Genomic DNA, 144,179 nt, shown 5'->3' on the forward strand with positions numbered 1-144,179 from the left:
TTTTGTTTTCTTGTGACTCCACGCCTCTTGTTCCAGCTCCGGTTGAGAGGAGTTATGGATCCCTGCGTTGGGGGCACTGGTGCCTTGGAAGATGCTCAGGGTCAGGTCCCCTTCCCGACGGTTTCCCTGGTGCAATTCTGGGACCTCCTCACACTGGCCAAAGTTTGAGAGAGTTGAGAAGGTCATTTTTGCAGATGCTATGGTATGGGACCTCGTGGGATCAGGTTTCCTTCCCCTGGGGGCTCACCTGGCCAAACAGAAGTACTGGGGAAATTTGTTTTTATTGAATTGAAAGTACATTTGGGCAATGTTCCCAAAGCTGGCTGTCCATCAGAATCCCTGTGGGGACCTTTTAAAAATATGCATTCCTGGACTCCTACCAGACCTTCGGAGTGACTCAGAACCTTCAAAGTACCAGAATCCCACATTTTCAAAAGCTGTTAGTGTGAGTCCTATGCAACCCATCTTTGCATGTGCTGGGGGAAAACTAAATAGTAACTCATACTACAGCTATGTTGTTTGACTCTAAACAGTTTCCCTTCTGAATTTTGATTCAACAATGATAATGTAAATATCTACCAAGTGTTCGTTGGGAGTCACTAATAAACATGACTGGAATTTATGTCTCTTAATACAGGTTAACAGTATAGTCATTAAGCTTTTGAGCCCTTCACAACTATTGTCTTATTTGATGGTTACTACTGACAGCCTTAGGAGGTAGGTACTATTATTATCCCATTTTACAGATGGAGACATTGAGGGTTAGGCGGCTTAAATATCTTGACCAGGTCATGTCAGGATTTGAATCCCAAGTTGGCATAACTCAAGAGGCTGAGCTTCTAACGGCTCAGCTTACTGAATCTTTTTCTGTGCATTTAATAGAGATGAGGGGGGCTTCCCTTGTGGCGCAGTGGTTGAGTCCGCCTGCCGATGCTGGGGACACGGGTTCGTGCCCCGGTCCGGGAAGATCCCACATGCTGCGGAGCGGCTGGGCCCGTGAGCCATGGCCGCTGAGCCTGCGTGTCCGGAGCCTGTGCTCCGCAACGGGAGAGGCCACAACAGTGAGAGGTCCGCGTACCACCAAAAAAAAAAAAAAAAAAAAAAAAAAAAAATAGTGATGAGGCTTAGAAGGAAATACTGTTCAATACTGTGTATTGTTTAAACAACTGGAAGAAATGTATTAGCTTGCTGGGTAAAATGTTTTCAGTGGACAACTTGCCCAAAGATTTGTTTTAAGTTAAATTAGTCAGTGAGCAATGTGTTAGCTCCATTCAAAGGTAGGGATCCAAATTTAAAATATTGCTGAACTAAATATTCATGAATGTGAGTAGACAGTTATTTACATAGGTAGATGTGAACATAGCCAAAAATATATGTCTATGATATTTTTTTCTCAATCAAACTTCTCCTAGAATTCCTACTTTGATATATTTGAAGTGATCTATATTTACATCAATGCTGCGGTGATTATGCAGTTCAAGGCTGGCAGGGTTTGATATCTTCCAAATTTGCATGTGTCCAATAAAAGCAAATAACAAAATGACCTTGATGCAAATGACATGTTTTATAGAATTATGGGGAAAAAATGTATGTGATCGCAGACGAGTTTCCCTTGATTACTTGATTGTGCTTTTTGAAATTGTCTATTTTCAGTACATAACTGTATAAAATAAGTGTTTTCATATAAGATGGTGTTGTTTGCTAACAATTCTGGTTTTGGCCAGAAAAGAGGGTGTTAAAGATAAGACAGCATTTACAAAAAACCCGCTAGAAACCAAGAATTTATGTCATGATCTGGGAATCTCCTTAACTTGTTTTCACCACTTGGATCACAGGGTGACTCTGAGCAAGTTACCTAAACTCTTTGTACTTCAGCTCCCTTATCGGTAGACTAGGGTTGATGATAATACCCTCTTCCTAGGGTGATTGAAGGATGAAAGGAAATAAATATAAAGCAGTTGCAAGAGTACTTGGCACATAGCGAGCCCCCAATGCTATTGGTTTTTGTCATTCAATTCAGCAAATATTTACTGAATGCCAGGTGTAACAATAGCTGACCATTTTGTGGATAACAGCTGTGTTCAGTAAGTGTTTATTGAATGAATCATTGACGTGTCAAACAGATGAAGCAGGATCAGGATACTGAAAGGTAAGGCTTCTGGCCAGCATTAGAAGAGCAGCACCAACCTACTCCCTCCTAGATTAGAGTCTACCTGATTCCCCAGTGAGGAAAGACCATGAATATACCTATAAACAGTTGTTGAATCATCTGGTGTTGATGGAGAAGAAACACAATCTTTTTCCCTCTCCAAACCAAAGCCTTTAACTCTTGGGTTGGCCAAAGATTTCGTTTTGGTTTTTCCGGAAGACGCTATGGAAAAAGCCGAACGAACTTTTTGGCCAACCCAATGTATTCTGCCAAATCCTCCTTTCTCATCATTCCATAACAACGTCTTCAACAGTGGCTTTCAGCTGAATAGAGTCCATTCTCACTGAAATCTTTAGTTTCATATCCAAGTTAGTGTTCATCCATTCTTCCCTCCCAGCACCGGCCTTTGATAGAGGGGCTTGGCTTCTTCTCCCACTGGGTTTCCTTCTCCTCCCATAGATTGGCAGAGAAAGGGGGATAGTGGAAACGGACAAGCATCTCTTTTGTACCGTGGTCTTCTCACTGCTGTCTCTGCTTCCTTGGCCAAGAATGACTGACCATGAGGTTCTCTGGGTGCTAGGTATCCACATGGCCTCTCTCTCATGGGATGAAGTTGTTCCAGGTCTCCTACGTTCGGGTTCTTGCTCTTTGGGGGGCCCTGGAGGGATGCCCCGCTGCCCCCCTGCACAGTACACTGCCTGGCGGTCCTCTAGGCTCCATCTCTTCCATACCCCCTCCACCTTCCTCTCTCGGAACAGATCCCACTACCTCCTGTGGCTGGTGTCCTCTCACTCTGGACTTCAGCCCAGCTGACCTGCTACTGCATCTGCCTGATCCAAGGGAAACGCAGCCATCCTTGCCTCCCCAAAAGGTGGGAGTCAGCCCACTTGTCTCTGGTCCTCTCTCCACTCGGCCATCCCTCTCTTTTCTTTCTACTTAAAAAGGAGTCCAGAGTAGCAGGCTGCATAGTACATGTTCAACCAGTCTCTACAAGTAATTCTCTCGAAGCCCTCCTCCTAACTGGGCAGAGGAGTTGAGGGCTGGCAGGGAGGACGAACGAGAGAGAAGACCCCCCAGGGCACTCCGCACTCAGTTGATGACTTTTGACTCCAGTGATCCCTTTGAATCCCCCATCCCTGTTGGCCTATCTGGCCAACTCTTTCTTTCTTTTTTGCATGAATTAAAAAAAAAATTTATTGAAGTATAGTTGATTTATAATGTTGGTTTGGCCAACTCTTAATAAGCTCTAAAGAGGTGTTTGTTTCTGTTTTCTGCTGTCTTTATAATATAGGGTAATTGATTCCTCTTCAGTGTCAGTATTGGGTCCTAGATGCCAATTCCAGAGGAATAAAAAAATTTTTCTAATCAATATCTTGTATCCTATACATTTCTCACCATTTGCTATTTACAGATATATGCTACCAGCTGATACTGGGGTTGGGGGCATTTCCTCAAACCCCACCTTCTGGAACACAGGCCTCATCACTAGTTCTGTAAGTCATTCATTACATACTTTTATATATTCTTTCTGCTCATATTTTTATGTGCTTATAGGTACCCAGTGTCCTTTGGGGGGCAATGAATGAAACTGATGAATTGGCTGCCTCCATGGAGCTTGCACTCTGGAGATGGAACAAACGTTCCATATGTAGCTAGATTATTACAGATAAGAACCTGAAAGGAGTTATGTCTCACTGAATGCCTTGGGTGGTTCCAGATTCTGGTTCTTTTATAATGAGACTTCTCCTTCCCTCTCTTTCTGTCTCTCCCTCTCTCTGTCTCTCCCTCTCTCTCTGTCTGTCTCTCCCTCCTTCTCTCTCTCTCTCTCCCTCTCTCTCTTTCTCTCTGTCTCTCTGTCTCTCTCTCCCCCACTGATTAATCCTTAGTCAGTCTGAGTTATATCCTTCGGTCACCTACAAAACACTTCTTCCTAAAACTGCCCTCTGCCTCTTGACCCACTGTAAGGAGTTTACTTTTCATCTCTTATAACCTGAGACTAGAACAATCAGGCTCCTCCTGGATGAGCCATACCCTTTCCCCATCTTTCAGAAAGGATGTCTCCTGCCTCTTTGCTCCCATAGCCCTTATCTGTGCCTCCATTACAGCACTTCCACACTTGAGGACAGGGACTAGGTCGTTCCCCTTTGTAACCCTCTCCCCTCAGAAACACACCCTCCTCGCCCCCACTTCCACCTCCAGCTCCATCACTGCCCGTGCCACAGCTTCCAACACTGCCATCTTTGTGCCTTGTACAAAGTAGAAATTCAACAGAAATTGTTTGAGTTGAATTGTTTATCCATCAGCAATTAACCTTTCACAATGCCGGTGCAGTCTTTTAATAACTCTGCCTGGTCAGGCAATTGAAGAGCTCCTCCACTTCCAAGCTGGCAACAAGGACAATTCATCACAGATAATTCTACAGGAAGTAACTGACCCTCGTGGCCCAGCTGTCCTTTAGCCGTGGCTATTGTAAGAATAACCAGAGGCCTTCAAATTCCATGTCCTCCCATGATCCATGAACTCCCAGAAAGATAGATACATAAAGGACAAGTCTGTTTCAAAAAGCTTTGCAGTGTTAGCCAGCCTTTAAAACCTTATTTATTGTGTTCATAATACGTCAATTTAGGACTCATGTTTGGTCAACTCTGCTGAAAAATGTTAGAACTGCTATCTGAGCTTCCTTTGTTGGTTTGAATTTTCCATAAAAGAATTTCTCCTATAATGAAAATAACCAAGAGGGCTTTCATTCATGAAAATATTTGAGGCATTCGAAAGCCTAGTACATGTAGGAGTACTTTTGTACTGGTCTTTTTGAGGAAAATTTCTTTTAACTCTTTTTTAACTGTATCAAAAATGTTATGACAGATCTCTCAGCAACTGCCTCTTTGCAAACGAACATAAAATAGACACTAATTTTTAAAAAAGGTATTTTCATTGGGAGTGGACAAGAGTGGAGGGTAGATCAAGGTTGGTCTCAGTCAAAGAGAATAAAAATCAAAATGCTTCCTGGGGTAATGACCTGAAAAAAAAAACAATGAGTTTTCCAAAGCCAGTTTAGGGCAAATTTTCTATGGTAATTGCTGATTAAACAAAAGAATAAATAGAGGCTTTACATGTCATTTATTCTCCACCTGACTTGGAGAAATTGTGAATCCTACTTTCCCTAATTTTATCCCTTGCTAACTTTGAAACTCAGCTAAAGACTTGGTCATTGAGTTAGAGCATTAGAAAAACAATTCCTTGAACATTAAACCACTCAAAAATTTCTAGAAATGTGGTCTTTCAGGAGGTCTCGGAAGAAAAAAAGTAAAATTTATCATAACAGAGGAGAATGTGAAGGAGGATTACATTGGGGATAGGAATGAATAGGATTATAGGTATTGATTTAAAGTGCTTTAGAATAGAATTAGACTTTATTTGCTTCTATTTGAAACAGGAAACTAGTAGATGATTCCCCCATTAATTCATTCAATCATCTAACAAATATTTATTTTGCATCTACTATGTGCCATAATGAAGAGCAACAGTGGATAATTAAGGCTTATAGGAGAAAACACCCATGTAATACAATTAAAATTACTTATTTTGAAGATCCTAATATCACATTACCAGCATATCATTTACTTTGAAGCATTTCATAATCCTCTGTCTTAAGGATTCTTAGAAGATTTTTAAGACTAATTCAGACTTAAATTCCAGCTTCCATAAAATCTATAAAATTCCACATTTCTGGAGTTTTCTGAGAATTAGGAATAGCAAAGCAGTGAAGTTTTGCAAATGATGTTGGAAACTGCAGGACTGGTGATTACATTAAGTGTATTCTACCCGTGGTAAAGTGTATGTCATAAAACAAAGTGTCTAACATATTGAAAAATTAATATTTTAATAATAAAATATTTATTAGTCATAATATATCAATATGATAAGAGGGATAGTCTTTCCTATCCCTAAAGAACAAACCCAAAATTCATTAGTTTAGTAATTAAGAATACACATTAGGGCTTCCCTGGTGGCGCAGTGGTTGAAAGTCGGCCTGCCGATTCAGGGGACACGGGTTCGTGCCCCGGTCCGGGAAGATCCCACATGCCGCAGAGCGGCTGGGCCCGTGAGCCATGGCTGCTGAGCCTGTGCGTATGGAGCCTGTGCTCCACAACGGGAGAGGCCACAACAGTGAGAGGCCCGCGTACAGCAAAAAAAAAAAAAAAATACACATTAAAAAATAGGAGAGAACTGTTTGCCTGCATATCAACAAATGCCATTTTACAATGATAGTGACTATTTTTGGTGGGAGTTCTTGAAAATAAACATCCTCAAATAACTATCAATAGGAGGGTAAATTGATACAGTCTTTCTGGAAGATATTTTAATACATATATCAAGAACTTTAAAAATATTCATTCTTTCTGATCAATTATGTGTTGAGGAATGAGAGCTACACAAAAAGGTAAATCCAAGGATACTCATTACTGCATTACTTATAATAATAAAAAATTGAAAACCATCAAAATGTCCAGCAATAGGAGATTGTTAAAAATTTAGGTTGCATCTATGTTTTGTCATGTTTTGTCATATTTTAAAGACATTAAAATCACATTGTAGATTAGTTAATGCATGGAGAAATGTTCATCATATACTAAGCGAAAAAAACACAAATGACATAGCAGGGTATGATACACCTGTTATTAGTCTGTTCAGGCTCTCAAAACAGAATACCATAGACTGGGTGGCTTAAACAACAGGAATTTATTTCCCACAGTTCTGGATGCCGAAAAGACCAAGATCAAGGTACCAGCCAATTTAGTTCCTGGTGAGAAGTTTCTTCCTGGCTTGTGGAAAGCAATTGCCTTCTCTCTGTGTCCTTACATGGGAGAGAGAGAGAGACAGAGAGACAGAGAGAAAGAGAGAAGAAACTCTCTGGTGCCTCTTCTTATAAGAGTATTAATCCTGTTGGATCAGGGCACCATCCTTGACATCATTTAACCTTATGACATCATTTAACCTTAATTACCTCCTGAAGGCCCTGTTTCCAAACACAGTCACATTGAGAGTTAAGGCTTCAGCATATGAATGGGGGGGGGGGTGTTGAGAGTGCTGGCAAACAACCAGTTCATAGCAACCTGTCTATTTACAAATACACATCGTATATCATAGATACATGGAAAGAGGCCTGAAGGACATACGTCAAAATATTAACGATGTTTGCATTTAGGTAGTAGGATTGGAAGTAATTTACATTTTTTTCTTTCTTTGTGAGTTCCTGTCATTTCAGAATGTTCTATTAAGAAAGTGTATTACCTTTGTAATTAGAAAAACACTGTATAAATAGTATACGTATTTTTAATCTCATTGCCATAGTGCCGATCTTCAACGATCTGACCATGTGCAGTGCAAAGGCAGGTCCTGGAATCGCTTTGGGGAAGGTACGCACGGAGCAGTAGGGAACAGAGACTTATTTGCTGAACTTCCCAGGGAACCCATAAGAGATAATACAAAGACAAAGCTTTCATGGGATTTCAGTAAACAGCTACTTCTCCAGGAGAGCCTTATTATAAATGGGATCTTCGAAGAATATGACAGCCAAATAAGAATAACTAACGCTCGAAGGGCACTTTTAACTTTTCCAAAGCCCTCTCAAGTTTATTAATTCATCTGATCCTCATAACAACTATGCAGGCAGGACAGCTATTAGTATTCCGATTTTAACAATGAAGACAGAAAGGTAGAGAGCCGTTAAGAGGCAAACCCAAATCACACAATCCATGGAACAGGGCTGCGCTTGGGAGCCAGGCCTCTGGCTCTGGGTCCAGAGCTCCTTCTCCGCCCGTGAGCCCTCACTCACAGGACTCTTTCCACAGCAGAGCTTCGTGGAAACTCTAGGATCTTTTCAGCTCTTATTAAAAAAAAAAGAGGGGCTTCCCTGGTGGCGCAGTGGTTGAGAGTCCGCCTGCCGATGCAGGGGACACGGGTTCGTGCCCCGGTCCGGGAGGATCCCGCATGCCGCGGAGCGGCTGGGCCCGTGAGCCATGCCCGCTGGGCTTGTGCGTCCGGAGCCTGTGCTCCACAGCGGGAGAGGCCACAACAGTGAGAGGCCCGCGCACAGCAAAAAAAAAAAAAAAAAAAAAAACCCTAGCTTTCTTGTGAAAAGAATGATGCCAAGTAAGAAATAATACAATTCAAAAGGCAAAATGCAGCCTGCTTTCACCCAGACCGGCGGCTTTGCACCTATAGCGTGTTACATGATTGTTTCTGTGTTTTAGAAGGTGTCACTTTTTCCACTGATTTTATACTGTTGCTCATTTTCTCTGAGACCTGGATAGGTAACAACTCCAGAAGTTAAGTGTAGCGAACGCTCCCCTGGTGAAGTGCTTAGGGACAATGCACATTTAATTCTAGGTTGAGTGACTAAATGTGCAGTACAAATTACACGGTCCTAACCTCTATCTTAATTAAGAAAGGATTTCCTATATAAGGACATTATTTTGTATACTAGACGACTTCACAGTTCTACCCAAATGCAGTGTAAGAATATGATTTAATCATTTTTTTGCTTTAAACACTCAAACATGGCAGTTTGGGAGATAGTTTACAACTCTGTTTTTAATGAACTGATTTAACTATAGATATTATAACTGCAAATAAAACACATTTACAAAAAGCTGTTGTCTTTAGAATTGTAAATCTGGCAAGGTTTTTAGCAGTAGAGTCTTAGATAAATAAAAAGTTGCAGCTTTTTAAACTGCGGGTGTTAATTGGGCTTTTCTTATCATCCGGGAGGAGTTAAAAGCAGATGTTGATCTGAAACAATCACTTATCGTGGCTCGTGGTCCTGAGAGATGGCATTTTCTTTGATGCCCTTATTTGTTCTGATTTACTATCAACCAGATTTATCTGCTGGTCACATACTTATTCTGGCTTGGAAATATCAACCAACAATAAGTAATTCAGGAGATAGCTATTACTAGAGAGGAAAAAGACAAACAAGAATGTCACAAATGTGTTTTGTCAGTGGACTCTAGCCGTGTCAAGGTGAGATAAACTAATCGTTTCACCTTGACGTGTTAAATTAAGTAGTGTGAAGAAATCAGAAGACAATGGTGAGTAAAATGAGCTGAGTGAATAACTTGCTATTTCCTTGCATAAATACATTTTTTGTGATGATTAAAGCTTAGTGAATAAGTTCAGGGGTGGGGACAGATGAGGCAATTATTCCACACAACAGGAGAAAGCATCTGTAATTACTTCATGATAACTATTCAGAGTCAAACTGGGGGAGTTATCAGAGGTTTGTGGTTGAATATTTATCTAGTAAGGCAGGAAAGGCAGAATTTGTCATTCTGGCTCAGAAAACGTGGGTTCAAATCCATCCCTTTCAAAATGACAAAGAAATAGAAACATGGTCATTGAAGAGAAGTTCAAGTATAAAAAGGATGAATGCAAATACTGGAGGCTGTAGGGTTTGAGGCAAGTCGCTGAGCAATGAATGAATAAGAAAGCTTGCCCCTCACTTCATCTCTTTCTTAACTTCACTCTTTCTCACTCAGTTCTTTCTACTTTAAGAGCAACATTTATTGGGCATTATTCTAAGTTCAGGTCCTGTGCCCATAGGCTCCGAGGCTACCATGGAAGCATTTCTGCTCTCAGGGAACTTCAAGGAAGGGAGCTAGTTCCATTAGGTGAATTCTTACTTTAGTTAATTGCTGCCCAATCAGAAGTGCTACCACATCAGACTGGATATGAAAAGCAGTCTCAACGCAGTTTATAAAGGCTAAACAGGAAAGACACACATTGTTAGGTAAGGTGTTAATGAGTGACAACTCCCTTCTGGGATTGTCCAGTTTGCCTCTCCCTCAAATGCACGTGCACATGTGTGTGCATGTCCATGCATATGGGGAGCCCAAGTGTGTAAATGTGAACATGCGTGTGGGCACAGGTGCATGCATAACTGTATACGTGTGTCTCTACTAGACCAGCAGTCAGCGCAGCACGGGATTTTGCAAATCTGAGAGCCTAAGCCCAAGACCTTAACAATCCTACTTTTACTCAACTATTCTATTTCACAAGTTGGTGACTTCCCATTTGTAACATAATACATTTTTCAATTAAAATTGAGCATAGTAAGGTCAAATGCCAAACCTATTAGCCCTTGGCTGCTACTTGCAAGAGTTTGAACTCAGGTTTCCTCCTTAGTGTCATGTGATGTGTCACGACACTCTACTGAACCCAAAAGAGGGGTATGGACCAGGGCTGCACAGATGGAAGTCTTCCTGGAGGAGGTGTTGTCTAAGCCAAGAACTGAAGGATAAGTAGGAGTTAGGCAGGCAAAAGACAGAGGGGAGGAAATGCATTTCAGGCAGAGGGCTTGGCAAGGGCTATTTTAGAGGTTAAAGAAAGTTATACATTCAAGGAACTTGTATTCATTTGCTAGGGCTGCTGTGACAAAACACGACAGACTGAGTAGCTTAAAACAGAAATTTATTTTCTCACAATTCTGGAGGCTGGAATTTCAAGATCAAGGTGCTGGCAATGTTGGCTTCCTCTAAGGCCTCTCTCTTTGACTTGCAGACGGCGACCCTCCTGCTGCCTCTTCAAGTGGTCTTTTCTCCATGTGGGAGCATCTCTGGTGTCTCTTTTTGTGTCCAAACCTTCTCTTCTGGTAAGGACACTGGTCAGATTGGATTAGGACCACACTAACAGCCTCATTTTAACAAAATCACCTTTTTAAAGGCCCTATCTCCAAATACAATCACATTCTGAGATATTGGGAGTTATGGCTTCAACATATGAATTTTGAGGGGGACACAATTCAGCCTATAACAGAGCTTAAAGCAAAAGTTAATGCCATTCGAGCATTTATTAAAGAGGAAATACTTGCCTGAATTCTACAACCAAACCACAATATCAAATACGTCAGTATTTTGGGACAACTCAAGAAAATGCATTGTTTCAAAAGGCCCTGTGGGGCTTTTTCTTCTTGCCTCCAAATGGAACTGAAAACAGTACTTTGCTCACAGGAAGCTATGGGCTTAAAAACATCTCAGCAACTTGATAGTAGCAGTCTCCGGAATAATTCGTTAAACAAAAATCCCTGCCTTTTAAAAAGAGCATGTTCCCTTTATTCTATGAGCACAATACCAGACAATTCTCCTTCCTGTCACTGGGAGAGAACTGACAACACAAGGGTGACTGATTCTTGTCCCAGCACCTGGAGTGACACTATCATTAAAAAACCTGTTGACCGGTGGTAGCACTGTGTGGAATCATTGTTATCAACATGAAAGAAATTTCATGCATGTTTAGGGCATCTGTCTGCTGTAAATTTGTCATGAGAAAGGTCCTCACGAGTGAGGTTCGAGCCTTAGGGGTGCATCACTATGGTTTAACTCTTAAGAGAATGACCTCTGCCTGTGCTGTCAAGAGCCCTGGATTCAAGTACAAGTTTTGCTGCTTACTATGATCCTGATGTCGCTCCTGGCATGGACATTCTATGGCTCTATATCCCTCCTCTATAAAGTCACGTCTGAAAGGGATCACAGATAAAGAGGTAAGGCTGCATTTACTCTTTGTCCTCATCGCCAATCGTAAATGATGAGCCGGTGTCAGAAAGCTGTCTCCTTGTGCCCCCAGCCCTGCGATCATGAAGATAGCACTATTAATGGGAGGACGCCTGCTTTTCTTTTCCGGGCCTCTAGGCACTAGGCAGTGAAACCGTGCAAAACTTGGAAAGCTCTTGCCTGCATAATTTATGGCTAGAGCCAGTTCTTTATTCCCTCACTTTCATAAGCACCAAATTCTGTTAGAAAACTGGGGGGAAAACCTGCCAGTCCTGGGCTATTTTGGGGTTACTTCATCATCTCTTGACCTTTGATTTGACAAGCCAAATAAAAAAATGAAAAATGGGCTCCCTAGTGTTGACCATGATCGCAACCAGAGCAAGGCAGCGCGAGGAAGGGGAAACAAAAATCCACACCATTTGGTACAAAAGATTCCCAGCTAGCCGCAAAGGAGAAACTTGAGAATTTGGATACGAAGTCCCAATAAAGTAAATTATTTTAAGTATGACAAATTATGCTTCTAATTTGCACCTATCTTTGTGGGATAGAAATGGAAGCTTGAGGAATTGTATTCCATTTTCTGTGGCCGTCTATATTAGGCACATCTCAGAGGGTAATTTTGATGTCCTTGACTTCTATGAGAGTATGGCTATAGAGTCTATAAAATCCACCTGGTATTATTAATATCCTTAAGCTATTCCACAAAGCTAACGTTTAAAAATTTCGCTTACGGTGATCAAGATGTTCTTGTATCGAGTTGTAATTTTGTATGAACATCAAGGTATTTCAGTACTGTCGACGGTTTTCCATTCTTGCCTTATATAAAATGTCTAAATTTGAAAGTGAAAGCAAAGTAATGAGGAAATTTGCGAAGCACAGAAATACATTCCACTTGTTCCCTTCCTGATTTTTTTCTTGCAGGTAAGGAAGAAGGTGCAATGTGCCAGTTAATCTATTTAAGTGAAACCGTAGCTTTTTAAGCTTTGAGGATAAATATTTTTCAGACATTTACATGCATAAACAATTGCCCTATGAAAGCTAAACTTAGCCATACAATCTACCTAGATCTTGAGAACATGCGCATACATTAAACCCGCTCAAAATTAATAAAACTCTCTAAATTATGCATGGCGCAGAGGGTGAAAAAAGTTGATAACAGGAACTGCTGTCTGCTTGGTGCGATGAACTTGGTAATGCACTGAGAGCAGCCCTATGGCTATGCACTAGAGAAGATCATAATAAGGTATAATTGTTGCTGCTCATTTGCTTGAACTCCAAAACTATATCAAATAACACTTAATTATACACATAGAATACCATTACAGCAGAGAACTTGTGCTTGAATAGTTCAGTGTAAGTGAGGACATTTAATATTATTTGGCTCCAATAGGTGCAAAAAAGATACAAAGTAACAACTGCTAATTAATCTGGAGTTCTAGGTTTGCAACCTCAAAAGAAAATCTAAAGAATATTTCCTGGAGTTTGAATATGTAAAGTTTTAACAGCTCCATCTGGTGCATGCCCTCTGATTACCCAGAATGTCGGCTGGCAGCTTGAGGGACGCATTTGATAGTGGGCCAAGTTTAAAGGTCTGCTGGAGGTAAAACAATGCCCACCCTTTAACAAGAGCGCCATTGTTCCTTAACAATGAAGCTCTCTGGCTTATTTGAATGTCAACAATTCAGAAAAGTTGATGTTTGGAGCCATCAAATAAAATGTTTTTGTGAAACAGTTTATTATTTCAGTGGTAATTATTTGAATCATTCATGGTAAAGGATGTTTGCTAATGAGAGCTTGGCTGCTGGAAATTCCAGAGAGACTGAATGCTCTTTGTGCTGACAAAAAGACCCAAATCACTGGAGAGCAACTGACTGGACAAATCATTCATCTATGCAAATGCCAGCCGAAATGGTCAGATGCATTTATTACCCTCCTCATTATAGTAAACAAGGCAGGAATCGTGACCGGCAGTTATCAACTTGCCCTGAAGTATGATTTGTTCTCTTACCACTATTTAAATGAGAGGAAAAAAGGCATGCCACCAGGGACTTTGTTGGTTTATAAAAGAGTAAATGTCACATAGCCCAGTGCTTAAAGACTTTTGATTGACAAATGTTTTATTTGACATATCAAACAATGATGGTTTTCATATCAAATAGTCCATATTTGTTAGCAAAAATCTTAACCCCTTGAAGTTTGGCCAATGCTTTTAGCTCACTTCTGCCAAAGCTTAGAAACTAGAACACAGATGGCAAGTTACATTAAAGGCGATACCAAATATCTCTACACATAATGTGCAAAGACCTAAAAATACTCTGCATTGGGTGACAGAAATGACACTGTTTTATCACAACACATACAGTGTAAAATGTTCTTCTGAACTGATAATGCAAATTAAAGTGATGTTGACCTACTTGCACTTACGAAGTATTCTTCTGCTGTTTAGTGCAAGATAAGCTAAACATTAAAGAATTTATACAGCATATGTCACAGTGAAATCTAAATTGTCTGGTGTAACTCTTCTTAAATGTCACAACAATGTCACAACACACTCAGGGTTTCGGGGCTTACAGTTAAAGCCACAGTACCCTCATATAACCTCTCGTTCTCATGTGCTCAAAACTTTTCCTTTCTTGTTTCCTGGGACTTAAGTCTTGTGTACATTTCGGCCCAGTGGATATTTATAAGTATACCTCAAAATACAGAAGTCTGCCAGGCGGACACGTGAGTTTATGGTATTTGTAATCAAGGTTGTGACTGGAGAAACACCACAAGGCAACCTGCTTTGGAGACTTTTAGGATGATGTGTTCTCCCAAGTGCTTTCCTTCCTTTGTTGCTATGTTTTAGGCTGTCACCGCTGCTGGTGGTTAGTGCCTCCTCTTTCTTAGAACCAAGACGGAACTGTTCATCTTGAAAAGCTAGGGACTTCCCTGGTGGCCCAGTGGTTAAGAATCCTCCTGCCAATGCAGGGGACATGGGTTCGAGCCCTGGTCTGGGAAGATCCCACATGCCGTGGAGCAACTAAGCCTGTGCACCGTAACTACTGAGCCTGTGCTCTAGAGCCAGTGAGCCACAACTACTGAGCCCACGTGCCACAACTACTGAGCCTGTGTGCCTAAGGCCCGTGCTCCGCAACGAGAGAAGCCACTGCAATGAGAAGCCTGCACACTGCAACGAAGAGTAGCCCACGCTCGATGCAACTAGAGAAACCCCACGCACAGAAATGGAGACCCAATGCAGCCAAAAATAAATAAATTAAATAAACAAAGAAAGAAAGAAAGAAAAGCCAGAAAGTAACTACAATCGCTAGAAGAGGTTTTAAACACACCCCAAGCAGTGGTATGTTTTCCTTGCACAGAATACAGCGCTAATTTATCATTATAGACTAAACTACCGGTTAGTTGTTTTCATTCCATTGTGTTTTAGTCAGGTAAGCTGACATATTTTTAGGCCTGTATATTATTACTACCTTAAACATAAAAATAAATTTAGTCATTTTCATTGATATAATTTGAGCATCCTAATGAACGTTTCATCTAAAGAAATAGTAGTATTCCTCCTTCAAATATATGATTGCAAAGTTATTCATGTCATCTTGGATCTAAACTTTCTCTACAGAAGCATTTCCACCTTTGTAAGTTGCAATCACGAAAGAAAACATGATTATTAGGGCAGAACACTTATTCCCCAAAGCTGCTGTTTCCTTCTATGTGGATGGCCATCCATTGGGAAACTTTTGACCTGTATCTTCCCCATCACTCAGGGGCCTCTCTGGCTGATGCACTCGGGGAAAAAACTGAGCCTCTTTATCTGCCTATCACTTTGGGCTGCATCTTCCCGGCTGCCTGGAGAGTCCACGAGCTCTGATGTGCCCTTGGAGTGGGCAGGTTGGATCTCCAACCCCTCCTGAGACTGAGTGAGTAAATCTGCCTAATAATTCACGCGGCAGCGTGAGGAAGTCCAGTGCTGAATTCACGCATGAATGTCATAAAGTTCAGTAGTTTTATCAGAAGTTTGATCACCTTCCCCTGACTCCTTTTTTTCTCAGTCAGTTTGGAACTTGGGTGAGCCGGGGAAATATATTAATATTAATATGCAGTAAAAGTCATTTCATTAGTAAGATTTGGGGAACACATTTCTTCTGAAAGAAATGGTACAAATGCATTAGGAAAGACTGGGACTCAGCTGGCTCTGGTAAGTTGAGAGAAGTTGGAGTTGAACAAAGAAAGGACAGGACCGCAAGAGGCAAGAGCACACAAGAAGCTTTATTGAGGGGTGCTCGGACAGGGTGGTGGGACAGGGGAGCCCCTCCCAGCAGGAGACCTTGTAGAGGCAACAGCACGCTGAAACCACCACCTAAAAGGGCGCTAGGGCTGAAGGGGAGATTGGAGTGGGGAGCTTTGTGTCTAGCGATGTTGCTCAGCTGGAGGTAGGGAGTTTCCGGGTCCGAGAGTGCTGAAGGGCAAAAGTGCTTTGACGTCTTTTATAGCTACGGGCTTCATCTTATCCATGGTTAGCAGATACTGGGTGCAGTTTCAGGGAGTGTGTAAAGTAGGTAGGCTCCAAAGGGCTAAAAATACGTTTATTTGGACTCTATTTAAAGCAACTGGATGTGTGAGAATTTGAGTTTGGCTCCAGCTGGCTTTGGGCTGACGGTCTGAGTCTGCTGTGAAGTCAGTAACTCTGGGGCCATTTTAGGTGAATGCACAGGGGCTGTCTCTGGTTCATTTACAGAACTCTCGCTCAGTCAATCTTTGTTTCTTTTAGAGGTAAAAACTATCTCTTTAGGACGAATGCACTAGGTTTTGTTCTCTAATGCACCAAAATGTCTCTGGGGGTGAGAGATGTGGGCTCAGGTAGGAGTACATATAAAAGGCCCAAAGTGAAGGCACTTTTCTGTTCAAATGAAGACTTGTAGTCCTGAAATCACGTTAAGCACATGGCTGTGATTTCATTTCTTGTAGGGAAGCTTTCCTGATGGAAAGCTTCCTGAGGACAGGGAAGCTTTCCTGATGGAAAGCTTCCTGAGGACAGGGAAGCCTTAGGGACATTTAGACAGATATTCCCTTTCAGAGCTATGACTTTTGCTTGGCTTCAGTAAATGACTGTAGCTGTGCTTTGACACTGAGATTACATGTGTGAATTTGTCTAATCAAACCTGGGTTAGTCAAATCCTGCCTTTTGATTTGGGGCTATAGTTGCTGCTTGCAAGAAATAATCATAAACTTTGCCACAGGGCTTTCACCAAAGAAATGGTTCCATCTTGCATGGCAAATGCTGTTGACTGCTTGATGATATGTGTTATATGATATTGCCATTTTGCTTTGCTCCCCCAATACATCCCTCTTTTTCCAGCTACAAGCTTTTTTTTTTTTTTTTTTTTTTTTTTTTTGAGGTGTGCGGGCCTCTCACCGCTGTGGCCTCTCCCGTTGCGGAGCACAGGCTCCGGACACGCAGGCTCAGCGGCCATGGCTCACGGGCCCAGCCGCTCCGCGGCATGTGGGATCTTCCCGGACCAGGGCACGAACCCGCGTCCCCTGCATCGGCAGGCGGACTCTCAACCACTGAGCCACCAGGGAAGCCCCAGCTACAAGCTTTTGACTCTGCCTTTTGAAATTCTGACTTCTGAAATGTTAGCATGGTCATCTCTAGATGATAAGGTTATGGACAGTGGGATTATTTGCTTCTTTAGCCTTGTTTATGTTGTCTTTATGCTTTGCCATGTTTTATAGTCTTTTAGGAAAAGACTATAAAGTTATAAATAGAAAATACTCAGATTCGAACAATCTCATCAGTTGCTTTCTGGTTTCCCTCCCTTTACTGCTGGACTATATTTTGTCTCTGTTGATTTTATTTTCAAACTTGTGACCCTTCTTGTGGGTGCAAGATGGCTGCCAATTGTCCTTGGGCTACAGGATTTCTGGCTCAGGCCCACCTGGAAAGTGTGAGAGTATTTGTTCCAGTATTCTCCTTTAAACTCTTGACATTTATTTTGATTGGATCAGTTAAGATCATAAGCCCATCTTTGAACCAATCACAGTGGTCATGAAATTTGACATTTTGATTGGCTTACACAAGGGTCTACCCCATAGGAGCCTCCTCTAACCCCTGACAGTGAGAGCTGAGTGTGGAGAAGGGGTACATTGCTAATCAAAAATCATCCAGGCAGGGAAAAAACAGATGTCCACTCTGTCTTTCTGGCCACCTTCATGGGAAGTGACCAAAAGAAAGTTACTAGAGTCGCAATGTTGACAGTAGTTTTGTGACTCTCTCAGCATGTATCTGAATTACCTTTGCTCTGCTGGCTACAAAGATTTATTTTGTCATGGAGAGTTTTGAAATTGATATCATTCTCCAGAAATTTCATATTGTTTAGTGTATAGCACCTTGAGTTCCAGTTATAGTTTTTTATTTCCTCTTAGCCTTTGAAGTATATGAACACATATGTGATCAGCCTAACTTTTTTTGGAGGGCTAATTAACAATGATAACCATGGTAATTAACAATGGCAATAAACTCTATTAGAATCCAACAATGACTTTTCCACCCTACATATATTGCCTAATAAATCATGATAGAAATTTTAGGTCACATTTGAAATATTTAGGTAAAAGTTTTGACAAGAGAAGGAAACACTCAAATTACTAATATACTGAATTGAGTGAGATTAATGCTTAGAAAAATTGGTATATGTACTCTAGATGATTCTGGAACTAAATTTTAAAATAGTGATTTATTAAAACACATATAGAGTTCTTTAAATCATAGAGACCTGCTAAATCAACTGTTGATAGATATACAGTGAGAGACTGAATATCTAACAAGACAATGGCCAGGTCATAAATGAAAATAAAACTCTGACCCCCAGTCTGCAGCAACCAGACCAGGAAACCAATCCATTACCTGCAGTAACTAGTCCAGGGAGCCAACCTGCTATAAGTCAGACTTGTAGTCAGACCTCTATCTCTAGCAACCAACCCAGAAAGCCAAACACTAACCTCTGTAACAAAATGGCCAGGACTTGATTAATAAGACAGCTTCCCTAATTGTTGTCCCTGCTCCCAACTGAGGACCAACCAGAGAAAGCCAAATATATACTCTTAACCAATCACACAGGATGCCCCACTTCTAGATAGCCTGTCTAAAGCTTCCCATGCTAACAGCCTTCAGTAAAGGCATACCTGAAGGATCCCTTTTTTCTACTCTAAAGCTTTCCCACTCCTCTGCCTGCCTTTGAGTCTCTGCCCAAATGTGAATGATGGCTGCTGACTCCCTTGCTATATAGCAAGCTTTGAATAATTATCCTCTGTTTGTTCTCATTTGAATGGTCTCAGATTTTTCCACAATGGTTATTTGAGAAGTCAGGTAATTATCTAATGCACATATCCTAATAGTCTTTCCTATGCATGCCAGGAAAACTGTAATTCTGTCCACTTAAATAACATTTTTCAGTTGCATAGTATCAGTGATTTTAAAAATATTAATTAATTCTACAAGGGTCCTCATCTTTGTATCTCTATTTTACAAATGGAGTGACCTAAAACCACTAAATTGAGTAACCTATAATAAATAAAAGGCAGAGTTAGAATTTGAACTTGACATTTTTGTTTCACAACTGATCTTTAAACAAACATATAATAGGGATTGTAAGAGAAAAATATAGCTAGAACTAAATTTTATTTTATTTTTAACTCAAAGTCTGAGGAGAGACAAGATTGAAGTTTATAAAATAAAGAGAAGTATGTTTACCATGGGCATCCTCTGATATTTGAAAGGCAACATAAGGCAAATGAAAGAAATTGCTATTTTATTTGGCTGGTATAAAACATATTTCTCAGTTGCTGTGTTCTTTGGACTGATAAAGGATAATAGGTAAGTGGAAGAACTGTGTACTTAAATGAAAATCAAAGGCCCAGTTCTTGTCCCAGGACTGATCTTCTCTACCTGAGTAACCACGGTCAAGAAACTTCACCTCTCTGGACCTCAATTTCCTCATCTTCTAAAACGAGGTTTCTAACCTCCATCTGCTAGACTATTGTAGGAATTAAATGAGATAACGTGTGGCATCTGATACATATTTGTTCCTCTTTTCCTCTCTGTTCTGAGTGCTGTCACTCTCAGAATTATACCTGTCCATTGATCGTATAATATCATCTTTATTGATTTGCCAGTCATTTTCTCTCCAGCTTGTACTCCTCCAGGATAGAGATGGAGTGTTACTCATCTCTGTACGACCAGAGCCTGATAAGATATAAACACTCTGCAAGTCAAGGCTAGTCAAATATAGATGAAGTATGTATGACATGTGATCTGGGACTTCAGGAAGCACATACCCTATAAAAAAAAAAAAGAGTAACATGAATGATGGAATAAAGGAATGACACAGACAGCAAACACTTAAGGGATAAAATGTGTCGCACTGAGTAAGTAAAAAAAAAAAAAAAAAAAGGGTAAGTGAAGTTAGGGAAAGCATCATTGAGAATGAATGAACCATGAGGTAGACCTTAGCAAAGAAGAGAATTATTTTGGCCAATTTTTTAAAAAAATTGAAGTATAGTTGCCATACAATATTATATGTTACAGGTGTACAATACACTGATTCATAATTTTTAAAGGTTATACTCCATTTATAGTTATTATAAAATATTGGCTATATTCCCATGTTGTACAATATGTCCTTGCTTTATACCTCATATTATAGTTTGTACCTCTCAGTCCCCTACCCTTATCTTGCCCCTCCCTCCTTCCCTCTCCCCACTGGTAACCACTAGTTTGTTCTCTATATCTGTGAGTCTGCTTATTTTTTGCTATCTTCACTAGTTTGTTGTACTTTTTAGATTCCATATACAAGTGATATCATGCAGTATTTGTCTTTGTCTGACTTTTTTCACTTAGCATAATATCCTCCAAGTCCATCCACGTTGCTGTGCAAAGAAGAGGATTTTATTACTAAGCGAAAGCTACGAAATGCAGTGCAAGAGGAATTCATACAGGTGTAGAGGTAGAAATAGACAAAATGTCTTGGAGAAATGGTGAAAACGGGAGATCAACAAGCAGAAAATCTATTTGGGGCTGAAAAAAGGTTGCATAGTTATGTTCAGATCAAATGAGACCTTGAGTTTGCCAACAGGTGTTTGTGAATACCTATCTATGCCTATGCTTACAACAGCTTACTTCCTCAGCTAATCCCCTTACACCCCAGTCCTTGCTGTTTCTTGAACATTCTAGGCACTATCCTGCCTTAGGCTCTTTGCTTTTGCTGTCTCCTTTACCTGTAATGCTCTTTCCCCAGATATCTTATTGGCTCTCTCCCTCACATCCTTCAGGTTTACACTTCTGTCTTACCTCCTCCTTAAGGCCCACCTTGATCTCCATATTTAATACAGCAACTGCTCCACCCTACCCCCCTTTCCTAAATCCTCCCCATTCTGCTCTACATTTTCTTGTTCTCAAAGCACTAATCACCTCCTCACATACCATAGATTTATTTATTTATTATGCTTATTGTTTTATATCCTTACTCAAGTGTAAGCTTTATGAGTGAAAGGCCTTCATTTGCTTTACAGATGTATCCCAAATGTCTGGCACACAGTACACCCCCAATAAGGAATCATTTACTGAATAAATGAGGAATTGGAAAATATCCAATTTTACTAAAATGAAAACAAGACTGAGGATTCAAATTTAAGCAAATCCTTTGCCAGCCAGTGTTAGGATTATTGATGTTTTAGTTTAGTATTCTGACCACTTTGGTAATACATACTCAAACCTAAACAGAACCTGGATCTGTATTTACTCTACTGAAAGTCACTTGAACTTTATAGGGGTTAGAGGGAAAAAGAGAAAGTAATGGATGGAGAGCCACAGACTTCATACTGACGTTAGCTGAAGCCAAAGAGACAAATGCAGAACAGAAAACTTTCAATCAATGAACTTTGTTTCAAATGTGTATTAAGAAAACCTGAAGTCTTAATTCCTTTCCTCAGAAATGTAGAAAGGTCAGGAACCTTTGTGACAGAATTTTTTGATCTCCCAGCTGAAGTTTCCAAATGTTTTTCAGATATTTAAATGTGGATAAATGTCAAACACCTTGAACTGAAAGTTACAATCAGGCTTTAAAACTTGGTTGAACAGTTACACTAACTAAATCACCATTCATCAGAGAGCAAGAGTACTGAAGAAACAAAAGCTATGGCACTTAAGCATTATCGGCACAAGTGGTAATTTGGAAATCAGCTCAATTCTGGATGAGAAAACTTATTTTCCCAACGATAATGGTTGTAAGCATAATGAGGCTTTTGTGCCAAATGGAAAAAATAATTTAGCCATGTAATAAAAATTCAAATTGAAGTTTCTTATTAGAATTAATATTATTATTATTATTATTTTTGCGGTACGCGGGCCTCTCACCGTTGTGGCCTCTCCCGCTGCGGAGCAGAGGCTCCGGACGCGCAGGCTCAGCGGCCATGGCTCACGGGCCCAGCAGCTCCGCGGCATGTGGGATCTTCCCGGACCGGGTCACGAACCCGTGTGCCTTTCATCGGCAGGCGGACCCTCAACCACTGCGCCACCAGAGAAGCCCAATAATATTATTTATCCATGGCATTCCTGTCATATGACATTGGTACTTCAGCCAGGAATTAAAATTGGAAGACAGGAATCATCTTTATTTTTTTCCCCATCATACATTGTATTCTATTAACCAGTCATCAGAGTTTATACATTTTTCTTTTGTTATTTTATCTTATTTTTAAAAAACTTTGTTTATTTATGGCTGCTTTGGGTCTTCGTTGCTGCGCGTGGGCTCTCTCTGGTTGCATTGAGCTGGGGCTACTCTTCGTTGTGGTGAGCGGGCTTCTCATTGCAGTGGATTCTCTTGTTGCGGAGCATGGGCTCTAGGCACATGGGCTTCAGTAGTTGTGGCCCCCAGGCTCTAGAGTGCAGGCTCAGTAGTTGTGGCGCATGGGCTTAGTTGCTCCATGGCATGTCGGATCTTCCTGGACCAGGGATCGAACCTGTGTTCTGCATTGGCAGGCGGATTCCCAACCACTACGCCACCAGGGGAGTCTCTGTAATTTTAGATTCCACATATAAGTGAGATCATACAGTATTTGTCTTTCTCTGTCTGACTTATTTCACTTAGCATAATGCCCTCAAGTTCCATTCATGTTGCTGCAAATGGCAAGATTTCATTCTTCTTTACAGCTGAATTATATATATATATACACACATATATGTATATATTATAATCTTTACATATAATAATGATTATATAATACATATACATATAATCACACACACACACACACACATATATATATATATATATATATATATATATATATATATAAAATCACATTTGCTCTACCCATTCATCCATAAATTATGGACACTTAGGTTGCTTCCATGTCTTGGCTATTGTAAATAATGTTGCAATAAACATGGGGGTGCATATATTTTTTCACGTTAGTGTTTTTTTCTTCAGATAGATACCCAGAAGTGGAGTTGCTGGATGATATGGTAGTTCTATTTTTAATTTTTGAGGAATCTCCATACTGTTTTCCATAGGGGCTGTACCAATTTACATTCCCACCTACAGAGCGCAAGTGTTCTCTTTTCTCTATCTTCTCTCCAACCCTTGTTCTTTGTAGACTTTTTGATAATATTCGAACAGGTGTGAGGTAATATCTCATTGTCCTTTTGATTTGCATTTCCTGATGATTAGTGATGTTGGGCCCCTTTTCATATACCTGTTGGCCACCTGTGTGTCTCCTTTAGAAAAATGTCTATTCACATCTTCTGCCCACTTTTTAATTGTATTGTTTGGTTTTTTTGCTATTAAGTTGTATGAGTACTTCATATATTTTGGATATTAACCCCTATCAGATATATGATTTGCAAATATTTTCTCCCATTGAGTAGGTTGCTTTTTTATTTTGTTGATGGTTTCCTTCACTGTGCGGACGCTTTTTAGTTTGATGTAGTCTCATTTGTTTATTTCTGGTAAAAATATCAGAAATCTTGATAGCTCTTTCATTGCAAAGACTGATGCCAAGGAGCTTACAGCCTGTTTTCTTCTAGGAGTTTTATGGTTTCAAGTTAGTGATTTTTCTTTTGTTTCCTATTATCACTGCCACACCGTAATTGGGGTCTCTCTGGCTTTTGTTTCTCACTTAATCAGGACCTGTGACTTACTGCTTTCAGAATAACCTTCCTAAAATTCCTCTTCCAACATTCAACTTAAAGATGTGTTAACCCCTCCTAAGTGTAGTCCATCATGCTAGGTGTTACTCCTTCCTCTGTTATTTCCTACTAGAGACCCTGGGCTAATGGATTCTCCATCCTTCTGTCATCCAACCTAGAATATGGGCATCATGTCAGCTTCTTTCCAGCACATGTCAGTTTTCTCTGAATATCTCTTATCCAAAGTCCTCTCCACTCCCACGGATACTATCTTAATCCATCCAGTTTTGCCTTAATTAATGCACTAATCTCCTAAATTGGCATCCATTCTCGTTTTCCTCTATCCTCATTGTGTGCAGAGCAATATTTTAAAAATATAAATTTTAGTCTGTCATGGCCCATGTAAATTCCTTCAACGGCTTCCCATTACCTCCAGGATAAATCCAGCTTTCTTAACATGCATGCATTATTTTTCTCCGTCTGGCCTTGTCTAACCAGAAACGTTGAGGGTGGGTCCTTAGGTGTCATTATGAAGGGCATGATTCTCACCTCCTCTTTGTGTCCCAGACCCAAACATTCTGGCTAAGAGAGAGATGGAGCATTGCCAATCCAGAGCACATGCTTCCTTCTGTAAGGTCACATCCCAGCCTCGCAAAGAATTGTCATTTTTCTAAAGTAGTCTAGTTAAAGGTTACTATTTTGCTGAATTCCAAAGAAGGAACTGAGAGCATGTTCTTTTCCTCTAACCAAATGGATTCTTTAAGAACTGCAACTCACCAATGCCAGAACAAACCCAGGCAACCTTCAATGCTTGCTTCCAGCCTCCCTCGGACCACATGGGTAGGGAGGGATTTCCAGCCCGGAGAACAGTAGAGAACTTTATTTCTTGTCTCTCTAGGCAGGGTACAGTGCTAGCTAGAGGTAAAGGAGAGAATTGGGTGTTGGAGTAGTATCACCCCAGGAATGATGAAAACACCTCTGAGGAGAGAAGGATCTGTGTTTCAGCCAGTGGGTGTTTCCTGTTACTTCAGGCTGCCTGGAAGAAAATCATAGGGTAAACCCTCTTCTCATGCTAATTGGGTGTACAACAGGTCCTTTTAGGAGCAGCTGGGCTCTCACGACCTGGGCTGTGGGGGGCAGGAAAGTGTTAACTCAGCAGGCCTTTGTTGCTCAAATTCAGTCCTTTAGAAATAAAAGTGCGGCTTCAGAGCTGGCCCTTGACTAACTCCTGGGAGATAGCCTCTGAGACCTTGGAGTATTCTGCCAGCTAAGAGTGTTTTGTGTGCCTGAGGTCTTGGGCCAGGCTACACCTGTTTGACCAGATAGACTTACCCTAAAAATATGATTTATGTGTGGAGCAACAGGAACTCTCATTCACCGCTGGTGGTGCAGCCCGTTGAGAAGTTAGTTTGGTGGTTTCTTACAAAACTAACCACACTCTTACCATGCGATCTAGCAATAGTGCTCCTTGGTATTACCCAAATGAGTTGAAAATTAACGTCCATACAAAAACTTGCTGACGAATGTTTATTACTGCTAACTTAATAATTTCCAAAACTTGGAAGTAACCAAGATGTCCTTCAGTAGGTGAATGGATAAATATATGTGGTATATCCAGGCAATGGAATATTATTCAGTGCTAAAAAGAACTGAGCTATCAAGACATGGGGGAACCTTAAATGCATATTACTATGTGAAAAAAGCCATGCTGAAAGGCCACACACTGTAGGATTCCAATCTTCTGATGTGTGGAAAAGGCAAAACTATGGAGACAGTATAATGATCAGAGGTCTCCAGGAGCTAGTGGGAGGGAAGGATGAATAGGCTGAGTACAGAAAATATTTAGGGCGGTAAAACTACTCTGTGTGATGCTATAATGGTGGATACATGTTATTACAAGTTTAACCCAACCCACAGAAGGTACAGCACCAAGATTAAACCCTATATAAACTACGGTTTGTCAACGTAGGTTAATCAGTTGTAGCAAATGTACCTATTCTGGTGGGTGATATTGATAATGGGGAGGCTATGCATGTGTAGGGGCAGGAGGTATACGGGGAATCTCTGTACCTTCTGCTCAATATTGCTGTGAACCTAAAACTGCTCTAAAAAGTGAAATATATTTAAAAAAAAAACAAATAAAACGTGACTTACAGTGAATGTCTGTTTTTGCTCTGGGCATATGGGCAGAGTCTGAGTAGTTGAGAGCATTCATACAGCCCTGCATGCCTGCATGATTGGCGTCCGTTATAAACCCTGGACACCAAGACTCAGTTGAGCTGCTTTTTTGGGGAACATTTCGTATGTGTTGTCAAATATCATTGCTGGGGGAATTAAGTATGTCCCTGTGCAATTCCATTGGGATGACACATTTGGAAGCTTGTGCCTGGTGTTTCCTGGACTTCACCCTAGGTACCTTTACCCTTTTCTTATCTTCATCTGTATCTTTTCCCTGTAATAAATCATAGCCGTGAGTACAACAGCTTTCTTGAGTCCTGTGAGTCCTTTCAGCAAATCATTCAGCCTGGCAGTGTTCTTGGAACTCTTGACATAGCTGCCTATGCATACAAACTACCAAAGTGTATTTATAGAAAGTAATCATATACTTAGTTCAAGCATCATCTTTTTACTTAAATTTAAATTTATTGCACTGTAAACAATTTTCATCAGCTTTTATTAGTTTAATGCTTGGTTCATTGGCTCCATTCTAAGGCTGCCTTTGCTTCATATACAATCTCTTCCCCAGTCAGCAGTGGCTATTGTGGCAGTTTGTTTTCACTTGAAGCTGGAGGCACATCTCACCCCAGCTTTTAAAGGCAGAGAAAAACAAAGCAAAGGGCTTCCCTGGTGGCTCAGTGGTTAAGAATCCACCTGCCAATGCAGGGGACACGGGTTCAGGCCCTGGCCCAGGAAGATCCCACATGCTGGGGAGCAACTAAGCCAGTGCGCCACAACTACTGAGCCTGTGCTCTAGCGCCCTCGAGCCACAACTACTGAGCCCATGTGCCACAACTACTGAAGCCCGTGTGCCTAGAGCCTGTGCTCTGCAACAAGAGAAGCCACTGCAATGAGAAGCCTGTGCACTGCAACGAAGAGTAGCCCCCACTCACTGCAACTAGAGAAAAGCAACGAAGAAGCAACAAAGACCCAAAGCATCCAGAAGCAATAAATAAATAAAATAAAATAATAAAATAAATAAATTTATTTAAAAACAACAACAACAAAAAAAAAAAAAAAAGCAAAACAAAGCAGTTCAGGAGACTCTTCTTAGAAAAGAGCAGCTTACACTGCAGACCCTTAGGTCTTCATGGGCTTGTGTAGCGTGGGCTTGTGTAGTACCTCCCTCTTTCTTCATCCTACAAATTATATGATGAATTCAGCTATAAATAAATATCCCAAACTAGGGCACATCTGCAGTGTGGTTCCAGGTGTGACGAAGGTAACAATTTCTATCCTGCCCCAGTTTGGATGCTCTTTTTATATTGATTTGGATCATTGCCTTTTTTTTCTCTGTCCCCCACTGATCAGGTCTACAGTCATCTATGTTAAATGATCTCTTCTCTACACCAGATCTGTGATGTCAATTCCAGAGAATGAACAGCCTTTGCATTAGCAGTTGCTTCATCAGTTGTATTTCTTCCTGACAACATGCCATTGAAATGCCTGCTATGGCTGCCTGCTTTTCTAGGAGTGAGGATTTTACCTGTGCAGTGCTCTCTGCTCCCTGCCTTGTCTCCCTGTGGTTTGTCTATGCCTACTCTGCTCCAGGGCAGTGCCATGGGAAGCACTTTGCATCTCATGCTCCATTTCCGGGAGGAGGGAGTAGACAGAACTGGACTGAAACAGGCTCTTCTACTGTACAGAATGTATGGAGTTTATGATACCTTGTGGCATCTCAGGGGTTTATTGGTTAACCGTTTCATACCCATTTTAAGAGTAGGTGATGATTATGCCAAACACGGACTGTCTGCATTTTCCTAGTTCAAGTTTATCAAAATAAATTAAATGCCTTTTTTTTTCATTACAGGATGATAATATGGTTTTCCTCTTTTGATTTATTAATACATTTTCTACTATTGAACTGTCCTTGCATTTTTGAAATTAACTTTGCTAGGTCATTCTTTTTTTAAAAAAAATTTTATTTCTTTTTTATTTATTTATTTTTGGGCTGCATCGGGTCTTCATTGTTGCACATGGGCTTTCTCTAGTTGCGACGAGCGGTGGCTTCTCTTGTTGCGGAGCATGGGCCCTAGGCGCGTGGGCTTCAGCAGTTGTGGCTCACGGGCTCTACAGTGCAGGCTCAGTAGTTGTGGCGCACAGGCTTAGTTGCTCGGCAGCATGTGGGATCTTCCCAGACCAGGGCTCGAACCCGTGTCCCTTGCACTGGCAGGTGGACTCTTAACCACTGAGCCACCAGGGAAGCCCCTAGGTCATTCTTTAACATTTAAAAATATTCAAACTAAATGGGCTCATCTTTTACTTAGGAGTTTTGTGTTAGTTCTTTTAAGGGCAGTTGGTTTGAAGTTTGTATTCTCCTTGTTAGAATGGATGCTAACTTCATGTAAGGGAGAGAAACAGTTTCTTTCTATATCTATGTTCTGGACCAGTTTATATAACATAGAAAAAATTTGTTCCTGGAAAGTTTGAAATAATTCATCTGTAAAACCATCTGCGTCCTGCACATTTTTGAGGAGTAGTTCTGTGACAACTTTATTTTTTAACATGAAAATTGATTTATTTAGATTTTCTACCTCGTCAAGGGCCAGTTTTGGTAATTTATATTTTCTTAGACTACTGTTCATTTCTTTCTGATTTTATTATTATAGAGATGTGCAAAGCATTTTCTTGGAGTTCTTTTAATATCCTTTCTGTTCTCTTTTTCATTTCTGTCTTTGTGTATAGGGCACTTCTGGCAGCATAATTGCTTTTTGTATGATTGTTAGAAGTCAGGTCATTTTTATTTATTTTTTATTTTTTTATTTTTTTGCGATACGCGGGCGCCATGGGCGCAGCCGCTCCGCGGCATGTGGGATCTTCCCGGACCGGGGGACGAATCCGTGTCCCCTGCATCGGCAGGCGGACTCCCAACCACTGCGCCACCAGGGAAGCCCCAGGTCATTTTTAGATAAATTCTTTAGATAAAGTCCTATAGATACAGTGTTATGAATCGGAGCTCTGGTCCTAATCATGCTATAAAAATACCAATGTTAATCATAAAAGTAAATGCAAGGAAATTATAAAAATATAGTTAATTAGAAGCAAATATTTATAAATTCATAAAACAAATATTTACAATAAAATATATATTGCAAATATCCCCTTTTGAGGATTTTTCTCTGCGGAATTTCTTTAAATGAATTCAGAAAGTTTGGATTGAGATTGTTTTTCTCTGTTTCTTGAAAGATTCCTTGAAGCAAATACAGATGCTCTTCATTGATCAAGGTAAGATCTTCTGCCTTGAGAATTCCACTGTGCAGAGTTTTTGAATGGTAAATTCTGGAAGGCAGGGCTATTTTCATGATAACTCTATATGACTGATCATAGGGTACAAGAGGTAGAGATGAATCTGGACAGAGAGGCAGAGAGCAGTTCACGATGTGTCCTGTATGTTATGTACCATCTACAAAATTTGGGTCTAGATCCTTATAAACAATGGAGAGTCATTGAAGAGTTTTAACCATTTGTGTAGTGTGACCATATTGCATTTTATAAATATAACTCTGTCAATGTGAGGCCTGGATTAGAAGAAAGAAAGCATGAAGGCAGAGAGACCAGTTAAGAAGTCAGGGAAATGACTTAGGAGGCAGAAGGGATAGATTCAAACAATACTTAAAAGGTGAAATGGCAAGTCTTAGAGACCAATTAAATGTGAAGGGTGGGGTAAAGGAAGACATTTAGATTGGTTTCCAGATCACTCATGGCCAGAATGATTGGGTGAATGACGGTATCATTTGTTAAGGTAATTTGGAAAAGGAACAGGTGTTAGTGGGAAGGTGATAAATTGCTTTGCACACATTGAATGTTCAATGAATGTTCTATGGAACATTCAAGAAGAGCTGTGTGTGGGAGCCAGCTGTATATACTAGTCTAAAATTCAGCAGAGAGGTTTGAGCTGGATCATGAATTCTGGCACGATTAGAATATGCTAACCAGAGGCACGAGATGAGTTTGCCTAGAGAGTGTTTTGTGGAAGAATGAAGCGGGCCAGGACCAAATCCTGGGAAATACCACAGTTTAAAAACCATTATATTTATTTATTTATTTATTTTAAAATATTTATTTACGTATTTATTTACTTTTGGCTGTGTGGGTCTTCGTTGCTGCACGCAGGCTTTCTCTAGTTGCAGCGAGCGGGGGCTACTCTTTGCTGTGGTGCATGGGCTTCTCATTGCAGTGGCTTCTCTTTGTTGCAGAGCATAGGCTCTAGGCACATGGGCTTCAGTAGTTGCGGCACATGGGCTCAGTAGTTGTGGCTTGGGGGCTCTAGGGCGCAGGCTCAGTAGTTGTGGCGCACAGGCTTAGTTGTTCTGTGGCATGTGGAATCTTCCCGGACCAGGGATCGAACCCGTGTCCCCTGCGTTGGCAGGCGGATTCTTAACCACCATGAGAGAAGTCCCAAAACCAATACATTTAAATAAAGTGTTTTCATCACGCCCTCCCAAAATTCGGTCCTCTCTTCTGATGAATATCTTTTCAAGCACTTAGGCTCAAACCTTCGGGTCATATTCCTTCCTCTCCTGCTGAGTCTATTCTCTTCAAGTGTCTCCTCTCTGACCCTTACTCTCCATTCTCCCTGCCCCTTCCCTAGACCCCTAATGTCACCCACCTGGCACGAGCCCTCCAGCCTCAGATAAAGCTCTCTTATCTGAGATCATCGGGGCCAATGGCTTGCAATGTCGTTTTTAAGTCTGTTTAAGCAGGGAATTGTAAAAATAATGACACTCAGATACCTTATGAACATATAAATATACACTCACTCACTCATCTTTTGATATAGCCATAACATTTTCCTGACTGTTGATCCATTTATTGCTATTCTTTTTTTTTGTTTTTGTGGTACGCGGGCCTCTCACTGTTGTGGCCTCTCCCGTTGCGGAGCACAGGCTCTGGACGCGCAGGCTCAACGGCCGTGGCTCACGGGCCCAGCCGCTCCGCGGCATGTGGGATCTTCCCGAACCGGGGCACGAACCCACGTCCCCTGCATTGTCAGGCGGACTCTCAACCACTGCGCCACCAGGGAAGCCCCTTGTCCCATAATTTTGAGTTAGAAATGGTTGGAGAAGCCCCTCTCTTTGAGGACTACTTGCTCAATGTTTTTATCCCCAACTCCTACTGCCCTTTACTACCGGGTTCCACTGGAGTATGAAGTGGAACTGGGGGCCTGGACTTGCAGTCTCAGCCAACAGCGCCTCAGCCCAGGGGCCTCCAGTGCCTCCCCCCACCATCTTACCTGTGCTCCGATTTTGTCAGATGGCTGCCAGCACAGTATCGCTGGATGATTCTTTTTTCCTTCTGCGAACTCCTTAAGCTCTTGCTTAAGGAGCATTAACGTTGACTGTGTCAGTTAATGCCAACCTCAGTTATCTCAGGCCATCAGGAGAAGTGAAATGATAGTGTATGTGCTCCCTAGAAAATCACTTCTGCTTTAGAATTTCTTCACATACCAATCTGTGTTCAATAACAACATTTTCACAACATTGATCAACAGGGGGCAAAATGATCACGTTATGCTGTGGATAAAAAAAGGGTTGGCGATATTTCGCTACTCTTGGCAGCTCTCTCCTATCACTAGTCCCCAAAAACTCTTCCTGCCTCTTTTTCCCCTGCAGGCTCTTCTTCATGTCCTTGCCTTTGCCTGGAGATCCCCGGAATTTTACCTGTCTTTTTTAGCTCAGTTCAACATGCCAGCTCCTTTAAGTAGCCATGCTTGGTGGCATCTTATCCAACTTTGTGCTCCTTCAGAATTTTGTTTATAATGCTTTTAAATCCTCTTCTTGGGATTAACGTTATCTGTAGATATGGATTATGTCTTTGGCTAGGTAGTGAGGTCTTTGTTAGTGTTTATGTCCTCTGCACTTAGCAGAATACCTTTCACATAAGAGATCCATAACACAAATTTGTTGAGTTAAATTTCTGAGTTAAATTTCTGAATGACAAAGAATGGTGAAATATTATACTAAGGTTATAATAGTACAATAAGGTTTATATGATATGTATTTATTATATATGATTATAAGCTTCAGAAATTTAAATCTGATTAGAGTCTTTGAGTCTGGTGTGTATGTGTACGTGTGTATATAGATATATACGTAAGTATAAAATATATATATTTACATGCAATGTAAATTAGTGTCTCATTTACTTCACATTTCTATAAATTATTGTTCCCAGTATTTGGGCTTAACTTTGTATTTAATTTCAGAAAAGGCTTCAAGGGACTTACCTGGGAGAACCAAGGAATTTTAGTGATGGCAAGTTATCACACACACCTAGTGTTTAATCTGGACAGTTGGTAGAAGTGTACCCTAATTATTTGGTTCTGATTAAGAATTAATAAACCCTTACAGCAGCTGAATGTGAAAATTTGAACATGAAAAGTGATAAAAAAAATATGACAAGAAGGAGCAAGAAAAAAATGTTAATTTTTAAAAGTATTTATTTATTTTTGGCTGCGTTGGGTCTTCATTGCTGCGCGCAGGCTTTCTCTAGTTGCGGTGAGCGGGGGCTACTCTTCGTTATGGTGAGCGGGCTTCTCACTGCGGTGGCTTCTCTTGTTGCAGAGCACGGGGTCTAGGCGTGCGGGCTTCAGTAGTTGTGGCTCGCGGGCTCTAGAGCGCAGGCTCAGTAGTCATGGTGCATGGGCTTAGCTGCTCTGCGGCATGTGGGATCTTCCCAAAGCAGGGATCGAACTCGTGTTCCCTGCATTGGCAGGTGGGTTTTTAACCACTGCGTCACCAAAGAAGCCCAATGTTAATGTTTTAACATAGCTTTTACTTTAAGTTAAAAAGTGTTATTAGCATATTTCTATTTCAAAATATTTGCTAGACTGAATAGCTTCTACTTTGGAAGTGAGATAAACTACATAAAATAATTGTTTAGAAAAAGTACACATGAATGAATTGTTCCTTACTAACAATATGATATACATCTTCCATTCAAAGATATTAATATCAATCCTTTCTTTATGCAAAACTTTTTCCAGCTACAGCATTTCAATTAACATACCCATCTATTTCCATATGAACAGGATCTGTGCTAATTTTACACTAATTCCTAAGATGAATAATTGAGATATTGGATGCAATGCCTCAAAAAACTGAACCTTGCTTGGCGCTTGAAGTAACAGGTCCTGAGCCATGAGTTAATCAAGAAAACTATAGATAGGTCTTCATTAACATACCAAGAATCAGCCCACCAATAACGAAATCACTGAACATGCACATTTAACGGTGCCAAATTCAATCACATTTAACTCAGCCTGAAAATATCAGTATCTTAATAATTCCTCGTGTTTATATAGACGAGAAACTTTCCTGTGGAGAGAGCAAAGTTCTTTTGCATATCTTGATTAACCACATTTAAGAGCAAGTGCCATTATCCGCACTTGACAAAATATCAAAAAGGTGAAGTAACTTAGCCAAGGTCATACTGACAGAGAGAGATCTAAATCAGCTCTAGACATCTTGGCTGCAATTAACACTCTCCTGAATCCAGAAATAAACAAGACAAAATATATTTCTATACTTGGATGCTTCCAAGATATTATAAGGTCTCGAATGGTACTGTCACCCACCTGTGCCTCCCTCCCAGTGCTATATGCAATGAGAGAGGAAGTGTGGAAAGCAAAGGAGGCACCTGCCAGCTGTTTTGAAGCCTTGATTCTGGAAGAGGATGTAAATGGAAACCAGAGACACATCTATGTACCCAACTATTTTGAGCTGTGGCTTGGTCATAAACATTCTGTAGTATGGTTCAAGGGTGCTGTAACGTGATTCTTTGTGACCATGGAATCAGGCACAAAGCACCCAGTCATAATATGGACCCCTTTAAAAATGCTAGAGGATGAAGCTTGCCATGTATGTGGTACTGCGGAGCCCCAGATGCTGGTCAATCATGGAATAAGGGGTAGAGGAAGTCTGAAAGGGAGGTGAAATTGGCAGAGTTGTCCTAGGCTCTTGGTATGTCCCCAGTCCTTCCTCAGGTGTAATTTTGCGGCCTGGTTGGTACTTGTGTCTGGATAGAGAAATAGTTAAAAAAAAAAAAAAAAAAAAAAAGAGAGAGAGAGAGAAGGAAAGAAAAGAAAAACTCAGATTAGAAGTTAGGGTTGATACTAGATCTGGATTGGAAAATAAAAGGTACATCTGTCCTCGTTCCTCTGTCCTGCGGCACTGGAAGTGAAGCTCATTTGTCACCCTGGACTAGACGCTCTTTAGAAATCCTTCTAGTTATATCATTTTCGTATCCTGCTTAAGTAAAGAGCTTTTGAAAATTACAGAACAAAAAAATTTTTTCCCAAATGCTCTAGTCTGTTAATTGCTCTCTCTGAATGCATGAAAGTGTGATTGTTTTCTTAAAGGTATAACTTAATGTGGATACAGCACTACAAGGTCATCTCAAGCGGAACAGGTAAAAGAGCGAGATGTCCTCTGTTTAGATACATCAATATCTAAAAAAGCTCACAGAGGGCTTCCCTGGTGGTGCAGTGGTTGAGAGTCTGCCTGCCGATGCAGGGGACACAGGTTTGTGCCCCGGTCCGGGAAGATCCCACATGCCGCGGAGCGGCTGGGCCCGTGAGCCACGGCCGCTGAGCCTGCGCGTCCGGAGCCTGTGCTCCGCAACGGGAGAGGCCACAACACTGAGAGGCCCGCGTACCGCAAAAAAATAAAAAAGCTCACAGAGAATGTCAACTGACTGATTCAACACATTTCCAGAAGATGAAGGTATATTAGAATCCTGAAGAAAACCAGGCAGAGAAAACTTTGCTCATTAATCAGCAATTACTGGTAGCTAGGGAATATCACAGGTTTGATAAAGTACCAGAGCCCACTAATGGCATGAGAGCTTTAAGTCTTTGGTCACAAAGTCACAGCAAGACCTTGTTCAGATTTACTTTGCAGCTGTCTGGGCTTGAAACTGTTGCTGTGAATAACAGATCTGAGATTTTTTTTATGCCCCCGTTTCTGTGCTGCACTTGCTCTTGGTGAAAACAAAAGCAGGCCAGAGCAGAACAGCAGCTAGAGATTGGCATTACTGGTTGAGAACTTTGACACATAGAAAGCTAAACTCCTCCAGCTCATGTAGTCTTGGCACATGCCAGAATTCGGTCTCCAAAACTCTGCTAATACTGGTTGCTGGCTTCCTCAATTACCTTGAAAGATGGGCCAGCTACAGTCTTCTGAGACTAAAGGGATACCCACTTGGGCTATCACCTCATAGATTTTTCTCTTGAATTGGCCTTTTCAGTAAAATGAAAATAGAATCTAGATTACCTCCCCCTATTCCCAAGGAAATGTAAAACCATCTAAAGGAGCGGCACACATATTTAACAAGATTCTATCCACTTACCACCTTATTCAAGACTCCAGTTAAAGTTGAGATATTGCTCTGTAATATTGGGGCTTGGTCATGCTAACTAAATCTTCATAGGTCAGATACAATATTCACGAGTGAAATGGCCTAAAGCTTTCTATTCAAAGTGTAGTTCAAGGCTTAGTAGCATCCATATAGCCTGGGAATTGTTATAAGTTCAGAACTCAAGCTCCACCCAAAATCAGAATCTGTCTTTTAACGTGATTCCCAGGAGACTCAGATTCACATTAAAGTACTGGCATATATGACTTTTACTATTTTTACAACAAATGGTATTTGTCAGGCATTCCTTGTGAAAGAATGTCTACTTAGATTCCTACTTGCAGTCAGAAGCACAGACAGAACTGGAATAGAATAAACCACCAAACACAATTTGTATGTAAGGTCCAACTCTCTGTCTAAATGAACATAAATTCTTATTAATGGGAGAATAAATAGTGATATTGTCCTTACCAAAAAACGGCCCCTCCCATCTTCAGAATATGACCTTCACAGAAAGTAGCTCAAAAACCCACTCTTCTGAATTTCAAATACTTGTGTTGTTTCCCTAAAGAGGTACTTTTCAGTGATTGCATTAAGCTTGCTTCCTAGCTGCACTAAAGGCTATGGAAAAATATTCATTATTAGGGAAATAGGACATACAAATATGAAATTAGCTCAAGACCTCTCATCCTATAAAATAGTCCAACATTATATGAATAGCAATCTACTTAGGAAATAGTAAATAAAGTGCTCAGTTCCATAACTGATTGATCCAAGCTGACCATTGTTAAATCTCGTCTGGCCCGTCTCCAAGACGTTTGTGTTGTCCTGGCAGCCGCAGGCGTTCTCAGGGGGCAGGAGACCAAGACGCGAGCGGAAGGGGGAATGCTGCCAGGAGCCCATCCTGGATTCTCACCCTCGTCTTTTAGTGACTTGCTTTGTGAGTCATTTGATTTGGAGGAAAGACCCCCTACTCTAAAGCAATCAGATCTGTCACCATTAAAGGCTGAAATGATAAGCAAGAAAAAAAATAGCAGAAGGATAGTGTATAATAGGAACTTTATCCTTGGTAACGTTTTGAGGAACCCATTAAGGGGGAAAGTCAATTTCTCCTCAAAACTTGGAAAACTTCTACCAATTTATAACCAGAAGAAAGAGAGAGATAAAAAGAAAGCTACTTTTAAATTTATTTTCTATGTTTCTTTGACATAGAGGAATTTTTCCCAATAAGGCACTGAGGATTCTAACCAAGAAATCCCAAACAGTTATAGTATCACAAAGGATGATACTTACAGATACACTTTTAGGGTGCTTCTTGCCAGATGATGTTTGTCTGCTCACACGCTATCCAGAAGAGATAATGCTGGATGAAGGAAATAGGTCGTCAGTGGGTACTGGGTTTGGGGGAAGCTTTATAATAAAGGTTCACCAATTAGTGTAAAGATTTCATTTTAAATTATGCATAATAAATTATTCTTGGTTCATTTGTATTTACTATATAGGTGATATATTTTTTTAATAAATTTATTTTTGGCTGCATTGGGTCTTTGTCGCGGTGTGCGGGCTTCTCATTGTGGTGGCTTCTCTTGTTGCGGAGCACAGGCTCTAGGTGCACAGGCTTCAGTAGTTGTAGTGCGCAGGCTTCAGTAGTTTTGGCTCGCAGGCTCTAGAGTGCAGGCTCAGTAGTTGTGGTGCACGGGCTTAGTTGCTCTGCGGCATGTGGGATATTCCCGGACCAGGGCTTGGACCCGTGTCCCCTGCATTGGCAGATGGATTCTTAACCACTGTGCCACCAGGGAAGTCCCTGTGATATTATTTATATTAACTTGATGGGGAAAATAGTTATGGCTCAATAACTAAAAGAGGGTACACTTCTTTATGTTCCAATGGATATACGTAACCTAGAAAATCATATTTTCATAATTTTTTTTTAAGTAAATGCATAGATTATATTACAGTGGGGACAGGCTATTCACACTTGTGCCAGAACACAAATAAATGAATGAATACTGAGTGTTTATCCGGATAATCCAGTCCCCTCAAATCTTCCACTGAGGAGAAAATAGTTGTAAGGGATTAAAGACTTTGAATTATATGGAACATTACTACTGAAACTCTCAGTCACATATCATTTTTGCTTTACCTGTATGGACAGAGAATCTTTGCTTTTCTTCTGTGAATAGACCATAGGGATCTGCCTAATGCAGACACACAGGAGCTCTTTTAAAAGCATCTCCACTTCAAAAAGGAAAAGTAGGAAGGAGAGGGATTGTAGCCTCAACTGGGTTTAGTGGAGGTCCTGACCACAAGCTTCATTTTCACAGCTGTGTGCTCCAGCCATCATAGAACCACAGGTGTGAAGTTACTTCAGGAAGAGATCTATTCTGTCCACTGTCTCCAGGTGGTATTTCTCCTATATTATTCTTGACCAGTGAGAATCATTTATCAATGCTAAAATTTTAAGTAAATGATTCAAGCTACAGAAGAAAGAACAGTACAACTCAAAACAGCACAAACAGTCTGAGTTAGATAAGTTATTTTAAAAATATATTTTAAAAATATTTTAAAAAATATTTCAGTATATCCCTTCGAGGCCTGTGTAGATTGTCTAAAGTTTTATCTGGTTATCTTAAACCATCTTACTGGTTTGTAATTAGTAGTCACTTTTCAAAGATATTATAAGTTGTAAGTTAGGAGACCTATATTCAAGTCTTGGCTTTGCCAGCAACTTACCATAAGTCTTTGGGTAAATTACTCACATTTTCTGGGCTTTTCTCACCTCTGGTGACAATGGGAAGGATCAGACTAAAATGAACTTGAAGGTTCTGTTCTGACATTTTGTACTGGAAAGACTCAATTTCTGATCTTCAACACCTTGTAATAAATATTAATAATATTCATACACTGCATAGTACTTTATAGCTCACAGATTACTTTCAAATATATGATTTCTTTTAAATCTCTCCAGTGCCTGTGAGTTAGGCACATTTCATAGACCTGAGAACAAGCTCAGAGAAGTTGTAACTTATTCAAGATCACAGAGTTACTTACATAGCAGAGCTAGATAGACAGGTCTTCCTACTCCCAAGTTCAATTTTCTTTCTATTGTATTCAGCTCTTTCAAGGTTATGGTAATATAGAAGCATGATTAGTTTAGTTTTTGTTAAATAATAACATGAAAATGTGGTATCATTAAAGAACAAAAAACAAGAACCCCAAAGCCTCTGGATTTAAAGTCAGAGAACTAAGTTTCATGGACAGTTCTGACACTTTGATTTGGGGAAGTCACCTAACTTCTCTGAGCCCCAGTTTCCTCATCTGTAAAAAAAGGGGTTTGGGGCTTCCCTGGTGGCACAGTGCTTGAGGGTCTGCCTGCCGATGCAGGGGACGCGGGTTCGTGCCCCGGTCCGGGAAGATCCCACATGCCGCGGAGCGGCTGGGCCCGTGAGCCATGGCCGCTGAGCCTGCGTGTCCGGAGCCTGTGCTCTGCAACGGGAGAGGCCACAACAGTGAGAGGCCCGCGTACCGCAAAAATAATAATAATAATAATAAATAAATTAAAAAAAAAAAGGAGGTTTGGACTACATAACTTTTGGGCTTACTTCTGGCTTAAAATTCTTATTTTCTTCTTAACGGCTGTGACGATTTCTAGACTAATTTTGTGATAGGTTAATATTAAAGTGAAACTTTTCTAGACTGTAAGAGGTTTAAAAAAGTACACTGATAGACCACTTTCACTATTATTCATGCTCTTTGGCCACCTGCAAATTAAACACCTTGGACTAATATTACTGACTGAATGCCATTTTCCAACAAACTAGTTAACTTAAGATTTCACAGAGGGGTAAATTATTTTGGCTGAGTTATGTAGGAAATGTATGGAGTTGCATTTTCTGAGAGGTCTTGACAGAAGAACTTATTTGGGAACCAATGACAGAAAACCTAAGGGAGCTCACCACGAAGACATTTTGGGTCCTCTTGGCAGCGTATTGAATGACATCTCTGCCTCTCTGGTATAGTATCTTATTGCCATACTTACTCATTGCCCTGAAAGTTTATAACTGGTAGAAATTTCTTTTTAAGATGAAGAAAAGGGACTTCCCTGGTGGCGCAGTGGTTAAGAATCCACCTGCCAGTGCAGGGGACACGGGTTTGAGCCCTGGTCCGGGAAGATCCCACATGCCTCAGAGCAACTAAGCCTGTGCGCCACAGCTACCGAGCCTGTGCTCTAGAGCCCGCAAGTCACAACTACTGAGCACGTGTGCCACAACTACTGAAGCCCGCGCGCCTAGAGCCTGAGCTGCACAACAAGAGAAGCCACCGCAATGAGAAGCCCGTGCACCACAACAAAAAGTAGTTCCTGCTCGCCGCAACTAGAGAAAGCCCATGCGCAGCAACGAAGACCCAATGCAGCCAAAAAGTAAAATAAATAAATAGATGAAGAAAAATCACTTGAAAATAGCAAAGGGTATGACGGTGAGTGTTTCAAGAGTTAGAGACAAAGAAGAGTTTTGAACCTGCTGCTTCTTTGCCCGCCTCCCCTTCTGAGCAGAACATTGTAACTTTTGAAGCTAACATAGAATGGATCATAAGCAACTTGCTGAGCTGGTGACTTTATGCACAATTAAGCTTTGTTGGGACTTTCTTTATTTGTAATAGCGCTGTTACGGCGTGGGTTGCTATTCAGCTCCAAACAACAATCCATTTAATAACGAGGCATTAGTTCACCCATTAAATCAGTGCCGTCATGAACTGATAAGTATCACCCTTTTCCTTGGTCTCAGTTGGCTCTTCTGCCCAGCAAACAAATCATGGCAATGGCATGGCCCTTGGGATGAGAAGGATGGAGGGACAATTCGAACAATGATGATCGAAATTCCATCTACTCACAGAAATGGAACTTTGCCGTGGCCTTTTCCTTTCCTTAAATAGAACCTTATATACGTTCCAAGCAGCACTTAAGTGCCTTTAAAAACAACAGCACCAACTACTACGTCTCTTACACACACACACACACACACACACACACACACACACAATAGGAAATGTATGGAAGGGCATGCAAAGGATGTGCACTGACAAATATGAGTAAGAATGTTCATAGCAGCATCACTTGTAATAATCAAAACTAAAAGTACATCAGGAGTAGAATAGATAAATAACTTATGGTATATTTGTACCACAGAAACTCGAGAAACTACCACTACACTCAATAATATGAATAACTCTCACAAACTTAATTTTGAGAGAAAGAAACCAGATTCAAAAGACTGTACATATAATGTATGAATCCATCTACATAAAGGCAAAAGTTAGCAAAATGAATCTCTGGTATTAGAAGTCAGGATAATGGTTACTTTTTTTTTTTTGCAGTACGCGGGCCTACTCACCGCTGTGGCCTCTCCCGTTGCGGAGCACAGTCTCTGCGACAATGGCTCACGGGCCCAGCCGCTCCGCGGCATGTGGGATCTCTCGAGACCGGCGCACGAACCCGCGTGCCTTGATTAGACCGGGGCACGAACCCGCGTCCCTTGTATCGGCAGGCAGACGCTCAACCACTGCGCCACCAGGGAAGCCTGGGATAACGGTTACCTTTGAAGAGGAGTAAAGGGTAGAGATTTAGAAGAGCAAAGAGAGGCTTCTGAGTGCTAGTAATTATTTTTTTTTACTTGAGTGATGAATACATGTGTATTTTCACTTTTCATCAAACTCTGCATTGTATTTTGTCTGTTTCTAAAGACATTTTTTACTTCAATGAAAAGTTTATTTAGAAATTATATGAGAAATGAGAAACTGTTTTAGTAAGACTGAGTCTGAGTGCTCTATGGACATCAGCTCAATTAAGTCTAGCTGGCAACCATAAACAGTCAGTTTCATTTACTTACAATTAATTTATTATTTGTAATCCACTCTTTATTTTAGAATAAATAGAGATTTACAGAAAAGTCGCAAAGATGATACAGAGAGTTCCCTTACATCACTCATCCATTTTCCTTTTATTGTTAATACTTTATGTTATAATAATACGTTTGTTACAACTAAGAAACCAGCACTGGCACATCACTACTAACTAAATTCCATTCTTTATTCTAGTAGAACTAGATTTCCCACTAATGTTCTTTTCATGTTCCAGGATCCCATTCGAAATACCATGTTACATTTAGTGGTCCTGTCTCCTAAGGGAGAGGGCTCTGGTCTGTGACAATTTCTCAGTTTTTCTTTTTTTTTCATTAACTTGGCATTTAGTTCAGGTTTTTTATAGGATACCTGGGCTTTCTGATGTTTTCTCAAGGTTAGACAGGGTTTACAGGTTTTGAGGAAGACTATCACAGAGATGAAGTACCCTTTTCCTCTCACTGTATCAAGGCACATGCTATCAACTTGGCTCATCACTAACCGTGTTAACTTCCATCTGGCTAAGGAAGTGTTTCCCAGCTTTCTCCACAATGAAGCTACTTTCCCCTCCTTTCCATATTCTTTGCAAGCAAGTCACCAAGTGCTGGCCACACTCAAGGAGAGTTGAGGGTGGAATGGGGATTAAGCTTCAATTCTGTTAAAAATTTTCCATTTTTATATTCAATTTATACTGCACATCATGTATTAGCTCAGTCCATGTATATAATTTATAAATAAATATCCTTATTATTTTGCCTCTTTAGGAGCAATTAGATAGCAAGTAATGTGTAGGTCAACCTTTCTTCATTATTAAACGTTTTCCATCCTAATGGAAACCTTGCAATATGCAAGATAAATATGCAAACTAAAAAACGGGTAATATTGTATCTACTCAAAACACGTTAAAATGATTAAGGGAGACCGTAAGAGCATCTTCTTCAACAGAGGTAATGATCGCGGCCTTCGGAATGTTGGGAGGGAGATGAGCCTGCAGGAAGGACTTGTATCTGGGACAGAAGAGGTTTGCAAACTTGGTGAATTATGCCTTTAGGAGCGCCTATAACTTTTGTTCCACTTTTCCTCTGAGAACCTTAACATCAGTAATCCCTGTGCATCCCCTGACCCAACAACTCTGGACTGGAGAAGTCCTAGCAGGCTGATGAGAGGAAGAGATTATTTCCGCAGTACATTTGCAACCGCTGCCTTCTGGGGAGTAACAGGCAATTTGTAGGGTACGACTCCGGCAAGGAAAGCAGTAGGAAGCTCCTCCCCTCGGCCTAGGAGGGGCGGTCCAGACGCCGCCGTGGCCCCGCCCCGTCCCTGACCACGCCCCTCCGCGAAGCCTGCTTCTCTTCCTTCCGGGTCGTGCTCGGCCGGGCGCGCCGCCTTTGCGCCGCTGAGCGGAGCCTGGGAGTCGCCCCCGCGCCCCGGCCTCCCTGCGCCGGCTGGTCGCTGGTGGAGCCTACGGCGCGCGCCTCTACCGGACCCTGCAGGGTACGGCCCTTCCATTACTTCTCCCTCCTGCGGGTCTCCGTCTTCCTCTTTCGGCGCTGGGGCTGGGCCGGGCCCGGGCGGAGCCGCGCTTCGGGGAGCCCGGGCGTCCGGCAAAGGTCCCCTCCCCGGCCTTACCGGCCCCGCCGCCCGCCTGCGCTTGCGGGGCTTGCTGGTGACCCTGCAAACAGCTTACTTGCCTCGGGCGCTGCTTCTCTGCTCGACTGTCCGCCGGGCGTGAGGCGTCGCCCATTGCGCGCGGCGCAGGGTTGTTTACACCGCGGGGTTGGCGGGTAGTGCTGACCCTGCAGCCCTGAGTCGGCCACCTGCCCGCCTGTGTACTTGCTGCCTCCTGCGCGTGCTTCCTTGATTTCTTTTTGGCACCCGATGGTTTTTACCTAACCAGGCCCATGTCTTAATTCAGGACTGCCACGAGATACCCGGCAGCAGCCCAGTTTCTGTGTTTTAGGGATATCCTTAGAATACAGTGTGATGATGAACATCCACTTGGCCTCCTTGTCAGCATGTTTGCAATGGGAGTGGTTTTGGATTTCCTTGATGGTTTCCCAAATGCTCGTTGCCACAGAGCCTCGCTTGCAGTCACTAATTAAAATATACAAATAACTAGAAAGTCAAGATGCTATAAACCTGTGGTCAGGTAGTTGCGTTGGCAAGGATGCTGTGTCTGGCTTTATGCCCCGGAGGACTCACGGCAGGTGTGGGGATCTTGCTTGCTTTGATCTGTTAGAAGACACAAGCTGCCTTTACTGCTTCTTGGTATTCTTAAGTTCAGAATATAAGTACATGTTTTTCCACTTAAAGCTCACTTCATTGCTTCTGTTGTCCTATATTACATATTGTACCAGTTGGTTGAGTAGAGGGAGATTTTCCTGAGACATCAGTGCTTCTCTAGCCCTTTATTAGATACTAAGTTCTTGGGGGAAAGGGACATGTACTTATTTTTCTAGTGACAGTATGCATCACCCCGTAGTAGGTGCTCTACTCGTTCATTGAATTGGATCCTTCTTTCCACACTTCCTTTCTGAGTACCATATCTTTTCTTTCTCTCTTTTTTTCTTTTTACTACTGTCCCAAATTTTGGCTTCTCTGAGTCCTGCATTTTCATACTCTTCCCTTCTGTTATGGACTTGAAAATCAGAGAGGTCATCAGCTCAGTGTAAGATGGTTAATTCCTTTTTACTAGCGCCGTGATCCAGTAATGCAATTATAGTCCTCTGTACAGTGACATCGTAAAATGTTGCTGTTATCTTTTACTCCTAATTATGGCCAGTTAACAAAAACCGCCCTTTCTTTCTTTACTGGGTTAGTCTCATTGCCTCATCCTCTTAAATTTTGCTGTGATGAACATAATCGGTTTTAACTTCATAGATCTAACTCTGGTATCCTCTGAAGAAAGACCTTTTGCCACGTGAATTGTATATAAGTATCCTCCTCTCTTTTCTTCTAGTACTTTTAATGGTCTTATTCTTCATATTGAAATCTTTAACCTACCTCACTTATATTTTAGTATAAGGACGGAATTAAGGCCCTTTATTTCCTCTCTTGTAGTTGTTAGTCATTGTCCCCATCATCATTTGTTGAATTCTGTTTTTCCCTACTGATGGCAAGTACTGTATTTATCTGAGGCCCTAATTCTTGTATATTCTTGGGACTTTTTCTGAATTAATGTTTAGCAATCTCTGGCTTCCTGTACTGACACTATAATGGTCTTATTACTTTAGCTTTATAATGTGTTTTAGTGTCTAGTGATTCAAACAGTGCCTAAATATTTTTGGAATGGACACATTTAGTGAGGGTAAGTTGATTTCCTTTTTTTATCCCTTCCTCCCTACTCCACCCCCTCCTTAAAGTTTCTTGCGTCTTGTTGAAATTATTTTTTAGCTTGCCTTTCTCATGGTCAGTTGAATCATTAACCATTGTTAAATAAATCCCTTCTCTTGCTAACTCACAACTTGCCATGTTAGAGTTGCTCCTCAGAGATGTACCTAGAAAAGCAGCTTGATTCAAAATCTGCATGTCTTTTGACTTTGCATTGTGTACTAGTAAGTGGAGTGTGTCTCTCCTCATCAGCTGTGACTCAGGATGTTCTGTACCTGGTTTCAGTAGCTCTAAGGGATAAATGCCTATAGAAGTGATCCCTGGGACTGCGCCATGCCCATTTGTATTTTACTATCCCAGTTGAACATCTTTAATGATTTTCAAGTGTTGCTATAATAGATACTTACAAATGTTATTAGATCATAAAATAAATGTATACGTTCTTTAAAAAAAAGTCAAGTAATACAGAAATAGCCAAAGGGGAAAGTGAAAGTGTGGTGTGCCCACCTATCTGGTAACCCCATTCCCCAGAGAACATCACTGTTTAATCACTTGTTCTCTTTCCTTCCAGACATTAAAAATACATGTGTATAAGCCTATGTGTGTTTAATAACTGGCAGTATACTACATATAATTTTCAGTAACTGCCAGTTGGTAATAATTGATGAACATCTTTCTGTGTCAGTGCATATAACATTATCTTTTTAAAGTATTTTGATATTTCATTGTAGGAATAACCCAAAATTTATTTAACCAATCCTCTGGTGATATTTAGGCTATTCCAAATTTATTTCTGTTAGAAACAAAGCCTCAGGGATTACTTTTATGTGCACATATTTGCACATTTACTTAGTTCCTTAGTGTGAATGTTTAGACGTGGAATTGCTGGGTCAAAGGCTATATACGTTTTGAAATTATGATAGATTGTTCCATATTTCTCTTCAAAAGGTTGCCATAAGAGTAAATTTATACAATTTCTGAGAATGCTGCCTGCTGTTGCTGTATCATTGCCAGGAATTGTCAAGGCTGAGTTTTACCCTACTTGCAAGCTCATAGTTTCATGGTTGCTGGTAGAAGACATGAGATCCTGGGTCAGAGACAAAGCACAGCAATTACAGTAGCCAGAGGATCATCATTGTCTTGTGCCATTTCCTTGAACCCTAATTTCCACAGGGTGATGTGATGAGGGTCAGATGATTCTAGCACATGCAGTAGATTGCATTACAAGAGAGGAACCCTGAGCTTAGGGAACGTGACTCGTTCATAATAGGCTGCAAGTAAACCTGCCTAACCTTTGCCCTAGAGAGAGACATTATCTTTATTATGCTGGATAGTAAAAAAAAAAAAAAAACCTTCCCTCTACTCCAGAGGGAGACCTCTCTTTATCTGCCAACAACGTTTGCTGTATAAATACCCTTGAAAGGATAGTTTGGAACAGAGATTATCAGTGATCCTGCTTATAGGATATGCAGAAATGTGAGAGACATGTGAAGAATTTTCCTGAAAACAAAATCACTGCTAAAATGATACAATTTTTTACATTTTAGTAATTTTATGGATGAAAAGTAGTATTTTTACTGTTTCAATTTTGCATTTGTCTGCTTATTGATGAAGTCGAATATCTGTAAATGTTTTGTTACTTACCTGTTCATATTCTTTGCTTAGTTTTCTGTTGAAGTGTTCCTCTTTTTCTTACTGATTTGTAATAGCTCTTTACATGCCATGCTATCAATGACCTGGTACACCATTTCTAGTATTTTTTCATAGTTTATTCTTTAAATGCTGTTTCTGGGATCTTTTGCCATGTAGAAATCTTTAATATGTATGTTGTCAGTTCTGTGTTCTCTTCCTTTATGGCCTCCTGAGTTTTTGTTCCAAGGTTTTTAAAATACTCTTTGTACATATTCTCTTATTGGATATTTTGTATTATATATTTAGATTTTTAAAAAATGGTTGCTTTGGTGCTTCCCTGGTGGCTCAGTGGTTGAGAGTCCACCTGCCAATGCAGGGGACACGGGTTCGTGCCCCGGTCGGGGAAGATCCCACATGCTGCGGAGCGGCTGGGCCCGTGAGCCATGGCCGCTGAGCCTGCGTGTCCGGAGGCTGTGCTCCACAAAGGGAGAGGCCACAACAGTGAGAGGCCCGCGTACCGCAAAAAAAAAAAGGTTGCTTTGATAATATAGTTGACCAGTGAATAACATGGGTTTGAATTGCATTTGCTAGTATGACGTGGATTTTTTTCAATAGTAAATGCTCAGTACTACACAGTCCACTGTTGGTTGAATCTGCAGATGCAAATCTGAGGATGAGGAGGAACTGTGTATATGCAGGGCTAACTATAAGTTATACATGGATTTTCAACTGCACAGAGGTCCCATGCACCTAACCCCTGCGTTGTTCAAGGATCAACTGTATTCTAAATTTACTTTTCTAAATGTATGGACATTTTCCCAAAGCATTTTTGATAAGCTGTCCTTTCCCTGTTTTTGGTTTGACACATTCATTGTACTATATCCTTATTTACTGTTTTCTCAAAGCTGACAAATCAGTAAGCAAAATATATTAGTCTCTTACTGTGACTGTGAATTTGGTTGGATTCATCCTTAAAGATGTTTGTTCTTAGTGGATTTTAATCTTATAAAATATAAATTTTTTGGTTCTGTTTAATGATTTCTGATATTACTGTTGCCATCTCTGTCAGTTTTGTGTATACTGGATAGATCTTTATTGCCCATATGTTTCTTTCAGTTATTCTGCATCATTTTGCTTTACTTGCCTCTCTTTAAATGTAAAACATCATCTAGCTAGACTTTCATTTTTCCTTAAAACCTTCCCCCCTCCCAAATTGAAAATTTGTCTTTATTTATTATTTATTTTGCATTGTTAGAAAACTTTTTAAAAAAGATAATTATAGATTCACAAGCACTTAAAAGAAATTATACAGGAAGATGTTGTGTATATACTTCACCCAGTTTCTTCCTGTGGTAACATTGTGCTGTAGCACAATAATACATGCAGGCAATTGACATTGACACAATCTGCACACTTTACTCAGATTTCATCAGTTTTATCACTACAGGCACTTGTGTGTGTATGTGTGTTCTCTGACATTTTATGTAGATCTTGTCACCACCACCATAGTCAAAATACAGAATCACTCCATTACAAGGATTGCTTGCAAAAGGGCTTACTTCTTAATAGGAAAATTTAACCTATTCATATTTACATTTTTTCTCCCCTGCAAGTTTGGAAATTCTAAAACCATGTAGAATTGACTTTCTGTTGCCCTCACACCTCCATTTAATAAGGTGAGACCTTGACTCCTTGCCTTCCCCACATTCTTGGTTCAATTGATTTGATTTCCTTTTTAAATCACTTATCTTCTGTTTTTTTTCCCTAACCATCCTTTTCAACTTTACCACTACTGCATCTATAATGATTTAGACTTAACTATAAGGTCACTGGTTACTTGAATATTATGTCTTCCCTTTTTAAAAATTATTTACTTTAGTTCATTTGTTTTTTGACTGGAATACTTTCTTGAGTAATGTTTTTAAGAAGAGTTATGGGAAGTATACTTGCATGTCCAGAACAGTTTTCTGTTTGTTGTTTGTTTATCTATGTGAATAAGAGTTTGAGTCAGTTCTTTTTCCTTAAGAATTTCTAAAATATTACAGTATCTTCTAGCAATTTTTTGAATTTTCATCAGCTTCAATCTCTTCTTGAATTCACTTTATATAGATATTAGGTTTCTTGCATCTGTGTTCCAGGTTACTTATTATTTTTTTCATTTAGATTTTCAATTTATTTTGAACACCATGACTTTAATTTCCACGAACTTAAAAGAATTTTTTTTCTAAATTCGCTTGTACTTATTTTATGGATCCTATGCCCTATTAATTCACACTAAAGATAATAGTTATTATTTTAAAACTCTTCTATTTTTTGCATTAACTTTTGTTGGAGACCATTTGCTCTAATTACCCAAGTTATTTCTATGTCTTTAAGATGGATAATTCTACTCATATATATAAATTCAGATCTGTAGTGACTGATTTGTTCCTGGTCGGGAATCTCTCAGAAGTCATGAAGGTCTCTTTTCTGGGCAGGTGGTCCCCAAAGGCTAGGTGAGTGGCTGGGGCTCTGAGATCAGGCTTTGCTCTGCGCATAATGAATGGGCAGGACATGCCAACTAGTAGATATCTTTCAGGGTGTGCTGGTCAAAAACAGACTAATAAGCTAGGATGCCCATAAACAAGCCAATTCTGGGATACCAAATCTCCAACTTGACTGTCTTGGTCCACAGCAAAGACTGAAAACAGAAGCATACAGAAGGGTTTCATTGCTGTACAAATTCTTTTGCATGGCCCCTTTGTAGTCATTGGAAGCAACCCTGTCTTCTCCCCTAACTCCCTGGTGACCACTGATCTGCTTTCCTTCCCTATAATTTTGCCTTTTCCAGAGTATCATGTACATGAAATTAAACAATTAGGTAGCCTTTGTGTGTCTTTCAGTCAAAAAATGCATTTTAAGAGTCATCTCTGCTATTGCCTGAATCCGTGACTCATTCCTTGTTATTACTGAGTAGTATTTCATTGAATAGGTGTACCACTGTTTATCCATTTGCCTGTTGAAGGACATCTTGGATATTTCCAGATTGGAATGATGATGAATAAATCTGCTATAAACATTTGTGTACAGGTTTTTTGTTTAAATATAGGTTTTAATACACTTGGGTGAATACCTAAGAGTGGGATTGCTGGATGGTTTGGTAAGAGAATGTAAACTTTATAATAAACTGTCAGACTTTCCCAAAGTGGCTGTACCATTTTGTATTCCCACTGGAAGTATTTGTAGCATCCAGTTTGATATCTTAAAATTTGAATGATCTGTATTTAACTGTTCCCAGATTTAAGATATTAAACACTATCTGTCTTAGGGTTTATTCTTTTGAAACTGCTCTTAAGTAAAGCATTTGCTAGGACACACAAAAATATGTCATAAAAGACAAATGATAAATTGCCCTTAAAAATTGAAAACTTTTCTCTTTAAAAGATATTATCAAATAGATGAAAAGGCAAGGGCTTCCCTGGTGGCACAGTGGTTAAGAATCCGCCTGCCAATGCAGGGGACACATGTTCAAGCCCTGCTCTGGCAAGATCCTACATGCCGTGGAGCAGCTAAGCCCATGAGCCACAACTACTGAACACGCGTGCCACAACTACTGAAACCCACGAGCCTAGAGCCCGTGCTCTGCAATAAGAGAAGCCACCACAATGAGAAGTCTGCGCGCCGCAATGAAGAGGAGCCCCTGCTCGCCGCAACTAGAGAAAGCCCGCTCACAGCAATGAAGACCCAATGCAGTCAAAAATAAATAAATAAAATAAATTTATAGGAAAAAAAGAAAAGGGAAGCACAGACTGGGAGAAACTATTTGCAAAAGATATATCTGATAAAGATTGTATCTAGAATGTATAAAGAACTCTTACAACTCAATAAATAATAAGAAAACAAAAAAACAATGAAAATGGGCAAAATAGACATTTCACTGAAGAAGATACGTATGGGAAATAAGAACATGAAAAGATGCTCCACATCATTACTAGTCCATTGAGAAATGCAGACTAAAACCGTAGGGTATCGCCACCCACCCACTGGAATGTCCAAAGACTGACAATATTAACTGTTGATGAAGATGTGGAGCAGCTAGAACTCTCACTTATTGCTGGTGGGAATGTAAAATGTTACAGCCATTTTGGAAACATTTTGGTCCTAGAAACAACCCAAATGTCTATGAGCAGGTGAATGAATATGTCTGTATAATAGATATGATTTAGCAAGAAAGGAGCAAACTGTTACATGTAACAACAGGGAAAAATCTCAGTTATGCTGAGCAAAATAAATTAGACACAAAAGTACATACATATTTCACTTATATGTTAACTCTAGAATAAAGGACAATCTGATTTATAGTGACAGCAAGAAGATCCGTTTATTCCTGGCACAGGGAGTGGATGGGTGATTGGGAGAGTCGAGATATTCTATATCTCGGTCCTGGTGGTGGTTGCATTGGTATATGTCTTTGTCAAAACTCGTTGAACTGTACACTTAAAATGGAGTACATGTTTTGGAATGTAAGTTATACCCCAAAGTTAATTTAATAGTATTACACCATTTTAACTAATGGCTCTTTTAGCTTGAATGGCTAGCAGTGACATACCTATGATCTTGTACTTGGATTTTTGTTAGGAAGGCCAAATAAATTCAGTATATTTTTATTAGGTAAAATGCTCTTTATTTTAATGTACAAATGTATAGTTAGTATTTGGCTAAAATAACTTCACATTTACTTTGTGGTTTTAATAGCTAGAGAGAGATTTTTTCCTCTTTAGTGTGTCCATTAAAATTATCTGCCACCAGATATTCCTAGTTTTTAATACTGTAGGTTTTAGTTAAATATACATTGTGTGTCGACTAGAGGTTTAGGGTTATTATAATTCTTCCCATTCAGATGGTTTATTCTTATTCATCATTAAACAATTAAGAAACATGTAAAATAGAGATAATATAGCATTAGTGACATTTGTAAGTAAGGTACTTTATAGTGTCATACCTGTGTAATTAGAAATATGTCCCTCTTTGTCACTTGTGAGATAGTATCTTGGGTAGGAAGAGGGTTTCCAGATCTATTGTATCAGAAAATCACCATTCATTTATCCTACAGTTGTGTGTGTGTGTGTTTTTAACATTGACTCCTTAATTCCTTTTTCGTGCTACTAAAGATTGCTTATGAAATATTTCGTAAGTTTAGATATGCTTGTTAAAGTCTAGGAAAGAAAGAGGAGAAATAAGACATTCTGTAGAACTAACCATTGTCAATTCCTAGTTTAAATTGATTCTAAACCTCCTTTGTTTTCTGACAAGTGTATTCCTAGTTTCACTGGTTAGGCACTTCCTGCTTAGTCCTGGCCATTTGCTCATTAACTCAGCAGAAATTTTGAAGAGCCCACTGTGTTCCATACTTTTTGTATTTTCAAAACTGACCTTGATTCCTGGAAGAGAAATGGATACTGTTTACCTCTTTGGTTTTCAAGATTTTCCCCTGGCCTTTAGGTTTTTCTTCCTGGTTGGTTCCCTTGCCTTCTCCTTCTGCTTTATATGCCTGGATTTTCAAAAAGCCTTGAAGCTGGATGGGAGGCTCTCTTCTCTCTGTTCGTCCATATGGTTCAGTTAAGAGCTCAACCTGTTTATTCTATATTGGGGCCTTGTTGATTACAAACTATAGTCATAATAAAAATGTTTCAACTGGAGGAGAATTACTTAGAGGAAGAGAGAGAAACGTGAAGTTATAATATTCAACCCCCCATAGTCTCCTCCCTGACACTGTCATATTTTTTCAATATAGTACATTGTAAGTAATTAAGGGATGCTTTTGTTTAGACTTTGCTCCTCCCTATAGCATATCTAATACCTGAACAATATGAACCTCTTTTTACCCTTACTCTGGTATTATTGCCTCTCTTGGCCTGTCTCTTTTCTTTTGCTTGAGGTTATCCCTTTTTTGTTTAAGAACTTCTTTTTCATCCACAGTTTTTCCAGTTCTCCATAATCACCGCATGGTCTTAACATAGATTTGGAGTGTTAAAAAAAATCATCATATTTGCGAGAATAGCTTTCTTTTACTTCTCTAATCATCTCTTTCATGAATCTTTCTTTAATTTCAATCAGAGTTTCTTTGTGGCCAAGGTCAGGTCTTTTTACGTATTCAAAGCTGCTTTTGTACTAATAGAAATTAGTACAAAAAGTTACCACTGTTTTACATTCCCTTTGAACAGTAAAATTTCAATATATATATACTATTCCTTATTGGAGGGCTTCAAGGAAGGTAATACATTTGATTCTTACCTATTGTGTTTCTGTTTTCCTTATCCATTTCCCCCCTCTTTTTCTCTATATCAAGATATGGAACTTTTTTTGCTTCTTTTTTTGGTCTACATGTGCCTTGTATTGAAGGGTTTTATTTCTGTGTTTATTTTAAACTTATATATTTAAATTCTCTTCTGCCATCTACTCTGCCAGTCTCCCCAAAAATGGATAAATGTTTATTGAGTATATATTGGCATGTGCTAAGCCCTAAAGATGTAGTTCTAATTAAGACACATTCTTAGAACTTGAGGTGTTCGTAGTCTATTAAGGTAGAAAAACTATCTCAGCATGTAAGAAATGGCACACGAAATGTAAGAGCAAGGAAAAAGCGGGTAGTGGATAAGGTCTGAACCTTAAAGATGAGTAAGAAGGGTGCCAAGCAGAGGAAGAGCAAGGGAATTCCAGAGCCACACAGCCTCAGTGGGAGACTTGAAGATGCAGAGGTGTGAAAGCACAAGTGCAGTTGAGGCCGTGGTAGAGGTTCTGGTGGGTCTATAGGAAGGGTGGGGTGTTTAGAAGTGGAAGGGACAGGGAGAAGACTGGTCCAAGGTAGGTGGGAGGTTCTCATGTATCATGTTATCAGGAAGACAGCCTTCCTTTAATGGGACCTCTGTATATTTTAGAAGAATGAGGAGGGAGAAGGCCCAGAGAGGAGGCTGAGAAGTTACCAGAGGGGTGGGAGGAGATAGGAGAGCATAGGAGAGATAGGTGGCGTAGAAGCCTACAGGGGGCAGGCCAGGGGAGGGGGCTGGTTATGTCAGCTGCCGCACCAAGTTCAAGTGTAATTCCATTCTTTTCTTGATTGATATTTTCCTCCATTCCCTCGTGTCTTGATGTCTAGACTCAACCAGAAAAGTCCTTTCCTGAAAGCAGTGTCTCCTGATCAGTTTCATCAGGATTCAGAAATGACAGCATTTAAAGTTCAGCCATTTTTTCTTGATCTGTTACCACATGACGCCTTCTGTGACATTTTGGTAACATCCTGCGAGGCTGCCGAAACCCTCGTTTTTTTCTGTCACTTCATTGACACATCTCTGTGGGCTATTTTACAAGTAAGTATTGTGTTATGACTTGCCTTCAGTGTAGGACTCTGCCTTTTTGCCTGGCCTTTTTATCTTTCCCATATCTTTTGACTTTAATATAAGTTGAGAATCCTCTTTGGAGTTTTAAACTTGTTTTCCAGGTTATTCCATCACACCATGAACCTAGGCTTTCGAGTTCATCCCAACTGCCTCCTTTTGTTGATTTCATGAAAAGCCCTTTTCCTTCCTCCTCTTTCCTCTGCTGTCTTCTCTGCAGTTCCTGCCATCCTGCTTCTCTCTGCCTCATCGACTCCCCATCTCACTTCAGATCTCAGTAGTAAACATATGTTCTCCCTTGTCTATACCTCTTAATTTCTCTTTTCCACTGTTATTGCTTTCTCTGTAATTGTATTGTTTAACTTCGTTAAGCATTTTATAATATGAAAGATGTGGTTGAAAATAAACTTGTATTGAAATGATATCATGTCGCATAAAGCAAGTTGTTTCCCGAGGTGTATGAAAGTCTCCTGATGCAGGTTAAAATGGCTGTTGTTTTGTATTCCTTGATTGTGCTAGTATAAAATTTCAGTGAGTTGTGGGGAATTTCTTACTTCGTAATCATTGTTGACAATTGATTAGATAAAATAACTTGTAAAATAAAGATCACCCTATTTCTATTTCAGACTTTTTGTTAAATGGAAAATAATATTTTTTATGTATTGTGAGAATCCTTAAAATTAATGTAGCTTTGTTTTGTTTTGCTCAAATGTTTTATTATAGTCAAAATTATTTGAAAAGCACATTTAATATATTACAGACATTTCACTGTAAAAATGATCCTTGTATAATGTAGCTTTTTGAATGAACTGGAAAAGAAAGGTATATACCTCCCAAAAGGTATATCTTATAGTCACCCTCTTGGACAAATTTAGTGTACCAGACTAATATTTGTTTATTTGCACCAGGTGGGAAAAATCATTTTGTCTTTGAATTCCATTCTCCTCCTAAAGGGGAGTTATTGTATCTTTTGCATTTGGTTCAGTGCCCATTGGGATATTCACTGGTTATCACAAATTGCCTCAATGCCTTGGCAAAAGTCCAGATAGTACATGGACAACTTAAACTTCTGCGTTGGTCGTTGCTGCCCACATGAGTCCTGAAACTGCGGCTCTCTTCCCTTTTTCAGCTTCGTTTCCCAGGGAAAAGTAGAGTGAGCTATCCTTTCGTCTCCATATGTTCGTCCCCACCCCCCAAATACTTTTATGTGTCATCTTAGTTGACTGGAAAGGAGTTTAGAATCAAGAAGGATGTTAACAATGGGTTTACACATTTCCCTTTTTTATTTCCATGCCGTGTTTGTTTTCAAAAACAGGTTTTAACTTCATTACATTTTTCCAAATAGTATGGCTGGAAAAAGAATAAATGTATTTGCTTTTCCAGTGCTTTCTTTCCAGTGCTTTTTTTTTTTTTTTACACCGCTTTTCCTTCTTTTAAAATTTTTTGTCATTTTAGCTTTACCTCACAAAAAATTAACTCTAAAGATTATTGTTATCCATAGTTGGAAAAAATCAAGCATCCATTTACATCTCTCCACTGAGAAGTTTGAACTTCTTCATATGTAAATGTGAAAATGTAAACTTCATGTGTAAATGTAAACTTCTTTATATGTTATAAAGTTATAACTCACTTGTACATATGTTACTTCAATGCAGAATTTTACTTAATTTTAACAACAGCTTAAAAATGCTATTGCCCACACGACAGTCTTGCTGTTTTTGATATTATCCCATAATCTATGATGGTAAAAGCTAGCTGGGAAACAGTTGTAAAGTTCATGGCTTGGTAGGTCAAATAGAATTTGTCTTTCACAATTTGTCTCAACCTTTTTGCCAGGAATGATTGTGAATGTTCACATGAATGATGATATCTTATTTTGCAGGTGTTTCTTTGGTTTTATAAACTATTACTTTCTGATAAATGCAGTTTTATAAAGAAAGTAAAAGGAGCTCGGTTGCAGCAATTTATAGACTGTGGAGAGAGAGGTGATGTCCATAGATTATACAGTCAGACCCATCCATCCACCTTGGCAGATGGGTTTCTGTCCTTCCCTTGAAGATTTCCAGGAATAAAACATCCACAGTCTTCCAAATTAGCTGAGCTGTCAGTTGAGTTGGATACTTGTACATTATTCTTTATTTCATAAATTTCATTTTTGCAGTTTAAATTTGTTTCATTAATTTTCTTTTAAGAAAGAGATGGGCCAAGTAACTTCTTTAGAAAATTACACTTCTTAATTTACCTGGGGGCCTATTTTGAAATAAAGTGTATGTGGTAAAAGAAAGAGCTATTTCATTTCAGGTTTTGGTGTTAAAGATTTGATATTTGTGCATTTGTAAATTTTTTTATTTGACATATTTATACTTGTGGTAGGTGGAATGTTTGAATAAAGAGGTGATATTCTAGGTAATTATTTTCCCCACATTTATAACCTGTCCTATACTTCAGCACTTGGTGGTGTATGTCCTGAGGTGAATCTGATTTGTCAACTCATGATATGTCAGCATTAGAGCACGTGCTGCAGAAACTCATTTATTTTAATACATGCTTTGTTAGTCTTTTCAGGAAAAGTCTTGTTCAGAGTGTTCTATTATTTCTTGTTTTTAGGGTGCAAGTTCTTCCATTTAGTGTGTCTGCCTACTGACTGTCCGTCCCTGTGGTTCATTTTCTTTTACGGTCTGCAAGTTTGTACTGTGATGCATCTTTAGTAAGGGTTTAGTCAGTCTCGTGTTGTGGAAGCATCCCCGCAAAGAGGTTCACATCTGCCCCTACCAGTTCAGGACCACTCTTTCTTTTTAGATCTTTTGGCTTAGGGATGGTGTAGGGATTCTCAGCCATGAAGACAGTGTGAATTTAGGCCCACACTCTGCGTGGTACACGCCTAACAGGGTTCTGATTTCCCTCCGGTGACTTTCCGCCACTGCCTAGGTTGATGTCAAGTGTACTTTGGCTTCCTGGCCAATGAATTAGGTTTTCACGTTCCTGGCTTTACAGATAGGGTGATTTTTCCTGAATTTGGCTTTATGAAGTTTCTTCGAAATGTGACCCGTGGCTTGAAATAACCTCTCTGCATGTGTGTTAGAAAGCCCCCTTATTACAACCACTAAGACCCATAATTGGTTCCCTGACTCATACTAGCTTCAGCTCCTGCTCTCCGCCCTTTGACTTTCCTCTCTGTTTCTCACAACTGTGGGTTTTCCTCACATGTTTCTGACTCAGCTCTTTATTTACTGTTTTGCCGGTTATATTTTCGTCAGGCGTTTCAGTGTGGTTCTGACTGGGATTGAGAGGAAGAGGATGCTGTTATCTAATTTTCAATTATTTTAGATTTGTATAATTTTTTTGTTTGCTCATCATCTTTCTGTCAACACGTGACATATTTTGTGCCTACTGTGTACTGAGTACTTTGATAAATGAAATCTTTGGCTAGATTACTTCTTTCAAGAAACCTGGTCCTAATGTAGGCCCTTGTGGAACAAGGGTATATATCTGATACAAAGGTGGTACCAGATAATAAGCCTACTTATGGAATAAAGTGGCTGGAAAAGGAATGTAGAGGTAGAGTTAAAGTAAAATAGGAAGGGTGTTCAGAAAGTGAAAGAGTTTACTGCATTAGACAAAAAGAAATGGGTCTAGCTTGAGGAGAGCCTTGAAATGTCAAACCAAGGGATTTAGATTATATCTTGTACGTAAGAACAAAAAGCTGTTAGAGGTTTTGGGTTGGAGAGGTGTTTAATGTTTTATAATCTTAGTGTTAAGGTTTTGCTCTACTGAAGAAAAGTTGTTTTATTTTCCTTCTTTTACTTAGGAGAAATTAAACTCAAGACTTTACAGGTAGAAAAATGAATATGCTTGATTTCCCTGTTTGTGTAGACAAGAGATTACTAGTCAATGCAGACAGGGGCCAGGCCTGTGTTGTAAACTAGTAGAGCTGGCTGGGAACAGGAGCGGCCACCAGGCCTCTTCTCAACAGGGTTTTCTGGATTGTTAAAGGTTGCAAACTCATCCAAATTTTAAAAATCACCAAATATATTTGGACCTAATATATTTGCTGGCGTGGTTTGACCCATAAGCTATGGGTTTGCAACCTCTATATAAAAAGGGTTCATTAATAATATTCTTATTACATTCTGTCATAAAATTTTAAAAATATATTAATTATTCAAAATTGTCCACACAATTCAGAAAGATGTGATGTGTTCAAGTTGAACGTTCTGTATCTAGTAAGTAGCTATTTATCTATGATAATAAACTTGTTGGGATATTTGACTTCCTAAGTCAGAAATAAAAATATTTTCTAAAACTCTTGTCTTACAGGTAAAAGAATGTCATATTTCAACATTGGTACCTGAAATCAGAGTGTAATTGCCAGGCCACATGGATGAGTGCCAACCTTTGCATTTCTGGTGTGTATCCTGTGACCATTCTATCTGGGGTGAGTGATTTCTAAGAGTAGCTGGCAACAAACCAGATGCCAGCCAGCCATGGACTACCCTCACAAATGATGCTAGGGGTTATAAATTAAACACTGTCTGGTGATCTGTGATGTGTAAGGCAGTTAATATAGTTGGTCTGGATTAACTGTCAGCTCCAGAAATCTATATTCCCATAATGTGAAATCTGTACTTAGCATGTTCGGAAGTGAGTCATAATTAACAATAGGGAATCATTTGTTTAAATGTGAAGTTATAAAATGCCTAAGATCCTTTTGGATTTACAGCAGTATTTTAGTGGTTCCCCATATATTTTAGATAATTTTAATTTTAAAAGTTCAAGGACTTAGTATTTCTTGAAGGATAGTTATAATTTTGCATAAAATAGGTTTTTTTTGGGTCATACATCTGCCATTGCCTTATAATATCAGTTTTTCTTCCCATATAGCATAAAATTGTATACATTTTCAGTATTCAGTTTTCTTAAAAGTACATTAGATAAATTATACCAGAGAGTCTCATTTACGTGAATGTTGTTTTTCTTAGTTTCATTCTGGGAAATTGCATTGGGTAAAAAGCTGTTTCTTACCTTATCCATGCATTTTTCTGTTTATTTAAATTATTTTACTTCAACAGCCATTCATTTTTTTAGAACATCCTTCGAAGAGTTCGCGCGTCTTACCGAGGACACCTGACCTTTTGAAGCTTCATAATTCACACCTAGATGCCACCAGTCTTTCCCATGTTAACAGTTCTGACTATGTTTTATTATATGTGCCTTCGGCGCCGAGCCAGGACAGCTACAAGAGGAGAAATGATGAACAGCCACAGAACTATAGAAGCAAACAGCCGGACTTCCCCTCTCAATGCAGAGGTGGTCCAGTATGCCAAAGAAGTAGTGGATTTCAGCTCCCATTATGGGAGTGAGAATAGCATGTCCTATACCATGTGGAACTTAGCAGGTGTACCAAATGTATTCCCGAGTTCTGGTGACTTCACTCAGACAGCTGTGTTTCGAACTTACGGAACATGGTGGGATCAGTGTCCCAGCGCTCCTGTGCCATTTAAGAGGACGCCGCCTAATTTCCAGAGCCAAGACTATGTGGAACTTGCTTTTGAACAACAGGTGTATCCTACAGCCGTTCACGTTCTGGAAACCTATCATCCTGGAGCAGTCATTAGAATTCTAGCTTGTTCTGCAAATCCCTATTCCCCAAGTCCACCAGCTGAAGTCAGGTAAGACTCATTTTTTAATGACCATGTTCTATGGCTGAAAGGTTGTGGTAGTTTTAATACTGGAGGTCTTTTTTCACTGGAAGCATTCTCTTAAGTCATTTAAACAAATTGGATTTTTAAAATTTTCCTTAGTTTTCTGATAGGGAAAGAAAGATCAGACATATGAAATGTAATGCATTCTTTATACCTATAAAACCTCACACCATAATAATCATGGATTGCGAGATTTGTGTGTGAATTTACTATAAATGAAAAGCACGATTTGAACTAATTGGGACATGGGCCAATCTGAGAAGTTAGTTGGAAATATGATTTCTAACAGATTTTCAAACAGACATCATATTACTGCTTTTAAATACTTTGAGTAACTCAAAGTCGACCTACAGAGTGACACTTTAGAGGAAGTCCGTAGGGGATTAGATTTAATCTTAGGTGGATGTTTTCGTAACAAGTATATTCATTTAAAAATAAATGCTGGGGACTTCCCTGGTGGCGCAGTGGTTAAGAATCTGCCTGCCAATGCAGGGGACACGGGTTCAAGCCCTGGTCCAGGAAGATCTCACATGCCATGGAGCAACTAAGCCTGTGCGCCACAACTACTGAGCCTGCGCTCTAGAGCCCACGAGCCACACCTGTTGAAGCCCACGTGCTACAGTTACTGAGCCCGTGTGCCGAGAGCCTGTGCTCCACAACAAGAGAAGCCACTGTAATGAGAAGCCCGCGCACCGCAAGGAAGAGTAGCCCCTGCTCGCCGTAACTAGAGAAAGCCCGCGTGCAGCAATGGAGACCCAGTGCAGCCAAAAATAAATAAATAAATAAATTAATTAAAATAAATACATATTGCCTTAAGTATTCATGCATTCTCCCTAAAGGCGCTCTCTCTCTCTCTCTCTTTCTCTCTCTCTCGTTTCTGTAGTTCAGCCTCCTGATTTTTTAAAATATAATTATTTGACTAGGTAATATATTCACATGGTTCAAAAATCTAAAAATTACATAATGCAGTCTTGCATGTACCCTGTTCCCCATGTGCCTAGGATCCACCCCTCCCTCAAAGAAACCACTTTTATCCACTTCTTTGCATTGTTCCAGAGTTTCTTTATGCAAATATAAGCAAATACAAATGTATTTATTTTATTTTTCTTTATACACAAAAATAAGCACACTATTTGCATTGTTCTGTACCTCATTTGTTTCACTTACTGGTGTATATTGTATCTTTTCATGTAAGTGCAAAGAGAGCTTCATTATTCTTTTCTACAGTTTCAAGTAATGCCGTGTATGTGTACCCCAACTTATTAACAACTCCCCTATTGATGGGTTCTTAGTTGTTTCGATACTTTTGCTATTATTAATATTAATGAGTGAATAACCTTGCCATGAGTCACTTCGCATGTGTGCAAGTATATCTGTGGGATAAGTTGCCAGAAAGATTGCTGGGCCAAGGGTCTATGTATTTGTAATTTTAATACGTAGTGCCAAACTTCCCTCCAAAGAGGCTCTCCTATTTCTGTTCCCACCAGCAATGTATATGCATGCATGTTTTCCCGAAGCCTCACCTACAGATTGTTTTAATAAATTTTAGCATTTTTGTCAATTTGTTAGGGGAAAAATGTTATCTTATGTTAACTTTCATTTGAAATGCTTTTATCATCTCTGAGGTTGAATATCTTCTCATGTTTAAGAGCCATTTATATTTCCTTCTCCTTGAACTGTCTGTCATGGTATTTGTCCATTTTTCGAGTACTTATTGATCTTATCAGTTTTTAACCTTTATATTGCTTGATTCATTCATTAAGTATTTGAGTGTCTACTATGTGCTAAATTACTGTTCTGGGTAATGAGGATACATTAGTGAACAATGAACAAAATAGACAAAAATCTCTGCCCTTATGAGCTTATTCTAGCCCAAGGGCAGTCGGTGACACCTGTTAAACTGTAGGAGCCCAGCTGCCTGTGGAGGAGGAGTGAGGGCCCAGATCACATTGCACGTTGCATCTAACACACTGCTTCCTTGAAGTCCCTGTCCCCTCAACTCCCAGGGAGCACCTCCCAGTCTACCAGGAAGCAAATGCAGAGTACAGCTCAACTCAAGCTGGAGACTGCTGGTATAATCTTTATGTGTTCTTATCAGAACGATTTTGATAATTCATTGTGAACAATATTATTAATGGGTCGGTTTTTTTTAAAAACAGGAAACCAGCATCCTTTAATATACAGGCTTTTTTTCCTGAGAGGAAAAAAAAATACTTTGAGTAGGATCCTTTCTTATGTGAGAATTGTTTCATTGGACTCTGTCATTTTTTGCCTCTTTCCTACAAAGCTATCTAGTTTTTTTCTAAAAAGATGAACCAATATGGGGATAAGATCTATGCAACATGTAATGTCTTTCCTCTGATCTAAAACTTAATGTCTGCATAACTGATTTTGAGTATGAATCATGCTCTTGGGTTCCTAGCTGAGAGCTGTAGTGCGTGATTGTGATCAAAGTGACAGCTTTATTTATAGATGTATCTCTACTTTGCCTAACTGATTTTTAGCCTTATTCCACAGAAAATACCATTAACTTTTAAGAGAAAAAGAAGCTAACCAATATATATTATTGCAGAATAAAAAAGGGCCTTTTAAATTTTACTGATTATGAAACCAGTTTCAGTGTTTAAAAAAACTTGTTAGAAAATACCAAAAAAGAAAATATATAAAAAAAAACCCCACAGTTCTTCTGCCCAGATTCAGTAACTGTTAACGTTTTGGTGAATTTCTTTAGACAATCAGAAACATTGATTGAACACCTTCTCTGCTCACTCACTGCCAGGAACAAAACAGAGCCAGACAGATGTGGGTCTTGTTCTTTGAGTTTTACAGGCAAGCCTGGAAGAGGGCCGTGAGATTGCAGGTTGCATGTGCGGGCAGAGGGGAATGCCTAACCTGTGGGGCTCCAAGAAGTCCTCCCAGAGGAAGTGACTTAACTGGGACCTGAGGGTTGAGTGAAGCTTTAGTTTGGGTAGGAATGGTGGAGAGAGAATACTACGTGCAAAGGTGAAACCATGAGGTGAGATCTTGGTGTTCTAAGAAGTGAGAAAAGCCCCAGAGTGGAGAGAACAAGCTGTTGAAAGGCCACAAGCTTTGGGATTTCATAGAGCTCTTGGATCCAGTTTCCCAGAAGCAGACCTTGAGAGGACTGTTCCTCTACCAAAGGTTTGTTAAGGAAGTGCTCCTGAAGAAACTGGTAAGGAGTGGGGAAGATAAGGGAGTGGGGAAAGCACTGTAGGGAAGGGAAGAAATCAGGCAAGGATGCAAAGTCCTGTGAAATTCCAGTCAGCCTGGAGGCACAGTTGCCCGGGAGCTGGGCTCTTATGCTCCTGCCTGTCTGTCTTGGGCTGTGGGCTGGGGGAGTAGGAAGGGGAGATGGAAGTCTTCCAGGCACATGCCACTCTCAGGATGAAGAGGAGGCTCTGGGAGCCTATGTAGTTCTCTGTAGAAGGCTGCAGGTGGGAGCCCTTAGGAACAAGCCCGCACATCTGGGACATGGGCACCAGACCTACCAGGAGATCTAAGCAGAGCACAGGTAGAGAAAGGCAACTCCAATAAACTGGTAAACATAATGGTATAAACATAGTGGTATTGATAACAAAAGTTAGAGAACTGATATAGGGTTGTCAGATTATTTACTTTGCTACCAACATCATTTTTCATCACTATCATTTCATAAAAGAAACCCCAGTTTATACTGAGAAATGAGCATATTCAGAATCTTGAATGAAGAGTGGTTGGCAACTTACGTGTAGATGTGTGCATGTCTGTATATATACCAGTGTATTCTTTATTTTTTCACATTTAATCATGGAAAGCTCTATCACACACTGTGGCTTAGGACCCACTGGACTGTACTGCCTGTTACTTTAATTAATTGCATAGGGTTTTATTTCTCCCTTAGGAGTTAGCTAATAAGAGAGTGTGTTGGAGTAGCTCAGGAATTTATGGGAAATGAACTTGTCCCAGAACATTTAAAATTTAAAAGCAATCTTTCTCCATTTTGTCTGATCGCATTTCTTTGTTCGGTGAGTGAGGTAGGAAAGTTACAGGTAGTTCTGTAAGATCTCAGAGTGTTCTGACTTCGGGCCTAGCGCTCTACTAAGAGAAAAGAAAAACGGTAGTATAGAGTGTCCTGGTTCTGAGTATAAGATCTTAACAGATGCTTGTGTAAGAGTCAGAAAAAAGGCTAGTGCAGGGTTACACATGGGAAAGAGACGGAAAAGAGGAGGAAGAGAATGACAAATTGAGGTCATATTAAGGAGGCTGACTGGAATGAAGCTATTTGGGGATAAAATTTAGTGGTATGGATTTTTTTTTTTTTTTTTGAGTGTTGAAAGCATTTTCACTACAGAATATTGAAGTTAAGAAGGCAGGGAGAAAGAAAGTGGCCATCACAGAAAGCATTTGTTGCCAAAGGAAGTTGCTTAAGCAATGATTTCACGAATTGGTCATAGTCTGGTCCCCTTGACTTTGTGAGTTGAGAAGCATGGTTTTGTCATTTAAGTCAGAAATGATCAGACCCTTTATCGGTTAGTTCTTTTTAAAGCAGATGCCACTTTGTTAGTTACAATTAGAGACAGGCTGGGAAGCAGGGAGTGAGTAGGTATACCTATTAGAGTACTTAATTTTATTCTAGTTTGTTTTCCTATTCTATCCCTTCACTTTCAGCAGGTAAAATGGAACAGTGTTGGCAAGAGAACTTTCTTTTTGCTGGTTACTAGTTGTGCTTACTAACCGGAGGAATTTTGGTTATAGGGAAGCTCTTTGCATCCATGTGCCTGGCTTCCAACCTGAATATGTTAGAAAACTTGCATTCTCCGGTTTACATTGATGAACATCTCTCTTCCTCTCTTGTCTACCTGCTGCTTCCTGGGAGCCCTAGAGAGATGTTCTCAGTGAGTAACAACAGGTCAGCAGTTACAGAGACAGAGTGCTTTGTGTCCAAGCACTGGACATATAGTAGGCATTCAGTGCAATCAACAGAAGGAGAAATAAGTGGGCTGGTAAAGAGAATGCTGGTTACCAACCCAGAATTAAGGGCTCCAAGTGCAGACAAAGTGCAGCCTGATAGGGATTCCATGCCGAATTTTGCACATGACACTGTAGATTTAAAATACTTACAAAGGACATTAGTGTTTGTCAAATTTGTCCAGTAGATGAATACAGTGTGTGGGCATATATAGTCAGCACGTAAACGTGCAGACTACAAAGGCCATGACTTAAAGCAGTTTAATCTCATCAACACTGTTCTGGGTCTAGAGGATTAAGAGTCAGGGCTATCTCATGGAAAATTGTGTGTGTGTGTGTACACACATGCACGCACATGTGCATTTGCTTGTATTTGCTTATTTTCACTGACTAGCTTTTTAAATTCTGGCATTAATTTTCTAGAATAAAAAGAGATTGGCATAGGAAATATAGCCATTATTTTATAATAAACTTAAGTGGAATATAATCTGTAAAAATATTGAATCACTATGTCACACACCTGAAACTATTATAATATTGTAAATCAACCATACTATAATTAAAAATTAAAAGATTGACATATTCTCCTGTTGGATAAAGTAGATATCTTTCTCTTTCTAACTTTAAAATAATATATTCTAGTTCTATTAGAATTTTAAACAAAAACACCTAAATACACATACCCCTAAATCAATTTGTATTGGTCTCAGAGTTAATGTTAATTTAATTCAACTGGCCACAGATCTATAAAATAATTTTTCCATCTTTTTACCACTTTTCTTTATTACTTCTTAGGCTATCAAGAAAAATCAATGATGAATCAATGATGAATCAATGATGAATATAAATAAACTAATGATACTTGAATTTTTTTTTATGTTTAGACATTTAAAAATATTTCTAGGGCTTCCCTGGTGGCGCAGTGGTTGAGAGTCCGCCTGCTGATGCAGGGGACACGGGTTCGTGCCCTGGTCCGGGAAGATCCCACGTGCAGTGGAGCGGCTGGGCCCGTGAGCCATGGCCGCTGAGCCTGCACGTCCGGAGCCTGTGCTCCACAACGGGAGGGGCCACAACAGTGAGAGGCCCGTGTACAGCAAAAAAATATATATATATATTTCTAATAACTGATAAGGTTTGATATTTTTCAACTTTAAGTATGCTCTGATATTTAAACTTATATGTATAACTAAATATATAATGTTTATGCTATATAAAGTCAGAAGCAAAAATGATGCTAACATAGCATTAAACATTTAAACATGCTAGAAATGTTAAGGAAGTCATTTTAAAGCATCATCTTAACCTTGTCCATTATGCAAGGTAGAGAGAGAGAGAGGACTTTAGTAGATTAATACATTATTACAGTAGAATATTTCTGCTCTAATCAGTGCTTGGCAAGGGACCTGGCAGAGGTGATTTCTGTATTACATTTTCAGTTTCTGTTAAGGCTCATAAAAACTTCTAATTGAAGCTAAACAATAAATTAGGCTGCTTTAGAGTCCACATGTGTTGTGAACCAGTACAGGCAGTTATTTCACAGGGTCCTGAGTGGTCCTTGTTTCTTGGACATGAGACATTCCTCCAGCATCATTTCATGTCATTTTCCAGCAGCAACAAAAGGATGAGTAAAACCACAGTTTGAATTTTCTAATACCTTCCACCATTTACCCCAGGATTCTTGGAAATGTACTGTTCAAAATTAGGAATGCGTTTTCCCACGAACATTGTTTTAAATGTTTCGTACTTCTGTTCTTGTATGGCTAGCTCTATTTAACGGTGTGGATTTTCAGTAGAGTGTTCAAATCAATTCCATTGTTAGAAACCCTAAAGATTTTTGCATTTAGGCTTTAGGGGCACTTCTTAGGTCTAGGCTGGCATTCCAAATTTGCTTTTCTGCCTTGTCACAGAAAGTGAGATGATGCCCAGCTAGCTTTCCTTTCCGCCTCAAATCTGCCGCAACCTGCTCTGTTCCTTAGAACTCTTCCCCTGCCTCCCAAGATTGGATGTAGAGAGGGACCAGTCTCTCCATTCCTACTTTCAGGTTGTCTCTGAATACAAATACTCACAGGTTCTTTATATGTTTGATGGGTTTTATTCCTAGTTTTCAGGAGAGAAGTAGCAAATCTAACAAATATGGGGTGATTATAAGGGTTCTGTTAACTGCAAAAGTCCTACTGTTATGGTTAGTGATATGTTTACTGGAATCTCATTGAGTTTCTGCCTTATGTTTTTATTCCTAAACGTAGAAATTAACCAAACTTCCCTTCTCCTGAGAGTGGTGCTATATGGCTTTCTTGCCCCCATCTTGGCCTAAAGACTATTATGGTACTTGTATGTCGATGACCTCTATAGTCTCAGCTCAGATTTCTCCCCTGAGTTTCATACTCTTTTGTCTATTTCAGTTCCCTAAATGCCTTGCTGTAATCAGTTTTTACCTGGATCTCAATAGGCCATTGGCTTATCAAGAAAAAGAGGGAGAGGACTCAAATCAATAAAATTAGAAATGAAAACGAAGAAGTTACAATGGACACTGCAGAAATAAAAAGCATCATAAGAGACTACTACAAGCAATTGTATGCCAATCAAATGGACAACCTGGAAGAAATGGACAAATTCTTAGAAAGGTATAACCTTCCAAGACTGAACCAGGAAGAAATAGAAAATATGAACAGACCAATCACAAGTAATGAAATTGAAACTGTGATTAAAAATATTACAACAAACAAAAGATCAGGACCAGATGGCTTCACAGGCTAATTCTATCAAACATTTAGAGAAGAGCTAACACCCATCCTTCTCAAAGTCTTCCAAAAAATTGTGGAGGAAGGAACACTCCCAAACTCATTCTATGAGGCCACCATCACCCTGATACCAAAACCAGGCAAAGATGCTACAAAGAAACAAAATTACAGACCAATATCACTGATGAATATAGTTGCACAAATCCTCAACAAATACTAACAAAGAGAATCCAACAACACATTAAAAGGATAATACACCATGATCAAGTGGGATTTATCCCAGGGATACAAGGATTCTTCAATATACGCATATCAGTCAATGTGATACACAATATTAACAAATTGAAGAATAAAAACCATATGATCATCTCAATAGATGCAGAAGAAGCTTCTGACAAAATTCAATACCCATTTATGATAAAAACTCTCCAGAAAGTAGGCACAGAGGGAACCTACCTCAACATAATAAAGGCCATATACGACAAACCCACAGCAAACATCATTCTCAACGGTGAAAAACTGAAAGCTTTCCTCTAAGATCAGGAACAAGACAAGGATGTCAACTCTCGCCACTGTTATTAAACATAGTTTGGGAAGTCCTAGCCACGGCAGTCAGAGAAGAAAAAGAAATACTAGGAATACAAATTGGAAAAGAAGAAGTAAAACTGTCACTGTTTGCAGATGACATGATAGTATACACAGATAATCCTAAAGATGCCACCAGAAAACTACTAGAGCTAATAAATGAATTTGGTAAAGTAGCAGGATACAAAATTAATGCACAGACATCTCTTGCATTCCTATACACTAACAACGAAATATCAGAAAGAGAAATGAAGGAAGCAATCCCATTCACCATTGCAATGAAAAGAATAAAATACCTAGGAATAAACCTACCTAAGGAGGGAGAAGACCTGTACTCAGAAAACTATAAGACACTGATGAAAGAAATCAAAGATGACACAAATGGAGAGATATACCTTGTTCTTGGATTGGAAGAATCAGTATTGTGAAAATGACTATAGTACCCAAAGCAATCTACAGATTCGGTGCAATCCCTATCAAATTACCAATGGCATTTTTTACAGAACTAGAACAAAAAAATCTTAAAATTTGTATGGAGACACAGAAGACGCTGAATAGCCAAAGCAATCTTGAGGGAAAAAAAATGGAGCTGGAGGAATCAGACTCCCTGACTTCAGATTATACTACAAAGCTACAGTAATCAAGACAATATGGTACTGGCACAAAAACAGAAATATAGATCAGTGGAACAGGATAGAAAGCCCAGAGATAAACCCACACAGTTATGGTCAACTAATCTATGACAAAGGAGGCAGGGATATACAATGGAGAAAAGACAGCCTCTTCAGTAAGTGGTGCTGGGAAAACTGTGGACAGCTACATGTAAAAGGATGAAATTAGAACGCTCCCTAACACCATACACAAAAATAAACTCAAAATGGATTAAAGACCTGAATGTAAGACGACACTATAAAACTCTTAGAGGAAAACATAGGAAGAACACTCTTTGTCATAAATCACAGCAAGATCTTTTTTGATCCACCTCCTAGAGTAATGGAAATAAAAACAAAAATAAACAAATGGGACCTAATGAAACTTAAAACCTTCTGTAAAGCAAAGGAAACTACAAACAAGACGAAAAGACAACCCTCAGAATGGGAGAAAATATTTGCAAAGGAATCAACAGACAAAGGATTAATCTCCAAAATATCTAAACAGCTCATGCAGCTCAATATTAAAAAAAACAAACAACCCAATCCAAACATGGGCAGAAGACCTAAATAGACATTTCTCCAAAGAAGACATACAGATGGCCAAGAAGCATATGAAAAGCTACTCAACATCATTAATTATTGGAGAAATGCAAATCAAAACTACAATGAGGTTATCACCTCACACCAATTAGTATGGGCATCATCAGAAAATCTTCAAACAACAAATGCTGGAGAGGGTGTGGAGAAAAGGGAACCCTCTTGCACTGTTGGTGGGAATGTAAATTGATACAGCCACTGTGGCGAACAGTATGGAGGTTCCTTAAAAAACTGAAAACAGAATTACCATATGACCCAGCAATCCCACTATTGGGCATATACCCAGAGAAAACCATAATTCAGAAAGACCCATGCACCCCAGTGTTCATTGCAGCAGTGTTTACAATAGCCAGGTCCTGGAAGCAACCTAAATGCCCATCGACAGATGAACAGATAAAGAAGATGTGGTGCATATATACAACAGAATATTACTCAGCCATAAAAAGGAATGAAATTGGGTCATTTGTAGAGACGTGGATGGACTGTCATACAGAGTGAAGTAAGTTAGAAAGAGAAAAACAAATGTATATTAACGCATATATGTGGAATCTAGGAAAATGGTACAGATGAACCGGTTTGCAAGGCAGAAATAGAGACACAGATGTAGAGAACAAACATATGGACACCAAGGGGGAGAAGCGGGGAGGAGAGGGGGTGGTGGTGGTGGGATGAATTGGGCGATTGGGATTGACATATATACACTAATATGTATAAAGTAGATAACTAATAAGAACCTGCTGTATCAAAAAAATAAAATTCATAAAAAGTAAATAGGCCGTTCGGGCAACGAAATGAACTGACAATATATTGGAGGGGAAAATTTTGATATGATTAATAAGCATATGAAAACATTTTAAGTGTTATTAGTAGTCAGTGAATTATAAATTGTGTCACAGAGACCTGGGTCACTGTGGAATTAGAGATTAATTTTAAAAATAAAGAGTGCTTTCAGTGGTCATTCTTATATATTGTTGGCATAAGCTTCTTTGAAAGCAGTTTGTAGTATGTATTGGGAGACTTAAAAATGTTCTTAATCTCTGACATAAAATCTTTATGTAAAAGTTCTGCTAGCTAAAGTAAATAAATAGAAATAGAAGTATTTATTGAAGTATTTTTGTCTGTGTTTTTAACTTTCTCTGTTATACTAGAAAACAATATTAGAGAAATGGTTATTTATGCCATATATTGGAGAATATTATATATCTAATGATGCTATGTTACAAAGAATCTTTAAATAATTTTGGAAACTAATTTTTTAAGAAGACCTATATAAAGACATGGAATATGAGTTAGGCCTTGAAGAAAAGATGGGCAGATAATTGTAGGTTAGGCATTTCATTGGGAGGGGAAGACAACATGAGCAAACACCTTCGTGTGGAAATAAGTTTATTATCTGGAAAGTAATGATTAACCTGGCTGAAAAGTAGAAGTTCATTTTGAAGGAATAGGAGAAAATGTTATTCACCTGTTACGTGTTAGCTACTTGCTATGTACTGAGGATACAAGGATGACTAAAAGATGACAATAATGGAAACTTAGGAGAAGGGCATATATGAGACAATTTCATGAAAACTCTGATAAAATTTAATGACTAGATAAAAGAAAATCAAAGAAAATGATAGTTTTGGGACTTCCCTGGTGGTCCAGTGGTTAAGACTCCGCACGCTTCCAGCGCAGGGGACACGGGTTTGATCCCTGGTGGGGGGATCTAGGATTCCACATGCCGTGTGCTGTGGCCAAAGAAAAATATAATGAAAGTTTTGAATTTGTATGGCACCAGTAACAGAAACAGAGAAGGAGACCTTCGTGAGGCAAGGTGAGCAGTTTAGTTTCCACAGTTGGTTTAGGGCATGCACACGGGAGTGCTTTCTACTGTGTGCGTTAATACTTCGTGTTTACTTTATCTGTAAAACTGAGTGTTGTTCATGTACCGCTGACTACCTATTCCAGTTTTTAACTTACCAAAGTGAAATCTGCCAAAAAGGACTTTCTAGGGAGTTGTAAAAATAATTTAAGTAGTAAAAATATTTTAAGTAATAAGGTCTATGTCATTTAGGTTTAAAATTTATTTCATGTCCTGGAAACAATTCTTGGTTTGATCCTATCCACCTTGTTTAATGCTTTTGCTTCACACTGTAACGTATTGGGCTGGGCCCCTAACATTAAGGTAACAGTAAATCTCATTCTAAACTGTATTATAGGGAAGTTTCTTTCTTTGGCAGATGGGAGATTCTTTGGTCAGAGAAACCTACGAAGGTGAATGCTTCCCAGGCTCGCCAGTTTAAACCTTGTATTAAGCAGATAAATTTTCCCACAAATCTTATACGGCTGGAAGTAAATAGTTCTCTTCTGGATTATTACACTGAATTAGATGCCGTTGTATTACATGGTACAAAGGACAAGCCAGTGCTTTCTCTCAAGACTTCACTTATTGATATGAATGATCTAGAAGATGACTATGAAGAAAAGAATGGATGTGGAATGGACAATCTGAACAAAAAGTTTAGCAGTATTGCCCTCAGGGAAGGGACAAGTAATGGATATTTTGATAAACTACCTTATGAGGTAAGCCAAAGATATTCAGTAGCATTATTGGACATACTATCATTTAAAAATGTTTAGATGTTAATGTTTATTTTGCTAGATGTCAGAGAAATCGGAGCATTAGCAAGGTATACATAATCTGATGTATTGTGTATTTTGATTTTGGAAAGACTAGACAAAATTGTGTTCAGTAACTTCACCACCTTTGTTTTGGATTGACTTTAGTGATTCTGGATAAGCTATTAAATATATGTTATTTTATCACTGATTAACAATAACCAAAATACATAAAGCAATGATAAATTACACTCCACTTTAATTCATAATTACACAGTGTTAATATGGGCAATATGTGCTTAACTTGATACCGGTTATATTAAAGATGATTTGCTATGAAAAATAAGAGTATTAATTAGACTGTGAGAGAAATGCTAATTCTGTTTAATAGTGCACAGTGTCTCCAAGTGTCATATACTCTTCTATACTAACTCTATTCTATATTCTAACTAGCTATGATTTTTGGTCTAGGCAGGTATAGAGTGCCTTTTACCTAAAGTCTTGTTTTCAGTGTGTCACTGCAGGGGTGTTTCCAGGGTATATTTAGCACTCCTGGCTCCCAGGCATCCAATGCCATTAGCACACCCCCTGGGGTGGGAGTAGGGCCAGGCATTCCTTCCCCTGCTGAGAAGAGCTGTGTGTGGTTAAAAATAATATAATCCGACCTTTTAAAGAAAAATTTTATAAATTTAAACTTTAACCAGTTCAACTATCCTCCTTCCACACTGGTGGGTATTTCAGGTTTCATTGTAATAATACAAGTAGCTTAACTTGCATGGAACAATAAGGTAGCCTCTTGAGTGCCTAACAGGAGCTATAATGCCTGTTCAACATTTCACAGTTCAAATGCTATGGTACATCCTGTGAAGTAGCTAAAGTTGCCACATAAAGATGATTTTAAGGATCTAAGGTAATTCAGTCAGTAAGCCATGGAACCAGGATCCAGCCCAGGCCTTCTAGGTCAAGTCTTGTGTTATGGAAGGAAGCTTCATAGGTGGACAAGACACCCTGGCCCTTAGAGGGAGGAGGGAGGAAAGATGGAGGAGCAGCTGAGCTGGGAGAGAGGAGCGTGGGATGTTGACGGTGTTGTTCCCTGGGGGCTTCAAGGAGGGTCTGTCCTGGCAGCAGTGGCAGCAGCTCATCTGGAGGAAGCTCACTTCCTTGATTCTTACCCGTTTCCTAAAACTACAGTATAGAGATTTAAATTCAGGAAATGTATTTTAAAGAGTTTGTTGAATTTTATCCAGACCTCATAAAATGCTTAACATGTCACATTCAAATGAATAACGGGAACTTCAGGCAAAGGGAAGAGAGTGTCCAAAGGTGAGAAGAAGTGAAACTGTGTGACCTGTTTGGGAACTCCAGTATTTCACTGTGGCTGGAATAGGATTTGATAGCAGAAGCTGCAAGAGATGAACTTGGACACAGGCTCAGGGCTGCCTCGGTGCATCACTCCATAGGCCACCATCCACACAGATGACAGTGATTGGGACATCCCAGCCCTGGCAGTGCACAGCCCACCCTGCCACGTTGTAGAGGGCTCTGTGGGTTTTACCAAGAGGTTTGCATTTTCTCTCTTCAGCCAGTGGTCCTCAGGCTGCTGTGTCTCTCCTGTACATCGCAGAATCATTTGAGGGGAGTCATAGAGACCTTAGATTTTATAAATCATGTACTTTTGGTAAAAAATTAGAACAAATCCAAGATTATACCTGTAATAATTTCACACTCACTTTCTTGTGTTCTCTGAATTCTTCATATGCTTTTTTTTAGTGGGAGAAAAAGATGTGGAATAATAGCTAGCATTCCAGAAATTATCCATAACATGCAGGCATTTTTGCACATGCTTTGGCCCACAGTTAGAATGATTGCCCAGGTGTTTGGCCTCATGTAAAGTTTGTTTTTCGTATGTGTCATGGTATGAAGATTGTGAACCTTTTCTGTAGTCAGTAGGGAAACATTGAAAGTTTTATTTACTTTAAAAGAAGAATAACAAAATGAGGTTTCCTTCTTAGATTATTCTGTTGGTAAATGAAGAATAGACCAAAAGGAGGTCAGGGTGGGAAGCAGGGATACCAGTCGGGGAGCTACTGCAGAAATGTAGGCAAGAAGTTATGAAGCTCTGGGTACTGGAAAGTTTGGAAAGGAGGTAAGCCGGAGAAGTATTCTAGAGATGCAGAAGGTAGAAATCAAAGTAACTATTGAATGTGGACATGAAGCAGAGCATCACAAGGACTTTTAGGCTTCTGGTTGAAATGACCTGGTGGATGGATATGCCATTAATCATAAACCAGTGGGTGAAGGTGGAAGGCTGCATTGACTTGGAGGTGCCTGTGATTCATCAAAGCCAACTTCTCTGATTGAGAAGTTGACAGTAGGCAGTTGCTATTTGAGTTTGAAACACAGGAGGAAGGTCTGAGTTTACATTTGTGTGAGTCTTCTCAGAAGAGGAGAGGGCTACCGTGGTAGATGAAACTGACCAGGAAAACTCGGAGGGTGTGAATAAAGGGCCAAGAATAGAATTCTGGGATTACTAACATCTAAGAGTCCAGGAGAGGAAGACAAGTCAGAAAAGGCACTTGGGACAAGGATGAGATTGTCTTAAAAACAACGATAGGAAGCTAGAGAGGTATAGAGAACAGAAAATGGGTGTGGTTGGCCACACCACTGCAGAGAGCTCAGTGACAAGTGCCCACTGGTTTTGGTCATCGGGAGATCTCTGATAATCCTTTACCATTATCGGTTCAATGGAACTATGACCATAGGGTGAGAGATGAGAAAAACCTTACCATATCTGGTTAAGGCATCAAGGAGCGGGGGAGAAGCAGAGACAACAAGTGTTTGCTCTCTGAGCATAAGCAGAAAAATATTTCTATTAAATATACACCAATCATGGGCAAGACTGTCCACCAGTAGTGAATAATACTTGGCATCCTAACACTCCACCCCTTCATGTCACACTCAATAAGGCATATCAAAATGAGGAAGAGTATGAAATTATTATAGATATTATTTGCTCTAATTTATCTTTTAAAAGGAGAAAAGACGAGTGGCAGAAGATGTAGCAGGGTGGGAAGGTTTCTGTTTGTGATGCAAGCTGGGAGAGATTTCAGTATGCTTTTATGCTGTAGGGAAGGAGCCAATAAAGAGTAAAAGCTTCCAGTACATGCAAGGGGTTTAATCAATACAACAAAATCACATAAACGAAACCAAGAAATAGAATCAGTCGTCCTGAAGGACATTAATTAGCCATGATGAAAGCAGTACAATGCATAAAGAGTTGATGCTGCAAAACACTGAATGATCTCACAGTGAGTAAAAAGAGAAACTCTTTTTTTAAAAGTTGCCCAAATTATATAATCCAAGTTATTTAAAGGAAAAAAAAACCCCACATTTAAATATGTCAAGTGACATAATGTTTCCTTCGTTGAAAATAATTGTATTATGAGTAGAGTGGGTTTTGAGGGCAGATCAGCTGTGTTTTGAGACATACAACATCCTACAGACAACATCTTACTTTCACCGTGGTGTCAAATGGTACTTTAGGCTAGGATACCCCCATCTAAAAACATCTTTTGACAGACACTAGATACTAGATGAGTAATAATTAATAGGTATTATCTTGTGGGCCTGAAGCCTGTTATCTTTTGCTTAATCACAATCCAAAAGTGCTTTTTCACGTGCCAATGTCATGGTCTCAATAACTTCATTATTCTTTTTCTACTTGGATATTTGCTTAAAATATAATATTAAGGATCAGAAAGTGTTTTCACACAATATACATCTTTTAATATTGGTGACTTTGGAATGATGCCAGCAATTGCTGGGAGTTATTTAAATTATAAATCATCTGGAAAAAAGTAAATTATTTATCCTCTGATACATGGATATATTTAACTTTTAATGCCTCTTTGCACTAACTGCTTAAAAATTTTACTGAAATAGCTTTTAATATTGTAGTTAAAACAACAAATTTTAAATTCATTCTACAACTATTTAAGGTCCTACGGTTGCCAAGCCCAGATGGCTCATAGGTTCTTTCAGACATTTAAGAAGTGATCAAACCCTGTATTATTTAAACTCTTTCAAGGCGTAAAGAAAAAGGAAAGTTTTTAACTTCTTAGTGAAGCTGTTATAATACTCTAGCACATAAAAATAAAATTACAGACCAATTTTACTTCTGCAAACAAAATATAGTGAATAGAATTATTTTAAAATATAATACAGGGGCTTCCCTGGTGGCGCAGTGGTTGAGAGTCCGCCTGCCGATGCAGGGGACACGGGTTCATGCCCCGGTCCGGGAGGATCCCACATGCCGCGGAAAGGCTGGGCCCGTGAGCCATGGCCGCTGAGCCATGGCCGCTGAGCCTGCGCGTCCGGAGCCTGTGCTCCGCAACGGGAGAGGCCACAACAGTGAGAGGCCCATGTACCGCAAAAAAAAAGAAACTCAACCTTCTCTCTCATCTAAAGATTTTTTTACCATTTAGCAAATATTTGATATTTTTTCTTAGTATTTCTTGGTTCAGAATAGACTATTTAGCAGTGATTCTTTGAAAATTAGTTTAGGAGCCCCCGACTGTTCACCATGAAGAAAAAACAAATCTTGAACTAGTTCAAAGAAACTGTTTTAATTAGAGATAAAAATCTTTTTGGTTCCTCCTCCTTAATACTTTTTTGTATCTGTTAGCTACTCCCTAGTCACTGCCAGTTGCCTTAAGCAGGCCCCTGATTCCTCTTCCTTGGAATCTACAGTAGCCGCCAGGCGGGTTTCCCTGCCTGCCTCTGGTAGTGCCCCCTGCAATGATCTTTCTAAACCATAAATATGACTCTGTCACTCTGCAGTTACATAAATCCCTTCAAGACTCCTCATTGCTTTCAGAGTAAATCCAGGCTCCTCGGTGAGGCTCTCTGTGATCCAGTCCTTACCACTAACTAATCTTTCCTCTCCCCAGTTTTGCCTCTCACTCTTTAAAGCTGAGCCTTGCTGGTCCAAGTCCGCTTTCACTGAGGTTAGGCCTGTGTCTTGTGTCAGGCTCTAGTAGCAGTCTATGCGTCTATCCAAGCTATTAAAACATATCATCGTACTTACCAGTCCCCACTGGACTCTGGAAACCCTGAAAGTGGGAGCTCTTCTCACCAGTGTTTGACGTGTAGTCGATGTTTAGTAAATGTTAAGTATGTGAAAAATGGTATTATTCAATAGATTACCAAAATATATCTTTGCACTGTAAAAAAAAAATAGTCGACATGAATTGAATATACTTTGAATGCTCTTGAAATGTAATATATATTGCCTTATGTATGTATGGTTACTACTGATTTGGATAATTCTGTTGAGTTATTTAGTATGTGAAAGTATTGTTATAAAATGTATGATACTATTGTTCTTTATTAGATCATATCATATGCTTCAAAAAGTGATATTGTTTTTTCAGTCTGGATGATCTTGGTTTCTCTGTTTTATGTAGCTCATTCAACTGATTCTGAATCATCTGACACTACCAGACCTGTGTAGATTAGCACAGACTTGCAAACTACTGAACCAGCATTGCTGTGATCCTCTGCAGTACATCCACCTCAATCTGCAACCATACTGGGCAAAACTAAATGACACCTCTCTGGAATTTCTGCAGCCTCGCTGTACTCTCGTCCAGTGGCTTAATTTATCTTGGACTGGCAATAGGGGCTTCATCTCTGTTTCAGGATTTAGCAGGTCAGTGCCAAGCCTTGTTGAGGTTATTTAAATCAGCAGGCTATACTTACTATGTGGTAGTTTCGATAATAAAAGTTTGAAATTATATATCGCGTACTTTAGATCATGTTCAGAGTGCTTCTGCTTACAAAAGTGGATGAGTTAGTTTCACCATCCTCTTCAGCTAGACTTCACAAGATGGAGGGAAATTATGCCCTTTACCTCATATTTTTTAAATCCCAAGGAACTTTCAACAGAGCTCCTTTTTTTCTTTCTCATATTTTCAGCACAGATGATTAACACATTCTAAAAACTATTTCCAAATCAAAATCTACCTCCCTAATGTGATTTGTCAGAAATGGAAAACAATTTATTATAGAACATTTTTAATTAAATCTTAATTACATGTGCAATACATCACCCAAATTTAGAAGCTCATTTAAACTAATTATGTTGAAAATGCAATTGCATGTTAAATAGGCGACCACACTTGCAGACCTGCCCAGGTGTTTCTGCTCCTTTCTATTTAAGCATTTAGTTTCCTTACTATTAAATGTCACCTGTTAAACATTTGAAAGCTTGCACGAGTACATATTCATTTAGTAATGCCATAGTCATTTTCCTTGTGAAACAAACAGGTGTTTTTCTCCTAACCTTGATGGTTATTCTCATTGTACGTTACAGTATAATCCGTTTCATTAAGTTAAACAACGAAGAAGTAGACACTTTGGGGAAATTACCTGTTTGTTTGTTTGTTTTTTGCGGTACGCGGGCCTCTCACTGTTGTGGCCTCTCCCGTTGCGGAGCACAGGCTCCGGATGCGCAGGCTCAGCGGCCAAGGCTCACGGGCCTAGCCGCTCCGTGGCATGTGGGATCTTCCCGGACCGGGGCTTGAACCCATGTTCCCTCCATCGGCAGGTGGACTCTCAACCACTGTGCCACCAGGGAAGCCCTACCTGTTATTTTTGATTAACGAATAATCTCCTATCCTGTTTTTAGAAGTTGGAATGAACTACAGCCCTCCCTACACATATCCCCAGTGGATACATTCCTGAACAGTGGTTTATGAATTAGAAATCTGTATTTTGAGCTTTGTTCCCCTTGACTTAAAGTATAAAAATAAAGATGCAGTTCCAGAAATAAATATTTGATACCATTAGATTCAGATGAAGTCATGTTTGACATAGCACCAATGTGTTCAAAATGCTAATATTGATAGTTTATGCATCAAAGTAAAAAATAAACACAAGCAGTAATGGCTTATAGCACATGTTGAAACCATGGATGCACTGAGTTTCTTTCTTTTCTGCCAGAAATAGAGCCAGGGGAAGGGGTTCTTAGATAAAACATGATGGGATTGTGGGTCAGAGTCTAAAGATTTTACAACAGGCTATGTATACAAAATTCTTTTTTATTATGTAAATTTGCTTAAAAGGGGATATATATATTATATATATATATAGTAGAAAATTAGGCATTTCTTTTTGGCAGTGTGATTTTGGTAAATTTTCATAGAATCCACATTTTGAAAATTGCTGGATCTTTGACAGCTCTCCAGTGGAACACAAGCTTAGTCCTTTCTACTTCCTTTTGCTGCAGACACACACACTTCATTGGCTAATTTTCCTCGCTATTAATGGGACCAAGAAGAACTGAAGCTAATGATGACTGTGGGTATTGAGAGCATGCACTATAGATCATAAACCAAGACTAACTGACTCTGAGAGCAGATAGAACCATTGGTATCAGTAAGCATTATTTTACGTTATAAGGACTTTTGGGTGTTTTAATCCCTCATAGCTCTTTTTTCAATGTTTCCCACCATTAGGAACTAACTTTGTTTTCACTCTTGGTGTGTAAGGCATTATGGTGAGTGTCGTGGGCCATGTAAAGAGATAGATAAATAGTTCCTGCTACAGAAAAGATAAAGATATAAGAATAAACATTTAAACATATCCTTCCTATATTTTATAAATAAAATAACAGGGAGGCAACTAATGAGTTAAAGAAAATATTGGTAATGAATGGCTGAAGTCCAGCTTCTTTGGCAAAATGTTGCATATAACCATGGTATAATGAATAAAATGTAGAGATAGTATTAAATCAGTTTTTAAAAACTTTATGTAGCTTCTTCGGGTACATGAGCAGAAACATAAGTTGTGAGAAGAAAACTTCGCAATGCTATTGTTAACATTTTAGACACGTGATGGATAAATATCTTCTTTTATGAGCTTAAAGCTCCAATCTACTTTCTAACCAGCAATTTCTCTTCCATTTTCAATTCAGCCATTTAGTTGCCATGGGGCTGTTTAAATAATCACAAAAGTACATACATTAATTTAAGTTTTCCATATTTCACAGGAATATTTCAGCCAGTAAAACCATAAATAAATCTTGATAGCATTTCTTTAAGTATAGTCATTGTTCTCATTAAGAAAATAAAAAGGTTAAATAACAGGGAGAGAGACTCTTTTTTGGGTGGGAGATACTGGAGTTTTGCCTACTGATTGCTGTTGGCCCCCTTGACCTGACTGCTGAATTGATAGTCATTATGGCTTATAGGCAGCATTCCCAGAATAAACAATAAATATTCATGGCTTGATTATTAATGAATAATCTATGAGTAAGTATGGTCTATTTATGCTCACTACTGTGAAGAAGACTTGCTTGTAATACTTTAAAGAGAAAAAGTACATTTTTAAAATAGAGACCAATGATGATGAGCTTGCTTTTTTTTTTTTTTTAAAGAAGATGTTGGGGGTAGGGGTTTATTAATTAATTAATTTATTTTTGACTGTGTTGGGTCTTCGTTTCTGTGCGAGGGCTTTCTCTAGTTGTGGCAAGCGGGGGCCACTCTTCATCGCGGTGCGTGGGCCTCTCACTATCGCGGCCTCTCTCGTTGCGGAGCACAAGTTCCAGACGCACAGGCTCAGTAGTTGTGGCTCACGGGCCTAGTTGCTCCGCGGCATATGGGATTCTCCCAGACCAGGGCTCGAACCTGTGTCCGCTGCATTAGCAGGCAGATTCTCAACCACTGCGCCACCAGGGAAGCCCGAGCTTGCTTTTTGAGTAAGTCTTTGGGAAAAGTTTGATATAGTTTATTTTTGTTACCTAAAAACCTTATCTTCACAAGCTGGAATTGTTTCACTGGATTTTAAAGAACTTAGGAATTTATTTTATTCAAAATAACAGGGAAATTGGAATAATAAGAACTTAAAACTTTTAATCAGTTATTAAAATCCTATCTACAGATTTGTGATTTGTAACTTCAAGTACTGCTCATTTATATCATTACTCATTAAAATCACATCTACTGTAATTCCACTTTTCTCTTATAAGACACTTCCCTAAAGTCTTGGATATGCCTTTGCCTCCCTGCCTGTTGGTGCTCTGAGGCTTAATCATATCATTCTGATGTTCAAAAAGTCTTAGGTTCTATTTATTTTTCCTCTATCGTTTTTCTTCAGGTAGTTGCTCAAAATAATCACCTTGAGCTCCACCTCAGTTATGTAGAGATTTCTATCCCTCACCCTTCTACTTGTTCCCTTCAGAAAACATTATTGGATGCTTTCTAGATTTAAGAACTTGCTGTTTTGACACAGAGCTACAGTTTTATGGAATAGAGAGCTTTTTGCTTATTCATATATTTGTTTATACAGTTGCCTGCCTGTGTTTTACACTGTTGTCTCTTTTAGATGGTCAATTCCTAGAGATTAAAGACAATTTAAGACTTTCTTTTCCACTTCCTTCTACCATTGCTAGATAGTACCGTACACAGTTAAGCAAGAAGTTTTGTTTTTAATGACTTTATTTTGGATCGGCTATAGTAAATAATGCTCCAGCTATTTGGGATTAAAATTATCTTAAATATACTGTCTTATAAAACTCAAGTGAGGGTCAGCTAACAAAACATGAGATTAGCAATCAGAAGCCGTGGATATTTATACCTAATTCTCCCCTTTACCTTGATACTTCAGGCAGCTTGTAAGATCTAGTGCCTTTTATGTTGTGATGAATAAACTCAGATTAAATCATTCATTCATGTGATGTTAATTATTTTAGGGTGCAAGTTACCATTTAGTAAATTACTTTTTATGTACTTATATTAATCTGGACAAATGAATTCACCTCATAAAGATAAGCAACTTATTCCTCTCTCCAGAGACTCCATTTCTCGTAGTAAGAGACCTCGTTTGGGATTGTTTATCTGAACTTAGGTCTTCTCTTAATATCCTCAATATCAAGAAATACTTGATGAGAATTCATAACATGGTATGAACAGGCTGCAGGAAGTAGACAAGCTATAATTCTCCTTTCAAATGACCAGTATCACAATTGAGATGAATAAATAGATGACCAAGACAAAAACATGTATGTAATTATGCGTTAAAATAAAACTTTATGAGGAGCATTAAGGAAAGAAACAAGAGTTGTGTTCAGCTAATTAATTGATTCTGCTGCTAATTCTGCCTTCTTGGAATGGAAATATTATGAAAAAGTAGGTAGTGTAGATCTTGTAAGTTTAGGAAGAGAGACTATGGGGATATTGACCAAATAATCTCAGTAAAAATATGCAATATATAAAAAAGAAGAGAGAGAGTCATAAAGGTAGATAAGCATGATCATTATCTTTATTGTGCTTCCAAATTTTTTCATTCATTCAATCAATTTGGGATGTTTTCTAATCTATTAACAGTTCTGGTGATTTACTTTCTATCTTTAGAAGGGAAAAGTTCATTAATGAGAGCAAAGAGAAAAGAAATGCCAAAGTATTCCAAGTCCAATACCAAAAAGAATTGTAGAACAAAGTGCTTTGCCAAATAATGGCAAATAATCTTATCTTCAAGAGATAAGATGCCTCAAGATTTTAATTTTAAGAGTTAATATACTCATTTAACTTTTGTAATCTGCAAATAATTTTAGGAGTATCAAATCAAAATAGGATACTCCAGATCTCTGACACCCTACATTCATTTCTAGATTGCTAGCTTATAAATAGTGAAGAACTAGCCATAACTACGATGTATACTCAGAGTAAGGTAAAAATGTTAATTTTGTCATATTTCTTAGGAGTTTGACCCTCTTAAGGGAAAAATTCTCTGAGTCCATAAAACTTAGTTTGTTCCAGAGTAGAGGAAATTGAAATTCTTCAAATGAATTTTCACCATTGGAAGATTTATTCAACAGAGTCATCCAGTGCTTTTTACATGCCTGACATCATGCTAAGTACTGGGTACACCAAGAATCTGTTTCAATTGCCGAAGGATTTGAGGCACCTTATAAAACTCAATGTAAACAAATCAGTATGTAAGGAAACTGGTTAACAGAAAAATAAATTATGGTTGAGAAATAGGTGAGCCTGAGTTCAGTTCAGTATGAAGAAGGTATGTCATAATGTAGTACACACTGCCTCCCTTTGAAATAGATCCTGAGTCTGAATATTGAGCACAACATTCAGTGCCACCGCCGGATCCAGTGCACCATCCTCTCTTCCCTGAATATGGTCGTGGTGTCCTGAGGGTCCCCCTGTTTTTACCCCTGTTCTCCTTCAGTCTGTTCTCCACACAGAAACCGGAGTGACCCTGTCAAAATACAAGCAGGTTGTGCCACACCTCTGCTCAGCACCCTCTGATGATTGAGGATCCCACCTCCCTCAAAATAAAAGCCAGAGTCTTTATAGGACACACACTCTGAACTGCCCTTACCTCTCTGATCTGCTCCCCATCTCCCTCTCACTTTGAGCCTCCTGACAGTTCCGTACTCTAGGCGTTGTCTGAGCTGTCCTGCCTCAGAGCTGTTGCGCTTGCCCCTCCCTTTGCCTGGAGTGCTGCTTCTCCAGGGAACTGCTTTGCTCACCCCCTCACTTCCTTTGGGTCTTGATTCACCTTCTCAATGAGGCTTCCCTTACCACCCTGTCTACCCTTGACACTTCCTGTTGTCCTTCTCTGCTTTTATTTTCTCATTGGCACTTTTCACTCTCTAATATACTATTAATTTTACTCATGTAATTGATTTGTTTATGATCTACCTCCCCTACCAAAATGTAAGTAAGCCCCATGAGAGCAGGAACTTTGCTTTGCCCACTGCCAACTTCCAAGTGCCTAGAGAATGCCTGGGTCATAGTTGGAGCTCAATAAATATTTGTTGAGTGAATGAATTAAGGTGCTTGATGCAAACTGGCAATTTAGCTACTATAATACAAAGGACGCAGCAGTGAGACAGGTCAGAGGAATGTAAGGAGGGAATAGCGAGAGGACTATCTGAGAATTTGAAGGAAGGTGAGGGCGGTTGTGTGAAATGCCACAATAAATCAGGTAATACGAGGACTGGAAAGAAAGGCCGTTTAATTTAGCATTTAAAAGGAAAGGATGAATTTAGGGAGAGCAGAACATACGCTGCAATGGATTAAGAATAAAGGGATGTTCTTGGATGTTTGGGTGTAAATAAGATGTGTGGGCTACTGAGTTATTTGCAACATTTAAAATAAATTTGTAGCAATTAAAGTTTTTCATTGTTGTTTGAATGTGTGTTGGCCAAGATTTCACTTTTATTTTAACGTTCGTGGGGTACTTTGGTCTTTGCAAACTGCTTTCACATTATTGTGGGATGTTTAAAACCACAGTGTGGTGAATGCTGTTAACATTATTTCTAGTCTGCCTTCCACATCTGAGGAAATGCTGAGACTTGGGTAAATGCCTTTTCCAAGGTCACATGCTAGAAAATGGTGGAACAGGGCAAAATATCCATCTTTTGACTTAGAAGTCCAGTGCTTTACTTGCTTTCCTTTCATAAGTGATTGATTTAGTCAGTTTTATTTTGCATGTGTTATTGTAAGCTAATAATTAAATCATATAGAAAAAAGATGCGGCATAAATAAAATAACAGTATGTGACTGATGCGACACTGAGATGGGCAAGAAGACGTCAAGAGACCTGGACGGGGATGAGTGGTGCGTTTGTTTAAGGGATAAACAGGCGCACCGCTTGTTGATAAAGTTTCAGGGGTATGAATATATAGTACTTGATGTGTAAAAGATATAAAATATCTTTTACGAAATTCACACGGAACATTGTTTTCACAGGTTTCTGAAGGTCTGTGGATCTGAATTAGTGCGTCTTGAATTATCTTGCAGCCACTTCCTTAATGAAACTTGCTTGGAGATTATTTCTGAGATGTGTCTAAATCTACAGGACTTAAATCTCTCATCCTGTGATAAACTACCGCCTCAAGCTTTCAACCACATTGCCAAATTATGTGGCCTTAAACGACTCGTTCTCTATCGAACAAAAGTAGAGGTAAGACTTACACCTCTGCTAGTGTTAATAGCCAACCGAATATTTAGTTACCTGTAATTGCTCATAATAATGTGATTTCTGATTTTCAAATAGTTTTAAGTATATGATGCAACCTGACTATTCTAAAATCATTAGAGCTGGCTGATTCAGTCATTTCAGAATTAGTCTATTGTGTTGTGGGTTTTTCTCGTTTTAAGAAAACGTTGTCCTCTGTGCTCTTAGAAGTTTTGTAATGCTGTTCATGTTTGTAGGTAAAGAAGCAAGCAATGGGCTGAGGTGAGCCGAAATGCTGGCAGGGAATGAATTAGAGAAAGAGGTGGGAGGAAAGTATGTAGGAGAACATTTGCTTGGAGTGGGAGGAAGCAAAGTGGAGTTTATTCAGGACCAGACTTTGGAGTTAAAATCCCTAATACATAGTTTAGGAGTTTATCCAGGACCAGACTTTGGAGTTAAAATCCCTAATACATAGTTTAGGAGTCTCATTAAAGAAAAATATTTATTGATCTGCTTGCTTTTTTTCACATAGCTCTAGGACATCTTACCAGGTCATTACATATACTACCACCTGACTGTTTTCATTTTATTTTTTTATTGGAGTATAATTGCTTTACAATGTTGTGTTAGTTTCTACTGTAGAACAGAGTGGATCAGCTATATGTATACATATTACATTTTACCATAATCTACTCAACTGTTCCCCAAGTGGTCAACATGTAGGTTTTTCCAGCTGTTTTTCTTTTGCAAACCACCTAACGATAACATTATTTTGCACAGAGTTTTATATGTACCGGTTACTATTGCTATTGGATAGAGTTCTGTAAGTGGTATATCTGGTCACAGTATGTGCCTGAGCCCCTGTGATAAACATCCACTTACTGCCATATACTTGTTTCCTCTACTCCAGTAATGTTGGCCTTCTTTCTATTCCTTGAACATTCTGATCCAGTCCCAGCTTTTTCTCCTCTGCCTGTCTGGAATATCCTTCCAGCTCATTACATGGCTGGCCTCTTCTCAACTCAATGTCCAACTTAAATGTTTTTTTTTCAGAGATGGCTTCTTAGACATTGATAAAAGGTAACCCTCCCCCGCTTCTGGTTTGCTTCTGTCATATCACCCACAGTGTATTTTCTTTTTAGCAACTTTATCACTATGAGATTATCTTATTGGTTTTCCTACTATCACCTGTCTCCTCACATTGGGATATAAGTTTCATGAAAGTAGGACCCTTGTCTGTCTTTTTCATTGCCGTGTTCCTGGTATCTAGTATCATACTTGGTAAAGATTGGCCATTCAGTAAAGATTTAAATGAATGCATAAGATAGCCAAATTACTTTTCCAAAATGGTGTACTCCACTCTAGTGACCCCTTGCCTGTCTTGAATGTTGCCTTGGCCAAGTATTCAATCTCTCTGTTTCCTCATATCTAAAGTGGAGGTAATAAAAATACAGATCTCATAGGGTCATTGTGAGAATTAATTACATGTAATGTACTTAGAGGGTGCTGAACACATAGTAAACTCTCAATAAATATTAGCTACTAATAACAGTAGTAAGACTACGGCAGTTTTGTAGTATGTTTTACTATGTGTTAGGAAAGTCTCCTCTCTATTCTTTTTAAACTTAAAAAAAAATCCTTGTGTATTATTCTTTCAGATATATCTTTCAGCAAGGATTTTATTAGCAGTGCCTTTATTATATTTCATTTGGCTCTTTAATAAGGCTTCCTATCTGTTCATATAGGTCTTGTTTTACATCCAAGAACATGTTATAGTTTTATTCACTTAGGTTTTATATCTTTCTGGTTAAATTTAACCCTTCTATTTTTTAGTCTCAGATACTATTTTATTTAATTTTAATTGGTTATTGTTAATATAAAGAAAAATTGGGCTTTTGTATATTTATCTTGTATCTGCTCACCTTACTGAATGCTTATAATTGTTCTAATAACTTATGTCTTGGTTTTTCTAATGATACAGTTATATAATCTGGAAATTAATATACTTTTTCTCTCTGTTCCAATATTTAAAGTGTTGCTACGTTAAGTAGAACTTCATAAATAATGTAGAATAATAGAGTCACAATAGGTATACCAGTTGTATTTCTAATATAGAGGGAATGTTTTTTTCTGGTTTTAATATTTATGTAACAAATATTTGCATGCCTGTTACGTGCCGGGCACTAGAACTTCATTAGTGAACTAAATAGAAATTCCTCGTGTAGCTTACTAATTTTATATATTGTTTGATGTTTCTTTCTGATAAGTAGTCTTTATCATTCTCATTTGATTAAGAATATTTTTATCAAAAATGTATATTGTATTTAAAAATTTTAAAGCCTCCATTACCACACTGATCTTTTTTCTTCTTTTATTTATTAATATAATGACATGTTGAACAATCCTTACATTCCTGCGGTAATTCCTACATTTTTTTTAAACATCTTTATTGCAGTATAATTGTCCTACATGTTTTTTTGTTTGTTTGTTTTTTTGCGGTACGCAGGCCTCTCACTATTGTGGCCTCTCCCGTTGCGGAGCACAGGCTCCAGACGCGCAGGCTCAGCGGCCATGGCTCACGGACCCAGCCGCTCCGCGGCATGTGGGACCTTCCCGGACCGGGGCACGAACCCGTGTTCCCTGCAGCGGCAGGCGGACTCTAAACCACTGCGCCACGAGGGAAGCCCTGTCCTACATGTTTTAACTTAATACGTAGCTGGGTTATTTTCCTAATGTTTTGGAGCCAAGCTTTATCACTTAGAATCCAATACTTTGGATTCTAGCTTTATCACTTACGAATTATGTTACCTTGAGAAAGTTTCTTGACCCCTTGTGCTTCAGTAAAGTGGAGATGATGATAGTATGCCTTTCAAAGAGTTGTTATGAGGATTAACTGATTTAGTATATATAAAGTGTCTACAACAGTACCTGGTTCATTGTAAATATTCTTTAAGAGTTAAGACTTATCAATAGTTTTTACACCTGCTTTCTTCAATGAAATTGAGCTGTGTTTTTCCTTTTCATGCCATTTTATCAGGTTTGGAGCTGAGATTATGACACCTTAGCAAAATGATTTGTGACATTGACATCTTTTTCTTTGATCTGGAATAACTTTAACAAATGAGAATTATCTGTTAGATAGAATTTATCTATAAAACCATCTGGGTGTGTAGCTTTTTTTATTGGTAGATCAGAGTAGATATCTTTAGCTTGATGTAGTTTTTAAACTAATCTGTGGAAGTCTGAATATAGTATTCCTGGTTTGGGGCAACATTTTTACCTAGAGTTTAACTGGTGACCTGCTTTGTTGGAAAGAAGACTTTGATTCTAGTTCTGGCCCTACCAGTGACAAACTTAACTCACATAGTCTCTCAAATTCCAAGATTCTTTCTTTGTAAAATGAGAGGACTGTTGTCCCTGAATGCCAGTTTAAAGATAGTGTTAGCCCATGTTTTCACTGGTCTGTGGTGAAATGACTCGTCATTTATGTGGGTGTAAAATTGTCAGCTATCTTTTCTTGGGTAGACCTATCTATTCTGAAATTATGCCACACCTGCTTTTTACTGGTGTATTTACTGTTTTATATTGCTCTGTGTGTCTGATATCCTCTGAGCAAGATGATGCCTCATTTTAAAATATTCTGATTAAATTTAACTTTAAGAAGAAATGTAGCATAGTTCATTAATAAGTGAACCTTCAGGAAGAAAAATCGGGTAAAAACCAAGAAATTATATCAACTTGCTAGGCATCTTACATCTGTGATGATTTGTAAAAATGTATTCCATGTGATGCTTTTGAAATGTCATAAATTAGCATGATCTAAGTGTCAGGGAATCATTACATAGTCCACAGTTTTCTTCCAGTTACCCCAAGAAACTGATAGAATATGACTACATATTTTTTTAAAAGTGTGATTTATAGGAATTGAGAAGATTTCATCTCGAGTGGAGACCTATACATATGCATCCAAGTCTAAATAGCATCAGCTCAGCTTCCCTCAGTTACTTAAACATAGATGTGAAGTCACTGTATGACTGCATTAAGTAAAATTTGGTTTGTACCATATGTTACTACCTGTTAAAGTTTGTTTTTATTAGTCTATCTGCTAAAATACCATAAAATCATTTATAAACTTACCCTACACAATTTTTCTGACATTTAGTACGTAGAAAAAATTATAAAATTGATTTTCATTGATCTACAGTTGACTTACAATAAAATAAAAAATAGTGTCATCTTAGTGATATAAATGGCAAAATTCAAAATTAAGAAAAACCTACCCAGGCAGTGTTTACTTTTACAGCTTCCCAGGTCTCTCTGCCTATACTTTATTCACTTCTGTTATCTTGTCATTCTTGGGATCTGCATCAGACTCCCCCACGGGCACCAAGTAACTCAGAGGAATAAAGGGAAAAGACAACACAATCAGCTGGTCTCTTTTAAAACAAACAGAAGCCACAGCATAAGCACCTCCCTTGTCACTTAGGCAAAGCATTATGTCACCCCCTTTTCCCTTCCATATGTTCACTGCTTCAGCCCTGCACTCAATGATGTTGGTGGATGGGAGAAAACAGAGTGAGAAGACAAGATTTAGGGGATTGGCTTCTCTCTAAACCTTCCACGTAATCGCTGGCAGTACATTCAGATGTTATAAACTGTCTTGGAAAGAAGGAATAGCAGTTGACTTCAGATGCCTCTGATGGCTCTAAGGAAATATATGAGGAGAAAAAGAAGATATGAATTTGAACTTCCTGGGAGAGGTTTTTTCTTTTAAAGAATACATATTATCCAGTGCCACTTTTACCCTTGTTTTTCTAAACACTACATAATTATAAAATAAGAAAAAATAAGTATTTCAAAATATTGACTCTATTGTAGTGTATAATCTTCAGAGAGGTCAGATTTATGATGTAGTAGAGTTATATTTATGTGCCTATATATAATTTACATTAATAAATGTAATGTATTTATGCCATCTTATAAGATTGAAGCAAATCTGTGTGCATAGTGAATATAGCTTTAGAGGATATTGGAGACCTGGGTTTTAGTCCCAAAGTTTGGGAAAACTTACTGAATACGTTGTTTGCTGTCCTAGACATTCTGCATATTATTTAATCCTTTACACTAGTCTATTGAGAGTAGGTGTTACTGTTAAATCTTACAGATGATGAAATGAAGGTCCCAAAAGATTAATGTTTCCCAGTGGCACAGAGCAATAAGTTAGAGTCAGGATTTGAACCCAGATTTGGTGGCCTCAGAGTTACAGTGAAAATTGTAAGATATATAAGAGCATAGAATAGTAGTTATTCTAATAGCTTGGCTGTCTATCTAAAATAGAGCTTTTCTCTTTACTGCTTAATCCTTTTCTAATCCATAATTGGTAAGGAAATATAACATTGTAAATAAGATACACAACATTTCGATCCAGTGTAAAATGCAAACTATTAAGTTATATTCTGTAAACATTTTCTAGTCTAAAATATCTACTATAGACAAATGGACTTTTGCCTTTTATTTTTATTATGAACAAACTTAGTTTGAAGTCTTAGTTCTGAATTTATAATAACAGTTAGTTATTCAAATTACATTTAGTATAATTTAAGTAATAGTTTGTAGAGTCCATAGTTAATGAACTACCTCAAGCACATGGTATATATATATAGGCCAACTCTCAATATTACACTATAGTGGGGAGCAGCATTGGAACATATAATTTCCCCAAATATTTTAGCATGTAAAGTGGTGCATTGTTGATGTCCAGGTAGTGTGTTCCTAAGTGGTTAGGTAGAGCCAGACATATTGCAGGTCTGGTTACTCAATAAGAATGAGAATGCAGAGAACAAAACTATAGTAGGGTCAGAATTGCCTTATATGCAGGTAGGTAGATCCTGGTGTGCTGATGTGGCACCTCCCTGAGCCAATGGCGAAACAGGCAGTGGGCCCAGGGCACTGGGCTTCTCTGTACCTGACATTTTACCAACAAGCCCTGCTGTGTTGACCACTGAGCCTCATGTGTAACCTTGTCAGACACTGGGGCTGTATCCCAGTGCATTTCATTTGTACTGCTTAATTGCTGCTTTGGTAGTCAACTGTGTGAGAGCAACCTTAAAATAAGCCCCAAGTGTCATTGTCACCAATTTTTGAGCCCAGCCTTTTATGACCTGGCCTAGCTCGCTAAGATTTTTCTCCCCAGCTCCACTGCTTTGGCTAATACCATAGCTAGTACCCTACAGTGAGAGGAAGCAGCAATAGGATCTTGTTCAGACTTTAGGTATGGTTAAAACTGCTTAGCAGTGAGGTCTGGGTGTTGATTCAGACATTATTTGATAATTTAAAAGCTGGGAAGATATTTGTTATTTGGTCTGTATCAGAGATCAGTGTCAAAAACCTCAGTCCAAGAGAGTTCCAAGGTGATGGAGGAGTAAGAGGACGTGGAGTTCATCTCTCTCTATGGATGCATCAGGAGTACATCTACAGATGCAACAGTTCTCACAGAACACCAGCTACACACTAGCAGAAGACCTTGGACACTGGGAAAGACTGTAAAGATCCCTGTATAACTGGGTATGACAAAAGAAAGAAGGGAGAAGGAGGAGGAGAGGAAGCGGGACGGGACCTGCACCCCGGGGGGTGGAGGGGTGGGAAGCTGAAGCAGGGGAGAGATTCCCGCATCCGGGGAAGCCCCCTCACTGATGGAGAAATCAGAGGGAAGCATTTGAGGCTGTCGGAGGAGGGTGAAGCGACCAATCTGTGGCAGATGGGACAGAATGAAAAAACTCAGTCGTTCTCTTGGCTTTCCCACTTGAAAGATTTATGTGCTTGGGTAAGTCACTTATACTAAGCTAAAAGTTCATTTATCTGTTAAAAAAAAAACTTACCCTATCACATAGGCTATTGAGAAGCCCAAATTAGGTCGTACATGTAAACAACAACACACTTTATAAATTAGATGGACTTGTGTAAATGTGAAAATGATAGTATAGGTTTACTCAGCATAGTCCTATGCAGTCATTCCCAACTTCGTGAAGTATTCTTTTAGGTCTTCCTAAATAGGAATATCTTTTCCATCATGTGCTAAGAGAGGTTTAGGCCGAATTACTGCTTTCACACTTATGATCTGTTTCTGGTAAAAGGGATGTTCATTTCTAACTTATAAACTCCCTAATGGGAGGGACCATGTTTGACTGTTTACTTTTTACAACCAGTACGTAGAACAGTGTCTGGTATTCATTATAGTGAATATGTCTAGTAGATATTCAGTAAACTTGTGTTGAATGAATGAGTGATAACTCTCGCTTGTCAATTCATTTTTTCTTTATTTGCTAAGTTAGTAAGCATAAGTTTGTCTTTCTACAGAATAACCACATCAACTAAGCAGAGGGGTGGGTGGATCTACAACTTGGAAAACTTGTAAGAAAATATTTGAACTGTATTTGTCCAGAATTTTTAGCTCTAAAAAATAGTGAAATATAGTTCTATTTGTTTGGTTAGTTTATTTCATGAGATCTTTTTCTTTCTTTAGGTATGTTTAGGATTGCGATGAAAAATCGCTTCATCAGAGAAATAGCAAATGTCTTCTTATAACATCAACCAAAAAAGAAAATCATTAAATAACCTCTTTTCAGAGTTAGGGGTATACATTTGTTGGATTTCAGCAGTTGCGGAGCTGTAAATGTATGCCTGGTGAAAAACAAGATAGTACTAGGTGATGGAGAGACAGAAACGACCCTCAAGCTGAGATTTAGACTCTGTTTATTGCGTGATCCCAGCATAACTAGTGAAATGAGTGATTAATTGCAGTAATTTTCTTTCTACTGAATTTGGTAGATCTTTTAGAATTGTGTAGGCAAGACTTTTAGGCAAAAGATGGGAACTTAGAACAAACAAGAAGGAGAACTTTAGTTGTACTTAGTTTCTTCTGCCATTCGTGACAAAGAAGTAATTATAGTAGAGTGAGGTATATAATGATTGGAAAGACTTTAAGCACCTTTAGTCCTTTTCATCTCTATTCACAAGATTCTTATTATTTATGATAAACGTTAACTGCAAGTACTTCTTTAGCCATACATGATGATGTATTCTCATGAAAGGAGGGTTATAGAAATTTAACTCATTAAATAGACTTTTAAATACTTAAAAGGAAAAAGCTTTTATTTTGAAATAATTCTAGGCTTACGAAAAGTGGCATAAAAAGTACATTTTCCTCCTATATGCATATTTTTTTCCTGAACCATTTGAAAATAAGTAGAAGATATAATTCTCTTTTACCCCTGAAGGGACATATACGTGCAACCTATTCGTAAATACTTGTGCCATGGGCTGAATTGTGTCTCCCCAAAATTCATATGTTGAAGTCATAACCCCCAGTACCGCATAATGTGACTGTATTTGGAGATAGGGCCTTTAAAGAGGTAATTAAGTTAAATGAGGTCATTAGGATGCGGCCTAATCCAATATGAGCGGTGTCCTTATAAGAAGAGGAGATTAGGACACAGACACACACGGAGTGAAGACCATATGAAAACACCGGAAGGAGATGGCCAGTTTCAAGCCAAGAGGAGAGGCCTTAGAAGAAACTAACCCTGCTGGCACCTTGATCTCAGACTTCTAGCCTCCAGAATTGTAAAAATTAATTTCTGTTGTTTAAGCTACCCAGTCTATGGTACTTTGTCATGGCAGTCCTAGCAAACTAATACAACTTACAAAGGATAGCATAAGGATAACTTTTTAACATATTGCATAAAAAGTGACTTCAAGAGAAGTCCTTTGCATTGTCTAAAACAATCTGGATTAGTGTTAGGAATTTGAGCCTATTTACCTTTTCTTTGTTTGGGAAAAAATATCTGAAGTTGGGGGTGAGATGGGGCATGATAGGTAGCTCAGTAAGAATGTCATTCTGTTGCTTAGCAAGAAAACCAAGAGTGTTTTTTTAAAAGTTGGAGTTATAAATGGAACACCTGCATCCAATTTTGATTGCCTCACTTCAAGAATGATAGAGCATAAATTGAAAGAATCTGAAGTAGTGCAAAAACTGATTATAGGTATTGTAGGGGACTAGTATATGACAGTAATCCATAAGTGTGGTTCAGCAACTGTTTACTTGGCCTGCTAGGCAGGGATGACAGTTTCATGGACCCCACTGCCTTCATCTTCGTGAACTAGAAGACAAACAAAAGTAGCTGATCTTTACTTCTGTTGGATATCAACACTCTCCTCCTAGTTTCTTTTTTCTGTGCCAGTTTATTCAGCAGAGTGAATATATAAGTAAAAATGCATACCACCCTGTCTGTTAATGAAACCACCTGAGCTTTCCTACAAAAGATACATAAATGATTTGATTTAGTGCCACGAATTTGCTTTCTGACACATAGATAATGGTGTTCTCCTGACTGCGTTCTTATTTGATTTAGGGAACACATTCCTGTATATTGGTAAGTAGAAGCAGGGATGGTCTTTCTTTTAGTAAAGCAAGTGCATTTAACAGACTTAAGGAAAGGAGTGGCCTCTCACCAGGGCCACTGCTGATTATTAACTAAGATCGAACAATTGAAGCAGGAAGAACCTACTTTGGTCACCTAAATTGACTAATGCAGGCTGTCATTAGCTGTCACCTAAAAGGCAGTCCATTTCAGACAGATTTGTTTAGACAACATATAAAACAAAGATATTAATAATTACTTTGTTCTTAAACAGAATCAAGAATTAAGGTTTTAATAACTTTTACTATATTATATTCTAAAACTAACAAACTTTTAGAAGTCTTTGTGTCTCCAGGCAAGAATATGTCTATACTTCTGTTCTATCCTGGATTGCTTTATAGAAGTGCCAGTGGGAAGTGCCACGCTTTTTGGTGGGATTGAGTGTGTGTGACCTGCATGATGGGCTATGATTCAGTCACAGTTGAGAAGCTTCTTGGGGGTCAGATTCATTATCATCCACATTCATGACAGTAACCAGTATACCGGGTATAAGAAATCTACCTGGTAAGGACACATTCATTAGAGATAGCTGATTAACACATTCTCTCACTGTTGGCATGTCACAGGGGAAACCAAATTACAGTTATAAGACCTGTCTGGTGAGTTCAGAATGAGAACAGTGAGCATTAGTTATGTGACTTAAATGCTTAAAGGCATCAACACAAAACAGATTGATACCATCCTCTTAACAGGAAGGAAGGACATGCTTTTGGAAGAAAATAGATAAAGTCTTTGGACCAGTGCACCCTCTTCAGCTGAGCGTCGTTTAGATGAACAGTGTCAATCAACCAATGTGTGCTTCAGATTCCTATGCTCCCTTGGTGGTCCAACCCTTACCCCTCTGATCAAAATATTCTTTCTTTTATATAGGTAATAAGGTTACAGTCAAGTCCAGCCGGTGTGCAAACTGCCATGACTTTTTGACTGCACATCTCTGCCATCATCCATCATGGGTTGATACGGAAATTGATCAGTTTAGTCATCTGTGAGCGAAGATATATTCAACTGTGTTATTATAGGAGAGATCCACTACAGTGGTAAAAATAGGCTCTGAAAGGAGACTGCAGGGCAAGGCAAATGTGTGTGATTTAGTCTTAGGTTTTGTTCTTTCACACATATGGCTTTTTGGAATTTAACACATTATTTGAACCTTATGCTAAAATTTCTGAGACTGTGGTCTAGGGTAGGTCTACAGTTAGGTTTAGAGAACTTTCCTTTTTTTTTCCTCAAAGGCATGTATAAGACTTTATTACTTTATGTCATTTATGATCTTGAACATTCTCTTTTTAGAGAACAATCAGAAGTCTTACTTTTCTACCACAATGCTGATCTTCAGGTTTAACCTATGAAAGACAATATTATTTTCAAGTTGTGATTATGTATCAGTATATAAACTATACCGTATTATATATTTAAACTGTATAAAAGGACAATTTGGTTTATAGCAAATATCTATAAAGTAATTGAATTGAAATATTCTAAATATTCTAAATATATATAGTTTCAAGTACTTTAAATAGGTCTTAAAATACTTCAACTTTTACTCTATATTTCCCTTCCCCAAATTTAGAGATTGGAACACTGGGGCAAAAAAATATTAAATTAGAGAAAGAGAAATTCATACATATATGTAGATGGATCTTCAATTACAATAATTGAGTGACTGTGTTCTTAGGATTTCTTTGGTGGTATTTCTTATGTAAATTTATAAATTTTCATTTAATGAGCATACTTTTATAAAATCCTATCTCATTACTTATAGTTATTGCTGTGATATGTTTGAAATACATCATCAGTGAAAGTATACTTGTGATCAGGTGATGTCACTAGTCTCTCTGTTTTAGCTGGTGCATGTCTGTGATATATAAACATCTATTTCTTTAAGATGCTTTCTAGGAATCATGGTTTGTTTATTTTTTGCCGTGCCATGCAACATACGGGATCCTAGTTCCCCGACCAGGGACGGAACCTGTGCCCCCTGCATTGGGAGCACGGAGTCTTTTTTAATAAATTTATTTATTTATTTATTTATTTTTGGCTGTGTTGGGTCTTCGTTGCTGCGTGCGGGCTTTCTCTAGTTGCGGGGAGAGGGGGCTACTCTTTGTTGCCGTGTGCGGGCTTATTGCAGTGGCTTCTTTCGTTGTGGAGCACGGGCTCTAGGGGTGAGGGCTTCAGTATTTGTGGCGCATGGGCGTAGTTGCTCTGCCCCATGTGGGATCTTCCCAGACCAGGGCTCGAACCGGTGTCCCCTGCATTGGCAAGCGGATTCTTAACCACTTAGCCACCAGGGAAGTCCCGGGAGCACGGAGTCTTAACCACTGGACTGCCAGGGAAGTCCTTAGGAATCAGGACTTAGAGAAATACAGACTTGGGATCCTATCTTCCTATACTGAGTGTTACAAGTAAGGGTTGTATTCTTTATTAAAGATGAGCAACAGTTAATTTTTAACTGCAAGAATTTTTAATTGCAAAAGTTATTAATTAGTTATAATAATTATAAACCTGTATTAATATAAAATATGAACACAGTATTGCATATGTGGTTTATGTAAGGTCTCATTATAAAATGTATATGGTATGCATAATTATAACTCTACTAAGTTACAAATCTGGAATATCTAAACCATTTATGTGAGTATAAGTACCAGTTATCACTTTATTAAGTATTTTTGCTTAGCACTTTAGTAGTGTGGAGCATAGGAGATTTTGAACTTTATGGGTAGCATCTCTTAAAAAGCTGTCAATGAAAATTTGAATTCCTGCCTTCTTTTACCTCTTAATAAATTTCCTTGTAACAAGTAGAGGCAATAATAATTCTCTATAACTTAATAGTTATCCATTGGATTTTGAGGCTGCTGAACAGAGTTAGTAGGTAAATTTTAGGTTGAATATAAAAGGGTTCTTTATTTCTTTTTCTAAAAAATATTTATTTATACTTCGGCTGTGTCAGGTCTTAGTTACAGCACACAGGCTCTTCATTTTGATGCGCGGGCTTCTCTCTAGTTGTGGTGTGCGGGCTCAGTAGTTGTGGCACGCAGGCTCTCTAGTTGTGGCTCACGGGCTCAGTTGCCCGGCAGCATGTGGGACCTTAGTTCCCCAACCAGGGATCAAACCAGCATCCCCTGTATTGCAAGATGGATTTTTAATCACTGGACCATCAGGGAAGTCCTCAAAGGATTCTTTCTTTATGAACATAAATCCTACTACCAGGTGCCAGCTTCACCTAAAGTATGTTTTGAAAATTTTGTAAAAGAAATTAACATGGAGCCAGTCACTTCTTAGTGACTCCGGTTCCACAGTGATTTAAATAAGGTTGGCCTTTGTTTAAAAACTGCAAACTCATTTGAAAATGAATCTGCTGCATTGCATTATTAAAGCTGCTAACTATTTAAATTGTGTTTTAATTTTATAGAGCTACTCTTGTGCTTATATTGAATTTTACTGGTCTAACCAGCAGAATTTGTCAATTTGGGAAGCTAAAAGATATCTTAAGTCTTAAGTAAAAGGTTCATAAAATTGTTCAGTTTTTATTTCTGAATACCTTTTTTTGTAGTATGCTTAATATAGGTTTAATCCATCTATTTGTGTGTTCTACAAGGGTAAAAGTGATGCAAGTACTCGTTAAGGTAGAATTGTTTTCTTAAATTGGGGGTGGGCGAATTCTTTCTGCGAAGGGCTGGATAGCAAATACTTTGGGCCTTGCAGGCCATATGGTCTCTGTCATAACTATTCAGCCCTGCTGTTGTAGTGTGAAAACAGCTATAAACAATACATAAATGAATGGGTGTGCCATGTTCCAATAAAACTTTATTTACAAAAACAACCAATGGGCTGAATTTGGCCCATGAGCAGTATTTTCTCAACTGCTCTAAATCACTGAGACTGTGGTCTCTCTAAAATCAGGTCATTTTATGTCTGGAAGTGAAGAGGTAGTTTCTCCTTTTTGCTTTAGCATCAATAGTAGTACTTTAATTCTGAATACTAATGGCATAGAGAAAGAAGATACTAAAGATATTCTAGGAGGAAATCAGTTAGCTGGATTTGGAGAGATTGCAAGCTGATCTATAGATGTGTGCTCTATACCTGGGTACTCCCACCGTCTCTGGCTTATCTTGAGCTCTGCTGGAGGAAGTCAGGAAACTGTTAACTTGTGCTTTCTCACCTCAGTGCTACCAGTCAACCCTTTTATTTATCTCTATTTGACTCCTTGTTACATTCCTCACAGCATCCCTTCCAAGGTCATCCTTATCCCCTTATAGCTTGGTCTCAGCATTTGATCTCACATCTCTTATTTAGCAAAGATGTGTGATATTCAATATGAATCTCTTATGTTCTATGTTAGTTCCTTTTTTAAGGTAGGAATGAAAAATGATAATTCTACTACTAAATGAATTTTTTTAAATAAGTTTGTTTATTTTTTAAATTTTATTTTTGGCTGCATACGGTATTTGTTTTTCTCTTTTTGGCTGCGTTTGGTCTTCGTTGCTGCGCTCGGGCCTTCCTTAGTTGCAGTGAGTGGGGGCTACTCTTCATTGCAGTGCATGGGCTTCTCATTGCGGTGGCCTCTCTTGCTGCGGAGCACGGGCTCCAGGCATGCAGGCTCAGCAGTTGTGGCGTGCAGGCTCAGTAGTTGTGGTGCACGGGCCCTGCCGCTCCGTGGCATGTGGGATCCTCCCAGACCAGGGCTCAAACCCGTGTCTCCTGCATTGGCAGGCGGACTCCCAACCACTGCACCACCAGGGAAGCCCTAAATGAATTTTTAATTCTCAATTTAATATGCAGACTGTGTAAGTTATTATAAAATATTTGCCTGAATAAGTATAATAGGCCGTTAATTCCTCTTCTACGACTTGAAATGCATCTACCCTTACATAGGTGTTTTTTAGATACATAATTATGAGAATATTAATTCAAAAGTGATCATAATGTATAGTAAAGTTATGTAATTTTCAAGCATGTTTTTAAACCCTGAGTCATGATAAAGGTCACTTCTGAGAAAGTATGTGAATGGATGGAGGGATACACAAATAGAGTAGATAAGCAAAGAAGGCAAAATGTTAAGATTTGATAAATCTGAGTTGTGACTACGTGGGTGTTTATTGTCTTGGACTTTTGTACTTGTCGCATATGTGAGGTTCTTCACTGTAAGGAATTTAAAAATAGATGACCAAACAATTTCCATGAATCATGAATGAGGTATATGTATATGTATTTTTTTAATTTAAAATTTCTTATCCACAAGAGTATGTGGAATTCTCTCTAAAAATTCTCTGCTATGTTCTGGATCTTGCTCTGGGAAAATCTTATAAAACAACTTTGTGATAAGATCTGGTACTTTAATAAAAACAAACCTAATGTCATTTTCCCATCAGTAAGTTAAAATAGCTAAGCGTTAACGGAGAATCTGAAACTTATCTTCATATACCTCTTCTGATGTCAACATTCTGAGAGCTACGTGGCATTGTCTTATAAATGTTATAAGTTGTGTTGAAACTTAAGCATAAAATCAATATAAACTTTTTTTTTTGCTTAAATTAAAAAAAATGCACAACAGTGAAACAATTAGTCTTAAGTTTGGTACCAATCTAGGGCCTATTATAACTACTATTATTTTATTTTTGCCCTAAGTTTATTTTAAATGAAGTACTTTGTTACTTTATTTTCTCAATAAGAATCTGAATAAATGTTTTGTGTTGTCATTGGCACATTCTTCAATCCCTCCCCAACTGATAATTTGTTCACTTCTGAACACTTGGAATAGATTAAACAGAGGCTGTATAATATCATCTTAATTTTGTTAGATATGATTTATTTAGTTCAGATGTTTAGAAAGTTTGCCACATGTTTGTGTAGTATTTTTTTAATTTATAAAAGAAAAAACTAAAAATCTGAATGCTTTGCATTGCTCGTTTTTAAATTTTTCATGGCAGGCATGTCATCAAGTGAAATTTTGACTGTTCAGAGATATTTCAGGAACCATGATTATGTAGCAGTCTCGGACACCTTTGGGTTTCTTTAGTGGTGAGACCGTTTCCATTGCACAGGATGGATGGGCTGAAATGGCAGGAACATGACTAGAAAGTGCACGTTTCAGTCAGCATGGTGCTAGTGACAGGTGCTCGATGGTTGTTGGGATCCTTGTCAACAAAGAGAATTCTTTGACATTAAAGTCACAGGCTCAATCCTGATTTGGGGTGGCTATTGGCAGTTCCATCAGCCTGCAGCTGATCAGTGAATGTCAGAGCTGCCGCTGTTCTACAGTTGTCACCAACCCTTGGTGCTTTTTTTTTTTTTGGAGGGCGGGAGGGATGGTTTATCTTGTCTTGTTCAGCCTTCACCAGGCTTTCAAATTGCTTACGTTTGGAAAATGCACTGAGAGGTCATAGGGAATATAGGTGTCTTTAGGGCATGCAAAATCATATACAGAGTGACGACTTACTACGTGGAGACGAGTAATGATTACCTTGACTCCAAGCCAATCAATGGTGTGAACACCTGGGGACTCATTAAATGGCATTTGTGGTGTTTGTAACCGAGGTTTTGAGCTCTATTTCAGGAAAAGCAGTGACAGCCTTTAATGTCTAATTGACCTCTTCTCTTTGTTTCACTTTCTTGTCCTTTCCTTATTTGCCTCTGATGTGGTTCCTGATGGCAGCAAACAGCCCTGCTCAGCGTTTTGAACTTCTGTTCAGAGCTTCAGCACCTCAGTTTGGGTAGTTGTGTCATGGTAAGTATTGGAAAATTCTTTATTCTCAATTGCTGCTTCCCTTTTTCTTCCCATGGGTGACTTTTATCCTGACCCTCCCCACACCCACCCACAGCTTTTCAGATTTATGGATAACTATGTGCAAGCCGCTTTAAAACATTTTTCTTAAATGGGAGAATTTGTCTTTGAAGCATTGACATTATTTATCTGTGAGAACAAGGAAAGAAGTATAGCGTGGTGCAAGGAGTGTGGTTCTGCCTCAAGCCAGATGTTATCTCAGACAAGCTATTTGCTCTCTGGGCTTCTTTACAAAGTAATATATCAATCATACCCAAATGCCAGTAGTCTGGTAAGTTTTTCACAAAGCTAATTTTAGTTTTTGAGTTCAGAGATTATTTTCTGGAAATGCTGATGATAGTAGATAGGTTTATTTTGTTTGTTTTACTGTCCTTACTGAGTAAGATGAAAAGATGGACACCAACCTATGTTGGAACTAATTTCTTTAAAACGTTACCGGTCTGTGAAATCCAAAAACCTAGGGACTGTGGGAATAAATAATCTTGAAAGTCCTTTCAGATATAAAATTATAATGTATATGTCATTGGAAGAGTTCATGGGATGAATTAAATGTTTTTCAACTAAATTACATGGTTAACAAATAAGACTGACACTCAAGGGACAGTAGACCTCTTGTGTGCGCGTGTGTGCATACGTGTGAGCCTGTGTGCATGTGTGCACACTCACAGGAAATGCATCTCCCAATATAACTGACCGTGGAGCGATCCATACCTCTTTATTTTCTTACCTGCCCCCCCATACCCAAAGCAGATTCAGGAGATCCTAAACCATTCCAGTTTTGCATCCACTTATTAGGAAGACCTGAATAAGCGGACGGTTGCAAGATCAGAGAAGTGTTTAGGCCTTATTAAACCCCAGGTACGGGCTCAGGCCCATCCCGGTCTCCGGAAGCAATCTGAGAGCCCGCGAACTCAGCATTAGGTTTCCCTTCTGGTCAACTTTTTACGTTAGCAAGGCATTTCATGGGCTTCTGTTGGGTCCTTCTAGTGGCTCTTCTAGATGGGCTCAGTGACACTCCATGGCACTTTCTGTGACAACATACCAACCAGTTACTGTTACTTGGACTTTGCTTATTGTTAGCCTGCCTTCTTTAGATTGGTAAGGACCCTGCTCTGACTTTGGCCAGAGGTATCTTATTCTGCCTGTTAATTACCTCCCCATAACCTAGAGCAGCATCCTCTAGAAAAGCAGGCCTCTAATCACAGACACTTTCGAGTTGGAATTATGTATGTTTATAGTTGGAATTAGGTGTAGTTGAAGTCAGCATTTTCCTAAGTTGACCTATGGAACATTAGTCCTAAAAGATATTCAAGTTAAAAAGTTGTGTATTGTAGGGGGAAAGAAGGGGGAATAGGAATTCTGGGTCTAAATTAGGAAACGATGCTCCTATATCCTCCCCCTGGAGTTTTCAATGGTATGTCCTGCAATAAAGAAACAGTTTGCCTTTGCTTAAACCAGTGTTTTCCAACTTTACCTGACTAATGAACCCATTTTTTCATGTTACATCTATTATTATGTGATACGGCATGGGAAATGCTACTTCAGATAAACAGACCATTTTTAAATTAAAGTATGTAGTTACCAGTATTGTTACAATTGATATTGATTTGCCAGGAAATGAAGTTTTAAGGACTTGACATCCGAAGTTCAGAAATACTGCTAATATTGCCGATACTGCTACTAACGTGATGATTGAAACATTTCATACTTGTCACAGAAGTACTGTTCTTCACAGCAGGTCTGGGTTCACCAGGACAGTAACACAGACAGCTCTTGGTTGATACTTTAATACCATGTTTATTTCAGTTTCTTTCCTGTCAGCTGACCAAAAGGCAGGATGATTCATTTGATATTTTATTTTTGACTATCAAAATAATAGCAATCAGAATCATGGGTTTTGGAAAGCTTTTAATTTGCTTCTTCCCAAAGGAGCTAATTGGCTGCGCTAAGGATCAAAGCTACAGTTTTGTGTTGTTTGGGTCCACTCACTTAAGAAGATAGTTGTATTTACCCAAATCGATTTCTCGTGGTCTTCTGCATGATTGTTCCTGAAGAACCTTAGAAATCATCACCACTGTTTCTAATCTATCAGCTCTTTGGTTCTGACTCAAAATATAGCCCCCAACCTGTCCACTTCTTCAATGCCACTGCTTCACCTTGATCCAAGACCCAGCATCTCTCCTCTGCGCTAGTGCAGGCCTCTTCACTGGGCTTCCTCCTCCATTCATACCCACCTTAGACCATCCTCCAGAGCCCGGAGGGGTTTTTGTTTTAATGTGAATCATATTTGTTTCAAACCCTCCATCGATCTCCTTATAGTTAAAATAAAAATTCAAAGTCCTTCACGGCCTGATGGCCTGGCCCCTGCGTAGCTCTCTGGCTTCACAGCCTGCCCTCTCTCACTCCCCTTGGGCGTGTACCCATCGTATTTCTGTTCCTTGAATGAGTCACGCTCATTCCCGGAGATCCCGGCAGTCACCACTCCCTCCCTCAACCTCTGCCACTCTGATCACTCTCATGTCACCCTGTTTTATTGTTTTACTTATCACTCTCTGAATTTATTTTGCTCATTTATTTGTCTGTATGTCTTTCCAAGAAATGTGAACACAGTGTTTTTTTTTTTGATTCACTGTTGCTCCTAGCATCTGGAGTGATGCTGGCACATCGTAGATGAAAATATGAATAAACCAATGGACAAAAGGAAGTGATCATGGGAAATGTTTGCTGTTTTGTTTCCTTTTGACTTCTGATGATAATGCTGATACCTGATTATAACAAAATCAGATGAAACTCCTAAAATAATCTGTTTAAAGAAACATTATTAAAACATTCAAAGCCCATGAACTGAAATGTTTAATTCTTGAATAGTAGAAGCTTATCCCACGATCATGAGGTAAATCATTGGACACCTCCAATAACTGACAGCAGCTAACTTATCACAATCTAAATTATTTTTCAGCTTGCATTTTCAGTCCCCAAATGCCTCATTTAACCCCAAACTAGTATCCTTATTAGTACCATCAGCATATTCACTTACTATTTTAGAGCCTAGCTAAGTGCATGCCTTTATCAGGGAGATCTTACATGTATCGGAGTAGCAAGAGCACTGTCAAAATGGGAGGCATACAAGGACAATACATAATCCTCCAATTCTTTAAGAGGGACTGAGGGTTTCAGACTGCTTTGGGATTTAATTCATTAACGTCCTCTGTCTGGAATTCTGTTAAATGGATTTTTAAGTAAGTGATTACTCTCGCTGTTTTACGAAACGGTGGCAGGTCTGTGAGATGAGTGGGCACATCTGTGTTAATGGCAATGTGGGTATGTTTGCACAGAAGCAAACAACAGGAGGTGATTAAGAATGCTTTAACATGCTCAAAACGGTTTGTATTTCTGAGCATAATGTGGGAAAGATTGAAATTATTTGATTTCCAGATTGAAGACTATGACGTGATAGCTAGCATGATAGGAGCCAAGTGTAAAAAACTCCGGACTCTGGATCTGTGGAGATGTAAGAACATTACTGAGAACGGGATAGCAGAGCTGGCTTCTGGGTGTCCACTTCTGGAGGAACTTGACCTCGGATGGTGCCCTACTCTGCAGAGCAGCACCGGCTGCTTTGCCAAACTGGCACGCCAGCTTCCAAACTTGCAGAAACTCTTTCTAACAGCTAACAGGTCTGTGTGTGACACAGACATTGAAGAACTAGCATGTAATTGTACCAGATTACGCCAACTGGACATATTAGGTAAGGATACAATCTATAAATTTCTTTTAAAGCCTTGACATAAAAACTAACCTCAGACTTTTTATAGGGAGAAAAAAAATTCTTGGATACGATAAAAATGTTGTCCTGATAATTATAACTGTACTTAAGTAAAAGAGTGAGGGCAGTAACAGAATTTTATAGTTGAGCCTATCAGAAAGCTCTAAATAACCATAATTCTTGGTCTAGTAAGAAGAGTGAGAATTTGTGTGAGCTGTGTTCTCTATTATTATTGACAGATAAGAAGTTAATCCGTTTGTTTAATGAATTCAAGACACACACACACACATATGGCTTCTTGATGTTAAATTCTTGATTAAGGAATCTTGTGAAATTTCCATCCCTGATGATTCTAGTTTTTAGGAATAGTTCTACCCTAAGGCAGAGCTATTGAAAATCCTTCCCAGTGCTGGGATTCCTTGTGTCTTTTTTGCAATTTACAGCCAGAAACCCTGTGATATTTTGTTACTTCTGACACCGGCCAGAAGTGCTAGCAATGCCACGGTTATAATTGCCCACACAGTGGTGAACCCAGATAGCACTTGCACTGTGTTGCTAGTAATCTATTAATACTAACAGATTAGTCCTTGAAGTGCTAATTATATCCTTTACTGTTTATTGAACATTCAACCAAAGGGGAACCTGAAGATTTTCAACACTTATGTTTGTAGTTTCAGTTAAAATCTCTCCACAGTCCAGGCTTATGGTACATTTGTAGATGTTGCTTATATAGTTGCATGCTACTTATTCAAGTTCCTTGTAGGCAGAAATTCTTGCTTAAAAATTTAGGAAGGGGAAATTAGGCATATGGGATTAACAGATACAAACTACTGTATATAAAATAGATAAGCAATGAGGATATATACGCTGGAATTATATCAAGTATCTTATAATAACCTATAATGGAACATAATCTGCAAAAATTACTGAATCACTGTGCTGTACACCTGAAACGAACACAATATTGTAAGTCAACTGTACTTCAATAAAAATAAATAAAAATTTAAAAATCAATAAAAACAGTTGACTAAAAAAAAACCTTAGGCAGAAATTCTTGCCTATTATATGTACACTTTAGGCTAGATACTTCATCTGTGTTATATTCTCCTTAATCTTCATCGCTCAGGAAGCTGGTATCATTGTCTTTTCATAGATGAGGATACTGGAGCCAGCACTTAATATGTGGCAGAGCAAGGGTTCACGTACAAGGGTTTTGTCTCCACGGTCAGTACTGTCTTTTCAAAACACCACACCACTTACCTTGCTTGTTTCTTTGCCTGCCTATCTACCTTCCCCCTTGAATTAGCCTAGACTTTTTTTAATAAGGTAATTATTTTGAAACATTCAAGAAAAAGTCATGAATTCACAGGGACAATGAGGAAAGGCAGTCAAGGGCCTTTTAAAACGATCACTGATTGCGTCAGGCTTCACCTCAGAGGATGGTGCCATTGTTGTTTAAAATCTAGTTTACGATTCTCCCTCCAAAAAACCCTCAAATAAACCCAAAACACATACACTTGAGATGGAGAGTAGCCAGTATCTGAAAGATGTGCTACCAAAGAAGTCGGTAACACTGATCCCAAAACAAAAGCACAGTTGTGATGAGCAGTGGGTTCAGTTGTCAGGTGGCCTAAGTTTGGTCTATAAATGTATGAATTACTTGACAGAGACATAAAAGAAAAGCAGGTACGAAGTATAAAGACTTCTTTTTGAAGACATTTGTGACTTTCATGAGCGTAAGAGCAAGGCAGTATCATTATTTATTATGTCAAATCTAATTACCGATGCAAGATGACTGTCATGCGAATATATTGGAACGTCTTATTTCAAATATAAAGAGCACAATGAAAAGTAATATCACTAGTAGTCAATAATTAATATTGTTAACAACAACATGACTATGTGCTTTATACTGTTCTGAGCATATATTAACTGATTTAGTCATCACAACAACCTTATGAGGTAGATATTATTAGCCACAGAGGAGGAAATGGGTGGAAATAGGTTAAGGGATTTGCCCAGGGCTCATAACTAGTAAGGAATCTGGACTTGAACCAGAGTCTATGCTTCTAACCACTGTGCTATATTTTCTTTACTTTTGTTGTTTTTTGGTCTCCTTTCATCGTTTAGTGTTAGAATCCTTTTTTTTTTAAAAAAAAGTATTCTTAGTTAAACCATGCTGATATTCATTATTTTATGTGTCATTTTGTGATTAGCACATATGAGTGTTAAGTGGCAAATCTTCGTCATACTAAACGTACTTATCGATCAGTACAAAGCCGAATAAGACACAGTCCCTGTCTTCAGGAGTTGAAAACCTAGCAAGAAGGAATAAAACAAGCATATAAATAACTGTAATGCAAGCCAGAAGCAAGTCCACTTTGATGGGGCTCAAAGAAAAGAGAGTATATATATGATCAGAGAAATAAGGAAAAGCCTAATTTAAAAGGCTAATAGATATTTGAAAGGTATCCTTAAAAAGTGAGCAGGAAATTGGGGGAGAAGGGCATTTTAGGCAGAATGAATAGCATGAAACGAAAGCAAAGGTGTTAAAAGTACAGAATATCTTTAGAGAATAGGCAGTCTAATTTGATCTAGAATGTTGGTATAATGGAGGGTATCCTGGAGAGTTTTGAGCACCAAGATGAGAAGTATGTGCAAAATTAAACAAGGAAGAGGTTTTACTGGGTTTTAATTAGGGATATGAGTGATATTATTTAGAGCTGTGTTGTAGGAATACTTATCTGGAAATGAGTAGTAGGTGAATTGGAGAAGGAAGAAATCAAAATCTAAGAGATTAGCTTCAATAATCCATCTCATGAGGGTCTATACCAGGGTGATGGCATTGGACAGTTAACCACCATTCCTTCATTTTTTCATTCATTACACACTTATTGAGCATATACTGTGTTTGGCATTATTTTAAACACTGGAGATATTCAGTGCCCTGAAGGAGCAAGCTGACTGAAAACAAAATTGTGTCCTAAGTAGATAACAAAACAACAGCACAAAGTACCCTGGAAACATAGGACAGGTGACCCTAGCCCAGTTAAATGTTCAATCTCTGACTTCCTTCCCTAGCATTCTCTTAGGCTTCAGGAACTCCTAATTTATCAGGAAACTCAGATTCTAATGACCAAGACTGGCAAATAGAAAAAAGTCACAGCCCTAGGTGAAAATCTCCACAGAGCCAAATGGCTTGGGTGAGGTTCTCTGATCTTATATAACAGAAACCCCCTCAAGATAACTTAAGCATACGAAAAAGGCGATTATTATGAAGATACAGGTGTCCATCTCAGATCCCATGGGTAGAAACTGGGTATGGTCAGACCTCAGGAGAGACTGGAAAACCATCAAAACGCGAGGAAGCTTTTTTCTCTTTTTCGTTCCTTCTCCTATCCTGCATACTCAGGCCCCTGTCCCTAAGCCACACCCTCTGCCGCTGTACACTTACAGAGACATTTGTGTCTGCTTCTCCCTTTGGTTTTGCTTTGTTCTTTTCTTGTCATGCTGGCCATCTCTGTTCCTCTGGGTACACATGGCTAAATATAGCAGCCCTGACCCAATTTTCCATGTCTTTAGTTCAAGAGATCAAATGGGCACTGGAGGCTTTACTGAATCCCAATTCTAAATTCCCAGGAGAATCTGCATTGGTTTATCATGGGGCCAGTCGCAGCCAGGGTAGCAGTATAGTTACAGCTTCTGGTAGAAGTATAGTTACTTCTCCCTTCTCATGGCAGGGAGGGGCGAAGAAAGGATTTCTCAGAGAAAAAGGCATAGACTAGTGTTTCAGAACATTTAATCCCCATCCCAGGTATATATATGTAATACGATTGTGATCATTATTTTTTCTCCTTAGAAAAGCTATAGTTACAACAGATGACATCTTAGAGCTTAGTGATATTTGGTACTTATTGAGTGCCTGCCGTGCATCAGGTGCTTTACATAATTTATATGATTTATAACCCATCCAACTATCTCATAATCACTTCAGATTTAACATGGGCTAAATAGTACTCATCATCCATCATTTGTCTTCCAGTAATGACATTTTATACCTACCACTTACTGTAGAACTTATCAAATTGTGTTGTAGTTATTTGCTTTCAACTCTAGTCAATGAGTTCCTTAAGGCAGACACGTGTCTTACTCATCTTTGTATCTCCAGTGCCTGAAACAGAAGTTTCTACAGGGTAGTCGCTCAGTAATTGCACTGCATGGAATTAGAGGTTGAATCATTAAGTATTGCTGTCTGATTTGACCCATGGGTTCAGGAAAATGAGATGTGTAAACAGTTTTGAACTGGGGTGAACAGAAATAGGAAAGTCTGGAGGAGCTGATTGGAAAGGGTAGGAGGTAGGAATGAAGATAGAATGGGTAGAGATTGAAAAAATTCAGGTCCTAGATACCAATTTGGCTGGGAAATTTTATTTTTTTTTAACAGGACTGTTTCAATATGAAGTCTTGTTTTAAGAAATGTTTTTAATTTGTAAAAGTCTATTTTAAATAATAAAAAGGGGCTTTTTCAGGATATTATATAAATGTTATATAATATTTTGTTTGGTTTTTTTTAAACAGGAACAAGAATGGTAAGTCCAGCATCTTTAAGAAAACTCCTGGAATCTTGTAAAGATCTTTCCTTACTTGATGTGTCCTTCTGTTCACAGATTGATAATAGAGCTGTGCTAGAACTCAATGTGAGCTTTCCAAAAGTGTTTATAAAAAAGAGCTTTACTCAGTGACTTCATATATGTCTTATAATAAAATTAATGTGCTTTTGTAGGGTTTTGTTTTGGGGTTGGTTTTGTTTAGTTTTTATAATGGTGGGAATATCTTAAGACATTTGTGGATTTTAAAGAAAAATATGGAAATGTCCATTAAATCAGTGACGTAAACAAATGTTTTCACAAAATATTGTAAGCACTTTCCTTCAAGAATATGTGAGTGGCTCATTTTTTTTGTCTTATGTTAATCAGTGATATTGTGCTTTAGTCAACAACTAGATGTTTAATAAGAGAGTAATATGGAAATATTTTAACTTATTTTGAACGGAGCACTTTGAACAATAAAATATCATGATATTTATGCAAGAATAAAGTTAATTTTTCACACTTCCATGTAAAGATGCCTTATTAATTATAAGCCTTATGACCTGGCCAGTATTTCTTTTGGTATGTACAAAATTGTCAGAGTTGGTTGGAGAAAGAATCTTACTTTTTATCTGTTAAGATTATTTTTTACGTTGATATACTAATTCTTCAACTTGAAAGTTTTCAGTTTTTCCAGTTTTCTTCTGATATATTTATCTATTTTACTACTGGATAATAACAGTAGTAAAATATGGGCATAATCAAGAACAAGAGGTAAACTATTAAATGAAATACTTTTCCAGCTGTTCAGCAGATGCCTTAAAAATTTGCCAGAGGGAAAGGTTTAAGACTTCTGAATTATATGTGGATTTTATTTTATTTTATTTTCTCTGCCCCAGCACCTTAAATGATTAGAAATCAGGGACAGTGGAGAAAACAAAGCAAACATTGTTTTGTCAAATAGTAAATTGATTTAGTTCTGCTGCTAAGAAAGTAGACAGAAAATATTTTGTGGAATGAAAAGGCAGGGCTGTTTTGAATAGCAAACTAATACTAAATATATAGTGTAACAAAATTTACTTTCCCACACAGGGCAAAATGTTAATTTCCAATATCCACACATCCTAGAGTGATCCTGTAGAACTCTGCTGTCCAATACAGCAGCCACTAGCCACATGTGGCTATTTTATTTAATTTTAGTTAAATTTAATTAAAAATTCCATCCCTCAGTTGTACTAGCCACATTTCAAGTACTCAGTAGTTACCTGAAGCTAGTGGTTATCATATTGGACAGCACTAGTCTAGAATTTCTTGCTATAAGGTGTAGTCATTTAAGAAAAAGCATATTTCGTTTAAAAATTAGCACAGTTAATATATATCTCTAGGAAATTTTTGAGGATACTCTCAATAGTACATATATGAAAGCATTTTACCCCCAAAGTAAAGCTAGTGGAGTTATACATATGGAAAATAGTAGGCATTCAGTAAATACTGAATGAATAAGAATATATTATTGAATTAAGCCATATGTCAAATTTAAAAATTATAAGTGTTATAAATTACTAGTAGTACTGTGTTTATTCTTCTGTAGAATATAAAGAATGTAATACGTGACATTTAAAATATTAAAATAGTAATCCAATCTCCTCCATGTAAGAAACCATTGTATGAGAGCTGCTGTCTTGTTGGTATGCCCCACGATGTCTTCTATTTAATGGCAGAAGCAAAGGGCAGTTGGAAAAGGGCTTGGTTATCCTCTATTATTAGCTTCATGCATTTGGATTTTCTTTTCACCCAGGAATGTATGTAAACATCTTAAATGTTTTATTCAGTGGACGTTTTAGGAGGATGAGATTTATAATTGGACTACCAACTGGGTGAAGCAGTGCTTTTGTCTTAAGCTAACAGCTGCCATTGAGTTAATGCTTACTTTGTGCCAGGCACGCTTTCCTGTGTTTTGCATTTACTAACTCACTTAGTCCTCTTAACAACCCTGTAAAATAGATACCATTGCTTACTCCCATTTACAGGTGAGGCAGAGAAAGATTGAAGAACTTACTCATGATCCCATAGCTGCTAATGGCAGACCAGCAGCATACAGACTCAAGCCATCCAGCTGTAGAGACAGTTCATTCAATCCATGCTTTTAAAAGTGTCCAGGTAGTATCTGGTTCTAGAGCAGAGGTCAGCAAAAAATGTTCTGTAAAGGGCCAGATAGTAAATATTTTAGGCTTTGTGGGCTAAGAGGCAAAATGGAGATTATTATGTAAGTACTTATGTAACTAAAGAGAAAATGAATTTCCACAACGTTTTTATTGACAGAATTCAAGACATAAGAATAATTGAGAACAGTTTTTTGTATTACAGTTCTACTAAGAAGAAGAAAGAAATACTTTGGGGGAGGATATTTCACTTAATTGGGATTCAGTGTTAATATTTCCTGTCATCAAAATTGATTGTACATATTCATCTGTTAATGTTGATCTATAGTAAGATTTTACATATTTTGTTTTTGAAAGTATCTTTTCATACAGATAAGTATTGCCAGATACTTACATTAATCCACGAGAAAATGATTTTCATGGAGAGTATTTATCACTTGGAAGGCATTGAAAGAATTCCATTAGGTTCTTTCTTCTCTTGATATTTTTCTTTTAGAATGTTATTTCATTGCAGATTACTCACTTCCCGACTCACTTCCTGGTTGAAGGTTAGGTGGAAGCTCCTCATTTGCATAATTGAATGGATTTTGACAAATGGGTATTTCCTTTACACTTGCATTGAGGTCCTGGACATATCCTTTGAGCTCAGAAAGCATATCTGCTGCCAGTTCATGTGAGAATAGAGCTCCTGCCGCTTATCTTACCTTTGATAGCACGGGAAGTATATAAAGCAGCTTGACATGACTTCATGATTCAAACACTGTTAGTTGTCATCAAAATTACTTTACTGTAGTCTGTTTCACATCTAAGCACTGTTTTGCTGGCTTCACCTCCAGAGCTTCTGATTCAGTAGAATTTGCATTTCTAATGATAGGTGACGCTCACGCTGCTGGTCTGAGGGCCACCCTTTGAGAAGCACCACTCTCCAGTCCTCCTTGAGTCGGAAGCTTTTCTCTGAATCCCAGTGAATTCCCACCTACAGTGCGAGTAGCTATTCTCACTGTTGCACACTGTTTCAGTTTTTGGTTGCATTCATTACAAAACATTATCAAGGCTGCAACAGAAGCTAAATTACAAAGCCATTCAGTATTCTGTAATATTGGTTGAGTGCATTTCTTCTGGTTCCGAAAAATCTCAGTATCAGCTCTGATCTCAAAAACTCAACAATAAAACTACCACTGCTCAGCCAACAGACTGTTGTGTGGGAGGGCAAATCAGGATATTCAGCTTCTACATCTGATGAAAAAATAACAGCTGATGACGGAAAGATGAAGTTCACCATTGACACTGCTAGTTCAGTAACATAAGATTGAATCATACATATTCCACAGAGTACCTGCAGATGAATAATACAGTACATAACCATAGGTTTTAAACATTGCATTTTCACAAACTTTGTAAATTTGACCAACTAAGCCCTTGTTTACCCCACACATATTTTTACCACAAGTTGTAACACATCTTAGCAGATTCTGCTTCAGGTTACACTGAGCTCGTGTTTTCTTAACTTCTTAGAAAATATTCTTGTCCGTAATTGTCCTATGCAGACAACTCATAGAAACCAACTCTTCAGTCACTTCAACCTTGGCATTGACTCATCAAATAAATCACAATAACTAGGCAGTATCAGTAACACCTTTTGACACATCAAGAGCCAAGGAGAACAATTCAGAATCATTTGCCTTGGTTTTTTATTGACTAATGATGTTGTTCTCAATGTTCTCAATTCTTTGAGCAACTGTTCTTGCCAAAAGGCTAATTTAATAGTCTTAAGCAAGTTTACTTTGGACACATTTCTTTAGCTGATGAATCAAAAACAATTTAATTAACTCACCATTGGTAAATGGCTTTCCTTGCTTGGCTAACACATGAGCCACTCAGAAACTTACTTTGGCTGTAGCTTTATTGTCATTTTTTAATTTTTGTAAAGAGATTCTGCTGTGATGAGATACCTTGTTTTCAATTTTCTAACTTTTCTGGCCACTGCATTCCTATGAATCGAAAATATTGTGGTGAGTGCTTAGTGTGGTAATTCCACCGTGTATTATTCTTTCAGAGCAGCTACAGGGTCTTTGCATTTTAGACACAACGCTTTGCCATCTAATTCGATAACAAAATAATCCATACTCCTCCGTGCCTTAAACACATGACACTTGAAGTCTACTTTTTTGTTGTTCCGACATTATCGGTATGCACTGGTAATAAAAAATTTTGAAATACTGTGGAATGACAGTATGTGTGGCATTCAAAATGTTGGTAGTAATAACTATCACTACAATTTGTAACGTGCTGAGCAGTAGTGCAAAATGATGAGAGCACTGCATAGGTCTCTGCTGCTACAGCTCAACGCTGCCATTGTAATGTGGAAGGCACCATAGACAAATAAGTGAATACGTGTAGCCACGTTCTCATAAAACTCTATTTCTGGACACTGAAAGTTGAATTTCATGTAATTTTCATGTGTCACAAAATATTCTTTTGATTTATTTGTTATTAGCCATTAGAAAATGTAAAAACCATTCTTAATTTGCAGTCTGGATTTGGCTTGTGGACTGAATGTGCGACCTCTGAGGAGATTCTCAAATCAGTTAGTTAACCCAGGTTTACCCATTCCTAATTTTATAAACCACATTCAAACCTGTCCTCAGCTTTTAATCTTTCTCATTTACCATTTGGATTTTAAAATTAAGGACAGTATTTTACTGACCCAGAGAAAAAAAACTTTTTTACCATAACAAGAATTTTGGATTTTTTTCTTTTTTATTGAGGTATATTTGACAATTTAGAATTGTATATATTTAAGGTATACAATTATTCAATTGATAATTCGGTATACATATACATTGTGAAAAAAAAATCACATCCAAGCTAATTAACCTGTCTATTCAGATAGTTAACACATTCTTTGGATGGTGACATTAAGATCTACCCTCTTAGCACATTTCAAGTAAAAAGTATTGTTAACTCTAGTCACATTGTTGTACAGTAGATCACCAGAACTTATTCATCATGCATAACTGAAACTTGGTACCTTTTGACCAGCCTCTCCCCATTTCTCCCTCCCAAGTCCCTGGTAACCACCATTATACTCTCTGCTTCTATGAATTTGACAATTTTAGATTCCACATATAAGTGAAATCATGTAGTACTTTTCTTTTTATCTGGAAAAAAATTTATTGATGTCTCTCTGGAAGTGAATCAAGTGGACGTACAGCAGCAAGAAACACAGCATTGACCAGCTATACACCATTATAAAGTAAATTATAAAAAAGAAATACCAAGACAGTGAGAGAGTGAGAAATACTTACAAAATACGTTCAGGGGCTGTGATGCAATGTGGACTGACCACACTGGACCCACAGCTGCATGAGACCTAAGACTGGACACTCGTGGGGCTGAGAGAATTGGTGAGGATGGGTCAGCAAATGCAGCCCCTTTATAGAGTAATACTTCCTGGCCCCCAATTCCATGGGTCCCAAAACTCCAGGTGCAGGGGAACTTTCCTACACCTGAAACATGCATGGGACACAAAGAGGATGGTACATCGTCTGATCGGGAAGAGTTTGGAAAAGGCCCCTCATCCCCTCATCTCCTGGTGCTCGGGTTCTCTCCAACGGCCTCTCTCCTAACAATCTCCCCACTTGGGGAATCCGCACCTTCAACATCCTGTTTCGAACAGTTTGCAATTTGTCCGGAGGATGAAGGGGAAGGGGGGGGCACCAATCAGAGACAAGCCCTGGGTGTTTGGACAGGCATCATGTAGTATTTTTCTTTCTGTCTGGTTTATTTCACTTAGCACAATGTCCTCCAGGTTCAACCATGTTGTTTGCAAATTGCAGGATTTCCTTTTTTTTTTTAAGGATGAATAATATTCCATTTTATACATCCCCTCCCCCACCAATGCACAAACACCATATTTCCTTCATCCATTCACCTATTGACAGACATCTAGGTTGTTTCCATCTTGGCTATTGTGAATCTGAATAATGCTGAGATGAATGTAGGGGTGCACTCTACAGATCCTGGTTTCACTTCCTTTGGATGTATACCCAGAAATGGGACTGCTGCATCGTATGGTAAGTTCTATGTTTAATTTTTTGAGGAACTTCCATACTGTTTTTCATAAAGGCCATACCAATTTATATTTCTACCAACAGTGTACAAGCGTTCCCTTAATAAGAGAGAATATATAGACTATCCATTAAAATTTGAAGCCAGATGACCCATTGTTACTAGCATTGTCAACTGACTTTTAAATTTTTTATAATTATCTTAGAATTTTGGTAAGACAAATTATCTTCCCAGTGGCTCATAATAGATAAAAGGTATGTTCCTGACTCTGGGAGCATAATTAAAGGATCCTCTCAACTTAAATGGCTCTGAAATAAGACCCTAAAAATAGACAACATGTAGCAAAACGTTTAGACAGTTAATATACTTCCTCTCCTTCGGAGTGATTAATTGTGAACCAACATGTAGCAAAGAAAAACACTTCTTTTCAGAAATATTTCTATTTTTTGGTGTTTCCTAGGAATTAGAGACTGAAAACTCATATTTGCTAGTGGAATAATACTAACCAAGGAGAGTCAATAAAAATTACATTTGGTTACCATATATATTATTAATGAATGTTTGGCTTTTCATTTTTTACTTTAAGGTATAAAAGGATGCCTATTACTAACAGAGTAATTTTCGTTTTCAAAGCCATTTATCACACGTTTATTGGTGTTGCATGTTATTTTCCCCCCATTTACCACATTTAATATTGCTACTTCAGAACTTTTTTTAGCCACTCCAAAACTTTTGTCAATGACCCTTAACAAAATGTTAGCTATTGCCAAAACACTACTTCTTGCAGCTATGGTTTTATACTTGCAGCCTAGTTCTCTAGCAGTACATTAATGTCAGTAAGCAAATGAGGTGATGATTGGCAGCTATAGCTACAAGTCAAAAGGGAAGAGAGAAATTAATCAGAGATGATTTATTATATATATTTTATATATTGCTTTATAAATGTGAATAGAGGCCAAGATTTTTCCTTTGGCAGAGCAGAGTGTATTTAATGTTTTTGCCTATGAGTCTGAATTTTTGGCTTAAATTTTTGTGCATATGAATACCATTTAATTGTCTATTCGATTTTGAAAGGAAAAAGGCTGTTATGTCAAAATCGACATTTTTCAGAGGAAGGAAGATTTTTTATCAATGTATTTGGTAAAGTAAATTAGTGCAGTCTTAGCTGTAAAATTTTTAAGGAAAAATTTTAAAGCAAAGCAGTCATATGATCAGATAAATTGAGTAAATTATGCCAAAGATAAAACAGTTCCGTTACAAATGAGAATCTGTGCAGACAACTGACTGAGATGTTTTAAAATTTTATTTGAGTAAAAATGCTGTTCATGGGGCTTCCCTGGTGGTGCAGTGGTTGAGAGTCCGCCTGCCGATGCAGGGGACACAGGTTCGCGCCCCGGTCCGGGAAGATCCCACATGCCGCGGAGCGGCTGGGCCCGTGAGCCATGGCCGCTGAGCCTGCGCGTCCGGAGCCTGTGCTCCGCGGCAGGAGAGGCCACAACTGTGAGAGGCCCGCGTACCGCAAAAAAAAAAAAAAATGCTGTTCAGTGTCTAATGATTTTTATTGTTCATATTATCCTGTACTTTAGAGTAATAAGATAAGCTTGAGTATCTCATTAGTTCACTTTCAAAACTGATCATTTCAGGACACTGCTGAATATAATGGAAGGTTTGGGTAAATAGGTTTGTGTCACAGCCTCTATGAAATTAGATGAAAATAAGCCTGGAAGATAAGCTATCGTCTATGTGCTGAACGCTAACAATCCATCCTCGTGCTATGAAATGACATCAGCTCGGGTCCGTTGTAAACTCTAAAATTGCTTGCATCTGCAATTAAACCGTAAGCTGCATTCACACTGTTTACTTTTCCTTTATACTTTCTCAGTAGTTACCCCAAATAAGATTTATTTACTTAAAGTTGGTTTAGTTTGTTATTTAAAACAAACCAGGGAATTCCCTGGAGGTCCAGTGGTTAGGACTCCACACTTTCACCGCTGAGGGCCCGGGTCAGAGAACAAAGGTCCCACCTGCCATGCAATACGGCCAAAATAGTAATAATAATAAAATAAAACAAAACAAAACGAAGTTTGATACAGTGTTTTCCTACTTTTACTTATAAGGTGTCATGTACCTTATTTGTTTTTTGTAGAAGCCAATTCCTTCATTACCAATAAACTCCTAAGTTGTTCCACAGTTCTTGGTCACACCCAAACTACTTTTAGTGAGCTAGAATGGAATAAATGACACAAGATAAAACACATTCATCTATTCATTTAGTCAGCAGTATATACTGACAACAAAAATGTACTGACATCTGTGTGCTAGGCAAAGATGCGGCGGGTGGTTACAGAATGTATATAAACAACCACAGAGCAATTTTCAAAAATGGTATGTACAAAGTAAATTTTATGGTGAATAAGCATAGGATACAATGGATCCAACAAAGTTCTTTACTAATGAACTTCAGAACCTTTAATATCTAATGGACGCTGTGAAGGTGGGGATAGAGTGAAGATTTGTAGTGTTTGCTAATTTTCTGCAGAATACCTGTAAACATTTCTTGGAAACTTTAGTTTCTAGAGCACAGTTTGGAAAATGCTGCTACGCAGCATTATATGGTGTATTATCAAAAGTATTCACTACAATAATTTTTAATATATTTGCTAAAGATTATACATTATAATTTGTTTCTAATAAAAATATTTTTAATTTTTATTTAAGAAGATTAGGAAGTTGACTAAATACTTTGATAATATGAATTTTAAAATAATATTTCTGAGCATGATTACTTTATATTTTGGCCCAAAATTTCTCACTCAATTTTTATTAATATATTAGGTTTTTAGAAGAAATATGAATCATGATCTAGTCATTGGAAATGCCTAAAGGAACTGCTGTACCATCTGATTATTTTTATTATTTTTTATATTTAATTCAGTATTAATAACACTGAATGGCAGTAGAATTTCACTGTCAAGTTGCTTTATTTAATATTTGTGCTAGCCCATATACTATTCTAATCATCAATTGTGTAGTAATAGAAAAAAGTAGAAATGTTAGATTAACTTCTGATCAGTGACTATTTTTAAAATATTTAATATGTAATATATTTTTTAAAGGCATAGTAATAACAATTCACTACTATCATCTGTTGCTAAAGTCTTTTAATAAAGGAATGTGGTAATTTATTATGAGAATTGTTTCTTCCCTAATAAATACTTTTATATGAACTCTATTAGATGTTAGTTACATATATATACATGTATCTATTTGTCTCACAAAAAACAGTATGTGTTTATTTTGTTAAACTTTTTTTTTTTTTTTTTTTTTGGTGGTACGCGGGCCTCTCACTGCTGTGGCCTCTCCCATTGCAGAGCACAGGCTCCGGACGCGCAGGCTCAGCGGCCGTGGCTCACGGGCCCAGCCGCTCTGCGGCATGTGGGATCCTCCCGGACCGGGGCACGAACCCATGTCCCCTGCATCGGCAGGCAGACTCCCAACCACTGCGCCACCAGGGAAGCCCTGTTAAACTTTTTTTTAAGTGGGAAGTTATATTTCAGCAATGTGTTCTATAGACTATTTATGAATTGCTGCTAAGATTACAACAACACAAGCTAGAGAACTGTTAATACTAACACACATTCTGGCATACCATTCTTCTTACTTGAGATGTTTTTGCTGACAGACACCCCAAGTAAAGAACTGATAGTGTTGGAGCCCTGCTAACTTGTTTAAAAGTCTTAAAAATAATTGCACCCAGTAAAACCTAAAATATTTATACATTTTTATAATCAGAAGTATTTTTAAAGTTGAAAGACCTTTAAATGTGTGTTTTTAGCCTACTTCATCCTTACTGTTTGTCAGCGGTGTCTGACCATGTGTATCTACCCAGAAAAGAGAAACACTATTAGATGACTGTTCAGCTTCTGTCTTTTAAAATATCTTCTGATTTCCCATCTATGGGCACTCCTTGCCAAAATCAAGGGTCTCATTTCTTAAGCTGGGTGCATCAGTTTTACCAGTCTCGAGTCTGAGTGGCACAGGGCTCCTGGCGCATCATCTAGTCTCATGCCTCAGTGCCTTCTGTCCTTCTGAAACCTCTGTAACAAGCCACTAGCTTCCATTGTAACTGTAGCCTTACATCCTCCCTCATAAATCAAATTAGGCCATCTATTTTTTAATATTTTGAACGTTAAAATACCAAATGTTAAAGAAGGTGAATTTTTAAGCCCAGTGGTACACTGATAAGTGTTTAAAAACCAACTCTCTGGCAGAGGGGGAAAATTTGTAGTGCCCTGATTTGTAGTGCTTTCCAATTTTTGTCTTATAAATTCTCCCACTGTGACTGATTTCAAGCTATCAGTGTGAAGTCCCTCAAGCCTGAGTTGGGATGAGATGCACACTTTGCTCTTTTGAGTTGTTATGAACTGGCTGTAGTTCACCACTGCCGGGTGACGTTATTAAACGTTGATCTCATAATTTCTGAGAAATAGGCGTAATAAGCTATTGCTAGTTTTCCCCCAGAGGTGTAATCAAGTGGTCCTTCAAAATCTATGAAATTCTTCCTTGCCATTGAATACGTTGAAAGAAGAAAATTCAAAAGCATTTTTTTCTAAATTAATATTCAGTAATCAGTAGGAGAATTAAGAATACTAAGAAGAAAAACTTTGAAACAACTCACAAGGAGAAGCAAGTTGTTTTCGCTAATGTAAAACCAACACTGGTCATGTACACTGATAGAGAGCATTGTGTGTTTGTGGGATTACAATTTTAAAAAGCATTTCCCTATATTTCCATGGACTGAACATTATATCCCCAGATATATTGTGACATTTCCTTTCCGCATGTTGGTGCAATTTTACATTATGAAATTGTCATGTAGATTCATTACACCTATTTTCCAGACACAAATGACCATAACTCAAATATGCACCTATCGTATATCAACCTCTAAACTACATAAAAAACATCACTAACATATATGCAGGCGCATTGATAAGATATTTACACGGTTTTGTTATAACAAAGACTCTTGGCTTGGGACCCTCAACATTTTTACTTTTGATATTTTTCTGCCTCAGGTACCAGATTTTTGTCCTGGATATGGAAGCATTTGTGTGCTAGCTTTATCAGGTTGCAATGAATAACAACCTCAAAAATGTCAGTGGCTTTCAATAACGTTTATTTCTCAGTCATGTGGTAAGTTGGCCTCTGTGGGCTGTTGGCTGTGGCTGTCCTTCAAGATGTGGTTCAGGTTCAGGTCTGCCCCACCAGGACCCAGGCTGACAGAGAAGGCCTTACCTGGGGTATGCCCTGTGGTGGCAGAGGGCGCGGATGCGGGAGAACTGGCAGCAACGGGAAATGCATCTAAAAGTGTCTTAAGTGCTCTACAGTAGGTCCTTGTTGGTTACAGGGAACTCTGCTCAGTGTGATGTGGCAGCCTGAATGGGACAGGAGTCTGGGGGAGAATGGATACACGTATATGTATGGCTGAGTGCCTTTGCTGTGCACCTGAAACTATCACAACATTGTTAATTGGCTATGCCCCAACATAAAATAAAAAGTTAAAAATAAAAAATGAAAGTGTCTCAGTGGATATACTGTTCATCAAGTCTGTTCATATTCTGTTGGACAGAGCAAGTCATGTGATCAAGCCCAGTCACTAGACAACAAGGCTACTCATCCTGTTGGAGCTATGGTTAAGTCATAGCCCACAGAGTGGGGAACAGATGATTCTGAACAGTGATACCACAATGTACCACATATATTTGTACTCACTATGAGTAGCCAGAGGACGTCAAAATAATATGAAAGGAAATAACATCTTAATGTTTAAAAAAAATCTATTACTGATTACATTGGCTTAGGTTCAGGATATTTAGAAGGATCCTCACTCTTTGTATTTCATGTTTTGGAAAATAAAATAAATTTTTCCCAAATATCACTGTCACTTAATTTTGTAGGAAATTAAAAATATGATAAACTTGGGGCTTCCCTGGTGGCACAGTGGTTGAGAGTCCGCCTGCCGATGCAGGGTACATGGGTTCATGCCCCGGTCCGGGAGGATCCCACATGCCATGGAAAGGCTGGGCCCGTGAGCCATGGCCGCTGAGCCTGCACGTCCGGAGCCTGTGCTCCGCAATGGGAGAGGCCACAGCAGTGAGAGGCCCGCGTTCCGCAAAAAAAAAAAAAAAAAAAAATGATAAACTCACAGAAATATTCCTAGATAAGTGATGGTGTAGTCATGGAAATAACAGAGGGGAAACGAGAGTCATGAGACCACAGTCTGGACTGTGCTTCTTTTTGGCTGTTAATTCAACTTTTCTGAGTCTCAATTTTCTCATCTGTGAAATAAGAAAGTTGTTCCACAAGTTTCCTAAGGTCATTCTTACTGTAAAGCTCTCATTCTAATGCTTTCTCATCATCATCTAATTAACAAAGCATATCCTTCTGCAATTTTTATTATAGTTTAACTCACTGTTTTTTTTTAAATTATGGCAGAGCGATAGAATTTTAATTTTCTTTTATTCATATTGTGCCCGATTGAAAAATAGATTTGAGACCAAGTAATAGAATGCAATCCTACTTGTTTTTATCTTAATATTTAAACTACTATTCTTCCATTACTCTGAGATTTACTGGTTTAAACATCATTATATATAAGAATCATCTGGAAGCTTGTTTAAAATGTAAATTTCCTGTCCCCAAACCTATGGAGATTCTGAGACTAGATAGAACCCAGAAAACTACATTTTTAACAAGCACCCCAGGTGTCTAAACTAGTCTAAGCAGTACAAATCCTATAAATTATTTTGGTAATAATAATTTTTTAAAAACCCACATACTGGGATACTATACACCTAGCATAATAATTTAAAATTAGTTATTAATACCGTGCTTCTCAGCTATACATTCGTTATTTGGTGTTTGTATTTTGTCTTTGTGAATTTAGTTCTTTCATCACCACATTTAGTGCATGGGACCTCTGTAAGTGATGGAATTATTTCATATATAAATTTTAGAAATGTGGAAACTAAAATATCTTAATATTCCTTTGAAGTAAAAGTGCTTTGATTAGTGTTAGCCTTCTCCAAATGCATACAGGGCAGATCCATCTCAGAATGAAATGAAAATGAAATACTACAAACTTACAACTACTGTTGGATTATTACATCCAGTCCCCTGCTTCTTCCCTTGTTTCCTTTCAATCTAATTTCCATATCCATATACCCCTTTTAACATGTACTCACATCATGTCATTTCTCTTCTTAAAATCATCCAGAATAAAACCCAGAGGGGCTTGCCGATGCAGGGGACACGGGTTCGTGCCCTGGTCCGGGAAGATCCCACATGCCGTGGAGCGGCTGGGCCCGTGAGCCATGGCCGCTGAGCCTGCGCGTCGGGAGCCTGTGCTCCGCAACGGGAGAGGCCACAACAGTGAGAGGCCCGCGTACCGCAAAAAACAAAAAAACAAACAAACAAAAACCAGAGCCCTTATCCTATCAGATCTTAGTTCCTCAACAGTCCCCTCACCCTCAGCATCTTGCTCCCTAATGAAATGCTCTGCCCCATGTATCTTCACCACGCCAGCTCTCACTTTCCTTAGATCTCTGCTCAGATATTGCCTACACAGAGAGGCCCTTATTGACCATCCAAAATAAAGTAGCATAGTCTCTTCTCTGGGCTCCATACATTGCTATATTTTTGTTCATGAAAGGACTATTATGACTATGGTACTTTTGACTATTCGACAAACTATGGATTGATTTATATCCATCCCTCTTTCATTTTTAGCTCTATAAGCACAAAGACTGCTTTGTTCATTGCTAAGTCTCCAGGGCTTAGAATAGTACCTGATACATAGTAGGTACTCAATAAATATTTGTTGAAAAAAATTTTGGAGATTATCCACAGCTTGGCCTTGTCTCTAGCATAAGGCAAGACTATTAAGATCCAAGTTTTATAAAATAGGCAATATTTTAAAAGGCAGTTTTACTTTTTCTTAATTTCCCATCTATTTTGAAAGTCATTTTAATTTATTACTTTCAGATTTATCATCTCTTTTGCAAACTCTCTTCTTTCCATCTTTTTCTTGTCTATTTTTTAATTATGTGTGATACTTTATTTTAAATGGTGGCAATTTAAAGTGGATATTTCATTCCAACAAGTTTTAATTACTTAATTGAATATGAAACTCCAACTATGAATTCAATGTTGGTGAAAGGCACGAGATATACATTCCCATAAAATGAGCACTTATCTTCATGTGAAGCATATACAGGATAGTATATGAATGGGTAATAGCATTCAGGATTTCCTCTGAAAACTAGAAACCTTCTTGATTAAAAAACAAACTAAGGATAATTTATTCCTCAGCATCCTCTGATACATGCCCGCTAAAACCAACACATATACTGGTAGAGGTTTTTCTGCCATAAAAATAAGCCGACTGGAACAGAACTGAGGTTATTCAGACAACAGGTCCAAAGCACTATGAAAACTGAAGGAAACAAGTAGCTGTTGAAAAGTTTACAACATTTTTAGTAAAATAAGATTAAAACACATTAAAACAGTCCACTTATTTGGACATTTTCCCCACCCAAGACTAGACTGCCCTACTTGTCACTTACTGCCTGGCCTGGTGCCTCAGTATCCCCTATATGACAGTACACTGTCAGGTATGAAGGTTTGGGTCACCTCACCAGGTAAAGAACCAGGACCAGCAGAGGTGCTCACTAAAGGCAAAGGGAATACGGAATGGGTAGTGGAAGGAAGTAGTCAGGAACACCAGCCAGGACCATGTGACCAGTTATAGAAATTGTCATATTTCTTCCTTATTTTACTATGAATATGTTTGTGTGTGTGTTTGTATAGCAAATATCTTTGTTTCTTCCTTCTCCTATCTCCTAATCAGGTAATATGAGGTACTCTCTTTATATTTAAGTATTGTTAACTTTCCATTGTAGTATTTAAGTTAAGGATATCAAGAAGAGTAAATGTCATCTAAGGACTTTGCATCCTCTCCTCAGGAAAGGGTTAGTGCACTTTTGGTTGTATGCAGAATAATTGTATCATGTTAGGTGGAATTGTGACCTTCTTATTGTCTTTATTTGGAGATAAGTATGGTTTTAGGAGATATGTATGGATATTGACAAGGAGTGCATTTGGAATGGTTAATTGTACATGTCAACTTGACACTATGGAGTGCCCAGCTTTTGGGTCAAATATTATTCCGGGTGTATTCTTTGTGTTTGGGTGAGAGTAACATTTAAATTGATGGACTTCGAGTAAATCATAATGCCCTCCCTAAGGTAGGTGGGCCTTACCCAATCAGTCGAATGTCTGAACTGAACAAAAAGCTTGGCTTCTCCCAAGCAAGAGAGAATTTCTCCAGCATACTGCCTTCAGGTTTCTTTTGCAGCACTGGCTCTTCCTCTTCCTACTGCAGACTACCTTTGGGCTTCAACTGGAACACTGGTCCTCCTGGGTCTCCAGCCTGTCAGCCCACCCTACAGATTTTGGACTTCCCAGCCTCCATAATCCCATGAGCCGATTCCTTTACGTATGTATATACATACATACATATATATCCTTTCTCTGGAGAACACTGCCTAATCCAAAAAAGCTTATGACCTACATATTATATACAAGAAAATAAAAACATTTTATTAACTAGATTCAGAATATTGTGTAGGTAATAATGATGTCATACAATCACTCAAGGCTAGCAGAAGTTTACATTACATATACTCTTCTATCGCCATGCTCTTGCCTACCTTACAAACACCTACTTTACTTTTTAATAAACATCATTTTTGTTGGACATTTGCTTTTTTATGAACATGAGACCCAGAATATTCAAGTTACTTTATCACTACAGACATTTTTTGTAAATTCTATAAGTTAACATAACCCTGATGCACAATGAAACCCATTTTCAACTTTGCATATTACCAAGAATGGTAACAATTTTTTTCTTACAAAATAGTAGAAAATGTTTCTGTTGTATATAGTGCTAATATCTGTAGGCTGAATACAAGCTAGGAAGGAAAATAAAAATCTTATTTAAATATGTTGGTGACTACAGACATTAAATCAATTACATATGAAATTGGGCCACAGAAAAAAGTGCAAAATTATGGGATATATTTTCAGAATCATTTCAGAAACTTCTGTGAGTTATCGGGGCTCTGTAGAACAGTTTACAAAACAACATACAAGATACTAGAGTATAACATTTGTAAGCTTCCTACAAGAAAAAAAGCAATTTTTGAAGTTCCTTCAAGGACAAAAGATAATGGATGTTTTTATAGTTTGCATCTGGACTAACTCTATTAGCATCATTAGTGGTAATGTATTCCAGAAGCCATTTAATGTAATTATGCAGATAATATTTTTTCGTTAAGAATGTTGTGGAATTTCAAATAAGTACATTTTTAGATGAAATCTTTTAATCTTCTAAGCGTAGTTTCCTAGAAAGGTCTATTACCTCTATAGTAAGAAATAAGGAAACAGTAGGGTTAGAGACAAATAACCTTCTCTTTTGTAACTCAAATATTGATACAACCTATTTCTTTAAGTTGCTAAGTCAAGATAGAAGAGAGAAAGAGCTCTCCAAGTATCCTTACTTTAAGTCATAGCCAACAGATGATTAAAATACAAGTATTACTGTATTAAAAGTACATTGATTATAGTAGACACTTTATTTTATTCCATTTATTTTGTCTATTCAAGCCACATATTACCGCTTCCTGAACCACCACCCTGATTTTCTTTAGGAACACTCAACTCTCAGACTCTCAGGACATATGGTTTGGATGCAGCTGATTCCTTGGTTTTAGAAGTTGGCATGTGAACTCAGGACTGACCAGAGCATTGCAACCCTCCTTACACACACCTGTACACACACACACACACATTTACTGTTTAAAAAGATGGGCAATAAGAGTAGTTCTGGGCCTCAGGTGGAACTCTTCGAGCTAGGGCTCCTCACTGTACAGAATACAGACTTACACCTTCAAGCCTGCAGTTCCAGTCACCAGAATGCATTCAGCTGCCAGGAGATGAAGTGAGCCAGACTGAGTCCTGCTGATGCTTTTTGTCCCCTGGGATTGAGTCATTTCAGAAGGGTTATGTTGTCTGATCCAATAAATTCCCATTTTTGTTTACTTTTGGGTTTTGTTTGATTTTGAGGGTTTAGAAGCCTGTTTGATTGAATTTCAGTAGCTGCAAATGGGAGCACCCTAATAGTCAGATCCTACTATTTTGAAGAAATAAGCAACCCCTCCTCCCAGCCATTTCCTATAAACGGCAAGTTCTCTTTGTCTTTTCCATTCATCCCCTCTGTAGAGTACCATCTCACTTCCTGCCAGATCCCGTCTTCTCATTTTTTTTTTTTTTTTTTTTTTTTGCGGTACGCGGGCCTCTCAATGTTGTGGCCTCTCCCGTTCCGGAGCACAGGCTCCGGACGCGCAGGCTCAGCGGCCATGGCTCACGGGCCCAGCCGCTCCGCGGCATGTGGGATCTTCCCGGACCGGGGCACGAACCCGTGTCCCCTGCATCGGCAGGCGGACTCTCTACCACTGCACCACCAGGGAAGCCCCCTGTCTTCTCATTTTATTAAACACTGCTAAATCATTTTCTTACCCTACTCTTCCTAGCTTTGAATTCTCCTCCAACTAAGGATTCTAATTGAGTCAGCTGACACATAATACCTATCTGTTTCTGTTGTTCTGGAAATTGGTATGTGTACTTGGATTATAAACTCCTCATGGCAAATATAAATAATACTGATATCAGAGGAGTTCAGGGCTCCCCACACGCTTAGGGAGTCACTTGGACTGGTTGTGTCATTTGGACTGGTTGTGTGAAAAATTTCATCTAGTGTAAAGTCTCTGTTCATATTAGACATACCTTGGAGGACTGTGAGTTGGGCAGGAATGGCACCCCAAGAACTTAAAAAATATTTGGTTTTACTATGATGCAGAACTGGTAAGACTTCCCTCTGTGGACATTTTCCTACGACTTCACCTTACCGCGCAAATGTTCCTGAGCTATAACACAAGCCCATTCTCATATTACCTTGTTTCAGTTAGTTATTCCTGTGTTGTAACCACCTCACAATGTCTGGCTTAAAACAATGATGACTTATTTTTCCTCTTGATTCTGTGGATGGTCTGGGCAGTTCTGATCTTGTGTGAGCGCCGTTGTGGCTGCATTCGGCTAGCTGGCTGGGCTTGGGTTCAGCCAGGTTGTTGGCTGAGGCATCTCATCTATCCTCTCCCCTCAGAGGTTCCAAGAGTGCAAAAATAGAAGTGACAAGGTCTTTTAAAACTTACCTTGTAAGCCATGTAGAGTCATGTCTATGGCCGCATTTTCTTGGTAACAGCAAGGACCAACCCAGCTTAGGTAGGAATGGTGGTGGGGGAATAACTCTACCACCTGATGGGAGGAATGGCAAAATCACATTGCAGAAAGGGTGTCGGATGGGGGCTACTGTGTGACGAGCTTTGGAAACAATCTACCTCCCTCTTGTTTTTATTTATAATGGAGAAAGAAACTAGTACACTTTTAATTTCCAAATTGTCTTGATATATATAGTAGAATCCTTCCTGAACCATGTAATACTTATAAAAGTACTCCAAATGAAAAATAATGTTTTCTATTTGAAAGTACATATTTCTGAAGGGCCAAGTATTAGTACATACAGTTATTAATAAGTACACATACATTCCAGTCTATTTTCTTTGGCTTATATACACAACAAAGCTGATAATTTGTAAAATATAGAGATTTTGCTCCTATTGAAAAAGGCAAAAACACATTGTAATTACTAATTCTGCCTTTTACTCTGCTCTGCAGAGCTTCAATTTTTGAAAACATAACTGGTTTGGAAGAGCCATACAGGCCTTTGAACCAATATGTTGCATTATGTAAGTCTGAAAAGTATAGCAGTGTACCCAAGATGCCTTTTGCATCTGAGATATTTAATATTGTTTCTATGAAGTGTGGTTTATTCAAAAGTTTTATATCATTTATATGAAGTTTTAAAACAAAAAAAATAGAAATGCATGTATAAAAAATATGTAGAAAAATATTTTAAAATTCATGGATGGCAAAACTGTATTCAGGATAGCAGTCACCTCTGGTAGGGAAGAGAGGAGAAGGCCATCACAGAGCCATAACTGAGGGGTGAATAACATTGGCAATGTTTTATTTCTTAAATGGTGTGGTAGGTGTGCAGGTATTTGTTATATTTTTCTTTTGATCTTTCTGTATGAAATACTGCAAAATTATAAAGAGAATGGTATACATTAGAGTTATCAAATTAATTATGGTAATGATAAGAAGAGAGGTTCCACTGGACACATACATCTTCCAACTCAGAGCCAAAAGCCTGTCCCAGCCACTTATTTGCACCTGAGAGGTTTTTTTATATGGCATATTTGTAAAACATTACAGGGGGTGGGGTGGGCTTGGAGTAGTATGTCTACATCTAAAAAAAGTGCTTGTGAAAGTACTCCAGAAAACTTTCTCTTAACATATTAGGACTACATCTTATTCTGACAAATATTGCAGAAAATAGTTTCTCATTTTTCTCCCAAGAGCCCCCAAATATTAATTTCTAACAAATTTTTCAGGTGAAAAGTTCTTTTCTAAATACTATTTAGGAAGCTTCTAAGAAAAAAAAAAAAATCAAGATCCTCTCCTTAGCTTGGTTTTAAATGGGAAATAGCAAATAGAACCACCAGGGAATTCCCTGGTGGTCCAGTGGTCGTGGCCCCAGGTTCAATCCCTGGTCAGGGCCAAAAAAAAAAAAAAAAAAAAGAACCACTGTAAGGTTGACTATCAGTGGCACACAAAAGAGGAAAAGATATGAGGTGGAACAGTTTGTGCTTTATACCATATTCAAGAGAATATTGACATATTTGTATTCCATTGGCCTCTATTCAAATTGCCTGCCTTTCCTCCTAACAAAAAGTAATCCAGTATACCATTCCTATCCTTTGAAGGCTAGGAAATCTTAGAAAGGGGTTTCTGCACTTTAACTGGGAAGTAGTATTAAATGTAAACAAATATCCCCAAATCTAACCCCTCCCAGTTTTAGATGACTTGACATGTTAAGGAAGGAAATTTAACGGATGTCTAAATTTCTTTAAAATAGACTCCTTTCTTTAACTTCCTTGGAAGCAAATAAAGATTTGGATGAAAATATATGGTAGAAGATACATGAAAAAAAGAAGTGATATGGCTCAAGCAGGCCTCCTTCTGGGAAGTTACAGGAAGCCTGGCTGTGGTCCTGTAAAGGTTTCACAGCCCGTGGATCCCGCCTACTATGTATGAAAAATGTGTGGCCTCTGATTTATGTTCATTTTCTCTTCCTTCCTGTTCTCTCCAGCTCAGTTACAGAAACACCATCTAAGAAAGAGCCTCGCATATGGTAGGTAGGTGCTTAATAAAAATTTCTTGAATTGAAATTAAGTTGATTTTACTAAGGTCTGGTTAGAGGTAGGTTCAATAAACAGACAAATATTGCTGAGAAAGCTGCTATCCTGATGGCTTCATGAGACTCGTGTGTGTGTGTGTGTGTGTGTGTGTGTGTGAGAGAGAGAGAGAGAGAGAGAGAGAGAGAGAGAGAGAGAGAGAAAGAGAGAAAGAGAGAGAGAGGGAGTTCTCCTTGCTTCCCATTCTCTATCCTGGGCCAACTGATTCCCCCGAGGTGTAATCATGGCCTCACCATTCTCTTCCTCCTTTCCATCAGCTGCTGTCTCTTTCAGACTTCTCCGACCACTGTGGAGTCCGGGCTCTCCTGCAGGTCCCCAGCTAACCTTCTTGCCTTCTGTCCTCCCAGACCTACCCAATGCACTGCACCGACTGCCTTCCTGAAGCCTGATATTCATCGGATCACTCCTCTACAATGGCTCTTAATTGCCTTTCGAATCTAATTAAAACTTCTTCAACACCCTCTACTAATTAACTCCATAGGAGGCTCCCTTAGCAGCCTTCTCAAGCCAGGTGCCGGCTCCAGTGCTCTGGCCCAAGAACCAAACCAGATCACCTGCTTTTCCTGCTTCCCCGCCTCCCCTCGGGCCAGTCACCTCCTACCTAGAGGGCCCACTCCAGTATCTTTTTTCTGCCAAAGCACTCTCTCTCTCTTTTTAACAAAAAGACTGCTAAATTACCTTTCCCTTCTAAATTTGATTATTCCAACTAAGGATCCTAATCAATGGAACTTGGGTGTGTCCTTTGGGAAACGCGTGTGGGTTCACGTCCAGGCATTAGCAACGCCTTGTTGCGGGAAGCAATGCCCACACATCTTGGTTCAGGACTCCATGCACTTGGTAGAAGTCCTGCGGTCCTGGGGCTAGTGTTTTGGCTTTTCCTGCAAACAGGTGACAGTGCATCTAGCAGTCCTTGGCTCCCGCCCAGAGGCCGTCCGGGTGCCCTCTCGCTTCCCTTCCGCGCGCAAAAGGCGCGCTGCCCTCGGGGCCTTCGGCAGCCTCCGCAGCCCCTCTGCCCCCATCGTGGCGCGGCGGGACCAGGGAAGCTTCAGGGGCCTCCAGGCGTTCAGAAGGAAACCATCTAGGCGAGAGCCGTTGGATCGCGGCTGGGGCCGCCGGGGAGCGGATCGCGGGACCTCAGGTCATTTCCAGGCCGGGCCACCTCCTCGTCTGCGCGGGGCGGCTTCTCCGGGTCCCGGGGATGCGGGATGCTGGGGCCCCCGATACTCCGCTCGGCGTGGCGGCTCCGGGCCCCGACCGATCGCGTCTTGCCTCCCCACTTGAACTCCTGGGGAGACAGTGTTTGTAAAACTTGGCCCTGGCCCAGCCCCGGCCGCCCCACGTTACCAACAGGAAGAGGGAGTGCAGCTCTGAGCGGCCCTGGGCGAGCCTCGCTCCGCCTGCACATTGGGCGCCCCGGACCTGCCCGCGCCTTCGGGGCTCCCGTGGGACTCGAGCGCAGACTCCGCCTCGCCCGCACCCGACCCGCACGTGGGACCCCAGCTCCGGCGCGGCCCCTCCCGGCTGTGCGCCCCAAGGGGGGCCTCCCGGGGCCAGCGAAAGGAGGCACTGGCCGGGCCACTCCTTAGGGTGGTGGAGGGACCTTAGGGTGGTGGAAGGACTCTCTGAGTGGGATGGAGCCCCTGAGCGGCGAAGGGTACCCCGGAGTGGGGGACCGACTTCCGCCACAGCGCCTCTCCGGGAGACTCCAGAGTGTCGCAGAGCGCCTGTTGGATCCAAACTGTCTTTATTTGCAAGCCCAGTGGCTGGACGTGGCCCTGGAGCGCTGGAGCTTTCCACAGGTGGGAGGCCTGTATCTATTCACGATGAGCTGCTGGTGGTTAGTGCTCTTGTTGCTGCTGCTACTTTACGTGTGTGTATGATTGGTTTTTAAGTGTATGATCCCAGTATTCCCTTCCTGGCTAAGGTGGGCAGCTATAAATGACTCCCGGAGAAGGATGCAATACACGTCAAGAGGTTGTAAGATGTCAAAGACATGGAGTGGTTTGCAGGAGTCCTGGGATGTGGCGCTGGAGGCCCTCATGACGGTTTTAGCTACAAGCCAGGGCCTGAACATCCTAAATACAAAAAATCTCATGCAGCGGCAGCCCGGTTTCAAAGCTAATCAGAATTGGTGATGCCTTTCCTGGATAATGCAATTGAGATGGTCGTCCCTGAATTTCTCTTTCCCCACTCTGGTAGACATAAGACTGCATCATTGTTTTTAAGTTAAAAACCTTTCTTGCTGGACAGTCACAGCAGAAGCCCTGCTGGAGTTGGCAACAAGAGCCCTTTCCATTAGACTCACATTTTATATGCATTCCTGGACATCATTTCATTTGAGCCTTACTTAGATCCTGTTGGAAAGAAAGAAGTGGTATTAACCACATTCTGCAGAGCAAGAAACTGAGATTCAGAGATCAACTGACTCCCTCAGGTTGCTCACAGAGAAGTGCAGAGCTGGTGCACAAGTGCAGGTGTTCTGACTGCAGGCCCAGTTCCAAGTCCATCAGTACCTCCAGGCCCTTGTTCTCCTCTTCTCTCTCCTTGTCATGTTACTTGGGAGAAGGGAGAGGGGGAAATCGCCATCCATGGTGAAAATGGCCCATAGAGTGAAAGAGGGACTAATTCACTGGGCTCTGAAGAAAGCAAAGCTCCGCTCTGCGTGCTGAATTGACACCCCTGGTAGGTGTTGAGGGAGTGGGGGAGATGTTTTCCCTATTTTGGAAAGTTCTTTCATGGATGGTTCTCTATTCAAGTTACCGATGGAAACTCTCTTTTGAACCCTAAAACTGAACAAACCTACTAGATAGGAAAAAATCACAGGTGAAACCTAGGTTGAGTTAAAATAGCATTTACTGGACACCCTTTTTCCTGATATTAACCATTGCTTCTAGCCTGGTATTCTGGTCTTGATGGCCCTGAAAAGCAGGGGCTTCTCTGAGAAACTGAAGACTTGCCCACCACAGTCCAAACGTGCAGGAACCAAGGACTGGGGGAGCGCGCTTTCCTCTTAACTTTGGGAACTTTTCTGGTGTTGCATGTATGGTCTTCGCAGACGCAGTTTTAGGAACCGAATGGTTTAGAAACTACTTAGTTTCTAGAACTGGATGTTTAGAAACCTTTGTATGAGTCAGATGCATAGAGTCACCTTCACAAGCGTTTGGTTAGTAGTTGAGGGAAAGAACGCAGAGTGAGGAGGCAGAGGAGGAGGATAGGGAAGGAGAACTAGGATCTTCAACAAAACATTTGAACAGATTAGGAGGCTGTAAAACCCAGAGTAATTCTGAGCCGATGCCACTGTGGGGCGCCAAAGTTCTACTCGGCTAAGGCCTGCGGCCGTCTTGGGTGCGAGGACAGAAAGTCCTGGAGAACAGATGCACCGGGGGAAGAGAGGGGGGAGGAAGGAGGGAAGGGGAAGGAAAGAGGGGTGGGGCTGGGGTGTCCTTTATTCTCGTTAAACCCGCCTGGGAGACTGTTACATAACAAGTCTGTGAGTGCGGGAAGAGGACTTTGTTAGAAGGAAAGAAGGAGGGTGTGAGTGGGGGGAAAGCTCTTAGAAAAGAAGAAACTCTCGGACCACTGAGCTGACCAAGGAGCACAGACGCTCCTCTTCGCTTCAGAAATTCTTGGGTTTCTTCTCAAACCGGGGCCACGACCTCTTTTAAAGAGGGCGAGCGAGGAGGGGAGAGAGATTTGGAGAGGCTCCGATCCCCACCATGACACCAGCTACCCCGCCCAACCTCCCCGCCTCCCACCCGCCATTTGGGGGCTGCCGCATCCGGGAAGCCGAGCGCTTTCTCCTCCGGGACGCCGCGGGGTTGCCCCAGTCCATCTGCAGCCCGGGAGGACTCCTCGGCCGGGATAAAGGGCGGCCTCCCCAAGCCTGCGAGCGCCCAGGATGCTCAGCCGTCTGCTGCCGGGAGGCGCTGATTTCATTCCCGCGCGGCTTTCGCTGAGGGCGGCGGGGGGCGGAGGGCGGGGACCGGGGGGCGGGGGGGGGGGGGCGACGGGGCGTGGGTGGGGGCGGGAGGCGGGAGGCGGCGGCAGAGACCGGGCTAGACTGAGCGCCCCGGCCCCGCCAGGGTTTATTACATCCCCGCCACAGGCAAAGGTTAGGAACGCGCATTTAGAGATGGGATAATCCGAGTTTAAATATTAACAGTAAAAGCAGAACCGGTGGAATATTTACCTAGAAACTGAGCACATCTCCTTCTGCCAGGGGAGAGGATCACCGAGGAGGCCCCGCTCCCAGGCCTGCGGCTCTGACCCGGCGCTTCCCCGTGGCTTCGCCGAAGCCGCCCAAGACCCACCTCGGGAGCTTCCCCGGATTGTGGTTAAGCGGGGAGGGCCGCAGACCCCCTGGCTTTGCCAAGTGGATCGCAGTGTGCGGGGCTCGCTCCAAATCTTCTGCTTTGTCATATTCTCCTTTCTAAGGGCCTCCCCGACCAACAAAAGGTGGCGAAAGTACGTTGGATCAATAGCAAAGATTGTTATTTAGATAACGAATTAATCTCCCTGTTATAATACTTTTTATAGTGAACTTTGCACCCCTTCCATAAGAAAAAAGGAATTTAAAGGAAAAAAAGTCTCAAACAGGATTAAGGTTTTAATTACAATTCCCTACCGAAATAGTATGTTTGATGAGCTGATCTTATCAATTAATAGTAACATTAAAGCTCAAGAAACAGATTCACGGGAAATATGCTTAAGGGCGTCTCTTAAAAGTAATCGCAACCGGGGAACTAGCGGGGCAGCGGGCCAGGGACGCGGGTCCGTCGGCCAGTGCGGGGCGCGCATCCGGGACGCAGGATGGGGCGGGGGCGGCGGGCCCAGCTCTGGGAGACGCGGCCGCGCGGGTGGGAGGGAAATAATAAATAACAGACGCCTCTTCCAAGCCGAGGCCCACATCAAAGTTGGGGCCCCGCAAGGGCCGTGCAGTTCACTGCGTTTGGGTCAGCGTTATATTCCAGGGGCAAATAAAGTAATTTGAACATGCACCAACAGTTTTCCATAAAATACGAGTTAAAAGAAGTAATAGAACTAATCACTGTCTCCTCAAATCAAGTAGAAAACATTTCAATGCACTAATTAGAGTAATTAGAATAATAAGCCTCTGCCTATATGTGGTAAGACAATGTGTACAAACAACTTTATTTAATGTATACTGGTAATCAGCGATGCGTGCCTGCTTGAATGCTTAGCGCAATAAAACTACCCTCCGTCCGCCCAAACAATCAAATACAAATTAGTTTAATGATTGTGCCTGCTGAATGTCTTAGAAATCCACAGGCAGAGGCGAGTAAATAGAAGCATCCTTGTTTGCGTGCGTCCCCGCCCGGGCTGGCTCCGGGGCCCGGTGAGTGGCCGCGGGCGGGCGCGGCGGGAGAGAGCAGGAGGCCCGGCGCGCGGGGCGGAGGCCGGGCCGGGCGCCAGCCCAGACCTGCGCCGCGCCGGAATCCCTGCTTCTGCCCTGGCCGCCTTCCCACCCCTCCTCGGCCAGCTTCCCACCTCAGTGGCCCCGCCGCGCACCCCAGGCCCTAAGAGCCCCAGTGCCCCGCTGGGCGTGCCCTCCTCCGGAGGCGAAAGGCCTTGCTAGAACTCCCAGCGCCCGTCGACAAGGGTTTTAAGAATTGAGTGATTTCCTCCCACCAAGCGACCCTTCCCAGGGGCCTTGGGGGGGCCAAGGCGGGCATCCGCCTGGGGTTCGGGTACCCAGACCCCAGAGGAGGACCCCAGGCCTCGGGTGGTGCGGCGCGGCCCCTCCCTGCTCGTTGTCCTCAGCTCTGACTTGGGACGGTGGGGTGCCCAGAGGGGCTCCCAGGTTTCCTCCTGTGTAGACGTAAGAGCGACTTTAGGCCCAGCAGGGAGAGATCGGTGTCCGAGGGTTTAGAGGTTCGTTTTCCTCCCAGTTTCAGCGCTGGGAGACTCGGTTCCGCTCCACTGGAGTCAGGCAGCTGAGGTCGAGGGCAGCCACAAGTCTGATGGGTGTGGGCTGAAGCGAACACGCTCAGAACTTCGCTCACCAGCTCTCGGCTCCCTTGCTCCATTCCTTGACCCTCCCCATCTCCCCACCCCCTCTCCCCCCAAAATAGACAAACAGGACAAGGCCAAATTATCTACTTCGCAGGCAGCTTTTTTCCTCCCCAGTTTTCCTGCAGTCGCCTCCTCTGCCCTCTTCTCTTATGGCTCCTTCTCCCACAATTGCCTCTCTCAAGCACAAAGCCATGTCCTGGGCCCAACTTTGCAGAGTCAAGCGGAAAAGCCGCGCAGGCAGAAAGCTAGGAGAGTCACTCGCCCCTGGACCCTCGACACTTAGTTGCCTCTGTGCCCCATTGCGTCTCTGCCCCGGCCACGCGCGCCCCTAGAGAGGCACCGCCAACTCACCGCGACTAGGAACAACTTCCCCGGGGGCGGTGGCCGCACCCAGGGCATCTGCCCTCCTTCTTCTGACCACCAGCTCTACCCTCAGCCTGGGGTGGGCGAACCCACCAATCGCCGACCCCCTTCCGCCTCCCAGGGTCTGCCTGGAAAGGGAGAGTGCTGGAACGGCCCAGCAGGTCCGGGCTGTCCACCCTCCCCCTAGGGGTCGGGGCGCCCGAGCAGCGGGAGCCGCAGAGAATCTCCATCTCTGGCCCACACTCAGGGGCAGTTCAGCGTCCCGGAGCGAGGGCCGGGGCTGGAGTCAGGGAAGAGCCGGGCTCGTCTTCCTTCGGTCCATCCCCCCGCCCCGCCCCCGCACCGTGCCGGCTGGCCGAGGTGCCTGGGCCTTCCTCTCGGCGGCCGGGCTCCCCGAGGTGGGGGGCGCGCAGCGGGGCTGGGGCGTCTCCCGTGCGCTGTGTGCCGGGCCGACGCCCGCGCGCAGCACACTAGCCTGCCTGGCCCAGGCGCTGTCACAGCTTGGAAGGAATATTGTTAGGGTAGCAAACAAACGACCCAAAGTTGTTAATGTCAAATCATTCTCTTCAGAATCCTGTGCTGTGGAACATAAAAATCCTCGGACGGGATGAGATTTCTTAATAGGAGGAGGGAAAGAACTCCCAACACTTTCCACAAGGATTTTTTTGCCGGAACCGTAAAGCCCAGTGATTTACAATGGCTAATTTGTGTTACAAACCCGCAAGAAACTTTTTCTTTTTCCCACTCTGCTGCCAAACTTTGGCCATATTTAGTTGTGTGTGGCTTTCTTCTTTCCTTCTTTTTAAACAACAAACCCAGAGGAAACACTGGTGGGAGGAAAAATATATGCTCCGAATCAAAATGGATGCAGATTCAAATTTACTCCACAGCGAGGTTTCCTATCGCCGTCGTTCTGCACACCGAGAGTTAATCGTATACAATTTATAACAATTAAAATCCCCTCCATATTGCTCAGATGGGGTCCAAGTGCTCCCCTGTCTTTCTAAAATCAGTGACAAGTGAGTCTTTGTGGGGCATTTATTTTCTTCTTTTTTCTAGATGACAGCTCCCCATTCTGAGAGCAGAGAGCTGTTTGCCGCCAGCCACAGGCCACTCCAGAGCCCAGGCTCTTCATCTGCGATCCGCGTAAGGAAGTCCCCCCGACCCCCCGCCTCCAAATCCCAGACAAAGAGCTATAAAAACTCAGAAAGACGTGGAAGAAATGAACTTTAAGATATAGATGCACTTTTACTGGTGTATTAAATAACATTTCAGACATTAAAAAAAAAAGAAATACATCTTAATGTTATCAACAACCAGAATTCTAGGAACAATAAGAGAGGCCAGGGTTGTTTTGATGGGATATGATATTGTGTCTAAAACCTCTAATAGCTAAGCCAAGCAGAGTTGTTGGTATGGTAAAGGGAAAGTACTACATGATAAAGTTAATTAACTTTTTTCTTAAAAAAAAAAGGAGGAAACAAATTTCCTAGCTTCCCACCAAACACAAGAACAATGTGAAAATATTCTGATTCTTCTTTATCTCCACAACCAAGCAAAGCCTTAAAGAAAACTAAAAAGCCATTTTCTGGCCCTTCTGTACCCACATCTACATAAGGGTCATTGAAATAACTCTGGCCCAAGTTCTACAAAGGTGAGCAAGTTTATTCCATGATTTGCTAGCTGAGTGGCAAGCCCCTGCCACTTTTGCATTATTTCCCATCCTGAATCAAGTAGGGGCAATATGTACCAGGAGCCCTGGTTCTCTCCTAACACCATCTGCCCCCTGTTAAGAGACTATGCACCACTGAAAAAGTAAACTTTCCTGAACAGGGAAAACATTTGTATAAATTTAGCTGTACATCCCATTTAGTCACATTGTCAAGATTCATTCATAGTAACTTCAAAGATGCATCTTTTTCTTTCATTTTAAATAAACACTGTCCCTTTTGCCACACTGAAATACACAAGCAGACCCGAAGAAACACTTTTACCTTTGACCCTCACTTCACCATCCTTCTTCCTTTTTCTGTACAAGCTCCGTTCTTTACCTCATTCTTTAACTTGTCTAGGAATTCAATAGAATCTAGAACAGAGTTCTATAAACTGATTGAAAAATCAACAAAGACAAATCACACAGACCAGTGATAAAAAGATCATTTCTCTCACCCTGCAACCCAGCACTATGCAAGCTGCTTCCACAGTAAGGCAAATGAAAGGCAAATGAATGCAGCATATAGACACACAAGGGCAGGTACCAATGTGCTCACATGACATTTTTTCCCCATTGTTGCTGTTGCATCTCTTTATTAGTTGCTTTTGAAGACATAAGAAGATAGAAAGATTAATGCCTTTATTTCACCAGAAAATTCTGCCAACCAGTGTGTGGTTCCCACTGGCAGAAGCGGGAGGGGAAGGAGAAGAGTGCTTTTGTTGCTGAATCTGAAATATAAGGGAGGTAACTTCATGGGAACTGAGAATGTTTAGAAGTGCCAAGCGTAATATTATTTATGGTCACTCCCTCCATCTGACCTTCGCATAACTCTCCCACACGATCATTTCTTCCCCCATAAAATTTAAAAGTGACCTATCTTGAGGAAACACAGGAGCTCTTTCAGGATGGCCGTGTTCTGCATTATTGTCTTTAGGGAAACGAAAGGGTTTGTCGTCGTGGCTAGTCAACATTTTAGGGATGACTGCCCCACAAATTTCTCCCACTGGCAGCCATGGAGTTTTTCACCTTGGCATGCCATACACTCCCCAAACGGGCATCAAAACTGCCCAAGTAGCTCTAGAGTCTGAACGGCAAGCATGGGTCAAAACCGTGGCGTGTCCGTTTAACACGTGATGGTTTCCAGTCAGTAGCCCCTGTGGCTAAGAACAAAAAACGCCTTCTCAAGGTCCACTCAAATGCCCTGCAGAGGGCATATGCTGCTTGTTTTCTGCTTACAACGGAGGGGGATATTGACGCAGGACTCAAATCTATAGCCAGCTTAAACATTTTACCCATCAGCATGACTGCAGTCACAAAACACTTCTTCTTTCTGTCACTTCTTGTTCAGACTATTGATAAGATCATTTGGCTGAATCTGTTTGGGACCTGTGTAATATTGACTAGGAGTTAGAAAAGATGATCAGATGTAATAAGCCCAGAAACTACCTTTCAGAATGGGCATATATATACTTAAACCACTGTTCCAAGCAGGACTTTAAATAGATCAGCAAACTTGTAAACTAATGCAACACTGCTTGGATTTCTCCCTAACCTTAAACCTTGTGATGTTCCATCTAAGACTATCTGAAACAATTTGTTATTAGCATCCTGGTCTTGAGTCTTTCCCCTATGTTATTTTCTTTTTTTCATGCTTGTTTCAGATCCTGTTTGCTTGCCTGATGAGAAATAGACACTATGGTATAAACCATTGCAAATTCCATCTTTTTCTGTAAGCCTAACAGGAACAATATAGAGGACCTACCTCTAATCACTTTGTAAACACACATAGTGCATATTGTCAGAATCATTCTTTGTTGAAAGATATTTGTTAACTATGAAAAAGAATAATCCTCTTTACTAAGCCTTGCTCTTCTGTAGGTCCCAAATTATGTGAGGACATGTGGGTGAAGATCAAAGTCCACCTAGTTCCATGGATGCTCTCCAGAAAAGCACAATCAGATAAGGTAAAGCTAACCTGGAAAGATGATGCAGGGGCACTGCAGATATTTCAGGGGACAAACACCTCTTTGTCAGACCATGAAATGGCAAACAAACTGAAGTTCAAACCCAATGACCATTTCAATGGAATACTACAGGCTTAGTGACTGCAAGGTTTGGGACTGATAGTTTTTGCAAAGAAAAGTGAATCAGAAGAGTATTCTCTCTTAAAAAGAAAAAAAAAGTTCCTGAAATTTATAAACATGAAACCTGGCAGTATATGTAAAAAATTTATTCCAAAACTTTACGAAGTATAAAGGAAGGGAAGTGTTTTACACACAACTCAACTCAGTCAGTATAAGGTCTAGGGTTTTCCCCCCTTAAAACTTGGCACTATTTTTAAAATAAAATAAAGATATTTCAATAATTAGAACAAACTATGAAGGTATTGTGCATTTCTGTTTTATGTAGATAATAAAATATTACTTTAACATAAATATATAAGGATCTCTGCGTTTTTATTTTCCCCACAAGCACAACCAAATGTACCAAAACAAAGTATTTTTAAAGAGACTGAACAAAAAAAATTACATCCCATATAGATTTTGCTCACCTACTCATTTAAAGCTACAGAAAAACAGTTTCCAGAACCTTTTTGCTTTAAAAGAAATAAATATACATTGAGGCAGGCCACTTAAAAATGATATGAAAATATTTCCCTGGGTAGCATTAAAAAAAAAGAAAATAGACAAAGAAACGTTTAAACTATTTCTGCATTTCAAAAGACAGATATTAAACATATATACATAGTGGTAAGGTTCAGTGGTAACTTTCATCTTAGTAAACCTATGAGAGTTAGAGGAGCTATAGACACGTCCCCTGAACTCCAGCTTCTGACCTTATCCACTTGGTAATAAGAATGTGAAAATTCATTTCCTCGCTTTACCATTGGCTCTATGCCCTGCTCTGGATTGCTTCACTAAAGGCCAGTTCCCACACCTTAGGAACAGGCGGCATGATGCACCCCCCGAAGCAGCTCCATGCCCATCTCCTTGTGACAGTCATTGGGGGAAATGAAATACGGGCAAATAAATATGCCCATTATAAGCCATCATTTATCTTGCAAAAACATTGAAAATGAAGCAATCACAGGTGTTTGAAAAGACAATATAAAGCATAGTTCCTAAAACATTAACTACTGATTGCAATGCTAATCTGATGCCCAACAATAATTTTCTGGTAGTGAGAATTTAATTTCTTAAAATAAAAATTTGTCTAATAACTAACCAGAAAAAAAAGCCCCAAACTTTTAAGATGAATAAAAAGTGTTTTCCCTTTTAGCGCCCTTTTGTGCTGATTATTATTTAATATTTTAACTGATCACAGTTTAATGGTATTTATTTTCAATAAAGTTACAAGGTTTTTTTTCCCACCTTCACTTCCCGGTAGAGTCTTTTGTTATGAGAGTTAATCGTTTTCCATCAAGATAAGGTCAAAAAACGCACTTAAAACTGTTAACAAAGGGAGAAAAGGAAGGATTGAAAATAACATTTTTTTCTACTTCATTTGGCTTTAGTAAAAGAGGTGGGAAAACTCTCCAAGTCAAACTGGTATTTTCTGTAATAAATTACAGAAGAAGAGGGTGTGGGACCTTATATATGATTTGATAAACAAATGAGCTAGTGAAGACAAAGTCAGCCTAGAGTGGAGATATTCTCTGTATGCATAATGGTATTTGTGTGCTAAGAATCACAGTCTATGCATACACCATTAAGTTCCCAGATTATTTTCTTTATGTTAAAAAACAAAAGCTATTAGAGGAACAAAGTTTAACTGCTGCTGTCAGCACAAATAATTCCTCATAATTAAGTTATTAAAACCGAAGGCAGAGAACTGTACAGGGGTGTCTGAAGATATATATCTCCCTACTTCTCTTCGAAGTGCCTCTTTCCTTCTGTTGGACAACTCTGGAAATATATTTAACCTCCACATTTCCTCTGAGCTCTTTCACAATGGGCCCGCCTGATAAAATGAAGCAATCAGTCACTCACTATCGATTTTTCTTTTTCTTCCCTCCTCAACCTGCCCCCAAAACACTGCCTGAAAATGAAGTTTACTTTGTGGCTGGTAACAAAAACCAATGCTTCACTTTCATTTTTGTATTCCAAACAGAATTCTTGCCTTGGATAAAGCGGGTAGACCATGCACATTTCCTGAAAGCAGAGAATTATTTATTTTGTCTGAAGTCAATCGGTTTGCTTTGGTAAAAGGAGCAAATAAACGTTATACCAATGTAAGGAGGGGGGAATCTGAAGGTTATCAAAGTTCACAAACAGTAAGAATAACGAGAGGGGCAACACAAGAACATTAGAGATGGAGAGTGGCCAAAAGCTGGCTTCAACTCTCTCCGAGGAATAAAAACCAAACCAAACCAAACCAAACAACCAAACCAAACCCGGCAACTTCAAAATTAACGCTGGGAGAAAGAAAAACATGTTTGTGAATTTGTTCATGTAAACTTCAATTTTCTTGCAGTGCAAATTTATGTGGTTAAGTTTTGCCTACATCAAAGGACGTGTGTATTTTTCCCTCTTTCCTGATGGGGATCCACATTAAATAAACACAGCAGCATGGGCCAACTCCAAGCGTCAGGAGCTGTGTTTTGTGTTTATCACGGTTTGGTAGATTTTTTTGTCTTTTTGGTAATTTATTTAGTTTTGCCAGGTATTTAACTCAGTGCTAGCCATCTCTCTCTCTCTCTCTCTCTCTCACTCTCTCTCTCTCTCTCTCTCTCTCTCTCACACACACACACACACACGCACACACACATTCTCTTCTCACTCTCTCTATGAGACACTCCACTCCATTGACTGGGTACTAGCCTGTAAAGGTCAAAACATATCATTACACCTGCTACCGTTTAAAGGATAGTCCAGTGCCTTAGTTGTTTTCCTTATTTTTTTTTTTTTAAGGTACGGGGAAATAATAATTAAAAAGAAAAGAACAATCAGAAGTTAGAGAGGGAACAAGGGGGCCGGGAAAGGGTCGCGGACCGAAGGGGAGGGGAGCCCCGCGCTCTGCCCCTCCCCCCCGCTCGAGTTCACTGGACGGGTGTCTGTACCCCGTGGTGTGGTGGCGTGTCCCTACTCCCCCCGTACACATCCTCGGCGCCCGGCAGAGTCCCTCCGGGAGGGGTCATCCTTTTCTCTTTCTGTCTCCTGTTACAAAACCAAACTCTCACCACCTCCTTCTCCAGCTGTAAGCTGTCCGCGAGGGAGGTGATCTCCTGGGCCGAGGGCTTGGGGCATTTGAGGAAATGGCTCTCCAGAGCCCCCTTGACGCTCACCTCGATGGAGGTCCGCTTTTTCCTCTTGCGCCCCTGCGCTGCGATCTTGTCTATGCTCGTGGGGCTGCCCGAGGACGAGTCCGCCTCCTCCAACCACTTGTTCAACAAAGGCTTCAGCTTGCACATGTTCTTGAAGCTCAGCTGCAGGGCCTCAAACCTGCAGATGGTGGTCTGCGAGAACACGTTGCCGTACAGGGTGCCCAGCGCCAGCCCCACGTCCGCTTGGGTAAATCCCAGTTTGATCCGCCGCTGCTTGAACTGCTTGGCGAACTGCTCCAGGTCGTCCGAGGTCGGCGTGTCCTCATCCGAGTGCGGGTCATGGTGCGCGCCAGGGTGGCCCGGAGGGCCCTGCGGGGGCGGCGGGGGCGGCGGCTGCTGGTGCGGGTGCGAGTGCGGGTGTGGGTGGTGATCAGCGTGGTGCGGCTCGTCGTGCGCGTCCCGCAGGCCGTGGTGGTGCAGCCCGGCCGGCTGCCCGCCGGCGCCCAGCATACCGTTCACCGTGAAGCTGGGCTGCGAGTAGAGCAAGCCGCCGTTGGACGCTCCCATGGAGGGCGGGAGGTGCGCCGCAGCCGCCGCGCTCCGCCATGCCCCGGGCCCCGGGTGGTGGTTGGCAGCGTGGTGCACCAGATGCGGCGGCCGCTGCTGCTGCTGCTGTTGCTGCTGCTGCTGCTGCTGTTGCTGCTGCTGCTGCTGCAGGGCTCCCGGCCCGTGCAGCTCGTCGCCGCGGCCGCCCTGCTGTACCACCACCGAGGGCTTGATGTCCGGCTGGCCCAAGGGGCTGGTGGACCACGGGGAGCCGTCGCCGCCGCCCCCGCCGCCACCCCCGCCCCCGCCGCCGCCGCCGCCACCGCCCCCGCCGCCGCCGCCGTGGGACAGCGCGGTGATCCACTGGTGAGCGTGGCTGAGCGGGTGCCCGTTGCTCT

The 144,179-nt window shown here is 39.8% G+C and overlaps 2 protein-coding genes across 8 annotated transcripts in view; one reads left to right on the forward strand and one right to left on the reverse strand.

The window, feature by feature from the left end:
- Positions 1 to 42,655: 42,655 nt before the first annotated feature.
- Positions 42,656 to 109,650, forward strand: FBXL4 (F-box and leucine rich repeat protein 4). 7 transcript variants are annotated; one of them, XM_032651723.1, is made up of 10 exons: positions 42,717 to 42,844; positions 58,003 to 58,120; positions 58,771 to 59,354; positions 71,154 to 71,496; positions 76,998 to 77,242; positions 84,303 to 84,516; positions 100,645 to 100,716; positions 104,209 to 104,521; positions 105,693 to 105,763; positions 109,118 to 109,253. In XM_032651723.1, the coding sequence occupies exons 3-9, from the start codon at positions 58,843 to 58,845 to the stop codon at positions 105,716 to 105,718; spliced, it is 1,725 nt and encodes a 574-aa protein (XP_032507614.1). In that variant the 5' UTR covers positions 42,717 to 42,844; positions 58,003 to 58,120; positions 58,771 to 58,842; the 3' UTR covers positions 105,719 to 105,763; positions 109,118 to 109,253. The 7 variants fall into 7 exon arrangements, with proteins under 7 accessions (XP_032507607.1, XP_032507609.1, XP_032507614.1 ...); XM_032651717.1 differs by lacking the exon at positions 105,693 to 105,763 and adding an exon at positions 53,448 to 53,658 and having other exon boundaries at positions 42,725 to 42,844; positions 109,118 to 109,650; XM_032651716.1 differs by lacking the exon at positions 105,693 to 105,763 and having other exon boundaries at positions 42,656 to 42,844; positions 109,118 to 109,650.
- A 33,224-nt stretch (positions 109,651 to 142,874) lies between these two features.
- POU3F2 (POU class 3 homeobox 2) overlaps positions 142,875 to 144,179 on the reverse strand; it is a 1,578-nt gene continuing 273 nt past the window's right edge. The window contains exon 1 of the mRNA XM_032651485.1: positions 142,875 to 144,179. This exon is cut by the window's right edge and continues 273 nt beyond it. Within this exon, the coding sequence (XP_032507376.1) occupies positions 143,011 to 144,179 (1,169 nt within the window). The 3' untranslated portion in view covers positions 142,875 to 143,010.

This window comes from Phocoena sinus, chromosome 12, assembly GCF_008692025.1.
Source record: "Phocoena sinus isolate mPhoSin1 chromosome 12, mPhoSin1.pri, whole genome shotgun sequence".
NCBI lineage: Eukaryota > Metazoa > Chordata > Mammalia > Artiodactyla > Phocoenidae > Phocoena > Phocoena sinus.

Coding starts and splice junctions, on each gene's coding strand:
- FBXL4 (XM_032651716.1), top strand. CDS start 58,843: ATGCCACCAGTCTTTCCCATGTTAACAGTTCTGACTATGTTTTATTAT. Junction 71,497..76,997: donor TTGATAAACTACCTTATGAG/GTAAGCCAAAGA, acceptor TGTTTTATGTAG/CTCATTCAACTGATTCTGAA. Junction 77,243..84,302: donor TCTGTTTCAGGATTTAGCAG/GTCAGTGCCAAG, acceptor TTGTTTTCACAG/GTTTCTGAAGGTCTGTGGAT.